The 142,160-nt window shown below is 47.3% G+C and overlaps 3 protein-coding genes and 1 pseudogene across 10 annotated transcripts; 2 read left to right on the forward strand and 2 right to left on the reverse strand.

The window, feature by feature from the left end:
- The first annotated feature begins 36,494 nt into the window (after positions 1 to 36,494).
- Positions 36,495 to 67,945, forward strand: CD244 (CD244 molecule). Of its 2 annotated transcripts, XM_043567673.1 has the most exons (9): positions 36,497 to 37,417; positions 56,365 to 56,697; positions 56,787 to 57,056; positions 58,884 to 58,991; positions 59,452 to 59,519; positions 62,177 to 62,236; positions 64,660 to 64,722; positions 65,949 to 66,005; positions 67,097 to 67,945. In XM_043567673.1, exons 1-9 carry the CDS (start codon positions 37,360 to 37,362, stop codon positions 67,175 to 67,177), a joined length of 1,098 nt encoding a protein of 365 aa, XP_043423608.1. In that variant the 5' UTR covers positions 36,497 to 37,359; the 3' UTR covers positions 67,178 to 67,945. The 2 variants fall into 2 exon arrangements, with proteins under 2 accessions (XP_043423609.1, XP_043423608.1); XM_043567674.1 differs by lacking the exon at positions 58,884 to 58,991 and having other exon boundaries at positions 36,495 to 37,417.
- A 3,005-nt stretch (positions 67,946 to 70,950) lies between these two features.
- On the reverse strand, positions 70,951 to 98,475 carry LY9 (lymphocyte antigen 9). 7 transcript variants are annotated; one of them, XM_043567685.1, is made up of 10 exons: positions 98,288 to 98,469; positions 94,383 to 94,712; positions 81,801 to 82,076; positions 81,001 to 81,306; positions 79,634 to 79,903; positions 78,268 to 78,375; positions 77,331 to 77,384; positions 74,810 to 75,063; positions 74,364 to 74,435; positions 70,951 to 71,389 (listed from the first exon to the last, which is right to left on the reverse strand). In XM_043567685.1, the coding sequence occupies exons 1-10, from the start codon at positions 98,409 to 98,411 to the stop codon at positions 71,321 to 71,323; spliced, it is 1,863 nt and encodes a 620-aa protein (XP_043423620.1). In that variant the 5' UTR covers positions 98,412 to 98,469; the 3' UTR covers positions 70,951 to 71,320. The 7 variants fall into 7 exon arrangements, 5 of the variants coding, with proteins under 5 accessions (XP_043423620.1, XP_043423623.1, XP_043423619.1 ...); XM_043567688.1 differs by lacking the exon at positions 79,634 to 79,903 and having other exon boundaries at positions 98,288 to 98,467; XR_006295266.1 differs by lacking the exon at positions 70,951 to 71,389 and having other exon boundaries at positions 78,212 to 78,375; positions 98,288 to 98,472.
- A 5,473-nt stretch (positions 98,476 to 103,948) lies between these two features.
- On the forward strand, positions 103,949 to 104,727 carry LOC122476029 (annotated as a pseudogene).
- A 20,269-nt stretch (positions 104,728 to 124,996) lies between these two features.
- Positions 124,997 to 140,951, reverse strand: SLAMF7 (SLAM family member 7). The gene is made up of 7 exons (XM_043567954.1): positions 140,824 to 140,951; positions 131,013 to 131,345; positions 129,463 to 129,735; positions 129,128 to 129,244; positions 128,084 to 128,187; positions 127,289 to 127,351; positions 124,997 to 126,533 (listed from the first exon to the last, which is right to left on the reverse strand). The coding sequence occupies exons 1-7, from the start codon at positions 140,873 to 140,875 to the stop codon at positions 126,462 to 126,464; spliced, it is 1,014 nt and encodes a 337-aa protein (XP_043423889.1). The 5' UTR covers positions 140,876 to 140,951; the 3' UTR covers positions 124,997 to 126,461.
- Positions 140,952 to 142,160: the final 1,209 nt, after the last annotated feature.

Consider the following 142,160-nt stretch of genomic DNA (forward strand, 5'->3'; position numbering starts at 1 on the left):
CAATGTTGCAAATGACCCATGTTCATAGAAACGCAAATGACTTTTGTCTGGTACCCATCGATTGCTTTCCGGTTGAGAAAGGAGATGATTGGGGGGGGGGGGGCTCTGGGTGGCTCAGTCAGTTAAGCATCCGACTTCGGCTCAGGTCACGATCTCAAGGTTCGTGGGTTTGAGCCCCGCGTCAGGCTCTGTGCTGACAGCTCAGAGCCTGGAGCCTGGTTCTGATTCTGTGTCTCCCTCTCTCTCTGCTCCTCCCCTGCTCACACTCTGTCCTACTCGCTCAAAAATAAACATTAAAAAGAAATAGAAAGGAGAAGATCCCATACATTACATTTTTGCTTTATAGGAGTAATTAATGAGTAATTGTTAATGCGCTCAATATATATTTCTATGATTTTACTTAAAAAAAAAAAATCTTTCAGGGTGCCTGGCTGGCTCAGTCAGTGGAGCATGGGACTCTTGATCTCAGGGTTGTGAGTTTGAGACCCACGTTTGGTGTAGAGATGACTTAAAAATAATAATAAAATCAAAATCTTTCAACTGCCTAGTGGGGGCTGAGGGGGCTGGCAGTCAGTAGCAGGTGTGGATGTAGATTTGGTGGGTGTTCAGTTTATACAAGTTGCGTGGGGGAGGGAGGCTCCTTAAGAAAAATAACGCATTAGGTAGAAGGCCTTGGAAGAGGTCCCGAGGCGTAACCTTAAACATCACAGTGAATCTGCCCCTTTACCATTGCTGAAAGATAATTTTCAGAAAAAGGTAAAATCATGAATGCCCTACAAGATATAAAAATGATCCCAGGTTAAAGATCTTATCTCACTAAGGGAGAATCAAGCGGGGCAGCAAAACTGGTTTAAGCGAGAATAGAAAAAACAAATCTATCTGGTTTGTCTTTCTTAAGTAATTTCTACACCCTACGTGGGGCTGGAACTCACCACCCCAAGATCAAGAGTCCCAGGCTACTCCCACTGAGCCAGCCAGGCGCCAGGGGGGAGAAAAAAAATTAAAGGGGCAGTAAAAGAATGTTGAAACGAATCCTAAGTGGTGGTGTCACTGATTTGGGGGAGGGGAGAAAGTCGTAAATTTTGCACGTCTATCAATTGCCTCCAATTTGAATACTTCAAAAATGAAAGACTAGACTCTCCTCGCCTAGAAGGATGGAGACAACACAGTCTTCCCCCTCTGTCGGAGACCGCTCTCCTGTCCCAGGGGTGTGTCCCTTTGGGGACCTGGGACGGACGCAGGCCTGACTCCAACCCCCCCCCAAAGATGAAGCTGCCGCAGTGAGGTCGCGGGTGCGTTCAAGGGGGTCTCCAGCTCCCGCGGGGGCCACTTGTCGGGGGCTAGCTGAGGGCTCTGGCTGGACACCACGCTCCCTAATTTGCTCCCACTGGGGGCGGGCGGGGGGCGGCCGTGAAGCCCGTCCCCCGGCCCCAGCTGGGGACAAATGAATACCGAGACTTGGGGGGCTGGCCGCGCTCTGCGTTTCTGTGGTGAGGCAGAGGGGACATCTAGCGGCTGCTTCTTTTCCTGTTTCTTTTCCTCGTGGTGCCCAACATCGGTCCCCGTGGGGATCAGTCCGCGGAGAAGGTGCGGGTTCCGGGCGTGGTGGGAGGAGGGCTCCGCCCGCGGCTCCCCCAGGTCTCCGGAGGGAGGAGCCCCGGGGAGGCGGCCGGAGCTCCCGGGACGCTCGGCTTCTTGGGGGGGGTGGGGGTGGGGATGCGGAGGCGGGCTCGGGGACCCCAGGGCAGATCCGATCCCCCAGCCAGCCTCCTTGCTCCGGAGGGCCTCCCGCGCCCACGACACCTGCTGCGCCGCACTGCAGCCGCCGCCCGGTTGTGCGCCCCGGCCCCCCTGCCCCCTGTGCTGGGCGATGAGCCCCGACCCCAGGCCCCTGCGCTCGGCGGTGCGCCCCGCCCCCTGGCCCCTGCGCTCGGCGGTGCGCCCCGGCCCCCGGCCCCTGCGCTCGGCCGCGCGGAGTCACAGAAGCGGCCGGTGCGGAAAGCCCGCGCCGGGAGCGTGAGGGGCTCACTAAACCCACGTTACAAAGCGCCTGGCGGGGAAGCAGCGGGGAACTTGGGTGGGCAGGTTGTTTTCTGCATGTGGACAGAATGGGGGGAGAAAGGGGATTGCGAAAAGACTTTGTGATAGTGAGGATTTGTCCCCGTTTAATGTTCTTTGCAGGGCAATATAAAGAGGGATTTTTTTTTTCCCTAATTATTTTGTGCCCATCTTAATTGTGATTTTGTAGATACTATCCCTCCAGGGGCCCTTAGTCTTACCAACTTAAAAAAAAACAAACTTTTTTTAATGTTTATTTTTGAGAGAGAGACACACACAGAGCGCGAACAGGGGGGAGGGGCAGAGAGAGAGGGAGACACAGAATCCCAAGCAGGCTGCAGGATCTAAGCTGTCAGCGCAGGAACTGTGACATCTCGACCTGAGCCAAGGCCGGAGGCTTAACCACTGAGCTCCATCCTTACCCATTTAAACATTTTTACGTGCACCAAGTTGCAACAGATATTGCTGAAACTGTCAGGGGCTGGACTGTGCGTGTGTCCTCCTCTCGCCCCATCCGATTCAAAACAAGTTGTAACCCCTCAGACCCTTAAAATATGGCTATATTTGGAGATGGGCTCTTTAGAGAGATACTTAGGGCAAACGAAGTTTTTAGGGTAGACCCCAACCCCATGTGACTGCAGTTCTTATAAGAAGAAGAACTTAGGATATAAGTGCAGACCCAGGGATGACCCGCCATGTGAGGAAACAGCTAGAAGGGGCCCTTTGCAAGCCACCGGGAGAGGCCACCGGGAGACATCAAACTTGCCCACACCCTGTGATCTTGGCCTTCCGGCCTCCGAACCAAAGCCTCCCCCAGGGTATTTTGTTATGGGAGCTCTAGCAAACCAGTGCAGTTGTATCTAAGGACGGTGCCTACAGAACGCGCTCCGAACTTCGGCAGGACACTCTCGGCATTATTCTATGTTTCCATTCATCCCTGACTCATAGCTCAGTCTGACTTTGCCCACACACCGGTATCGGGCTCCACTCCTGTGTTTTGGAGTCAGACCCTGCTGGGGCTCATTCATTTCTCTACAGCTAAGGCTGTTTCCTGTGGAAGTCGTCTGAAGCTTACATTTCCCCTAGGTCGGTCCCTCCGTTCCGATGGGGAGCTCCAGACGAGGAATCGTTCTGGTGATAGATGCCCCAGAGCGCCTGTTCCACTGTGGAAGCAGAAAGAAAACAGGAAATTACAAGCAGCATTTACGTTGAGAATCTCTTTTGCATTGATTACTTTATAGCAGAACCCAGACACTCTTTCAAGAAGGCAGGGGCATTCTGGGAAAGGGCACATTCATGAACTGGTGGTGTGGTGTAAATGGTTACAACCTTTTTTTTTTTTTTTTTTTTTGGACACATAACACCAGCACCTTTCAATGGCCATAAAAATGTTCACACCATGAAGGTCAGTAATCCCTCCCCTGGGAATCCACCCTATGGAAATAATCAAACAGAAGCAAGAGGTCATATACGTATATGTGTGAAAGATGTTCATTGTCGCATGCTTTGTAAGAGCAAAAAGTTGGAAAGAAACCAAATTCTCAACGATCAGCAAGTTGTTAAGTTAGAACACAAAAGCCCATGAAATATTATGCATCTATTAAAAATGATAATTCTGAGGACCATGTAAAAACATGAACAATGTTTATGATTTTTACATATATACCTATTAAGAATGCAAAATAGCATCCATTTTATAATTATATCTGTGTGAAAAAGTCATAGTCAAAAATTGAGAGATGAGGGTTAGTATCCAAAATCTATAGGGAGTTTACCAAACTCAACACCGGAACAACAAATAATCCAGTGAAGAAATGGGCAAAAGACATGAGCAGACCCTTTTCCAAAGAAGACATCCAGATGGCCAACAGACACACGAAAAGATGCTCAACATCACTCATCATCAGGGAAATACAAATTAAAACAACACTGACATAACACCTCATACCTGTCAGAATGGCTAACATTAACAACTCAGGCAACAACAGATGCTGGCGGGGTTGTGGAAAAATGGGAACCCTCTTGCACTGTTGGTGGGAATGCAAACTGGTGCAGCCACTCTGAAAAACAGTGTGGAGGTTCCTCAAAAAATTAACAATAGAACTACCCTACGACCCCACAATAGCACTACTAGGAATTTATCCAAAGGATACAGGAGTGCTGATGCACAGGGGCACATGTACCCCAATGTTTAGAGCAGTGATTTCAACAATAGCCAAATTATGGAAAGAGCCTAAATGCCCATCAACTGATGAACGGATAAAGAAGATGTGATTTATATGTACAATGGAATACTACTTGGCAATGAAAAATAATGAAATCCTGCCATTTGCAGCAACGTGGATGGAACTGGAGGGTAGTGTGCTAAGGAAGTAAGTCAGTCAGAGAAAGACAGGTATCATATATTTTTGCTCATATGTGGAACTTGAGAAACTTAACAGAAGACCATGGGGGAAGGGAAGGGGAAAAATAGTTACAGAGAGGGAGGGAGGCAAATGATAAGAGACTCTTAAATACAGAGAAAAAACTGAGGGTTGATGGGGGGGTGGTGGAGAGGGGAAAATGTGTGATGGGCATTGAGGAGGGCACTTGCTGGGATGAGCACTGGGTATTGTATGTAAGTGATGAACCACAGGAATCTACCCCCAAAACTAAGAGCACACTGTATACACTGCATGTTAGCCAACTTGACAATAAATTATATTTAAAAAATTGAGAGATAATAAGGATGAATAAAAACAATTTTCTGGGGCACCTGGGTAGCTAAATTGGTTAAGCATCTGACTTTGGCTCAGGTCATGATCTTGCGGTTCGTGAGTTCAAGACCCACATAGGGTTCTATGATGACTGCTTGGAGCCTGGAGCTTGCGTCAGATTCTGCCCCTCTCTCTGCCCCTCCCCTGCTTACATTCTGTCTCACTCTCTCTCTCTCAAAAATAAACATTAAAAACAATAAAATAAAACACAAAGGAACAGGTGAAATTAACACATTTGGGTGTGTGTAGCCAAAATGTGTAGCCGATATAAAAATTTATTGTCTTGTCAACTCTTTATTTTTTAATTTTTAAAAAATTTTATTTTTTATTTTTTAAAATTTACATCCAAATTAGTTAGCATATAGTGCAACAATGATTTCAGGAGTAGATTCCTTAGTACCCCTTACCCGTTTAGCCCATCCCCCCTCCCACACCCCCTCCAGTAACCCTCGGTTTGTTCTCCATATTTATGAGTCTCTTCTGTTTCGTCCCCCCTCCCTGTTTTTATATTATTTTTGTTTCCCTCCCCTTCTGTTCATTTGTTTTGTCTCTTAAAGTCCTCATATGAGTGAAGTCCTATGATTTTTGTCTTTCTCTGACTGACTAATTTCACTTAGCATAATACCCTCCAGTTCCATCCACGTCGTTGCAAATGGCAAGATTTCAGTCTTTTTGATTGCCAAGTAATATTCCATTGTATAAATATACAACATCTTCTTTATCCATTCATCCATCGATGGACATTTGGGCTCTTTCCATACTTTGGCTATTGTTGATAGTGCTGCTATAAACATGGGGGTGCATGTGTCCCTTTGAAACAGCACACCTGTATCCCTTGGATAAATGCCTAGTAGTGCAATTGCTGGGTCGTAGGGTAGTTCTATTTTTAGTTTTTTGAGGAACCTCCATACTGTTTTCCAGAGTGGCTGCACCAGCTTGCATTCCCACCAACAATGCAAAAGAGATCCTCTTTCTCCACATCCTCACCAACATCTGTTGTTGCCTGAGTTGTTAATGTTAGCCATTTTGACAGGTTTAAGGTTGTATCTCATGGTGGTTTTGATTTGTATTTCCCTGATGATGAGTGATGCTGAGCATTTTTTCATGTGTCAGTTGGCCATCTGGATGTCTTCTTTGGAGAAGTGTCTATTCATGTCTTTTGCCCATTTCTTCACTGGATTATTTGTTTCTTTGGGTGTTGAGTTTGATAAGTTCTTTATAGATTTTGGATACTAACCCTTTATCTGATATGTCATTTGCAAATATCTTCTCCCATTCTGTCGGTTGCCTTTTAGTTTTGCTGATTGTTTCCTTCGCTGTGCAGAAGCTTTTTATTTTGATGAGGTCCCAGTAGTTCATTTTTTGCTTTTGTTTCCCTTGCCTCCTGAGACGTGTTGAGTAAGAAGTTGCTGTGGCCAAGATCAAAGAGGTTTTTGCCTGCTTTCTCTTCGAGGATTTTGATGGCTTCCTGTCTTACACTGAGGTCTTTCATCCACTTTGAGTTTATTTTTGTGTATGGTGTAAGAAAGTGGTCCAGGTTCATTCTTCTGCGTGTCGCCATCCAGTTTTCCCAGCACCACTTGCTGAAGAGACTGTCTTTATTCCATTGGATATTCTTTCCTGCTTTGTCAAAGGTGAGTTGGCCATACGTTTGTGGGTCCATTTCTGGGTTCTCTATTCTGTTCCATTGATCTGAGTGTCTGTTCTTGTGCCAGTACCATACTGTCTTGATGATTACAGCTTTGTAGTATAGCTTGAAGTCTGGGATTGTGATGCCTCCTGCTTTGGTTTTCTTTTTCAAGATTGCTTTGGCTATTCGGGGTCTTTTCTGGTTCCATACAAATTTTAGGATTATTTGTTCTAGCTCTGTGAAGAATGCTGGTGTTATTTTGATAGGGATTGCATTGAATATGTAGATTGCTTTGGGTAGTATCGACATTTTAACAATATTTGCTCTTCCTATCCAGGAGCATGGAATCTTTTTCCATTTTTTTGTGTCTTCTTCAATTTCTTTCATAAGCTTTCTATAGTTTTCAGCATATAGAGTTTTCACTTCTTTGGTTAAATTTATTCCTAGGTATTTTATAGTTTTTTGTGCAACTGTAAATGGAATCGATTCCTTGATTTCTTTTTCTATCACTTCATTGTTGGTGTGTAGGAATGCAACCAATTTCTGTGTGTTGATTTTATATCCTGCAACTTTGCTGAATTCATGAATCAATTCTAGCAGTTTTTTGGTGGAATATTTTGGGCTTTCCATACAGAGTATCATGTCATCTGCGAAGAGTGAAAGTTTGACCTCCTCCTGGCCGATTTGGATGCCTTTTATTTCTTTGTGTTGTCTGATTGCAGGGGCTAAGACTTCCAATACTATGTTGAATAACAGTGGCGAGAGTGGACATCCCTGTCTTGTTCCTGACCTTAGGGGGAAAGCTGTCAGTTTTTCCCCATTGAGGATGATATTAGCGTTGGGTCATTCATATATGGCTTTTATGATCTCGAGGTATACTCCTTCTATCCCTACTTTCTTGAGGGTTTTTATCAAGAAAGGATGTTGTATTTGGTCAAATGCTTTCTCTGCATCTATTGAGAGGATCATATGGTTCTTGTCCTTTCTTTTATTGATGTGATGAATCACGTTAATTGTTTTGCGGATATTGAACCAGCCCTGCATCCCAGGTATAAATCCCACTTGGTCGTGGTGAATCATTTTTTTTATGTATTGTTGGATCCGGTTGGCTAATATCTTGTTGAGGATTTTTGCATCCATGTTCATCAGGGAAATTGGTCTATGGTTCTCCTTTTTAGTGGGGTCTCTGTCTGGTTTTGGAATCAAGGTAATGTTGGCTTCATAGAACGAGTTTGGAAGTTTTCCTTCCATTTCTATTTTTTGGAACAGCTTCAAGAGAATAGGTGTTAAATGTTCCTTAAATGTTTGGTAGAATTCCCCTGGAAAGCCATCTGGCCCTGGACTCTTGTTTTTGGCAGATTTTTGATTACTAATTCGATTTCCTTACTGGTTATGGGTCTGTTCAAATTTTCTATTTCTTCCTGTTTCAGTTTTGGTAGTGTATATGTTTCTAGGGATTTGTTCATTTCTTCCAGACTACCCATTTTATTGGCATATAATTGCTCATAATATTCTCTTATTATTGTTTTTATATCTGCCGTGTTGGTTGTGATCTCTCCTCTTTCATTCTTGATTTTATTTATTTGGGTCCTTTCCTTTTTCTTCTTGATCAAACTGGCTAGTGGTTTATCAATTGTTGTTAATTCTTTCAAAGAACCAGCTTCTGGTTTCATTGATCTGTTCTGTGTGTGTGTGTGTGTGTGTGTGTGTGTGTGTTTTCTTTTTTTTGGTTTTGATAACAGTAATTTCTACTCTAATCTTTATTACTTCTTGTTTTCTGCTGGCTTGGGGTTTTATTTACTGTTCTTTTCCCAGCTCTTCAAGGTGTAAGTTTCGGTTGTGTATCTGAGATCTTTCTTCCTTCTTTAGGAAGGCCTGGATTGCTATATACTTTCCTCTTATGAACGCCTTTGCTGCGTCCCAGAGGTTTTGGGTTGTGGTGTTATCATTTTCATTGACTTCCATATACTTTTTAATTTCCTCTTTAACTGCTTCGTTAGCCCATTCATTCTTTAGTAGAATGTTCTTCAGTCTCCAAGTATTTGTTAACTTTCGAAATTTTTTCTTGTGGTCGATTTCGAGTGTCATAACGTTGTGGTCTGAAAATATGCACGGTATGATCTCGATCTTTTTGTACTTACTTAGGGCTGATTTGTGTCCCAGTATATGGTCTATTCTGGAGAACGTTCCATGTGCCCTGGAGAAGAATGCGTATTCTGCTGCTTTAGGATAAAATGTTCTGAATGTATCTGTTAAGTCCATCTGGTCCAGAGTGTCATTCAAAGCCATTGTTTCCTTGTTGATTTTTTTTTTTAATTTTTTTTTCAACGTTTATTTATTTTTGGGACAGAGAGAGACAGAGCATGAATGGGGGAGGGGCAGAGAGAGAGGGAGACACAGAATCGGAAACAGGCTCCAGGCTCTGAGCCACCAGCCCAGAGCCCGATGCGGGGCTCGAACTCACGGACCGCGAGATCGTGACCTGGCTGAAGTCAGACGCTTAACCGACTGCGCCACCCAGGCGCCCCTTGTTGATTTTTTGATTAGATGTTCTGTCCATCACTGTAAGTGGGGTGTTGAAGTCCCCAACTAATATGGTATTATTATCAATGAGTTTCTTTATGTTTGTGATTGATTTATATATTTGGGTATTTCCACACTTGGCACATAAATGTTTACAATTGCTAGGTCTTCTTGGTGGATAGACCCCTTGATTATGATATAATGCCCTTCTGTATCTCTTGATACAGTCTTTATTTCAAAGTCTAGATTGTCTGATATAAGTATGGCTACTCTGGCTTTCTTTTGTTGACCATTAGCATGATAGATGGTTCTCCATCCCCTTATTTTCAGTCTGAAGTTGTCTTTAGGTCTAAAGTGGGTCTCTTGTAAACAGCATATAGATGGATCTTGTTTTCTTATCCATTCTGTTACCCTATGTCTTTTGATTGGAGCATTGAGTCCATTGACGTTTAGAGTGAGTAGTGAAAGATATGAATTTATTGCCATTATGAAGCTTGTAGAGTTGGTGGTGTTCTCTGGTCCTTTCTAATCTTTGTTGCTTTTGGTATGTATGTATGTATGTATGTATGTATTTCTATTTTCATCTTTTCTCCCCTCAGAGAGTCCCCCTTAAAATTTCTTGGTTTAGTGGTCACAAACTCCTTTAATTTTTGTTTGTCTGGGAAACTTTTTATCTCTCCTTCTATTTTGAATGACAGCCTTTCTGGCTAAAGAATTCTTGGCTGCATATTTTTCTGATTCAGCACACTGAATATATCCTGCCACTCCTTTCTGGCCTGCCAAGTTTCTGTGGATGGGTCTGCTGCAAACCTGATCTGTCTTCCCTTGTAGGTTAGGGACTTTTTTTCCCTTGCTGCTTTCATGATTCTCTCCTTGCCTGAGTATTTTGTGAATTTGACTATGACATGCCTTGTTGATGGTCGGTTTTTGTTGAATCTAATGGGGGTCCTCTGTGCTTCCTGGATTTTGATGTCTGTGTCTTTCCCCAGGTTAGGAAAGTTTTCTGCTATGCTTTGCTCACATAACCCTTCTACCCCTATTTCTCTCTCTTCCTCCTCTGGGACCCCTATGATTCTGACGTTCCTTTTTAATGAGTCACTGATTTCTCTAATTCTTAAATCGTGCTCTTTTGCCTTAATCTCCCTCTTTTTTTCTGCTTCATTATTCTCTGTAAGTTTGTCCTCTATATCGCTGATTCTCTGTTCTGTCTCATCCATCCATGCTTGCCGTGGCTGCATCCATCCATGATTGCAGCTCAGTTATAGCATTTTTAATTTCATTCTGACTATTTTTTACTTCTTTTATCTCTGCAGAAAGGGATTCTAATCTATTTTCGACTCCAGCTAGTATTCTTATTATCGTGATTCTAAATTCTGGTTCAGACATCTTGCTTGTATCTGTGTTGGTTAAATCCCTGGCTGTCGTTTCTTCATGCTCTTTCTTTTGGGGTGAATTCCTTCGTTCTGTCATTTTGAAGGGAGAAAAGGAATTAATGAGGTAGAAAAATTAAAATTAAAAAATTAAACACACGCACACAAATTGAATAAATGATGCTAGATCCTAGGTGTGTTTTGGTCTAGGTGTTGAAAGTGGTTTGACAGATTAGAGAGAAAAAGGGGGGGGGGAGAAAAAAAAGGAAATCGTTTGAGAATTTGAAAAAATGAATACACTGAAGTAGACTAAAGTGAGATGATGGGAGTAAAATAGAATTTGAAAAAATATACACAAAAGTAAAGAATATAGTAGAAAAAATTAAAGAAAAAAAAATATATATTAAAAAAATTTTTTTTTTCAACGTTTATTTATTTTTTGGGACAGAGAAAGACAGAGCATGAACGGGGGAGGGGCAGAGAGAGGGGGAGGGGCAGAGAGAGAGGGAGACACAGAATCGGAAACAGCCTCCAGGTTCTGAGCCATCAGCCCAGAGCCTGACGCGGGGCTCGAACTCACGGACCGTGAGATCGTGACCTGGCTGAAGTCGGACGCTTAACCGACTGCGCCACCCAGGCGCCCCAGAAAAATATTTTTAATAAAATTAAAAATAAATATGATTTTTTTCTTTTTCTGTATTCAAGAAAAAGAAAAGAAATGAAAAAATGAAAAGATTAAAAAAAGAAAAAAAAAGGAAATCGTTTTTGAAAATTTGAAAAAGTGAATACACTGTAGTAGACTAAAATAAAATGATGGAAGTAAAATAGAATTTGAAAAAATTTACATAAAAGCAAAAAGTATAGTAAAAAAATTGAAAAATATTTTTAATAGAAATTGAAAGTAAAGGGGCGCCTGGGTGGCTCAGTCGGTTAAGCGGCCGACTTCGGCTCAGGTCATGATCTCGTGGTCTGTGAGTTCAAGCCCCGCGTCGGGCTCTGTGCTGACAGCTCAGAGCCTGGAGCCTGTTTCGGATTCTGTGTCTCCCTCTCTCTGACCCTCCCCCGTTCATGCTCTGTCTCTCTCTGTCTCAAAAATAAATAAACATTAAAAAAAAAATTAAAAAAAAGAAATTGAAAGTAAAAATGAAGTTTTTCTGTTTCTGCATTCAAGAAAAAGAAATGAAAGAGAAAAAAGAGAAAGAAAGAAGAAAAAAAGGAAATCGTTTGAAAATTTGAAAAGGTGAATACACTGAAGTTGACTAAAATAAAATGATGGAAGTAAAATAGGATTTGAAAAAATTTACACAAAAGTAAAAAATATAGTAATGAAAATTAAAGAAAAATATTTTTAATAAAACTTGAAAATAAAAATGAATTTTTTTCTCTTTCTGTATTCAAGAAGAAAAGTAGTGTAAAAGAGAAAAAAAAAAGAAAGACAGTTGCATAGATGGACCTGCTAACAGATTGAAATAGGACTGAAATTACTTCGTTTTCCCGTAGAAGTCAGACTATGAAGCGCTTTATAGTCCATAAACTAAGCCAGCGGTGACACTTGTGTTCTTGAAGAGCGAGGTTGACCCGATTGGGCGGGGCTCAGTGTAACGGCTCCCGTCTCCACTAGATGGCGCTGCTAACCTACTGGGGTGGAGTCTTTCGGCGCAGGTAGGTGCGTATGCGCATGCGCAGGAGCGGTTAAAATGGCGCCACCCAGCTACCCGGTCTGTTCTTCCGGATCAGTGCACCTGCCCTCTGTCTTCAGCTCTCGTCCACGACTCACTTTTTCAATCTTTGTGACCAGGCCCCAGGCAGTACCTCTCTCCCGAGTTTTGTCTCAGACGCGGCTGTTTTCCCCGGCGCCTTACTTCTGAAGGACTGCGGCCTTGACCCGCTCCGCCCCTCTGCGGGAGGGTCTCCCCGAGCAACGGCCAAATGAGCAATGGCCGAATGTCGGCTGCACCCAGGGACGCCCGCTGGACCTGCTGCTGCTGGTGCCCGAGACTGCGCCGAGGTGCCAGCCCGGCCCAGAAAAACTTCGCGAGCTAGTGCAGCAGCAGCGTTTCAGGGATGATGGGAAATCACAACACATCCGGCACCAGGGTCCACCCCCAACGACCCTGTTCCAGCACCGGCGAATGTGGCCGTTTTCTGGGGTCTGCCGGGACCAGGTGGCTTCAACAGTCTCCACCAAATGTCCCTCCGGCAGTGGAACCGCTTCTCCCCTTGTGGCCCGAGAACCTCCCGGACCCCACTCTGCTCCTGGGGATTCGTCCTTCCCACCAGAGCACCGCCAGGTAGGGAGCTGCGGAGTTGCAGCCTTTGGGCCCCCCTTGTTTACGGTCTTAATGGAATTGAAACCCTCTCCTTTCTCCCTTCTTAGTTTAGTCCCTGCGGCCGTTTCCAATTTTCCACTTTATTTCCAGCTGCTTTTGGGGAGGGGTGCTTTTCCCGTATTCTCCCCCCCTCCCCAGTCTCCGTCCTCTCTCCTCCCGCAAAAGCGGTTCCCTATCCTCAGCGGCTTCTCGCTCCCCAAATTCACCTCTCTGCGCCGCGTACCTGCTGAATGCCGTGGTTCAGGTTGTGCAGATTGTTGTGTTCATCCTCCGATCAGTTGTCTAGGTGTGTAGGATGGTTTCGTGTCGGTCTGGCTGCATTTCACGGACGCGAGACACACAAAAAACTTCCATGCTGTTCCGCGATCCTGGCTCCTCTCTCTCTTGCCAGCTGCTTAAAGTCCAGTGTGTATTTAATACTCACAGCTCAGCTCAATTTGTACGCTAATTTTCACCAGAAACTGTTGATCTGCATTTAGATTTCATAAAATTTGCAGCTGAAAAAGGTGTTGCTGACATAGTTAACAACATACTTGAAACTTCCCCAGTAACTGAACAGTATCCAGTTTTATTTATTTTTATTAAAAATTTTTTTTTAATGTTTATGTTTGAGATAGAGACAGAGAGCAAGCAGGGGAGGGGCAGAGAGAGGGAGACACAGAATCTGAAACAGGCTCCACGCTCTGAGCTGTCAGCCCAGAGCCCGATGTGGGGCTCAAACTCGCGAACTGTGAGATCATGATCTGAGCTGAAGTCGGATGCTTCACCGACTGAGCCACCTAGACGCCCCGATTTTATTTTTATTTTTAAAGATTTTATTATTCTTAAATTGTGGCTGGAACTCACAATCCCAAGACTGAGTTGCACACTCTACTGACTGAGTCAGCTGGGCACCTGAAAAGTATCCAGTTTTGAAATTTAAATTTAAATTAATGAAAATTAAATAAAGTTAAGCACTCGGTTGTGCTCACAGGACACCTGTGGCTCATGGTTACAGTAGTGGTCAGCCCAGAACTAGAGATTTAGATAATCTTTGGGTGAGCCTCTGGACTGTGCTTTTGTGTGACAGTGAAAGGACATGGGGTCACCCCTTAACCTTATTTCCAAATTTCGGATAATTTTTGTTAAGAGTTCTGAGGGTATATCAGTTTACTTAATATATATATATATATATATATATATATATATTTTTTTTTTTTTTTTAAATGAAATTTATTGACAAATTGGTTTCCATACAACACCCAGTGCTCATCCCAAAAGGTGCCCTCCTCAATACCCATCACCCACCCTCTCCTCCCTCCCACCCCCATCAACCCTCAGTTTGTTCTCAGTTTTTAACAGTCTCTTATGCTTTGGCTCTCTCCCATTCTAACCTCTTTTTTTTTTTTTTTTTCCTTCCCCTCCCCCATGGGTTCCTGTTCAGTTTCTCAGGATCCACATAAGAGTGAAACCATATTTTAAGTAAACTCTTCTGATGTGGGGCTCAAACTCGTGACCCCAAGATCAAGAGCCACATGCTCCATGGACTGAGCCAGCCAGACGCCCCATTATCTTGATTTTTAAATTTATTGTTATATTTTCTTAAGATTTATTTTTTCTCTTTTAAAGTTTATTTTGAGAGAGAGAGAAGAGAGAAAGAGAGAGAGAGAGAGAGAGAGAGAGAGAGAGAGAGAGAGAGAGACTGGGGGATGGGCAGAGAGAGGGAGAGAGAATCCCAGGGAGGATCCACACTGTCAGTCCAGAGCCAGACGTGGGGCTCAAACTCATGAACCGTGAGATCATGACCTGACCGAAGTTGGTCGCCTAACTGGCCACCCAGGCACCCTAAGATTTTATTTTTAAGTGATCTCTACATCCAATGTGGGGCTCCAACCTATAACCCTGAGGTCAAGAGTCATATGCTCTAGGGACTGAGCCAGTCAGGCACCCCAACCTTCATTTATTTTTATTTTTTAAGTTTCATCATTTAAGTAATCTCTGCACCCAGTGTGGGACTCCAACTTGGAGAACAAGAGTCACATGCTCTTCCCACCAAGCCAGTCAAGTGCCCCTTGATTTTTTTTTTTTTGAAAAAAAGCATTTATTGGGGTATAATTCACATACCATACATCCCACTCATTTAAAGCATACAATTGAATGGTGTTTTATATATTCACACAGTCCTGTAACGAACGCCATAGTCCCTTTTTGAGTATTTTCATTACCCCCCCCCCCCAACTCCATACTCACTGCGGTCACACCCTGTGCCCTTGTGCACCCCCTACTAGCCAACTTACTATCCCCAAGCCTAGCCAACCACTGATCTCCTTTCTGTCTCTATAGATTTTTCTCTTCTGGACATTTCATATAAATGGTTCACCCATTTTATAGCCTGTATCAGTATTTAATTCCTTTTAATCACCAAGTCATCCATTTTGTGGATTTGCCATATTTAATTATCTATCGTCAGTTCATGTGAGACAGAACAGGCTCTGGACTCGGGTCCCCTCAACCCCTCAACCCCTCTGTGGCTGCCTCCCTAAGGGGAAAAAAGCTAATGCTCACTGCCTCTTGAGTCGCATCTGGGGAGGATGGCAAGACAGACTGGAGAAGACCCATCAAACCAGTCTGTGCCCAGAGGGACCCCAGTGCTGACCTTTCACTGACTTCCCCCCTCCACCTAATGCTAAAAAATCACCCTCAGGGGGTGGAAATGGCACTTGCTAATTGACATGGGAGGCTCACCTTAAAGGCATGACCTTTAAGTGCCCAGGTGCTAATGAATCCCGGCCACTACATGCTTCCAAGGACCCTTTTCCCACCCACGCTGAGGGGCGCCTGAATGGCTCTGTCCGTTATGCGGCCCACTGGGCTCAGATCACGATCTCACGGTTCGTGGGTTCGAGCCCCGCGTCAGGCTCTGTGCTGACAGCTCGGAGCCTGGAGTCTGCTTCGGATTCCGTTTCTCCCTCCCGTCTCTGCCCCTTCCCTGCTCATGCTCTGTCTCTCTGTCTCTGTCTCTCTCTCAAAAATAAATTAACATTAAAAAAATTAAAAACAAAACAGAGCAGAAAACTCTCCCTGACCTCTCCTCGGGCAGTCAGCCTGGGGATTCTTTGTGCTGCCTCCCTTGTGCTCAAGCCAAAGCCCCGGTAAAGCCTGGCCTGAAACTCCCATTCGTCCTCTTGTCAATTTCTATTGCTTAGCGAGCCCAAGGGCGCGGGTTGGGAGCAGGTGGACGTTTGCATTATTTCTCTGGATTCTGCGTGTTGACTGAACAATGCGTATCATCAGTGGTCAGACAGGTGGCTTACGCAGCTGTATTCAGCTGGGAATTCGCCCCACGTCTCTCTCTATGTGGGCCTCACCCTCCAGGGCCTCAGGACGGGACCCATCTTTCTCCAGCAGAATTCCACTTCCGTCTCACCAGAGGCTGGGTTCCAAGAGAGCAAACACAGAAGGTGCTGGGCTTAAGGGCCAGCCTGCACCTGTGTCATTCTGCTACATTCCATCCGTAAGAGGAGGTCACGATGCCAGCCCAGATTGAGGGAGGGGAAAATAAGCCACACCGCTGATGGGAGGAGTGATGTCCGCCTCCGGGGAGGGGCTTGGGGTGGTATTTTCGGATTCCATCCACCATGGCCACATTTACCGGTCCTCTGGAAATAAGGTGGGGCCATTTGGCCAGTTGTGGGCAGCGAGTTCTGAGCAAAAGGTTTCAGCTCCAGGCCGAGGCAAAGAAAGGCCTGCACCAGCCTCCAGATGTGTCATCCCTTCTGCAGCCACGATAGCCTCATGGGAGACGGTCACCACGCACTCATCCAGACCCGCTGCCCGCTTTGCCTCAGCAGATAATATTCCTCTGTTCTCTTAAGCCCCTGGGGTTTGGAAATTGTTTGTTAGGACAGTGTAATTGAGCCCATCCTTATTCAAATACATGGCTTACGTCCTTACCTTGCCCCTAAAGCCAATACGGATGCTGTCTCTGCAGCTCTGACTTTGGGCTCCCTGTTGAACTTGCCCCTTCGTGCTGTTGCTTCTGACTTCTCTGGGGAAAGCTTTTGCCTAATGCAGCTTGACCCTGGCGCCTTACGTCCCTAGTTGTTGGTGTACCTGACAGATTGGACTTGGACTCCAGCCCCTCCCCCCTCCATCATTGGGTTCACGGAGAACAGAGGGAGGGACAGCCAGGTGACCGACATCCTTGCAGTGTGAATTTAGGCTTGACCGAGTAGGAAAGGGGAGTTGCCAACATTGTTAATGTGGAGAATGATTTGGGGGGGTCGGGGAACGGCATCCCCAAAACAGTTTGTTGATGAGAGCAGGGTACATGGCAGAGAGGGGAAGTTGAAGAGGGCGGTCAGTTAGGGAAATGGTGGTGTAACTAGTTGTTAAGGCCAAAGGTGGTCATAATTAAATTGGTATAAAGTTTTATAGCTTTAACTTACATCATTCCTTGAATTTTTTTGTTATTTAAATTAACTTTATTGAGGTAAAATTACGTAATATAAAATGTGCTGTTTGTATTTATAGTAAAGTGAGTTTTGACAAATGTGTGCATCATGCAGCCGCCATGCCAATTAAGATACAGACTATTTTTTTTAACTCTGAAAGTTATCTTGGGCCCCTTGCCAGCTTATTCGAATCCCATACTCCTGGCCCCAAACAATCACTGATCTGTTTTCTATCACTGAAGTTTAGATTTGTATTTATAAATGGAAAGCATACAGTACAGCAATACTATTTTGTATTTGGCTTCTTTTATCCAGCGCCGTATTTTTGAGATTTATCCATGTTACATTTACTATGAATTATGTTCCTTTTACTACAGAGTACATGTCTACTGAATGGATATACCACAATTTATTTATCCATTTACCTTGTTTTTTTGTTTGTTTGTTTTTATTTTTGTTTCTTTAGAGAGAGAGAAAGCAAGTTAGCTGGGGAGAGGGGCAGAGGGAAAGAGAGGAAGAATATATATATATTTTTTTAAATTTAATTTTTTATTTTTTAAAATTTACATCCAAATTAGTTAGCATGTAGTGCAACGATGATTTCAGGAGGAGATTCCTTAGTGCCCCTCCCCCATTTAGCCCATCCCCCCTTCCACAACCCCTCCCATAATCCTCAGTTTGTTCTCCATATTTATGAGTCTCTTCTGTTTTGTCCCCCTCCCTGTTTTTATATTATTTTTGTTTCCCTTCCCTTATGTTCATCTGTTGTGTCTCTTAAAGTCCTCATATGAGTGAAGTCATATGATTTTTGTCTTTCTCTGACTGAGCATAATACCCTCTAGTTCCATCCACATCATTGCAAATGGCAAGATTTCATTCTTTTTGATTGTCGAGTAATACTCCATTGTGTGTGTGTGTGTGTATACACACACATACATACCACATCTTCTTTATCCATTCACCCATCGATGGACATTTGGGCTCTTTCCATCCTTTGGCTATTGTGGATAGTGCTGCCATAAACATGGGGGTGCATGTGTCCCTTCGAAACAGCACACCTGTATCCCTTAGATGAATGCCTAGTAGTGCAGTTGCTGGGTCGTAGGGTAGTTCTGTTTTTAGTTTTTTGAGGAACCTCCATACCGTTTTCCAGAGTGGCCGCACCAGCTTGCATTCCCATCCTTATAAATCGTCATAATCCTGTAGGATAAGTCCTGTCCTCGCTTTGCAGCTGGAAATGCAAGGCTTGGAGAGGCTGGTGATTTGCAGTTACTAAGAGGCAAAGCAAGTACTTTGATGTCTTTCATTAATTCATTCATGCAGTTTTATTTGATTTAATTCAAAAATCGTTGTGGTTTTTTTTTTTTTGTTTGTTTTTTTTTTTGTTTTTTGTTTTATCTGGCCGGGTCAGTGCTTCCAAACCTTTGCATCCTGGCCCTCAACGGAAAAGGATAACCTGTGCCCTGGCATCCCTGGGGGAGGTGCTCCTTGGTGGAGCCCACGGGGCACGCCCTCTGGTGGCGAGGGTTACAACTGCAGTCTTCTGCCGAGATCATCATGACTGAATTTAGGGAGTATACTGGGGGAACCATACAAATAATAATCCAATATAACTTTGACTGCCGTAAACACTTAAGTGGTTGTGGAAACATGGCTTTGGTTTTTGCATCGCTATAAAAAATTTCTAACCATCAGCAGGACGGGGGTGGGAGGGAGAAGAGAGAAGACAGTCGAGCCGGTGACCTTACGCGTGTCGTTTTTTCTTTAGACAAGGACCAGATTCGGCTTCCTGCCGTTCCCCTCTGTGGCCACCAGAGGGAGCAGAGCGGGCCGCAGTTCCTCCCGCTCACTTCTGGGGCGCAGTGTCGTGCGGTGGGGGGGGGGGGGAGCAGAGCTGGGCTCGATGCAGAGGCTCAGATGACGAGAAGCTGCGCTTTGCAGCCCTCTTGTGTGATGTGGATTGCTGGCTTCTCCTGGGGTCCGGCCTGCAGCGGTCGGGGTGTTAGGTAGCTGAGGCGTGGCCTGGGACCTCACTGTGTGCCGTGTGCCTGCGAAGGGGGTGGGGGGTGGGATGGAAAGGACAGTGTGCCCTCTCAGCTACTCCTGCTGGCCTCGGGGTCTCCAGAGGGAGCTGGGTGGTCACTGCTGTGTCCAGGGAACATCTTCCAGCCCTCTGGTCCCTACCCTCACAATTCCATCCCTCACCAGCAGCAAATGAGTTTTCACTTCTTGTTAGCTGAGCAGAAGAATCCAGGCATTGAGCCTGTGACAGTGGGTTGGACAGTCCTGACAAAAGGGGGAAAGCTCTTATCGTAATCTGGAAGACCTGCCTAAACCCTGTTTGAGAGGGGACATTTTGTCTTCCACTTCCAGCAGCCAAGTTCAGTCCCTTCTATTTTTTTTTTTTTAATTTTTTTTTTTCAACGTTTATTTATTTTTTGGGACAGAGAGAGACAGAGCATGAACGGGGGAGGGGCAGAGAGAGAGAGGGAGACACAGAATCGGAAACAGGCTCCAGGCTCTGAGCCATCAGCCCAGAGCCTGACGCGGGGCTCGAACCCACGGACCGCGAGATCGTGACCTGGCTGAAGTCGGACGCTTAACCGACTGTGCCACCCAGGTGCCCCCATCAGTCCCTTCTATTAACAAGTCAGCAACTGAAGAATTTCCCAGTGTTATTGTTGGTTTAAACTTTTTAAAAAAATTTATTAAAAACATTTTTAAAATGTTTGTTTTTGAGAGAGAGAGAGAGAGAGACACGGAGTGTGAGCAGGGGAGCGGGCAGAGAGAGGGAGACACAGAATCCAAAGAGGGTTCCAAGCTCTGAGCTGTCAGCACAGAGCCAGATATGGGGCTCCAACTCACGAATTGGGAGATCATGACCTGAGCGGAAGTTGGACGTAACACTCTATCAAAAGCAATTATTTACTCCTTTGTTGTTGTTTTTTTTTTAAATTGTATTTTAGAGAAAGAGAGAGAGCACAAACGGGAGAAGGGCAGAGGGAGAGAGAGAGAGAGAGAAAGACGATCTGAAGCAGGCTTCATACTCAGCACAGGGCCTGATGTGGGGCTCGATCCCATGACCCTGAGATCACAACGTGGGCTGAAATCAAGAGTCAGACACTCAACGGACTGAGCCACCTGGGCTCCCTGATCTATCCCTTCTTTTATGTTCTTACCAACCCTACCCCACCTCCCAACAATTTCCAGCTTGTCACCACGCACAACCCAGCCTCCAACTCCTCCATGCTGCTGCATTTAGGCTGTTGCATGGCGGAAAGACTGGGTGGCTGCCATGGGTCCCTCCTAACCCCTCCCTCACCCCCAGCTCCTCTCCACTGCCCGTGCCTTGACATTCCTTGCTGGTTCTCCTGTTACTCTCCTACCTTCTCTCCCCGATTCCTGTCTTCCAGTGCACACGGAAGTTCAGTGAACAGAGGAGTTGACCTAAAATGTATAAAAGGCCCAAAGTGGGGAGGAGAAAGGCGGAGAGGGGCAGCGGAATGTATTCTGGCAATCCCGCTGACCGACAGCAATGGAGTCACTGTTCCTTTTGGATGTGTGAGCAATCCAGCTGCAAAATCCCACCCCGACAGCCTGTTTCCAGAACCGTTTCTGGTACTGTCTGCAAAGGAAAGTCTGTGGCAAAAGTTCTCTAAGAGATGCGGAGGCAGAGACCTGAGAAGTGTGTGCCCGTGTCCCGTGGAGCATTCTCCAGCCTGGAAGAGAGTGGCTGGAGAGTGGTTGCAACATGACGAGCAGGGACAGCTGTGGGCAGAGAGAGGAAGGGGTGTGACAGAGGGAAAGGTCAGGAGGTAAAGAAAGCGGGAGCAAAAGAGGAAGGGAAAAGAAAGAGGGCGTGGCAAAGTTGAGGTGCTGAGCAGAAGGGTCATGGAGGAAGGCGAGAAAGATGGAGAAGTGACTGAAGAAAAGGGGGGGCATTCGTATGTCCCCGAAACACGCCGTCCCACTGAGCTCTGTTAGCACTGCAGACTCACGAGCAAGAGGCGACGATTGTCTTAAGCCGCTAAGTCTCGGGGCGCTTTGTTACGCGCCAGTAGGTGACTGAGACACACCTCGTATGGTGTGGAGTTTGGGCTTTGGTGCGAGACGCTCTTGCAGATGCTGAGAATGTTTTCATGGGATTGTGGAGGTGGTTAGGGTCTTAGAAGGATCTCTGTTGGCAGCCATATGGACAAGGGATGGAGGTGGGCCAGTTCTGGACACCGAAGAGGATTGGAAGTGGTCAGGAGGCCATTTCAGAGAAGGGGGCCACGGGAGGGCCTTGTTATAGGTGTCACCAACATCAATCCCAGGTCCAGACGATTGGTTTGAGGCTATCATGGAAGTTCCACCGTCCTGGCCAGAGTCTGGTTCAGGAGTGGGCTTTTTTTTTTTTTTTTTTTTAAGTAAGCTTTATGCCCAACATGGGTTTTGAACTCATGACCCCGAGGTCAAGAGTCGCATGCTGTACCGACTGAGCCAGCCAGGCGCCCAAGGAGCAGGCATCTGACCCATCTCTGGCTAATTAGACCTGAGGAAAAGTGTGCTGGGGGCCTCTGGAAAAAGCGTCCCCCCTCCTAAAAAGGAGCCGCAGGAAGAGAGGAGCTCTCTTCGCTCTGGACGTTCTTTTGGTGTATAGATTATGAGTTGAATTGTGTTTCCCCAAATTTGTATGTTGGACCCTCAACCCTTGTGCCTCAGAATGTGACTGTATTTGAGGACAGGGTCAGCAAAGATGTGACTAGGTTGAAATAAGACCATTTGAGTGGGCCCTAGTTGAATCTCACTGGTCTCCATTCATTCATTCATTCATTCATTTATTTATTTTTAAGGGTTTATGTATGTCCTTGTTTTTGAGAGAGACAGAGACAGTGTGAGCAGGGGTGGGGCAGAGAGAGAGGGAGAGAGAGAATCCCAAGCAGGCTCCATGCTGTCCGCGCAGAGCCCGATGTGGGGTTCGAACTCACGAAACTGTGAGATCATGGCCTGAGCTGAAACCAAGAGTCAGACGTTGTAATCGGCTGAGCCACCCAGGGGCCCCTCACTGGTGTCCTCATAAGAAGACGAAGTTTGGATACACAGAGGCACTTGGGACGTGTGCACGGAGGAAAGACCGTGTGAGGCCCCAGCGAGCAGGCTGCTGTCCATCCGCAAGCCAAGGAGAGAGGCCTCAGGAGAGAGCACACGTGCTGACACCCTGATTTTGGACTTGCCGCCTGCAGAACTGTGCGAAAATACATTTCTGCTGTTGAAGTCCCCAGTCTGAGTATTTTGTTAGGGCAGGCCCTGGCAAGCTGATACGCAGGCGATGCTCGGAACTCGGCCGATGTCTCACGCAGCTGGCGAAGCCAGCACAGGGGGAACGAAGGGGTCCTCGAAGGCACGGACGCGCTGATGAGTAGATCAAGCCTGAGCTGCCGTGTCTCGTGCCATCTCATGAGGCAGTTTCTTCACTTTTTGTTTAAGCCACTTCGAGATGGGATCTCTGTTGGTCACAGCTGAAAACACCCTCGCCGATCTAGACCTGAGCCAAATAAACATCGGCACAGTGGGATCTGGGGGAGGTGGTGGGGGGAACAGATTGAAGAGGGGGTAGGAGGTGAGATCGATGGGACACAGTCGTGGATGGTGGCTGGGTGGCAGTGGTCAGAGGGGTGACGTCCCTAAGATTAGGTCTGCTGTCCTCCCAGACTCTTAGGTGCCATCAACTATAGGTCATTGCACAGTTTATATACCACGAAAGAGGAAATGCAGAATGATGTTAAAAATGTCAAAACGTGAACACATGTGTCTTAAATCAATAAAAATACAAAAGAAATGTAAATTTTCTTTGGAGCTTATTTTCTTGGGTGCTGTTCTATTTTCTTTCTTTCTTTTTTTTTTTTTATTATTTATTTTGAGAGAGAGAGCATGAGAGGGGCAGAGAGAGAGAATCCCAAACAGTAGGAGAGAGAGAATCCCGATCCAGGGCTTGAACTCACAAACCATGAGATCAGGACCGGAGCCGAAATCAAGAGTCAGACACTTAACCAACTGAGCCACCCGGGCGCCCTGGAGTTCTCCTTTTTTATCAACATATCTGAGCATTTGGTGTGAATCAGTACTCTGAGCCTACAAAGATAGAAAAGATTATCTTAGCAAAAAAGAGACAACCTTTTCCTAAGCATTGCAATATTATCAGTGCTATGATAATATGCATTAGGTACATGGTGTCACCGTGGAGGGCCTGATCAGTTCTCTTGCAGCTGAAAGGCGGTGGAGGAGGTCAGAGGCATCAGGGGGCAGGTCGTGCTGACTTATTCTCAAATATTGTCTCCAGACTGGCGGTCACCTATAGTAAATTTTCACTAGTTTGTGGCAAAATGAGAAAATTAAGAAGAACAAATTCGGGTCTTTGTATGGAGCTCAGTTTAATTCAGCTAAAGGCTTATATTTATTCTGAAATGATCATGTTCCTATTTTGTTGTTAAAATTTCCTTTTTAGGGACGCCTGGGAGGCTCAGTCGGTTGAGCGTCCGACTCCGGCCCAGGTCATGATCTCACGGTTCGTGAGTTCGAGCCCCGTGTCAGGCTCTGTGCTGACAGCTCAGAGCCTGGAACCTGCTTCGGATTCTGTGTCTCCCCCTCTCTCTGCCCCTCTTCAGGTCATGCTCTTGAAAGGGCGGGCCTACGCCGGCCGACTCCATCTTGTTCTGTGTCCTTCACCTTGACCATGCCTCCTGCTCTTGAGTAACCTCCCACTCACCTGCCTAACAGGACTCCGACCCTTCCCCAGCCAATCGGCTGAGGCCACAGCCATTACCTCACCAACTGCCCCTAGACCCCTATAAAACCTTTGTGCTTTTGAAACTCGCTCTCTCTCCCCGGTATCTCACCGCTGCTCGGTGCAGGTAGGGGATTGAGCTCGAGCTAGCTCGAATAAAGGCTCTTTGCTTTTGCATCGGACTCGGCTCCCTGGTGGTCTTTGGGGATCGCGAATTCTGGGCATAACACTCTCACTCTGTCTCTGTCAAAAATAAATAAACTTTAAAAAAAATTAAAAGAGGGGCGCCTGGGTGGTGCAGTCGGTTAAGCGTCCGACTTCAGCCAGGTCACGATCTCGCGGTCCGTGAGTTCGAGCCCCGCGTCGGGCTCTGGGCTGATGGCTCAGAGCCTGGAGCCTGTTTCCGATTCTGTGTCTCCCTCTCTCTCTGCCCCTCCCCCGTTCATGCTCTGTCTCTCTCTGTCCCAAAAATAAATAAACGTTGAAAAAAAAAAATTAAAAAAATCTTAAAAAAGGTACAAAAAACCCCAAAGCAATATCAACTCATACTGGTCTTCTCAACGATTTTCTTTTGGGGAAATACACGGGTCCGTGAATTTCCCAGTCGAGGAACCTGCTCCCAGGGGCCTGGTCTCTCCTGGGTCAGAGGGAAGGTCTTTGATATGCACCAAGGCCACATCCCCCTGCAGACTTGAGACGTGGGCTGACTGATCATTTCTTACCCCTGGTGTTATCTGACCTGTAGCTATTAGGGTGTAGGCTGGCTGAGTGTCCTGGGCCCATGCTCTGCCTCCTTGTGACCCTGAGGGAGTCTAGTAGGTGCTCCCAGCCACTCCCCACTTCAGTGGCCTTGGGATTTCCAGATGTGGCTGCAAGGTCTGTTTTGTGCCTGTTCTCTTCACATTGAGTGAGGACTTCCTCCACAAGGTCAGTAACAAAGGCCTTTTAAAGATTCGCATTTCTCTTCATTGTTGTTGATCTTTTTTCTTTTTTTTTTTTGAAGAACCAAAGCATGTTTCTAAAGATCATCTCACTTGACCTCCACAAAATCATGTGCACCAGTTTCATTTTAGGTACGGGGAAACTGAAGCTCATGTACGTTAAGTACAATCCCGAGGACACTCAACTCGTAAGCACTGACCCCCTCTGACCTTGAAGTCTGTGGATATTTTCATTCTTCTAGACTTTGAAATTGTCTGCGAACTCTTTAACGTTTAGACAAGCACACAAAGTTCTTCATTCTGCCCCTCTGTTAGCCTCGTGGCCACGGTCCCACCACCCCCTACTTCACCCCCTCTGGTTCAGCCACTTGAATCTGTTTCCACTTCTTCAACAGGTTGGGCTATGCTATACATTTTTTCTCCATGCCTTGCTGTCTCCCTGCCTTGAATCCCTTTTTCTCTCTACTGGTAAGTCATATTTATTCCTTCAGAATAAGCTAAGGTGTCATTAGGCTTGGGAAGCTCGCTCTGATGGAACCCTGAGGACCTTTTCCCTGACAGCCACCTGACCCCCCTGCGGGCCTCTCCACCCTCCTGTCCCGTCTCCACGTCTTTCTGCTGTTCTCCTGGGCTGGCCTTTCATTTATTCTTCTCAGTTTACTTTTCTGTTGACTTGTCAGCAACTCCCTTGAGACATGAGTCCTTTGAGGGCATGTCTTCTTCTTACCTTGAATGCCCCGTGCCCTGGACAGGGCCCAGCACAAGCGTGGAGATGTATGGAAAGAGGCAGGTAGGAAGTCTGTGCTGTGGGGTCAGAGGCCCTGAGTGGATACGGCGCTGGTCCTCTCAGGGCCTTGCCACCCAGGCTGTGCTACAGACGTGGGATGGTTCGGGGCTGGTACCGAGGACAGGCTGGTCTTGTGTCAGAAAGATAGTGAGATTGCAGCTCTGCATATTCTCTAGCTGTGGTCACTGCTGCACCCGAGAATGGACCTGTCCTCCTTTGTCTCCATCTCTGCCCAGAGGCTGCAAGGAAATCAAAGAGGGGTGCCTTCATGCAGGAGGTGGAATGATGAAGGATTTTTTTTTAAGGGAAGGGAGGGGGTGGGAGGAGAGGGAGGGAGAGAGAATCCCAAGCAGGCTCCACCCTCAGCTTGGAGCCCGATGCACGGCTGACACGGGGCTCCATCCCAAGACCCTGGGATCGTGACCCGAGCTGAGGTCAAGAGGCCGACACTCAACCTACCGAGCCACCCGGGAGCCCTGAGTGATGAAGAATTTAAATAGAGCCCAGTTGGGGCAATCAGGTTTTTTGTCTTCTGGGAGTTATTATTTAGGATTGTGGTAAACTATACATGATACAAAACTTGCCATTTTCATCATCTTTATGTGTACAGTTCAGCGGCATTAATCTCTTCACACTGTCGTGTGGCATCACCACTGCTTGTTTCCCGAACTTTTTCATCACCCCAAACAGAAACTCTGTACTCATTAAGCAATAATAATTCCACATTCCTTCCATCCCCCAGCCCATGGTGATCTCTGTTCTTCTCTTTACGTCTGTGAATTTGCCTGTTCTAGGTACTTCCTATAAATGGAATCATACAATACTTACCCTTTTGCGTCTGACTTATTTCACTTAGCATAACGTTCTCGAGACTTACCCGTGTTGTAGCGTGTGTCCGAGGTTTGTTCCTTTTTATCCATCGTAGGTATATAGTACATTTATCATTGCTGATGGACACTGGGTTGTTTCCATCTTTTGGCCATTGTGAATAAGGCTGTAATGAACACCGGTGTACGATATCTGAGTCTTTGTTTTCGATTCTTTTGGGTCTATGCCTAGGGGTGGAATTGCCGGATCATGTGATAAAGTGATGTTTCAGATTTTGAGGAGCATATTGTGTTGGAGTGAGTCACTGGGTGTAACACGGAACATGGGAGTCCTTGTGGGCATCAAGGGCACTTGTGTAAGGTTGTTGGTCAGTGTGCGCGCGTGTGTGTGGCTGGTAGGTATGTGTGGGAATGTGACCTTTCCTTACTCTTTGCTGGGTCTCAGGGCCAGAGCTGTGGGACCCTCTGTTCAGGTACAGACATTCTGTACCTTTGAGGACTGAACTGCAAGGGTTAGGGGCTTCCAAAACACCATTTTAGCCTCGTGATGAAATAATATTAGTGGTCCTTTCTTGGTGGTTGTAACAAATAGCAGAGATGCATGGGAACTGGGGCATCCCTCCCTCTCTGTGTCCCTCCCTCTCTCCCTGTCTTCTGTGATGCAGTAGACATCTGTGAACCACGGCACAACCCAAGGGCTAGGATGTCATTACCCTACTCCTATCCGTGTGCTTCTCTAGATCACTCCACCTCCCCTCCCCCACCTTGCTTCTGCCTCAGTAGTAGCCACTGTCTGATTTTGTGGTTATCATTCTGTTGTTTAAGTTACTTTTTAGCGATCACACACATGTGCGTACACATCACACATATGCTTAAGTGATACATTGTCTAATTCCTTTGTTTTCAAACTGTATGAAAATACTAACATGTTACATGTTGTCTTTGGAACATCCCTGTCCCCTATGATATGTAACTATGATTATCCTATGCGGTTACACATTCACATGTTCGTAGTCGATGCTATTTATATATATCACTGCATGAATATGGCACAATTTTCCTGCTATTCCGTTTTTGAGCATTTGTTTTGTTTCCAGGTTTGTTTGTTTTTTTCGTCCCCCCCTGGTGAGGAACAATGCTGCTGGGGACATTGTTGAGTATGTCTCCAGGTACCTATTTGCTCAAGTTTCTTTTGGGTATGTGACTGGAAGTCAAATTGCTGGATCATTAGACTTTATGAATATTCAGCTTTGCAAGATACTATTAAGTTAAAAAAATCGTACCAAGTTACACTTTCATCAACAATACATAACTGTTCAATTGATCCATATGCTCTTGAACACTGCATATCATTAGACTTCCTTGTTTTTGCCAATTATACACTCTGAATTTGCATTTCTCCACTCCTAGGGAGGTTGAATATCTTTTCATGTGTTTATTGGCCATATGTGTCTCTTTGTGGAATGCTTGTTCATATATTTTGCCAGATTTTCTATTGGATTATCCTTTTCTTATCTCCTTATTGATTAATAGAAATTCTTTAAGTATTAGTATTGACACCAATCTTTTGTTAGTTACTATGCGGTGCAAATATATTCTGTCAATGTCTATCTTTTACTTTTACTTATTTAAAAAATTTTCTTAGATGTTTATTTATTTTTGAGAGAAAGAGAAACAGAGCATGAGTGGGGAAGGGGCAGAGCGAGAGGGAGACACAGAATCGGAAGCAGGTTCCAGGCTCTGAGCTGTCAACACAGAGCCCAACTCAGGGCTCGAACTCATGGACCATGAGATCATGACCTGAGCCGAAATCAAGAATCAGATACTTAACTGACTGAGCCACCCAGGCATCCTTTTAATTTATTTTTTTTAAGTTTATTTATTTATTTTGTTGGAGGGGGAGAGAGAGTGAGCGAGTGGGGCTGGGGAGGGGGGAGAGAGAGAGAGAGGGGGAGAGAGAGAGAAAGAGAGAGAGAATCCCAAGCAGAGTCCGTGTTGTTAGTGTAGAACCTGATGCAGGACTCGATCCCACGAACTGTGAGATCATGACTGGAGCCAGAATCAAGAGTCGGATGCTTAACTGAGCCCCCAGGCACCCTGAGAGTGAAAAGATGATTATCTCTTGTTCACATTATCTTGAAATTTCAAAACAGTGAATAACTGTAGTATCCCATGGCAAATCCCCTAAAGAATGGGAAAAACCCACTCGACTTGGAAGACCGTCTCCATCCCTAACATGGTTTCTCTGCTCTCCTTTCTCTGAGTAGAAGCCAGTGGCTTTCATTCTCTATTCAACCGAGTCTTGGACAGTCAGTAATGGTTGACATGATAGAAAAACAGGAATCCCATTTGTCTTTCCTTAAGCACTGTGTATCGATCATGGATTTCATCAGTAGTATCTAAAAGCTCAGGCTGGTGGAATTCCAACGTTTTTTCTTCCCTCAAGTGGGGTGGAAGGTTTTACGTAATTAAATCCTGTGTCAAGCTTACTTGTTTTAAGTAGTTAAAACTGTTAAGTAATTACTTGTTTTAAGTAATTAAAGCTATGCTGTGTCACTATATACGCATACATATGTATATATGCATATGTGTATACATACATATGCATATGTATGTACAAAAAATATTTAAGACATATTACCAGCACGACCATGCTAAAATAAATGTGTAAGCAGAACTGGCAACTAGACTGCAGCCAGGAAAAAAGGCAAACATTTAAAGGCTTGACAAATTAAGAGCAAAAAGAGGAACAGGGTGGGAGGAACCACCACATTTGGAAAAGCGAGTGGCTAGAAGTGAAAGATGAACTTATTTTTAAGACTTGACTAAGGGGCTGGGAGTCAAATTTCTAGGGTCCCAGACCCGAAAGTTGGCCTTTGATATAGGCTGAGAAGAATTACCAAAACCAAAACGCAAGGTGGCGCAAGTCTCTGCTGAGGACGTGTAAACCTGAAATGATGCTTAAAAAGCATCCATTGGAATGAAGCTGTTGGATTTTCGGCATTTGGTGGCGTATCTAAGTGTCTGAACTTATGCTGGGCTGTACAGCTGGGACGGAAGGCGGGAAAGACGCGTCAGGGAAGAGCGTGGAGCAAGGGCAGGTCAAAGTGTGTGATCTCAAGGCTCCGTCCCAGTGAAGGAAGCACTCAGGTGTGCTAAGGAGCAGCATCAGAGACACCCAGAAGGACAGGTCTGCCAGAAAGACTCTGAGGACTTTGCGAGGAAGTCACGTAGGGGCGTGGGACAGAGGCACCGTTGGGGAAGGTAAAGGTAAAGGGGAATCCTTGCGGGAACAGGAAATTCAAATTAGGCTCTTCATCCTTGTGGGGTAGCGAGTGGGTGTGTGGGCACGTGGAACCCGTGTGGGAGATGTAACTACACACAATCAGGGAAAGTGCCAACACGGATATGGATTGCACATGACAGATGATAACATGAAATAGAATAAGACCCTCCATGCGGTGCCTGGGTGGCTCAGTCAGTTAAGCGTCCGACTACAGCTCAGGTCACTACTGCAGTTCCTGAGTTTGAGCCCCGCGTCGGGCTCTGTGCTGACAGCTCGGAGCCTGGAGCCTGAAGCCTGCTTCAGATTCTGTGTCTCCCTCTCTCCTCTGCCTGTGTCTCTCTCTCTCTCGAAAATAAATAAACATTAAAAAAAAAAAAAAGAATAAAACCCTCCAGGATGAAGTTTTGCCGTGTCAAAACAATGTTATTTATGGTCCGTTGTGAACATTCATATCATTGAAATGAAAAGTCAGCTTGGTTGTGTTCCAGATGACAGTACTGAACTGTGATCCACGCACTTCTTTTTGCAAAGTGAGAGAGGACACCGGCTTGCACAAATTGTCTCATCATCAAAGCCTCCATTCTGATCTTTACTATAATTCCCAACACAGGTATAGTTCACAAACTAGGTGGCAGGGCACTTGGAGTCATTGTTGTCTTTTTCTTTTTTGCAAAGCACTCTGATCTATTAATACATCAAGTATAAAAATCTCACTATATAATCTATACTCATCAGATCCTGATTTATACTATACTAAAACATTCTTAAATTTTTTTTTTTAAAGTTTACTTATTTTTGAGAGAGAGAGAGACAGAGCGTGAGCAGGGGAAGGGCAGAGAAAGAGGGAGACACAGAATCTAAGTAAACTCCAGGCTCTGAGCTGTCAGCACAGAGCTGGATGCGGGGCTTGAACCTACAAACCCTGAGATCATGACCTTGGCCAAAGTCAGATGCTTACCTGACTGAGCCACCTAGGCACCGCTATATTAAAAAATTCTAGTGTAGAAGACAAATTTATATTAAATTATCAACTGTGTAAAGCAATTCACTGATGCATTTCTCCTGCAGCTTGTGAAAACATCTTCGTTCATTTTTTATATAGAAACACTTTTGGGGCTCCTGGGTGGCTCGCTCGGTTAAGTGTCCGACTTCGGCTCAGGTCATGATCTCGCGGTCCGTGAGTTCGAGCCCCACGTCAGGCTCTGTGCTGACAGCTCAGAGCCTGGAGCCTGTTTCAGATTCTGTGTCTCCCTCTCTCTCTGCCCCTCCCTTGTTCATGCTCTGTCTCTCTCTGTCTCAAAAATAAATAAACATTAAAAAAAAATTAAAAAAAAACACTTTTATTATAGGGATTCTATTTTTATTTATTTATTAAGTAATCTCTACACCCAATATGGGGCTCGAACTCACAACCTGAAGATGAAAATCATCGTCACGTGCTTCACCAACTGAGTCAGCCGGGTGCCCCTGTAGGAACATTTCATTCCAGCACAGAGAAGCAGAGATTGAGCCCCATTTCCTCAGGAGTTGATTGGTGGCCTGTCACCCTCTACACCTGGAGCACCTACATATTGACTGGGAGTGTCTCCCACTGTCTCCTGGATGCCCACAGGGTCGTTTCCCTTTGCATCTCAGCCTGGCATCTCTTTTAATTTATGGATCTGGGGCCCCAGGAAACAAGCCGGGAGCTCCACCCAGCTCAGCCGCTCTCACGGGCTCGGGGATTCACTCCTGCATTTCATCAACAGGTTCCAAGGCGTTTTCTCTAGTTTCGGCAGAGATTCTCAGCGAGGCTGGGAGACATGACTTCTAGCAAGAGGAAGTCATTACTGCCGAATTTCCCTTCCTTTCCTCTGCGTTTCTCACTCAGCAGGAATATGTAAAAGTTCTTATTTTCAAGCAGTTCCCTTGGTGGGGTCAGTTGTTGCATAATTAATGATTCTGTGCTCAGGCTTTGAACTCAGTCCCGGGTTCAAGTCCCAGCTCTGTCTGAAACCTGCTTTTCTCACCTGAAAAACGGGGCCATTAATCAGCGTGGAGTGTCTGGTAGATAACGAGGACTCACTTTTTGTCACCTGTGGTTTGTATGTTTTCCTCTTACAGCCCTTACAGACACTAGATCTTTCTCTGAGCCCTAGCAGTGCCTTACTGCATGGTCTCCTGTCCAGTACAAACCCAGGCTCCATGCTTCCCCGGGGGTCATGAACTTGCCTCCTGCCTTCTTTCCTCCCCTTACCACCTTTTAGCTGACACATTTCTTTTCCTCTGGTTTCCATCCAGCAGGCTCCAATGTATTTACGTATGCACGTATATATGCATGTAGGCTCCACAACGAATGCAGGGCTTGAACTCACGACCCTGAGATCAAGAGCCCTATGCCCTACCGACCAAGCCAGCCTGGTGCCCCAGGCTGAAACATTTTTCTTACCCTGCAGCCCTCGAACTTTTATACTCTTCCTTGCCTCATCGTCCCCCTCCACTCGGACCCACAAGCAGTGACTAATACTTTTGGTGATCGAGACCTTGGCTTTACTTACATCCTGCAGCGTTCTAAGGCTAGCAGCTGGTAGGGAAGCCCCCCTCAGGAGTAGGTGGGGAACGTGGGACTCCACAACTCTGACAGGCAAGAGCAAAGGCCAGTGTCCTGAGCTGGATTAACATAGTTCACCTTTTCTAAAGAGTCAGAAAAAGCAGACTGACTGGTGACGTGAGTTCTGGACTGGGAACACTGGAAAATACTGTGTCAGTGCGTAGGGATATTTTAAAGCTTAATGGAATTTTGGGGCACCTGGTGGCTCATTTGCTTAAGCGTCTGACTTCAACTCAGGTCATGGTCTCGCAGTAAGTGAGTTCGAGCCCCGCGTGGGGCTCTGTGCTGTGACAGCTTGGAGCCTGGAACCTGCTTCCGATTCTGTGTTTCCCTCTCTCTCTGCCCCTTTCCAGCTCATGCTCTGTCTCTCTCAAATAAAGCAGTAAACATTAAAAAAAGATAAATTGGTAGACTGAGTAAAGCAGATGGCTCTCCCAATGTGGGTGGTCCCTATCCAATCAGTTGAAGGCCTGAAGAGAACAAAAGGCTTACCCTCCCTCGGGTAAAAGAGAATTCTGCTTGATGGCCCTCCAACCAGGACATTGGCTCTGCAATTGCATGAGCCAATTCTGCGTGATAAATCTTTACTTCTATCTTTATCTCTGTTTCTCTGTCTATGTCTACACGTCTCCTAGGTGGCTCTGTTTCCCTGGAAATCCCTGGCTAATGCATTGGTCTCACGTTACGTACTCGAAAACCTGGGAACTTGGGGAACTGTTATTTCCAATCATCACATGTGTAACATAGCCATTGTAAAAAGTTCCGAACAGAAGTATAGGTAAGAACAAAAAGTCAGTCACCCTCTCACTCACCCCTCCTGAAAATTCTGTTTCTTTATCTAAAGGTTACTGTCACGAATACTGTCCCCCAGGCACATTTCTCTGCCTTTACACCCGCTCAGAGAACACAAATGCACACACTCAGTTCTGCCCACCTGAACAGAATTACATTATGCAGATTGTTTTCTGAATGTCTTAGAGCTCTTTTTTTTTTTTTTTTAAATTTTTTTTTCAACGTTTATTTATTTTTGGGACAGAGAGAGACAGAGCATGAACGGGGGAGGGGCAGAGAGAGAGGGAGACACAGAATCGGAAACAGGCTCCAGGCTCTGAGCCATCAGCCCAGAGCCCGACGCGGGGCTCGAACTCACGGAGCGCGAGATCGCTACCTGGCTGAAGTCGGACGCCCAACCGACTGCGCCACCCAGGCGCCCCTAGAGCTCTTTTAATGTGAATATATATATACTTTGGTCTTACTTTGTTTCTTAATTTCTTTGAGAGAGAGAGAGAGAGCGAGTGCAAACAGGGGAGAGGGGCACAGGGAGAAAGAAAGAGAATCTTAAGCAGACGCCATGCTCAGTGCAAAGCCTGATGTGGGGCTCCATCCCATGACCCTGGGCTCATGATGTGAGCCAAAATCAGGAGTTGATGCTCAACTGACTGAGCCACCCAGGTGACCCCATCTTACTCTTTTCAAAGCCTTAAAAAAATTTTTTTTAATGTTTATTTTTTGAGAGAGAGAGAGACAGACAGACAGAGCACGAGCAAGGGAGGAGCAGAGAGAGAGGGAGACACAGAATCTGAAGCTCCAGGCTCCGAGATGTCAGCACAGAGCCCGACGTGGGGCTCAAACTCGCGAACTGTGAGATCATGACCTGAGCCGGAGTCGGACGCTCAACCGACTGAGCCCCCCAGGTGCCCCTAAAGCCTTCTTAATATACTATAGTATAGAATGAATACACCATTTAAAAAAATTCCCTACTTAGTAACATTTTGGCTATTTTCAGTTTTTTCACTGAACAGTGTTGTAAGAAAGAAACTTACTTAGCTTTGGACATTAGTGAAAATATTTTTGGTGCGTTGGAGTATTTCTGTTGTGTGAATTCAAAGAGGGGGTATTGCTAGGTCAAAGGGCATAGGTATCTCACATGTTAATGGTTGTTAAAGCGGCTTCTAGTGAATTATCAGAACTGAAGGGGGTCGTAGGGACACCAAACGTATAATTAATCTTACAGGTGGGTGGTCTCGGTGACTTGTGACTTTTGCAGTTGGGCTCAGATACAAGAACGACCCTGACTCAGCGAAACACGATGCCAGTATGGTTCGAGAAAAAGAAGGGTGAGAGGGAGGGCTTGATGAACCTGCACTTCCTGGATGGTCACTGAATTGTCGATGTCCCAGACTCACAGAGACCTGGAGACTATGCATGGGAAGTGGGGCTATGGGAGTCCTTGAGTTCAGGTGGACTTTGTAGGGGTTTGGTTCTTCACGCTAAAGTGGCCGAATTGCACAGAAGGGCCCTCCGTACGAGGACCCTGCAGGGCGAGTTCTAAACCCCATGAAGGCAGGATGTCAATGGATTAGCTCACCAGCACTGTCTCAGGATGGATGGAAATGCTTTCGTTAGGGAAATCATTCATTCCTTCAGCCCTCAACACTCTGTAACTGACTATTAAGAACCGGACACTGGGCCAGGCTCTGGAAACACTAGCTAGGGAGAGCACAGACTTCATGATGAATCACTCAGTGTCAGGCAGGGCAGCGTGGAGACGAATAGCAGTTATCATGTGGTAGAGTATGGTTAAGACTGTAACCGAACTCAAGAGGCTCGCTGCTTGGGGTGCATGCACTGAGTACACCCCAAGGAAGTTTGAAAACAAAGAACTTTTCATTACTTGCTACAAGTAAGGAGACAGGGGGAGAGCTCTCAAAGGGCTGTCTCCCGTGGAGTTAGTACAGGAAGCCTTCATTCAGTGTGTTAGGAGACTTGGGCAGGGAGCTTACAAAAGCACTTCAGTTCAATCGCACACGCCTAGTGTGTTAACAGGCTGGTGCATACCACATATGTTCGAAGAGTGGCAGAAAACTCTGCCCAGAGGAGATCTTAGTATTATGATGAGCTAAGGGTAATTTCGGGACAACTTAGGGGGGCTTCTTCAGGGGTCCTCGGCTCCAACCCAGCTCACGCTGGCTTGCATCAGGGGCTGATCAGGCGAGGCACACCTAGCTGGGCATCTCTTTGGGCAGAACTGTTAGTTCTGCAAAACAAAACACATTCCTTCCCTGCTTTTGTCCCTTCCCCTCCTCCCTTCTGCTGATAGCTTTCAGCTCTCTGATTTGAGTAACTTCCCGTTGCATTCTAGCTGACAAGACCACAAGACCCAAGTGGTATGTCTGGTCCCAGTTCATTTCCAGGGGTTGGTGGGGCATCCACGCAACTGATGGAGACAGGATGGAGCTGGTGTTGGGGTCGGGATCGGTGAAGCCGGTTCGTAAATGTTACTGGTTAGTTGCTTTGAACGGTTGGCTTTTGTCCCCCATCTTTTGTGGCAGGAAATTTACTCTTATTGCATCAGTCTTGAGCACCCCTTCTCGAGGTCAAGGGCATCAAGAGCACCCTTAGATGGGCTCTGGCCTCATCTAAGGGTGGGGGCTGCCCCTTGGGAGGAGACATAGAACAGCACAGTTGACAGCCATGGCACCAGCTGGAATAAGTCACGCAGGGCTACATTAAGAAAAATGAAATGCAACAAAAAATAATAAAAGGGGGGCGCCTGGGTGGCTCAGTCAGTTGAGCGTCTGACTCTTGATTTCAGCTCAGGGCATGATCCCAGGGTTGTGGAATCGAGACTCGTGTGGGGCTCTGCCCTGAACATGGAGCCTGCTTGGGATTCTCTCTGTCTCTCTCTCTCTCTCTCCCTCCCTCCCTCCCCCAGCCCCTCCCCTACTCGTACTCACCGGCTCCCTCTTTCTCTCTCTCTAAAATAAAAGAAAAAAAAAAACCATGGAACCTTACCTGTGTCCAGAGTTTTTTTCATGCGTACTCTCAGCTACAGTTTTTGATTTGATCCTGAAAACTAGCCTGCGAGGAACCCGAGCCAAGGACCGACCCCACAGGCTTGGAAGGTAACTTGGCCAGGATCACACAGGCTGTTAAGTTGCTGACCTGACACTCAAGTATACTATGTCTTTGCCTCCAATTCTGCGCTCTGTCCGGAACACTCTGCTTCCTTCCTCGGTAGCCAAGGCTCTAGTCTGCCTCCCTTCAGCCCAGCTTCAGCTGGGGTGATTGGAAATGGATCAAAGGATGAAAAAAGAACGGGACTGACCTAAAGGGAACTGAAAGTATTTGCTGCGAAGGGGAAATCAGAGGAAAGAAAAAGGCAGGGGGCCTCTGGGGGAAGGCCTCAAAGCGAATGCTTTCTGGGGAAGGTGGGGCCACCGCCTGTGCCCCTCCATGGGGGCCTAAGAAGGATCAAAGCTGCCTGGCCTTCCCGGAGGGTGGGATTGAAGTGTGGGCGGGGAGGCACAGCAAAGGCAGGTCTGTGTCCTGTCTGGGTGACAGAAGGCAAGAGAGGCAGAGAGGACGCTGCGGGAAAGTAGAAAAAGAGGAAAGGAGGGGATATAGAAGCACAGATAGGAAACAAGCAAAAGCAAGTCTAGGTAAAGACGTTGCAGTTGGCTTGTGCTTAGACCCGGGTATCAACTTGGAGAGCTTACCCAGCTCTTCGACCTCCCTGGGGTCCCCTGCTCCTTTCCTGCCACATTTCACCCCCTTAGGCAGGGCTCCACTTCTCAGCCCACGCGCCCCCAGCCCTCCCACCTTCACAGTGCCTGTTGGAATGGGGGCAGTGTGGGATAATGGCTCTTGGGTCCCCATGCAGCCTTCTGCACGCTGCCAGGAGGTGGGAGAGAACCGAACATGTCCTGGGAGTCTGCTCTTTGAACAAGGAAGCCTTGCTGGGGCAGAGCGATGGACAGGATTTGGAAGCTGGTTTTGTGAGTCACTGTGAACTCTCAGCACCCGCCCACTTGAGGCCAACTTTGAAAGCTCAGCTTGTATGAACTGTCGGACCAGGTCCAGGTACTGGGACTTTCTCAGTGGCCTTGTTAGCTCTCAGCCGCTGAGAACAGCCTTGAGTTGAGGAAATTGTGGCCGGACAAACAGCAAGGCAGTTCTGCTCCCCTGTCAGTCACTCTGCTGCTGGCTGGCTGCAGCTGAGCCCGTGCCCAGCAGCGTGTCTGGCGGGAGAGGAGCCGGCTGACCCGTCTGTCCTCTGGGGATGTGGGGGCTGGCTCTCGTCCTCACACTTTTGTTCCTCAAGGGGCTTCAGGGCCAAGGTAAGGAGGCCCAGCCTGGCGTGGGTGGGGGAGAGGCTGCACTTGGGACTGGGGCCCGCAGGGGGAGTGGAACCCTGAACCTCTGGATCGTGCCCACTTACGTGGTCACCTGCAAGTGTGAGTCTGGGTGGCTCCTGACAGCTCCGGGCGGGCTGGTTAGGACGGAACGGGCTGGCCCTGGTGTGGGAGGCCCCTGAGAAGCCTGTCTGTCTGGCCATGCCTTCGGCAATCCGGGCAGCCCGGGGCAAGGAGATTCCTTTCCACTGGCTTCCATTGACTTTTCTGTATAGTGGGGAGAAAGCGTCCTCTTTGCTGGCTGCAAGAAGGACAAAGGAAATCTGCTCTAATTTGGTACGATTACCAACAGAGAGAAGTGACCCCTGGGCTTGGGTTTCTCTAAGGAAGTTGGGTGGTTCTGGAAAGCGGAGACTGATAGATTGCTCCCCGAGGCAGGGAAACAGCACGGAGGGAAAGGGAGTGGCCAACAGCCACTTTACATGAATGGCCTGGTCCTTTAGGCCTCAGCAGCCTCCAGCAGCCCAGAGGCTATAGGGACCTGAGCATTATTATTATTAATTTATTTATTAAAAATGTTTTTAATGTTTATTTATTTTTGAGAGAGAGAGAGAGAGAGAGAGACAGAGTGTGAGTAGGGGAGGGGCAGAGAGAGAGGGAGACACAGAATCCGAAGCAGGCTCTAGGCTCTGAGCTGTCAGCACAGAGCCCGATGTGGGGCTCGAACCTACGAACTGTGAGCTCATGACCTGAGCCGAAGTCCTTCGCTTAACCGACTGAGCCCCGCAGGCGCTCCTAGGGATCTGAGAATTATTTGGGGAATGTTGGCTTGGGTCAGGTGGTCGGGAAGGGGGGGAAGAAGGAGATGGTATACGGAAAGTTCCAGAGCTGAGGGCTGCCCCCCCCCCCCCCCTTCTCGGACGTGGAGTCCAGGGTGCTCTGAGATGGGAGCCTGCATTCTAGATCAGTGGCTCTTCGAGGGGCATCATGGCTGAGAAAGTAAGAGGAGGGCCCCCTCTGGGTGCCAAGGGCAGAGCGTGGGGCATTGGACGGTGTTTGTGCAGGGCCCGTTAGAAGCCCGGTCAAGACCCATCTCAGGCACTCCTGCGTCCTTAAAGACACAGTCTAGGTTCCGGAGGACTGGGGGGTGGGGGCTGTAAATATAAATACAAATGCCTTTGTATTTACAAATCTATAACAAATACAGGCAGAGCAGGGCAGAGGGTGCTGGGAACAGGTTGCAGAAGGGAGCTTTGGAGCCTGGGTTCCCGTGTGCGCCCTTGTGGGACCCAGTGACCCAGGACCCTCGGCAGGAGAGGGGGGTTGGAACCCCGTCTTAGGAGCCTTGGAAGCGGCTGGGAACGCCGAGACAGGACTGATGGGATCTGGTGCCTGGCTTTGGGGATGGGAGTGGCAGAAGTGGAGGCGGTTGAGACGGGGAGCCTGTGTGACCGGAGAAAGGGGCGGCCCCGTGCCCACACCTGGGGCCGTGGCACGGTCTCTGGGCACGGCTGAGCCCACCCACTGCAGGGAGAGCAGGAGCCGGGCTCTGGGGCCCCTGGGCTTTGGTCTCAAGGAACTTCTTTGTCTTCGTGCTGTGCCCCGCGTCTGTGGGGCTGGCCTGGTGTAAGCTGATTGAAGCTGCTGTCCTGTTTATTTGCTGTCATTTTTAAACCCTTAAAAAGTTTAAAATAGTAAGCTCAGAGTTCCAGAGAAGTTGCAAGCATAGTACAAAGGATTCTGGTGTTTCTTTCGCCGAGACTCACCAGTTGTTAACCTTTCATCACATCTGCTTTATTTCTTTCTCTCCATATATATATATGTGCGTATAAATGTATAATAATAATAATTTAATATTATATATAAATATATAATATATATTTATATATATTATTATATTATGTATATTATATTATATATATTCTATGATATATATTATATTATATAATATAATTATATATATAAATATAATATATATTATATTATTATATTATATATATTATATGATATATTATATTATATATAATATATAATATGTTATATAATATATATAATATAATATAATATAATAATAATAATTTTTCTTGAGCCATTTGAGACTGAGTTGTAGACATTGTGCCCTGTTACTCCTAAATTTTGTAGCGTGTATCTTCTAAGAACAAGGGCGTTCTTATATTATATCAGCACAGTTATCAAACTTAGTAAATTTAACACAGATACCATCAAAGACACCATATTTACATATTACCAGTTGTCTCCAAAACGGGCTTCATGGCATTCTTTCTTCCCGGGTGCGGAATCCCATCAAGATCGTATATTACATTCAGTTACGTATTTTTTTGTTATGTCTTTTGTTTTTTTATTAAAAAATTTTTTTTAAGTAGGCTTCCGCACCCACAACTTAAAACACCGAGATCAAGAGTCAAATGCTCTACCAACTGAACCAGCCAGGTGTTCCTTCTTTTGTTCTGTCTTTTTTGGGTGGGGGCAGAGGGAGAGGGAGAGGGAGAGAGAGAATCCTAAGCAGGCTCCAAGCTGAGCATGAGCCCTGATAAGGGGCTCGATCCCACCACCCCAGGATTATGACCTGAGCCGAAATCAACAGTTGGACACTTAACCGACTGAGCCACCCAGCTGCCCCTGTTATGTGTTTTAATCTACAACTGTTCCCTAGCCTTTTTTCTTCTTTCACGACTTTGACATTCTTGGAGTACCAGACATTGTTTTGGTGAAAGGCTCCTGAATCTGAGTTTGTCTGAGGCTCCTTTGTGTGATCCAGGCTATGCATTTTGGGCAGGAATACCACACCAGTGATGCTCTATTTCAGAGCATCCCATCAGGACATATGATGGCAGTGAAACCCTTTAAAAAACAACAAAACTTGGCTTACTGAAGAATTTGATATGCATAATATATATGCAAGAAGTTTCTATCGTTCTCGAGCTTTGCAAAGCTTTTTCCAATGGCTTCTCCAGGCTGAGTCAAAGCCACACATGTCACAGTGGCCTATGAGATCTGGCCTCCCTGACCCCCGACCCCTTCCTCTCTCCCATAGCACTGCATTCAGCCTCCCCGACCTGCTACGATACGTGCACGAAACGCGTGCCATGGCTTTGCACTCTGTTTTCTCTCCTGGGATGCCGCTCCCCTGCTGGCCGCCTGGCCTGCTCCCGCAGCCCCTCAGGACTCTGCTCAAATACCACTGTCTCAGTGATGGCCTCCCACTAAGAGTGCCAACCTGCCACCCTGCAACGCCTTACCTCCCTCTCCGCTTATTTTTCTCCACAGTTCTCATCTCCCTTGTGTGGGCTCTACTGTTCGCTTCTTTGTTTTCCGTCTCCCAGGCACCTCTTTACCTCACTGGAACATAAGATCCTCGAGGCCAGGGTTTTCCTCTGTTTTGTTCATGGCTGTATCTTCAGCCTCTAGAACAGGATCTGGCATAATTAGAGTCTCAGTGTATCCTTATTGGTTGAATAGATGGGTGACTACTTTAAAGAATCCGTAGAATAAAGTGAGAGTTTATTTGTCTCCCGGAGAGTTTCACTGGGAAAAGCTGTTCTAGATTTTAGGCTACAGACTACGCCGTGGCGTTGAGGAAGTTAACTAACCTCTTGTTTCTCAGTGTTTCATCCACAAGGTGAAGTCAACAGTGGTGGCTGCTCTATTGCGATGTGTGAGCATTAGGGAAGGTATGGTATATAACGTGCGTAGAAAGGTGTTCTTATACCGAGCCCCCCAAAATGATCCCTCGTGTTACTCAGTTCTTTGGACGCAGGGACTATGTTTCACTTAGTTTGGTGATCAGACTCAAGAGGAGAGACTAATTTGCTGGCTAATTCATTGAGTCAAAAGTGAATTAGAGAATTCTGCATGAGATGGTAAGTTTTAACGAGGGACCCTTTTCTGAGTGTTTTTTACCATCATAACCACGATCTTTGGGAGAATGCAACATTTTTTTAAGTTTATTTATTTATTTTTGAGAGAGAGAGATAGAGAGAGGTGGGGGCGGTGGTGGTGGTGCGGAGAGAGAGTCCTAAGCAGCTTCCACACTGTCAGAGCAGAGCCTGACGCAGGGCTCAACCCTATGAACCGTGAGATAGTGACCTGACCCGAGATCAAGAGTCAGATGCTCAGCTGACAAAACCACCCAGGTGCCCCAGAGAAGGCAACATTTTTAACACACAAGAACACGCATTCAAGACATTCAGTGCTATTATTATGTTGTATTGTAAAACATTCTAATTGTTTCCACACTCTTGATTCCTGCTCCTTCCCTGATGTGCCCAAGCGCCTCTGGGCCAGGCCCTGGGCTTAGGTGTTGAGGATTCAATGGTGAATCGTTACATGGATGCCTTGTTCACGGAGCTGACATCTGTCACAGGACTCGGTCTATAATCACAGCCGTGAACTGAGCGAACCCCAAAGGACATGCTAGACTGTGAATGCCCAGGGGCCGTGGACAAAGCAAAAGGGCGGGGCAGCATTTCATGGATTCTAGACTCTAAGGCTTGCTTGCTGGCTGCTCTTACAGATTGTGTTGAATTTTCACTTCTTAGGAAGGAGCCTCTGATTCCGACCCCTCTGGCTGGGATCCAGGCAAGTTCTAAGACGGCTGCCGTTCCTTTTATTTATCTCTCCCTCACTGCACCTCCCGTGAAGCAAAGTGAACGGTGAAGTCATCGGGCAGAGGGGGTGGACTGGGACTCAGAGAGCTCGGGGCTGCAGCACCATCCCGGAGGGAACTGGTTCCATAGACATCACTCTAGGAGTAGCTGGGCCATTGTCTTCGTAAACAGGCCTTTTTATTAAAGTGTGACACATGTACAGCACAGCGTGCAAAATGAGAAACGTACATCTCAGTGTTACTGTGAAATGAACACACTTGCGTATCTACCACACATTCTCTCCACTTGTTAGCTCTTCTCTCTTTCACAAATACAACCATTAGTGGCTCCTGGGTGGCTCAGTCGGTGAAGCGTCCGACTTCGGCTCAGGTCATGCTCTCGTGGTCCGTGGGTTCGAGCTCCGCGTCGGGCTCTGTGCTGACAGCTCGGAGCCTGGAACCTGCTTCGGATTCTGTGTCTCCCTCTCTGTCTGCCCCTCCCTTGCTCGTGCTCTGTCTCTCTCAAAACAAATAAACTAGCAAAACAAAACAAAACACCAAATACAACTATTATTCTGACTTCTGACATTATAGGTTGGTTTGATCTTTATATAAACAGAATCATGTGCTATGTGCCCTGTGTGTGGCTTTTTTGGCTCAACATCTGATGAGATTTATCTGTGTTATTACTTGTAGCTGGTATGATATGACTCTGAGGCATTTCAATGTATGACTATATGTATGAGCTTATTCGTCCATTATGCTACTGATGAATCTTTAGTTTGTTTTTGGGGTCCTTCCCCTATTATAATAATGCTGCTGGGAGCCTATTGTACATGCTTTTTGTTTACATGCATCTGTTGAGTATATGTCTAGACTCGTGGGGGTATGTGTGCAGTCTTACAGCAGATGCTGGCAAACCATTGGCCAAAATGGTTGAACCAAGCAGTATATGAGAGTCCCATGATGCTTCAGGGCTGCTGGCTTTTGTTTTGAGGCCCTACAAATGGGAAGTGAAGGCTCGAGGGTGGGGAGCCTGGAAGGCAAAGGTCACAGCCCAGGGAACCACCTCTCTGTGGAAATCCCTACAGTAGAGTCCTTTCTGGCAGTTAGCCGAGATGCATTCTTGAATTTAATTGATTAAATAAACAACTTCACTAAGCCTTTACTGTGTTCCAAGAACTTCGAGAGATTCTGTGGGTGAAGCACAGATGGAACCTGTTGGTCGTATCCTTCAGAATCTTTCAGACGGAGGAAAACAGGCTTGCGCGGCAGCGATGATAAGGGAAGACAGAAGACGCTCAGTGTCACTGATGGGCAAGATTCATTTAGAGCACAGTGGGGGCTGAGAAAATGGAGATTGCTTCTGGTGGGAGAGGGGAGCCTGGGGGTGGCCTCAAAGGATGAAGAATTGCTTAGGAGTTGGGGACAAGGTAGAAAGATACTGTGAGCAGAGGGACAGCTGAACGGATGTAGGGAAAACACAGGGTTTGAACGGGAAACAAAAAGCAAGTGCACCTGTTACCTTGGAGAAAGATAGCAGAAATGAGCTGATCCAGTTAACTGATACAAGGAGTTGGGGAGCAGGGCATGGGCTGAGTAAGGTCGACAGAGGTTACTGGGTTGCCTTGTCTGAGCAGAGGAGTCGATATAGCCAGTGAAGCGCCCCAAGGGTGGGGCTAAGTCAAAAGGAAGACAGGAGGGAATGTGGGACGTGGGCCCTGGAGGGTGTTTTATCTCCTTTATGATTTTGCTTTGACTGGAGCCGGCCCTGCCCCAGCACTTTTGGGATCTCACTGAGCTCTGTTCACTAAGTCCCCAGCGGCTGCCCTCTGCGTCGCCTTCACCCCGAGCCTGGTGGCACAACCCTGAGCTGAGAAAACCTCAACATCCTTTTGTTGGCTGGTGGAAGCAAACTGCTCCGAGCCTCTCCCCCGCCTGCCTCCCAGGCTCTCAGGCCGCACCCCTCCTCCACCAGCAGGTCCAAGGCAGAGGGAGCTGACTGCAGACGCTGCACGGCTTGGCTTTCGAGGCTGCAGCTTCGGCACCCGGGCTCCGGGCTGAGCGACTCCCTGGAGTCCTTGACCGCCCTCCATGGGGGCTGCCCATGTCGTCCCGAGTTGGCGGTGGAGTTGATCACTTGTCCTCTGCCCTCCCTCTGCAGAGCTACTGTTTTACTCCATTCGCTCTTAACCACCGGAAGAGGGGCCCCAGAGCTGCTAAGCAGTAGCAACAGCAGTGGTGGTGGCCCCGGGGGCCTCCCCTGACCACCGGAATTTGCTGTGGCTTCTCCCCTCTGAACAAGCCAGCCCTCCCTGTCAGACCTTCTCCATCTCTCACCCAGCAGGGCTGACCTTGTGCGAAGGTTCTGTTTTCACACTGGCATTTCTTGGGTCTCCATTTGGCGTATAAGCCCCCCAGGACAGGGACTGAGTCACAGCACCCAGTATACAGTACCTTGCTTGCTCACTTTTCCACTGTACCTTCCCTACAACACCCCGCCTGCATCCCCTTCCAGCCCCGGCCGGTTCCGACCTCCTGCCTCCCCCGCAACACCAGGCTGGTGAGGGCTGCAGAGGGTAATTCAGCACCAAAGAGCAACCACCGATTCGGAGCCTCCAACCTCAGCCGAGCAACAGGTGTCTTGGGAATCCTTGTTTCTGGCCCTCAGATCCTCCTATTCCCCAGAAAGCTGATTCCAGACCTTCCGCATCTCACCCAGGGTCTGTGCCACTGACACAGGCTTCATTCATGAGCCTACCCCCTCCTTCTGCAAGAAAGCAGATGCCAGGGAGGGAGTCCAGTAACCCGCCGCCATTCCCCAGTGTCAGAGACGCCGGTGAGGGGTTCCCCAATGTCAAGCACCTCGTTTACCCCCACGAGCAACCCCATCCACCTCTGCCTTTCCGTGGCCGGTGTTTTCCCGCGTGCTCTGGGCATCACCACTTCATCCAAGACCCGCTTGACCCCTGATGACATCTCTGATCTTCAGCTGCTCCGTTTCTGCTGGCTTTCCGCTCCCCGTTCATTCCCCTCACATTTCAAAAAAACTGTGTTGGAACACCACCCAGTTTTCCCCTCTTGTCTTCCTTTCCCGTGTGTCTCCGTTCCTACTCACACAGAACGCTTTGCTTCTGACACTCCTAGTCACCACCTGTGTGGGAGTTTTCCCAACCCATTCTCTGTGACCCCAGCTTGGTGTCCGTCTTATAATTCAACTCAATTCTGATGCTGTCTACCCAGAGACAGCATCAGATCCCACAGGCTAAGGGCTCAGTCCCACAAGACTACGCGTCAGTCACAAACCCAGGTTGTCACCTGTGCTTCTGAACAACTGGTTAGAGACCAAAGGTTCCAAGGACCACCCCCCTCTTCTGGTTCGATTAATATGCTGGAGCAGGGAAACACTTATGTTTACCAGTTTATTAAGGGAGATGACAAAGGATACCGATGAGCAGCCAGATGAAGAGACACATAAGGCAAAGTCTGGCGTGGGGGGTCCGGAGTGCGGGACCTTCGGTCTCCATGGAGTTGGGGGGTGTGTCATCCTCCCGGTGTGGACGTGTTCACCTACCTGGAAATTTCCCAGACCTGTGCTATTGGGATTTTTTTTTTTTTAAACGAGGATTTTTTAAAAAGTGTATTTATTTATTTTGAGAGAGAAAGAGAGAGTGAGAGAGCACAGGTGTGTGAGAATAGGGGAGGGGCAGAGACAGAGAGAATCCCAAGCAAGCTTTGCACTGTCAGTGCGGCGGAGCCCTATGTGGGGCTCAAACTCACGAACCGTGGGATCATAGCCTGAGCCGAAGTCGAGAGTCGGATGCTTAACCGTCTGAGCCACCCAGGCACCCCTGTGCTATTGGGATTTTATGGAGGCTTTCTCACACAGACGTGATCAGTTATTAACTCTGCTTCCAGTCCTGTCTGCCCTCTGGGGGACAGGGGGTGGGGCTAGTTTGAATTAATACCAACTCAGCTTTAAGAGAATACAAACCCTCCTGTACAGCTCTCTCTTCCCCACTTCATGTCACAAGTTGCATCCTTATACATTGTGTGCCTATTAACATAGATTTATAATTGTTGTTTTGAGTATTTTTTTTTCACATCAGATAGGAAAAGAAGAGTTACAAACCCAGAATGCAATAATACTGGCTGTTATCGTTATCTACGTAATTCCCTTTAGCGCTGTTCTATATTTCTTCACGTGGCTTTGAGTTACTGCCTCACATCTTTGTCCCTTCAAGCATGCCTTGCAGGACAGATCTGTTGGCAACAGTTCCCAGCTTTTGTTTGGGAACTTCTTCATTGGTCCTTCATTTTTTATGCAAGATAATTTTGTTGGATATAGAATTCTTGGTTGGTAGCTTTGTTCTTTTAGCACTTTATACATGTCATCTTACCACCTTCTAGCCTCATGGTTTCCGCAGAAAAATTGGTTGTTAATCTCACTGGGGATCTCTTGTGTGTGACAAGTTGTTTCTCTCTTGTCGCTTTCAAGATTCTGTCTTTGGCTTTCAACATTTTAGGGTATATCTCAGTTTGGATCTCTTGTGTTTAACTTGGAGTTCCCTGGGTTTCTTGGATGTGTATATTCATGGCTTTTATTGAATTTGGGAAGTTCTGAGCCATTGCTTCTTCAGATTCTTTCTGCCCCTTTGTCTCTTTCCTCTCTTTTTGGGACTCCTGCTATGCACATGTTGGTATATTTGCTGGCATCCCACAGGGCATCTCACAGATTTTTCTTCTTTTTTCTTTCTGTTCCTCACTCTGAATAATGTCAATTGACCTAGCTTCTAGTTGTGCTGTTGAAACTCTCTAGTGCATCTTTCATTTCAGTTGTTATACTTTCCAGCTCCAGAGTTTCTATTTGATTCCTTTTTATAATTTCTATTTATTGATATTTTATTTGTTGAGACATCATTCCTCTGGCTTCCTTCAGTTCTTTGTCAGTTCTTTGTTTCCTTTGGCCCTTTGAACATATTTAAGAGAACCTATTAAGTCCAATGTCTGTGCTTCTTCACAGGTAGTTTCTGTTACTTTCTTCCCCCCCCCCCTTCCCCCTTATAAATAGGCCGTGCTTTCTTGTTCTTTTATATATTTTGATCTATTTAGTTTGCTAGTTTTTGCTTAGGATTTTTTTGTTCCTGAGTGAAAGAGCCTTGAATTTTCTTCTCTTGTGATATCCTTGAAGATTTTGGTGTCAACCTGATAAATATGTTAACCTAATAAAACAAATTTGGAAATATTATCTCCCATCTCTAAAAGCATTTGTGTAAGATTGGAGTTCTTTCTTTTAAAATATTTCTTAGAGTTAACTAGGGATGCTAACTAGGTCTGGAGTTTACTTTGTGAGAAGGTTTTTCAGTATAGATTCAATGTACTTAATACATTTTTCTATTTAATCTCAATTATAAAAAATTATTGATGGAAAGCAGTTTACAACTCTTAAGATCTTTTTGTAAACTATATATTTTAATTAATTAATTAATTAATTAATTAATTAATTTGGAGAGAGACAGAGAGAGCACAAGAAGGGGAGGGGCAGAGAGAGAAAATCCCAAGCAGACTGTGCTGTCAGCGTGGAGCCCAACGTGGGGCTCGAGCTAATGCAACTGTTGAGATCATCACCTGAGCCAAACTTAAGAGTCAGTCGCTTAACTGACTGAGCCACCCAGGCACCCCTACAACTCTTAAGGTTTTAATATCTGTAGGAACTGTGGTGATAACTTAAAAAAACCCTGATGTTGCTTATTTGTACCCTTTCACATTTCTTTTGATCAATCTATCTATGCATTAACCATATTTTGATTTTTTTTATAAAATAAAAAAAGGCTGTTGATCCTCTGTTGTGTAATTATTTTCCATCTCCTCTTTCCCTGCATCCTTTCTCTTTTTTTGAACTTAATTTGTTGTTCCTTTTGTGGGTTCTTGAGATTGATGCTTAAATAATTGATTTTCAACCTTGTTATTTTTGTAATATATGTATTTATATGTATTTTTAAATATATGCATAATATATATAATTTCCCCTTTAATCATGGCTTTAGATGCATCTCATGAGGTTTTATTTATTCATTTTTTTGGTGCAAAATTACGGTTTTATTAAAGCACAGGGACAGGACCTGTGGACAGAAAGAGCTGCCCCATGAATTTTGATATATAGTATTTTCACTATTAATTAGTTCATAATATTTCCTAATTTCCATTGTGATTTCTTATCTCTCTCTTGAGTTCAGTCAAACAAATAGAAATTTTTTGTAAGGTATCTTTCCTTATGTTGATTTCTAGTTTTAAAATCATTTTATGGCTCTACCTATGGTTCAAATTTTGTAAAAGTTTATGTACTCTCTCTCTCTCTCTCTTTTTTTTTTTTTGTAGGATTTTATTTTTAAGTAATCTTTACACCCACCGTAGGGCTGGTGCTTACAACCCCAAGATCAAGAGTTGCATGCCCCACTGACTGAACCAGCTAGGCTCCCCAAAATGTTGATGTACTTTTGAAAATAATGTAAATTTTGACATTACTGGGTGAAGTATCCTAAATAGATTATTTAGGTCAAATTTGTTAATTAGTTTTGTTTTTCAACTCTGTATCCTTACTGATTATTATTATTATTTTTGGCCTGCTTTTTCCATCTGTTACTGGGGGTATTATTGGTAGCTCCTGCTATGACTGTGGCTTTTTTCCATTTTTCCTTTTACTTCTGTAAAATTTAAGGCTGAAACAATTTTAAATTGTTCAAACAAATTTACTGTACATCTTCCTGGTGTATTGGACTTTGTGTTTTTATTAAGCATTCTTATTTGTCTTTTTTATTTTTTAATGACTTAATTATCTGTTTTAAAATTAAAAAAAATTTTTTTTAAATGTTTATTCATCTTTGAGAGACAGAGAGAGAGACAGATCATGAACAGGGAAGGGGCAGAGAGAGAGGGAGACACAGAATCTGAAACAGGCTCCAGGCTCTGAGCTGTCAGCACAGAGCCCCACGCGGGGCTCGAACTCACAAACTGCGAGATCTTGACCTGAGCCGAAGTCGGACGCTCAACCGACTGAGCCACCCAGGTGCCCCTGTTTTTAAATTTTTTAATTAAAATGTTTTATTATTAAAGTATAGTTGACATATGGGGCGCCTGGTGGCTCAGTTGATTAAGCGTCCGACTTCGGCTCAAGGCATGATCTCGCGGTTCGTGAGTTCGAGCCCTGGTCAGGTTCTGTGCTGACAGCTCAGAGCCTGGAGCTTGCTTTGGATTCTGTGTCTTCTGGTCTCTCTGCCCCTTTCCTGTTTGCACTCTGTCACTGTGTCTCAAAAATAAATAAACATTAAAGTATAGTTGACATGCAGTGTTATATTAGTTTTAGGTATACAACATAGTGAGTGATCCCTCTTGATCTTTAATAATGCATTTTCCCTTAAAGTTCAAAGTAGGGGCGCCTGGGTGGCGCAGTCGGTTAGGCGTCCGACTTCAGCCAGGTCACGATCTCGCGGTCCGAGTTCGAGCCCCGCGTCAGGCTCTGGGTCGATGGCTCAGAGCCTGGAGCCTGTTTCCGATTCTGTGTCTCCCTCTCTCTCTGCCCCTCCCCTGTTCATGCTCTGTCTCTCTCTCTCTCTCCCAAAAAAAATAAATAAATGTTGAAAAAAAAAAAATTAAAAAAAAAAAAAGTTCAAAGTAGACTTTAAGTGTCAGAGTAGGCTAATCTTAATATAGCTATACCAACCTTCTTATGGTTAGTGTTTGTATGAAACATATTTTTCATTTTCTTAAAGTTTATTTATTTATTTTTTAATAATCTTTACACCCAGTGTGGGGCTCAAACTCATGACCCTGAGATCAAGAGTCGCATGCTTTTCTGACTGAGCCGGCCAGGCACCCCTGGAACATACTTTTCATTAAAAAAAATTTTTTTTTAAGTTTATTTGTTTCTTTTTGAGAAAGAGCAAGTGGGGGAGGGCGGAGAGAGAAGGAGAGAGAATCCCAAGGAGGCTCCACACTGTCAGCATGGAGACTGATGTGGGGCTCAAACCCATGAACCATGAGATCATGATCTGAGCAAAAACCAAGAGTTGGATGCCTAACTCTCCGTGCTACCCACGTGCCCCATGTATTTTTCATTTGTAAGAAATGTTGAAATGGTGGGGCGCCTGGGTGGCTCAGTCAGTTGAGCGTCCGACTTCGGCTCAGGTCATGATCTCACAGCTTGTGGGTTCGAGCCCCACGTGGGGCTCTGTGCTGACAGCTCAGAGCCTGGAGCCTGCTTCTGATTCTGTGTCTCCCTCTCTCTCTGCCCTAACCCACTCACATTCTATCTCTCTCAAAAATAAATAAACCTTAAAAATTAAAAAAAAAAAATGTTGAAATGGTGCTTGTAAGAAGCATGTAGTGGGGTTTATTTTTTAATACCGTCTGATCATCTTTGCCTTTTATCTGAGTATTAAGTCTGTTTATATTTAATGTAATTACTTAGTGTTTTGGATTTAAATCCACCATATTGCCGTTTACCTTCCCCGGTTCCACCTATTCTATACTCCTTTTTTTTATTCTTTATTTTCTCCTTTTGGATTGATTACATTTATTTCTTCATTCTTTCTTCACCCTATGTATTAACTTCATAATTACATATCATCTTACTCTTCATTTAGGTATTAGCCTACAGATTAGAGAATGCCTTATTGGCTTATCAAAGTTAATATAAAGTAATAGTTTTTTGTCACTTCTGGACAAGGCACTTTAATTTTCTTTGCCCTGTTTTCAAATTAAGTGTTATTATTGTTTGTATTTTAATGCTCTCAATATTTTAACTCCGCAAGACCTCATTATTATGTGTTTACACAGTCAGAATTCATTTATGTGTAACGATGTATTTATGGTTTCTGTTGCTCTGCATTTATTTATTCTTATCTTCGAGTTTCCATCTTGGGTCATTTTCTGTATCTGAAGGGTGTCCTTTGGCATTTTCTTTAATACGGATCCGCTTGTGACAATTTCTGTCAGTTTTTGTTTTTCTGAAAATGCCTTTATTTCATCTTCATCTTTGAAGTATTTTTTTTCACTGGTATAAAATTCTAGGTAGGTAGTTATGTTCTATCAGCACTTTGAAAATATCATTTCATTATCTTCTGGTTTTTATCTTTTATGTTTAAATGTCAGTGGTAAATTGTTTCTTTTGTGAACGCAATTTAGTTTTTTGCCCCTTTGGCTATTTTAAGATTTTTCTCTTTGCTTTTGGTTTGCATAATTTTTAAAAGTGTGCTTAGGGGTTTTTTTTGTTTTGTTTTAATATTGCTTGGGATTGTAGCACATTTTTTTTTTTAACAAGTTAAACATGGGGCTTGAACTCATGACTCTGAAACCAAGGCCTGAGCTGAGATCAAGCATCAGATGCTCAACCAGCTGAGCCACCCAGGTGCTCCTGGTATTTGTAGTACATTCTATAAATCTGTCTTAGAGAATTTTTTTGTGCTCTGGCTTATTATCAGTTTCCTCATTTTATTTATATTTATTTATTTTTATTTAGTTTTTTTTTTTATTATTGAACTACAGTTGATATACAATGTTATATTAGTTTTAGGTGTGCAAAGTAGTGATTTGACAATTCTATACATTACACAGTGCTGACCATGATAAGTATAGTTGCCGTTGGTCAAATGCAAGGTCACTGCAGTATTATTGTTATTATTATTATTATTAAAATTTATTTATTTTGAGAGAGAGAGAGAGAGAGAGGGAGACAGTGAATGGGGGAGGGGCAGAGAGAGAGGGAGAGAGAGAGAGAATCCTAGGCAGGCTCTGCACTATCAGTGTGAAGCCTGATATGGGGCTCAAACTCACAAACAGTGAGATCATGACCTGAGCCGAAACCAAGAGTCGGATGCTCAACGGACCGAGCCACCCAGGCGCCCTGGTCACTACAATATTATTGACTATATTCTCTATGTTGTACTTTTCATCCATCTTTCATCTCTCTGACTTATTTTATAAGTGGAAGTTTTATCTCTTAATGCTCTTGACCTATTTTTGTCCATCCTCCCATCTCCCCTCCTTCTGGCAGCCACCAGTTTGTTCTCTATATTTATGAGTCTGCTTCTTACAAATCTGTTTTGATGGCTGTCGGTTTTAGAAAATTCTCATCCATTATTTCTTTTGAATTTATCTCCCTCTCCTCTCCTGGCTCTCCAGTTACGCTTTGGTTAGATTTTTTTCACCGTATCTCAGACGTTTCTTACACTTTTTCTTGTATATTTCCATCCTTTTCTTTTTTTTTTTTTAAGTTTATTTATTTTGAGAAAGAGAGAAAGTGCATGCGTGCAAGTGGCAGAGGGGCAGAGACAGAGGGAGAGAGAGAATCCCAAGAAGGCCCTGCCCAGCGTAGAGCCCCATGTGGGGCTCAATCTCACGACCGCAAGATCACAACCTGAGCTGACATCAGGAGTTGAATGCTTAACCCACTGAGCCACCCAGGCACCCTCATTTTTGAAATATATGTTTTTTATTAAGTAAACTCCACACCCGACATGGGGCTTGAACTCACGACCCTGAGATCAAGAGTCACGTGCTCTACTGACTGAGCCAGCCAGGTGCCCCACTTTTGTTTTCCTGTAATTCAATCTGGATATTTTGTTCTGCCTTATCTTCCAGTTTTCTGATTCTCTTTTCAGTGGCATAAACGGCTTTTATATCTTTCCAATGAGTTCAGTTCCAATTTTTCAGTTATTTTATGTTTCATTTTTACAACTGTCCTTTGAGTCTTAAAAAAATCCAGTTTCTCTGATAACTGTTGCTGCATAATGAACGACCCCAAAACTTAGTAGTTTAGAACAACAGCGAATGTGCTAGCTTGCGATTGTGGCTGGGCTCACTGGACCGTTCTTTTGGTTTCTGCTTGCGTCACTCATGCATATATGGTCAGCTGTCAGGTTGGCTGGAGATGGCAGCAGATCTAGGGTGGCCTCAGTTGTGGTTGTTTCCCTTCGCTCTGTGTGATCTCTTATCTTCCAGCAGGCTATCTTAGACTTGTTAACACGTCAGCTAGACAAGGCTCCCAGAGAACAAGTAGAAATGGGCGATGCCTCTTCAGACATAGGCTTAGAATCGGCACAACCTCATTCTTGCTGCAATGTATTGCAAAGGCCAGCCCAGTTGCAGGAGATAGGGAAACGAACCCCATCTTTTGACGAGGGGAGGAGCTACAAAGTCACATTGCAAGGGGCATGGCCAGATTTGCATTCTTTCACACTGATTTTCTGCTGAAATTTTCAAACTTTAAATTTTAATTCCTTGAAACATTAAACATAATCACCTTAAAGTTTATGACCAATACTTCTGTTATCTAGATGCCCCTTGAGTCTGTTTCTATTGCCTATATTTTCTTTTGGGTTTTGGGCACGTTTCCTCTTCTTATGCTGGCTTGTTTTTTTATTTCATTTTGGACACTATGCATTAGAAATAACTTAATGCCCGTGTCGATGTTATTTTCCTCCAGGAATAACTCACATTTGCCTCTAGTAGACAGCCAGGTCAGAAATACTGGAAATTCTGGATCACTTTAATCCAGTTCAGAGTTGAGATCATTCAAAACTAGGCTTCAGTTCCTGTGAGATCTTGTCTACTTCTTGTTCGCTCTTACTCTCAGAGTGTAGCTCTTCATGGTACTACCACCAAATCTGATGGATTTTAGGTATACCCACTTCTTAACACGAGGTCCCTGAACCCCATGTTCTTTTAGTTCCTTGAGTTTATTGCAAGCCTCCAGGGATAGAAGTAAAAAATGCTGGTCTTACCTCTCTGAGTTTCCTTCTTCCAGATCTTGGCTCCATAATATTTCACTGTTTTATTAGCTCCCTGATGCCTTTAGCAACATGCTTTTATATTTTGCTCTTTTTTTTTTTCTAGTTTTTCTTTGTGGGAGGGTTGGTTAGCATGTATTAATGTGGTCTTCCATTATTAGAACTAGAATTCTTTAGGGGCACCTAGGTGGCTCAGTCGGTTGAGCGTCTGACTTTGGCTCAGGTCATGATCTCACGGTTTGTGTGTTCGAGCCCCGTGTCGGGCTCTGAGCTGTCAGCACAGCATGCTGGAGCATGCTTCGAGTTCTGTGTCTCCCTCTCTCTCTCTGCCTCTCACCCCCTCATGCTGTCTCTCTCTCAAAAATGACTAAACAGTAAAAAATAAGAAAGAATTCTTTAGATGATTTTCTTAACTCTTCAGTGTATGCCGTGAAGTAAAAGTATGTCCTGCTCTCAGATCACAAACCCTCTGGAGTCAGGAAGCCTTAAACACAAAGAGGCCCCACCTCTTCAGGGCCCTGGTCACACTGGGGATTGTAACCAGTGGGGATTGTTCTCAGGATCTCTGTGCAATATTTGATAGGTTGGCCTGTTCTCATACATAGGACCATAGGAGACAAAGGCACAATGTCTGTTTCAAGTTTGGCAATGGGCTGAGCCAGTTCAAATCATGAGACTATGTATAGGAATCCCATGTGTTTTCTTTGTTTTTGTGTTTTTTTTAAGATTCTTTTTTTTAAAAAAAGTAGTATCTACACCCAACATGGGGCTCAAACTTACAACCCTGAGATCACGAGTCGCATGCTCTACTGACCGAGCCAACCAGGTGCCCTGGAACCCTATGTGTTTTATTCTTAGGAGTGGCAAGATCAAAGAAACACAGTCTATCAACCAAATAGTAATTAAACTTTCTTCGATTATTTACTCCGGCTCCTGAGGAAATGCCAAGGTGAAGGTGTGGTTGGGAGTGAGGGCATTTATAATGCATGTAAGACATCTAAAAATCTCCTTCTCCCTTGCTTTCCCCTCAACGTCCTCTATGTTAACAGATTTATTTGTATAACAATCCCCATCTCTTATTCTCTCTTCCAAATTCTTTCTGACCCTCTCTGGCAGACCTTTTCATTTCCTGCATCCACGGGGCCATGCCACATAGCTCCCCTGCCAAAAATGGCCACTGGACCTTCTGTTTTTCTTCACTGACAGCACTAGGCTTTCCTGGGTCAGGCAACGGCAAGCAGCTCTGTCACACCCCTGTTAATTAGCATACATCTCGATCCCTGTGGAGGACAAGTGCTGGGATATACCAAGGCAGTGTGCTTTTAGTTTTCTCTAATTCTTCTTTTTTTCTTAAAAAAATTTTTTTTAATGTTTATTTATTTTGGGGAGACAGAGAGACAGAGTAGGAGAGGGGCAGAGAGAGAGACACACACACACAATCTGAAGCAGGCTCCAGGCTCCGAGCCATCAGCACAGAGCCCGATGTGGGGCTTGAACCCAGGAAGCGTGGGATCATGACCCGGGCCGGAGTCGGACGCTCAACCAACTGAGCCACCCAGGCGCCCCTTTCTCTAATTCTTCTTTTTTTTTTTTTTTTAATTTTTTTTTCAACGTTTATTTATTTTTGGGACAGAGAGAGAAAGAGCATGAACGGGGGAGGGGCAGAGAGAGAGGGAGACACAGAATCGGAAACAGGCTCCAGGCTCTGAGCCATCAGCCCAGAGCCTGACGCGGGGCTCGAACTCACGGACCGCGAGATCATGACCTGGCTGAAGTCGGACGCTTAACCGACTGCGCCACCCAGGCGCCCCTATTCTTTAGGGATCAATCCCCATGGAGACTTTCTAGGGACTGGAAACTTGGCAAACATTAACAAGTAATGACCGCAGTTTGATGTGCTAAGTGCTACAAGAGAGAGTTATGAACCTCGCTCAGCGGAGCGAGCTATGGATTCAGCTTGGAAGGCCAGGCTTACTGGGTGTGGCCCTTCAGAATTTTCAGCAGTCACCGCTGGCCAGTAGTGGCTGCCTCAGCACCGCAGGGAGGGAGTCACGTCGGATATGGTGTTTGTAACATTGTGGTTAAGAGCCCGTCCTGTAAAAGCAAATTGAGTGGATCTCAAGCTCATTGTTCTTACCGTGTAGCTTGGGCTAGTTACTTTTCAGTTCTGTCTAACTCAGTTTTTTTTTTTTTTCACCTGTAAAATGGGGATAAAACTCTCATAAGGTCACTGTTAAAACATGTAGTTAAATATAGTTAAAGCACATGAAGTGTTTAAAATCTGCTGCCCACAGTAAGAAGTCGAGAGAGTTTAGCTATTATTACTGGCCGGTGGGCTCCTCTAGACAAGGGGCACAGAGCCTGGGGAGAGGGGAGGCAGGCAAGGGAAGTACACGTCTAGGCTCTCTTAGCCTCTGGTCTCCTCATGGGTGTCCCCATCTTCTTGCCACAAGGGAAGTCCCATCCGATTGCCCACAGTGTTCAGGGCTGGTGCCCTTCCTACCTCCTCCAGCCTGAGCTCTCTTCTCTGGAATCCCTAGATTCTGCTAAACGTGTGGTTGGACTCTCAGGAACATGTCTCCGGTTATGGCCTCCCAAGACACTGGCAAAGAACATAGAATCTGTTCAATGGAAGCGGCCGGGGCCCTCACCTTCAGAATTTTCTGTGATACTGACCTGGAAGTGTGAGTCTGATTATTGCAGCGATAAAAATTGGACTTTGAATCACCTCAACAAAAGATTCGGTTTTACAACCCAGAACTTAAGTCTCACCATCCAGGCAGCTCAGCAGCAGGACAGCGGCTTCTACATCTTTGAGGCGACTGATGAGCATGGGAAAGTTAAGGACTACACGTTCCAGGTTTCTGTGTTTGGTGAGTCCCTAGAACAGCGCAGCCTGCCCCTCGGACTCCTGTAGGACTTTTATTTCCAGTGCCTTTCTGATCAGAATCTCTGCTTCCAGATCACGTAGGGGAGCCCCACGTACTACAGGACTCGAAGGTCCTGGAGGGAGGGAGGTGCCAAGTGACTCTGTCCTGCTCGGTCCCCAGCGGTGGTAACGTGAGCTATGATTGGTATAGAGGGAGCGTGCTGATCGAGACAGCAAGGAATCACAGCACGCTGGAGGACCAGATCGATGCCAACAGCTCGCACATATATACCTGCAATGTCAGCAACTCGGTCAGCTGGACAAACCGCACCTTCATCCTGCACTGTCCGGGTGACTCCCAGCGTAAGTGGAGCACTTTGGGCTCTAACAGGGGCTGAAAGTGTTGGACCCCATAACCAGGCTCATGCCCGACATACCTGGACATGAGATCCCTTGGCTGCTTTGCAGCATCTCCTTGGGGCAGTCCTGGTCTCTGGGCACACAGTTCCCATAAACCAGGCCTATCTTAGTCGGGATGAGTTTCATCCCCATCAAGCATCTCCCAGAAGATTCGACTTTTTCCTTCATTTTAGGGAATGCTGGTCTGTTTGATGAGTCACAGCCCTGCTATGGCTGCTGATTATCTCTTCCTGGGAGAGACTGATGGGGAACCTGTTTCCTCCTCCCAAGTGATAGCTCCCCCAGGCCATGTAGTTCCCCAAGAGGTAACAGCAGTGTCCTGGGGCTGTGTCCTGGGAACATCAGGATGGTCACAGGGGTTCCTGGAAGAGTTCTTGGTTTATTGCTTATGCACATCCTAAAAGTTACCCTGAGTTAAGTTTGCACCAATTTTTATCAGATAAATACTTAGTGCTCCATCAGCACGGGCGCTGCAGGTAAAAACCTACCTGCTGTCTCTGTCCTTAAAGAGCTGACAGCCCAGCAGGGGCCACAAAACTAGGCATTCCTGGGCAAAAAAGAAACGAGCAAGCCGAAGTGATTTGGAGTCACAGGGACACTGGCTTTTGGGTCACGTCAGCTGTGGTTTCATGATTCACTAGCTCCGTGATCTCAGGCAGTTTCCCCAACCTCTCTGAGCCTCAGTTTTTCTGCCGGGTAATGGGGGATGATAACAGGTACCTGGCGGGACTGCTGGTAAGATTAGATGAGGTAACGCTTGTGAAGAGCACGTAATTCCTTTCCCTTCTCCCCTTGCGGGCGGGCTGATACAGCAGGCTGCATGTGCGACACTGACGTTAAATGTGGAAGTTCAAATGAGGAAGAGCAGCGGAGGCAGGAGGGGCAGGAAGGGGAAATGGGAGAATTTCGCGGCACGTAGTGGGGTGCGATACGTTCTGTTGAGTTAACAAAAGAATGGACAGATGTAACATATGCCGTGCACATATCAGATCATGTGGTCAACCCCCTTATGTAGATGACATTATCTCCTTTTTAAAAAAGCGTTTGTTTATTTTTGAGAGAGGGAGAGAATGTCAGCGGGGGAGGGGCAGAGAGAGAGAGGGAGGGAGACACAGAATCCGAAGCAGGCTCCAGGCTCTGAGCTGTCAGCACAGAGCCCGATGGTGGGGCTCGAACCCACGAACCGCGAGATCATGACCTGAGCCGAAGTCAGACGCTTAACTGACTGAGCCACCCAGGCGCCCTGCCCCTCTCCTTTCTTTAAAAAAAAAAGTTTATTTATTTATCTTGAGAAGGAAGCAAGAGCACAAGTGGGGGAGAGGCAGAGAGAGAGGAGAGAGGGGGAGAGAGAGAGAGAGAGAGAGAGAGAGAGAGGGAATCCCAAGCAGTGTCTGCACCGGAAGTAAGGAGCCCAACGTGGGGCTGGATCCCACGAACCGTGAGGTCATGACCTGAGCCGAAGTCGAGTCAGATGCTTAACTGACTGAGCCCCAGGTGCCCCAACATTGTCTCCTTTTGTAAGTGAGAAAATGGAGGCTCAGCGAAGTTAAGGGAGTTGCCCAAAGGCACGGAGCCAGGCCTGTGAGACAGTAGTATCCACGCTCTTAGCATCACTCGGGGGAGGTCACCCCACTACACAGAGAGCCAGCCTTGCTGATGAGCTCAGCGGGGCCTGAGAGAGGAGTGTGGGTCTCAGGCAAGTCCCGTGTCAGACGGGAAGGGAGGAGAGAGAAGGCTGAGTGCTCAGGCCTCACGCGTCCATGTCCCCAGAGGACAAGTCTCTGCACTTGTTGGTGATCATCGTGGTCCTTCTAATCATGCTGTTCCTGGGCGCCCTCACCGGCTTCTGTGTGTGGAGGAGGAAGATGAAGAAGTCACGTAAGTGGAGGGTCCCCAGGACGTGCTGTTGCCCGACCTGCCATCCCCCAATGCATCCGCCTGGGAGCACAGCACCTGCTTCTCTTCTAGAGCGTTGGGACGTGTGTGCGTGCACGTGCGTGTGTGTGTGTGTGTGTGTGTGTGTGTGTGTGTCTGGGGGGCCTTTCTCCCAGCTCACGCCTTCCGGGGTTCCTCGAGGTGTATACAGCCCAACGTGCAGATTTACCTGCCGGTGGCCGGCTTGCTGGGGTGCTGCCCGGGGCCTGACGGAGTAGGTGTGTCGGGTGGTTGCTGGTCCCGTGCTGGCCTTCTGGGGAGAGCACCCGTCTGCCTCCTTTCTAGAACCTTTCTCGAGGTCTTGGCCACCTGGGCTGGAGGTGGGACCGTGCAACGCAGAAGCTTGGACAGGACGCCCTCGGGAGGTCTCTGCATCTCTGTCTCTGCTGCTTTTCTCTCACAGAGGACGGCACAGAGGAGTTTCTGACGGTTTATGAAGATGTCAACAACGTGCAAATCAAGAGGAATCAGGTACGGTACCCTAGGGCCCGGGGTCTCTCTTCACTAGCCTGGGAGATGCTTCTCGGGAGGATGGCCATCCGGAGCAGGGACACTAGTGTCTTTTCCAAGTGACCCGTGGCCTTTCCGTCCGTCTTCCCCACCAGCCTGCTAGCTCTGGCTGTGGAGGAAAAGCAGAAAACAAGAAAAAAACCTGCTGAGAAGGACGGAGCCCGACAAATCCCCAGCAGACGGCGGAGCACTGCTCTTGCCTGGCCAAACGGTGCCCCGGCATCCTCCTTTCTGCCCAGCCTCTCCAGCTGGGCTAAGCCCTGGGAAGAGTCCAGCTGTCTCGTATTTTGCGCCTGGCCACAGATTCTCGTGCCTTGCAAGTCCAAGTTTGCTTTTCTGGGTCCCTTGGCTGTCGCCCAGGCTGCGGAGGATGCCAGGCCGACGAGCCAAAGCGTAAGAGCGTTGTAGCTGGCCCCGTGGTCTGCGTTCACGGCATTTTGGGAAGAGGCCTGAGTCCGGCTGAGGTGCTGGAGAAGGGAGCTAGGTTAGCACGAAGCCGCGAAGCCGGCGTGGCCTCCTTGGGAACCCCTCCAGCCAGCCTCGGCAGGCAGGGGCCAACTCCGCCTTGTCCCCGGGGGGGTGCAGCGGAGAAGGGAACTGCAGAACGGTGCAGGGTGCCCCCCACCGCTCTGCCCCTGGACAGGGCAGGAAGTGGTGACAGACCTGGGGGAAAGGCAGTGCCTAACCCAACTGCCCAGTGGGCAGGGTGGGCGGGGGGGGAGGAAGGCCCTCTTCCTATCCCCATTCCTGGAGCTCGGCCTGAGAGGCCAAGGCAGGAAGTCACAGGGGCTGGGCTCCTCTGCATGAGGCCTTGTAGAACAGAGAAGCCACTTCCCTCAGGTCTGGGTTTGGGGGGAACCACGAATCGGGGCAGCTACCCCCGCCCCTGTTTCCTTGCTCAGCAGTGGAATAATGGGGTAAGAAACACAAAGGGTCTTTTTCCCCCCATCACCACCATTTGCTGGGACAAATTCCTGAGGCAATTGTATCTGACTGCAGTCACTGAAGCCTATGCTCATGACACATTGCCTGTCCTTTCAGTTAGGTCTATGAAGGAGAACAGAGGAAATCTATTTAAAACAATTTTTTTTAACGTTTTATTTATTTTTGACAGAGAGACAGAGATAGAGCGTGAGCAGGGGAGGGTCAGAGAGAGAGAGGGAGACCCAGAATCCGAAGCAGGTTCCAGGCTCCGAGCTGTCAGCACAGAGCCCGACACGGGGCTCGAACTCACAGACCCGCAAGATCATGACCTGAGCCGAACTCGGACACTCAACCAACAGAGCCACCCAGGCGCCCCCAGAGGAAATCTATTTAGAGTATAAGAAACCTCTTGGGGGACTCAGGCTTGTTTCTCTGCTTCTGACTCAGGAGCGCCTCGCTCTGGGACCTCCTCCCTTGCTGGCTTTTCCCTCCTGGCTCCAGGGTTCTGTCTGCAGGCCTAAATCTCAAGCTCACGTGATCTTCCTCTGGGGCTCGCTTCTGACCTCTCTGCAGACACTTTCCTCAGGTCTGGGCAGAAAAGAAAAAGAGGAAGCTCCTGTTTCTTGCCAGGTGCCCACAACTCTTCTGCCCTCCAAGACGGCTGCTGTTTTTTTGCTCTTAGCTTCTTCCTTGTCCAACGAGCCCTGTTGGCCTCCTCTCACTTCCTCATCAGAGCCCAACTGGAAATATGTAGTCAGGAGTGGGCAGCACAAAACACCTTCAGCCCCATCTCCTGTGGGCAGGAAGAGAACAGGAAAGGCACGTGCCTTTGGCCTTGCGTCCAGGACTTCATCCAGCTCTGTAGCTGCCCAGGCGCTGGCTGGAGGCCAAGGGCAGACTAGCTGCTAAGGCTGGATCTAGAGAGGGGGCTTTGAAACAGTGAAAACCTCTGAATGTGAAGGCCCTGACGTAAGGCTCAGATCTCAGCCCTACTCAGAGCTCAGCCCGTTATCAATGGTTATGTGGCAAATGCAAGTTTCTAAGTTACCAAAGTAAAGCAAGTGGCAGGAGACCCCTTGGACAGGTCACTCGGTGGGATCCCTTCACACCTGGGTGGTTCCTTGCACGTGACACTTAATGACTCCAGTGTGAGTTGCTTTTTCTACTGTTTTTCCCCATCCTGGGGTGATTAATGACCACCTCCTTCCAGGAGACCCTCTTAAAAAAAATTTTTTTTTTGTAATGTTTGTTTAGTTTTGAGAGAGAGATGGGGGGGAGAGGCAGAGGGAAAGGGAGACCCAGAATCTGAAGCAGGCTCCAGGCTCCGAGCTGTCAGCACAGAGCCCGACGCGGGTCTTGAACCCATGAGCCGTGAGATCATGACCTGAGCCGAAGTCGGACGCTCAACCGACTGAGCCACCCAGGTGCTCTTTTCTTCCTTTCTTTTTTTTAACGTTTACTTATTTTGAGAGAGAGAGAGAGGGAGGGAGGGAGCGAGCAGGCGGGGGAGGGGCAGAAAGAGAGGGAGAGAGAGAATTCCCAGCAGGCTCTGTGCCATCAGTGTGGAGCCTGACGCTGGGCTCGATCTCGCGAACTGTGAAATGATGACCCGAGCCAAAATCGGAAGTCAGATGCTCAATAGACAGAGCTACCCAGGCCCTTCCCCCACCCCCCGTTTACAATTTCCTGTGCAGGAGCAGAAGCCGAATTCCCCCGGAGAAGGGAGCACCATCTACTCCATGATCCAGTCCCAGGTACGGTTCTGTTTTCTCGAACCCATTCCATACCTGTCTGTGGGGCTTCCTGACGCCTTTCGCAAGCTGGCACTCTTGAACGGCAAAATAAGAGCCTGGTGCTCCCGGAGTCTGCGTCAAGTTGGTGGAAAGATCCCTGTGGTTCTGAAGTACCTTGGCAGAGCTGAACAGAGCGGGCAAGACTGGTGCAGGCATTCTTTCTCTCTCCACGCCTGGCAGCAGGTGGGGCCCAGATAGTCAGCAGGAAGAGGGAGCTCGTCAGGGGACCCAGCTTCTGTTCTCCCCCCCTGCTACTGCCAATACTTGGGGCCCTTATAGTTTTTAAGAAAATCTCTGCTCTCTATTGTATGTGTTTTCAGGAATGGATCTGGATTGTTCTCTTTTATTATGACTTCATGATAACATTTATTAAGTCCTTACTATGTCCATTTTCTCTCCTTTAAAGTTTATTTTATTTAGTTTGAGAGAGAGACAGAGAGAGAGCCCAGGATGGGCAGAGGGAGGGAGAGAGAGAGAATCCCAAGCAGACTCTGCACTGTGAGGGCAGAGCCTTACATGGGGCTCGAACGCGTGAACAGTGAGATCGTGACCTGAGCTCAAGAGTCAGACGTTTAACCGACTGAGCCACCCAGACGCCCCCACGTCTATTTCCTTAATGAATCTCACAAAGCAGCCTCACGAAGTAGGTCTCACACAACCTCCATTTCTCAGATGAGGAAACAGACACAGGTTAACTCACGTGCCCCAGGCCACAGACCTGGGTGGTGGCAAAGCTGAGCTAAAGGGCTTCTGAGCCTCCACTCCACCTGCCCCTCCCCACCTCTAACATGCTGGGATGACAGACATTCGCCCCTAAACTGGAGAAACATCCTCTAATTTCGACAACTAAAACGACATTACAACCTAGGCCAGGGTATCTCCTTCAAGGGTAACACTGCCTCTAGGTGGCAGTGATGAAAAGTCTCTGATAAAAATGGCTTAAAGATTTTTAAGTCTTCATTTTTAAAAATTAAAAAAAATTAAAAGCAACTCTTTTTTGTAAACAGTGTTTCTTTAATTTTGAGAGGGAAAGAGGGAGAGAGAGCACGAGCAGGGGAGAGGCAGAGAGAGAGGGAGAGAGGAAGCCCCAAGCAGGCTTCCCACTGTCAGCACGGAGCCCGATACGGGGCACAAACCCACAAACCGTGAGATCATGACATGGGCCTAAATCAAGGGTCAGAGGCTTAACCGACTGAGCCACTCCAGAGCCGTTAATTTTTTATTAAAAAAAAAATTTTTTTTTCAACGTTTATTTATTTTTGGGACAGAGAGAGACAGAGCATGAACGGGGGAGGGGCAGAGAGAGAGGGAGACACAGAATCGGAAACAGGCTCCAGGCTCTGAGCCATCAGCCCAGAGCCTGACGCGGGGCTCGAACTCCCGGACCGCGAGATCGTGACCTGGCCGAAGTCGGACGCTTAACCGACTGCGCCAGCCAGGCACCCCTAATTTTTTATTTTTTAAAGAATTAAGTCCGGGAGGAGCAACCTCTCCAATTTGGTGGCTAAGCTGCGGGGCAGAGAAAATCCTTGGGGGATGGTGACAGGCTTCAGAGAAAGATCAAGAGAGGAGGAAGAGAGAAAGTGAATGAGGTACAGGGGAAGGAAGGACAATGAAGGAAGAGGGGAGTGGAGGAAGAAGGGAGGGGAGGAGGGAGAGAGGTGCTCAACCCTCATGGCCACTTTGGAATTCCCAAGCTGGGCGTTTCCTCGTCCTGCTCCCCATAAGGTAATGTGATTCACTGACAGTGGGTCCAAGTCAAAGCGCCTTCAAGAGAGATGTAAGCTATCTGCCAGTTTTCTGGCTTTAGCCGCATTGGATTCCCACAAAACGAGTCTGAATATATGCAAGGAAGAGCTCATCCCAGACTGAGAGGTTGAGTGAGTGAGAAGGAGCCTCTTCTTCTGGAGTTCTTAGAAGGAAGACGGTTACCCGCCTCTGAGGACACCTGGCTCAGGTGCAGAAGAAGGAAGGCATGTTGCCAAAGGGAGGCACTTGAGGGGCTGAGGACAGCGCTGTGGAGAGCCTGGGGTTTAAATTCTGCTTCTCCTGCGAACATACCGTCTGACTTGGGCCATTTTCCCTTTAGGAACCTCATCTGTCGAATGGGGCAAATGGTGATCGTTCCTATCACAGGGATGTATTATAAGGGTGGGGGGCCCCACAGTACACAGTAAGTGCTGAACGGATAGCAGCTATGTTTACTGACACAGCAGGACCAGCATCCAGGCTGTCTGACCTCTTGGAGTCCAGGGCTCCTTTGAATAGTATTTTCAGCTCTGCCCGGGCAGAACCGGGGGGGGAGGCGTGGAAGAGGTGACCTCCCTCCCTAGGATTGTCCTGGATCTATGCTTCTGAAATACTTTTACTTGTCTTCTCATTAGCCTTCTGCTTCCACATCACAAGAAGCAAACACCTTGTACGCATTGGTACAGCCTTCCCGGAAGGTGAGTCTTTTCCCGCAGGGGGTGCTGTGTATTTTGCGTGTGCACAGGCGGGTGCGCGTTTGCCGAGTGTGGTGTGTGTGCTTCCCTGTGAGTTGTCTTCTGCTGTGTGTGTATCTGAGCAGCTCGGGTTCAAGGGCTCTACTTAAATGTTAATGGGCTAACTAGAAGTCTATTTGGAGAAAAAGAACAGGTCAAAGTCTAAGAGAACAGTGGATTAAAGGAGTGTCTCTAGGAGTTTCTGTGAGACAAGCACAATCAGAGACAGAAGGGCAGTGCTTTGTGCACAGGGACCATGGAGTCCTTAGCAGGTCAGCTGAGGCTATGGTGGAGAGAGATAGCAGAGGGGTTACCAAGGTGGGAGAATATAGCCCAGATCCAGAGGAGTAGCCAGGACCTAGAGAGACGCAATGGTGACTTTCAGGGAACCAGAAAAGGGTTCTGGCCAGTCATCTGCTGATGGAGGGCTCTAGGCTGAGGCAACCCGTCATGGTCCTCTCAAACCCTGCTCCAAGCTGAGCTCACAGGTCTTATGTGTACCTGGTGCCCATGGTCATCTTTTCACCTTGGGTGGGAGAGGGGTTGGAAGAATGGTATTTCCAAGGTTGGAGTCACAGTATGAAGATATAAACTTAACATGAGAGTATGGGAAGTTGGGAATGTGCCAAACTGCGGAAGTGTTGAGTACATGCAGGTCAGGGTCAAATGGGGGGAGAGGTTTCAAACAGGTTTTCAGGCTTTTTTATTCACTCTCCTTCCAATAAGCCATTCAATCAACTTGGCTTCCACCTCAAGGGATATTTGTATTTAAGTTCTGTGCCGTAATACAAGGACATATGGATGGTCACAGGCACCAGGGTCACATGCTTGGTGTTGTTTGGGAGACTACATATTACTGAAAGTGCTTCTGAATTCCAGCGTTTCCAGCGTTTCACCGTGGTCAGGGTCAGGGCAGGTGTTACGGGTAGTTCTCACGTGTGTTCTAGAACTGCTTACGCTGCGGGGGTGTGTCTATTACGTGTTGATGAGATGCATGGTCACAGGTGGTATTTGTATCAGGTCTGTCTGAAGACACGTGTGTATGTGCTGGGAGTGTGTATACGTGCGGGCCTGAGGGGTATGTGGGTGTGGGAAGTGGGTTCAGAGGTCTGTTCTGGAGCCTCACATCAGTTAGGTGTGGGACATTTCCCAACTTGAAGTTAAGTACTCTTTACTGTCTGAATTTCCAGTCTGAATCCAAGAAGAAGAACCACGGCCCTTCCCTCAATAATACTATCTATGAAGAGGTAAGATTCTGGAGCTCCTTCCGGAGGGGTCTAGTGCCCACAGGATGGCCTGGAAGTTGTACGTTTGTGAAAAAGTCATGCATAGGGTCTCAGAATCGTAGAGGTTTTAGGGATCCCCTAATCCAAATTTTCATTTTAGAGACAAAGAATCTGAAGTCGAAGGAAAGTGAGGGTCTAATTCAAGGTTGTATCATGTGTTGGTGTTGGACTCCCACTGGGGAGCTTGGGTTTTAAATCAGGGCTGTCCTCTGGCTAGTCCCCAGTTGTGGGCTGCACATTGGACGTCTCTCCTTTCCAAGGGTGTGTAGGGCAGGAGTGTGGAGAAGGGAGGATAAGTAAATCTAAACGATTTTCTAAAGTTAGCAAGTAATTGGGAACCATTCTAGGACACAGGTCATCTTAAGCTGCTGCTGGGGGCGGACACTGTAAAGTGACCATTGATCCTGGTGGTTGAATGGATTCCCATCAGGCCATTTAAGGACTGGAAAATAGAGACTCAACAGTTGAGGGTATATCGGAGGTGTATCGGGTATATTGTAGCCCGACAGTGGTTTCAAGTCAGTTATCTCATTGAATCTTCACAGAATGCTATGGGGTAGGGACAATTGTACTTCCCATTTCTACTCAGAGAAACGAAGGCGTGGAGGGCACTCCCACCCACTAGACTCATGGTACACCAGAGCTTCCGCCTGTGGTCCAAGAAAGATGTTGCCAGTGGTCGTGAGGGAGAAGGCGGATGGGTGTCTGCTGGGATTCCTGGCACTTCAGCTGTAGCCCCACATTGACGCCAACTGGACAGCCCAGGGGACAGTCCACTGTTGTAGGGGACACTGAGTGGGCCAACGCAATCTAGGGTGGGGTCACGAAGAACGGTGGTGTGGTTAAAAAAAAAACACACTAGGATTGGAGCCAGAGGAACTGGATTCAAGCCCCTCCATGACTTCATATTCGTTGCTGAGCCTGAGTTATTTGTGGTGCCACTCCGAGTTTCGCTTTCCCAATCTGCAGAATGGAGGCAACAATTCATACCTCACCAGGGTGTTGTGAGGCTCTCCTGTGGGAGGGTCTGAAGTTCTTCTTCTCTCCCGCAGGTTGGAAAGAGACAGCTCAAAGCCCAGAACCCAGCTCGACTGAGCCGCAGGGAGCTGGAGAACTTTTCTGTGTATGCCTAGTCGCTGCCGCTCGTCTCCCTTCTCTCACATCCCAGTATCTGCTTTGGGACTCAGCCCAGTGGATGATACCACATGAGTCTACAGAATGGTGCCTGGTCCGGAGAGGATACGGGAGTTCGTTCAGGGTCTATATCTTGTTTTTAACATGATTTCTCTCAGCCAAGACTGTTAAATAATATCTCTCAACTTACAGACTGGACAAGACTGGGCGGAGAGGTTGGGTAGTTCTCGAAAGACTGCAAAGCAGGTCCACGGGCGGGCGCACCACGAGCCTCGCAAACGCTATGCAAATGCGGAGTGTTGTATTATTAGCATCAAGATCCCTTCCCCTGGATTTCTAATGTGTTCCTCATCTCTCCTCTTCTTTAATCTGAGATGACCACATTTCTAGACCCTCCCCTGCCCCAGGCCCCTCTTCCAAAGGGGAAGGAAAGATCATGGTGACTCGGGGAGAGAAACAGCTCCACCCCACGAGGATGAACTAAGTAGCTGTAAGCTGCCGGCAGGTTCTCCAAGGGACCGGACCTAGGCTGTCCTCAAAAACAGAGGAAAAACTCCCCCACCACATAGTAAACCTTTACCTCTGGCCGCTTGGTCACAAGGGAGAGGGCAGGAGTGAGAGTAGATGGTACAAAGTAAACCCATCTCAGAGTGGAAAAATCACCGTGAGTCCACGCTGTCCCAGTAACTGGGCCGTGGGACCAGTTTTGTCTGCGGTATGATGTGTGATTATTAACCCATTATCGATTAAAAACACATATTCAGAAATCTGTCTTAGCTTCTTCACAATTAGAGACCATATTCTGTTCAAGTTCTGAGTGCCGATGAGCGCTCTCCATGGCGCATGCTGGAGGGAGGGCTCAGCCAGCCGAGCAGCTGCGAGCTAGACTGCTGGGCTCCCAGAGTCCTCGGGCCAGACTCTTCCACCAGGCTGTGGGGCCCAGGCCTGAGACTCTGGCTGAGCCCAGGAGACGGGTGAGGGTGAACGGGAAGCGGTCCGACTCAGAGACCAGACGCCCTAAGGCAGCATGTGGAGCCTGGTTCTTCAATTACCCCGCTCTGTATTTAACATATGAATTTAACAGAAGACTATGCTGTTATTCGGAGGCAATCTAAATTTCTTTTCTGAATGCGTCCCCTCCGTCCCCTCCGTCCCCTCCGTCCCCTCCGTATTCTGTACTTTTCCTCTCTGTCTGTCGTAGCCAAAGGGCAGTTGCGCCCATCACTAAACACATGTCTGTTTGATTCCTACGGAGAGGGGTCTGGACTCCTTGCAATCTATCAGGGTCTCCCAGCCTTGTTCACACTGGAGCAGACGATCCCGGGATTCCCAGATCCGGGGCCACTCAGTCTCGTGGGGGAGAGCCACACAGTACACACTTGCTCATGTCCTGCCTGGTCCCTGTCCCCTGGGGGCTGTGTGGCCGGTTGGCTGGCTTCCTCCTGGAGACAGATGTGGACAGACCACATTTTGGAGGAGGTGTCAGGGCTAAAAACGAGGAAAACATATGCAAAAGGAGTCTGGGGGTTCCGGGGCATGTACTGGGAGCTGAGTTGTAGTGTCAGGAGTTTGGAAGCCGAAGGAGCAGGAAATGATGGGTGTTGGAACAGTTCAGATGAACACCAAAGACATTCGCCATTGACTTGGCCTTTCATGCATCCTGAGTTGTGTAGATATTGAGCTGGCCAGATTTATCTAAGCAGCAGAAGAGACCCTAGGGGCCCAGAGCTTTTGGGGACGCTGTATTCTGGGGTGTAATAATGTACAACATCATCATATTATGTATCTTCATTGAGCTTCTGAAATAATGCCTTACAAGGATAATTATCCATGCAACGACCAGCCAGCGAACAAGCAGTAATTAAGCTCCTGCTGTGTATGAAGCACTGCTTGGCCCCCGGGGGGTACCCAGTGTAGGACACAGAAGATTTACTGACTCCACGGCCACATGCAGGAGAGTATGACAGCAGAATGCCAACGTTAAAGGACATAAATGGGCTTTGAGGTTCTTGGGTGGCTGTCAGTTAAGCGTCCGGCTTCAGCTCAGGTCACGATCTCATGGTTGGTGGGTTCGAGACCTGCGTTGGTCTCTGTGCTGACAGCTCAGAGCCCGGAGCCTGCTTCGGATTCTGCGTCTCCCTCTCTCTCTCTGCCCCTCCCCTGCTCGTGCTCGCTCGCTCGCTCTCAAAAATAAAGAAACTTAAATTTTAAAAAAATGGGCTTCGAGGTGCATGTGACACAAACGTACACTATAGTATCATGAATATAAGTCAAGGGCAGAACAACTCACGGGGATAAGGCTGTGCTACAGTCTGGGGGAGAGGAGACATACTATGACTGTTCTACAGCCGGACCTGACAATAAGGAGGGAAGTTCCTTTGGGTAAATATGGGAAGTTTATGTGGAAGGGGCATTTTAAGCCCTTAAAAAAGATATCCAAAGAATGATACACACATATGATTAAAAACAGAAATCCGAGGTACAAAAAAGCATACAGTAAAAACAACAACCTAGTTCACTCCCCAGAGGCAGCCCCTGATAAGTTTTTTTGTTATTTTCTTTCAGAGCTTTTGCATAACTACATAAGCATACAGATCTACATTTCTTCGTTTTTATTTTTTTTTAACATGTATTTATTTTTGAGAGAGCAAGAGCAAGAGAGAGGGAGAGAGAGGATCCCAGACTGTGGTGCCAGAGTAGAGCCCGATGTGGGGCTCGATCCCACGAACCATGAGATCATGACCTGAGCCGTAATCAAGAGTCGACTGCTTAACTGACTGAGCCACCCCGGTGCCCCAATACACATTTCTTCTTTATCCAACTGGTAGCAAGTGACACGTACTGTGTTGGACCCTGTTCTTTCCGTTCTTAGAGCTCATTCCTTATTAGCACACACTGGTCTTTACTTTCTTTTTTATTTTTTTATTTTTTTTTTCAACGTTTTTATTTATTTTTGGGACAGAGAGAGACAGAGCATGAACGGGGGAGGGGCAGAGAGAGAGGGAGACACAGAATCGGAAACAGGCTCCAGGCTCTGAGCCATCAGCCCAGAGCCTGACGCGGGGCTCGAACTCACGGACTGCGAGATTGTGACCTGGCTGAAGTCAGACGCTTAACCGACTGCACCACCCAGGCGCCCCTCTGGTCTTTACTTTCTTTACAAAAGTGGCAGGGCTTGCTGTTGCCTGGATATGCCATTGGGCATTTAGCCAGATTCTTCCTAAATGGACATTTAGGCTATTTCTGTTCTTTCATTCAATTTTTTAAGTTTATTTACTTTTTTATTTAAAAAATTTTTTTTACATTATTTATTTTTGAGAGACAGAGAGAGACTGAGCACAAGGGGGGGAGGGGCAGAGAGAGCAGGAGACACAGAATCCCAAGCAGGCTCCAGGCTCTGAGCTGTCAGCACAGAGCCCGATGCAGGGCTTGAACCCACAAACTGTGAGATTGTGACCTGAGCTGAAGTCGGATGCTCAACTGACTGAGCCACCCAGGCGCCCCTTTTTTAAAGTTTATTTTTGACAGACAGAGACAGAGCATGAATGGAGGAGGGGCTGAGAGAGCGGGAGACACAGAATCGGAAGCAGGCTGCAGGCTCCGAGCTGTCAGCACAGAGCCTGACGTGGGGCTCGAACTCATGAACAGCGAGACCTGAGCAAAGTTGGCCACTTAATCGACCGAGCCACGCAGGTGCCCCTCTGTCCTTCTATTTTAAAAGATACTGCAGTGGACATAATTTTACACAGATCTTTGTGCCCATGAGTGGGAATATCTGTTGGATCCATTTTATCACCTGTTTAGAAGATGGTGTGAAGGTCCAGGGCCCTTTCAGCCACATGTGGCCAGCCTTGGCAAAGCTCTAAGGTGGTGCATCTGAACTGAGGGGGGAAACTGAGCCTGCGTGGAGATGGATGGAGCAGGGGCATCTTGAAGGCCAGGGACTCCAAGAAGGAGCCTGTGTCTGATATGTTCATGGGCTTGGGAAGTTACAAGGGTGAAAGGAAGGGCGAGGGTCAAACCCAGGCACCTTTGAGATGCTGAAGGCAGTTCTGAAGTGCTCTGTCTGTAAGAGCGCCAGGCCCTACACAGTCCAGAACCCTCTCCGACCGCAGGGAGAGAAGCAGCAGCTGCTTTTCTTTTCAGTCCACATTTTCATAGGTAGGGGTTTCAGGAGACTCCAGATCATTCTGCTGTGGTGGTGGCACCACCTGTGAGCCAAAAGACACGCAAGAATATGGTTAATAAAGCCTGGGAGGCGCTGGTTTCCTCGCCCCTGTGCCGGTGAGAGAGGGAGATGAGGCCAGGTCCATGGTGTAGAAGTCGGATCATATGGACTGGCCCAGCAATGGAACAATCCATCGAGCTGACGGCAGGCATTTATGGGGACTCTCCTAATGGGAAGTTGGCTAGGCTCTCCACGAGGGAGAGAGAGGACAGTTTAGCGCTGCAAGGTGAGGGGGCTACAAAAATGACAATAAAAGGCCTCGCTCTCAAGAAGCCATGGTCTAATGAACTCAGCCTCTGGCCCAGCTGGAGAATGTAAAGATGTCAAGCTATTTCGGGTGGCAGAGATTATGGATCAAAGTCATGGCCCAGACCAGTAGGCCTTCGTGGTCCCAAGGTTCTGAGGCCTCCTTGTTGGAGACTGTTCAGGGAGGGCTCTGAGGAACAGTTGAGATGTGAGCAGATGCAGGGAGCAGGGGAGGCGGGGGGCCGGCAATAGCTTGACGGTGGCATAAACCTTCGAGATGTCGTGCCGGGACTTGGGTCAGAAAATAAGTTTGAGAATTTCCTGCCCAAGTGGGCAACGAGAGCCTTAGGGGACCTGGAATCAGGACGGGTCCTCAAAATTCTGAAGGCAAGGGATAAATCCTGTTAAGGCCTTGGCTGGGGAAATGCATTGCTTTCCACTTAGGCTGTGGATGAGGGTGGCTGCGGGGGTCTGGAGTCCCTGGGGTGGGACCCACGTACCACTGACCGGACATGTGGGGACTCCAGGCCATTCTGAAACTCAGAGCAGGGACTGACGTCCCTGACTTTAAGATTGACCAGTGTTGGCCCAAACACAGAGGCCCAGGTCAGAGAGAATCCAGCGAAAAGTACAGGTGTGGCCTCAAGGCCATAGGTGACGTCCCTTACTGGCTCAGCATAGGCCACGTTCCCACAAGACAGGACAGGAGGCCAATGATGGTTGAACTGAGCTACACATCTGCACAAACTTTTACTGAGCAAATTCGGTCCAGTTTTTCAAGTTTATTTGAGAGAGAGAGAGAGAGTGTGTGTGTACATGAGGGTACCCAAGTGGGGGAGGGGTAGAGAGAGAGAGGGAGGGAGAATCCCAAGCAGGTTCTGCACCATCAGCACAGAGCGCGATTTGGGGCTCAAACCCACGAACCACGAGATCATGACCAGAGCTGGAGTCGGATGTTTAACGGACTGGGCCACCCAGGCGCCCCTCTATCCATCTTTTAAGGTCTAATTCAAATTAATTTTTTCGTGGAGCCTTTCCTGTCTACCTCAGTGCAGTGGTATCTTCCGCTTCCAATGTCTGGAAAACGCTTGGGAACTGCCCAACTAATGTAGAGTGTTTTCCTTGCCCCTGCAGGTGACCGAAGCAACTCCACTCCTTCACCGAAAGCCAAGAAAACAACAGGTCTTCAAGGTTTAGGATGGTGCCTTAAACACATCTGAATCCCCAGAGCACTCAGCCCAGTTCTGGGCAAACCAAAGGTGTTCAATAAATGTCTACTGATTGATTCATCAATCACAGGGAAGTAGCATAACTGAAAAGCTTTGAGGGCTCTTCTTTTTTAAAGTCTTGTTTTGGGGGTACCTGGGCAGCTCAGTTAGTGGGGCATCCGACTCGTGGTTTTGACTCAGGTCATGATCTCAGGGTCGTGAGATCGAGCCCCGTGTTGGGCTCCACGCTGAGCTTGGAGCCTGCTTGGGGTTCTCTCTTTCCCTCTCTCTGCTTCTCCCCTGCTTGCACGTTCTCTCTCTCTCAAAATAAATAAAATACTCATTTAAAAAATCTTGTTTGGACATGTTAAAACAAGGAGGAAAACAGGGAGGGAATTCTGGAGATTTGAAAGCAAAAGTATATATGAACCCAATGTTCTCAGGGAAGTGAAAGTGAAGCAGGCAGCTAGATTCAAGCCAAGGTTAATTGTTTAAGATTACTCAGGATTATTTTAAAGCTCCTTGTGGTTTTTTAATACTTAAAGTCCAACTACTATCTGTATGACTTGAGGCAAATTTAACTTCTCCGGATCTCGGCTTCGGGATGACAGCACATTTATAGAGCTGTCCTAAGGATCATGCGAGAATATCAATGTTTTGTAAACTGTAAAATTTCGTGTTAAAGTGGGTTATTATTATTATTTAATGGTAAGTTCTACCATTAAGGGATCTTTTAACACCACAATAAAACCAATGTGTTGTAGTTAATGGCACATTCTCCAAAACATCTTGGCATTGGACTCTTGGCTAATTTCTAATTATTTGGGGAAATTGCCATTTTGGTGGATTGAGATGGGTTAGAAATAGATTTAGGAGGCATGTGGGTGGCTTAGTTGGTGAAGCATGCGAGTTCAGCTCAGATCATGATCTCACCGTTCGTGAGTTCGAGCCCCACCTCGGGCTCTGTGCTGACAGCTTAGAGCCTGGAGCTGCTTCAGATTCTGCCTCCCCCTCTCTCTATCCCTCTCCTGCTTGCTCTCTCTCTTTCTCTCTCTCTCTCCCCCTCTCAAAAATAAGTAAACATTAAAAACAACAATAACAACAACAACAACTTGTGAAGCATTTAGCACAATTCCTGGCACAATGTAAGCAATAAAGATTAGCTATAGAAAAAGGAAAAAAAAAGAAATAGATTTAGAAATATACATAGATTATACACTATTTGTGTTTGCAGCCCCTTATGCTAGTTAGTGGTAAGAATAATCAGTATAAAATATTATTAATTCAATTAGAAATGTTTAGCCTTTGGCCAAACAGATATAAATCGGAAACATTTGTGTAAGCATCTCTATTGACCACGGAGTGTGTCTGGGGGGGGGGGGGGCAGATAGTGGGTAGGACTTAAGCTCCTTTGCCATGGGAATCTAGGACTTTCAGTTAAAATGGTCTGCACAATAATTCCTTACTTTAAGAGCCTCGGGATACAGAAAAAATTGTTCTCACCTTCTGAGGTGTCTGGATACAGCTGTAGATTGTGGCCGAACCCTCTTTCTGTTGAGGAACTAGGGTCTTTCCCTGTAACAGATCAACATCAGACTATCTGTACTCACCAGATGAGAGCTTTTCAGGGTGTCACTCTCAGCCCCTAAGGAGAGGGGACACCCACCAGGTTCAGATTTCACACAGAGGGCGGTGGCTGTCTTAGTGCGGTGGGTACAGTGCTTCTGGTTGTTTGACATCTCCCTTATTAATGGCCCAAGATTGGGAGCCGAGGATGAGCTCCTTCACTCCAAGGGATCCCAAGGTTTGGTTAACATGAGCAGAGCCACACTTGTCTGCCCGTGTGCTGCTGGTCCTGGCTCCCCGTGTGGGGGGACTAAGTCATCCAGGATATTGGATGGTGTTAGAACTGGAGGAGGAGGGAAGGTGTACTCGTCAAAAGGGCTCACCTGCAAGTTGAGGAATACTTGCGCATACACCGTGTTGTCTTGGGCCGTAGGTGCAGGTGCATTCCTCAGCATGACGAGATCGTACTCTGCTTGCCTCTCAGAAGCCGAGTCAGGTCCAGTGTCCTCCTGGTATCTTCCAGCCTTGACCATGTCTGTCGTCTCCTCGGTTGTTCCACTGCTGTCAGAGCTGGTGGCAGAGGGGGGCCTAGACCGTTGCTTGGCAGTCTTGAGAAGAGTGTCCAGCTTCTCATACCCTTGGGAGAGCATGTTGCACAGTGTGTGGCCAGCGGTGAGTTTTGAACACATTGTGCAGGGTCGGTAGAAAGTATGGCCGCCCCCCTCTTTCTTGTTTTGTGGAAAGAGCCAAGCTACTCTGACTTCTACCCCGGGTGAGGCCTTAAGAACTGGAGGAGAGGTTGTTCTCCAGTCTTCCCTTAGGGGGTTCCATCCCACTCTCCCTTCCTCCTTCCCTTCAAGCATTCACGTGTGACGACTTAGCAACTCTCAGGGAGCAGAAGTGGCCCCATTGCGTGAACCATCATAAGTGCCATGATGGGTACTCTGGGAAAACACAAAGGTCATTATGCCTGCTCTTCTCTATTTTATTTTGTTTTATTTTTTGAGAGAGAGAGAGAGAGAGAGAGAGAGAATGCACATGGGCATGTGAGTGAGCGGGGGAGAGGCAAAGGGAGAGAGGGGAGAAAGGATCTTAAGCAGGCTCCTTGCCCAACCAGGAGCCCGACGTGGGGCTCCATCTCACAACTGTGAGATCATGAACTGAGCCGAAATCAAGAGTCAGATGCCTAACCAACTGAGCCACCCAGGTGCCCCAGACCTGCTCTTGAAGGAGGAGGGATAGGAAGGAGAAGGCATGGCCAGTTAGGAAACTAGTACGCTATTTTAGGGAAGAAGTAACAAGGAATGGGAATGTCTAGTGATGAGGTCTGGTGAAATAAATTAAGGCACATCCGTAGGATGGAATAAATGGGAGACAGTCTTCATATACATGTTAGTATTACTAGGATATTCTGTTAAATTCAAAAAGCAAGTTTCAGAAAAATGTTACAGATTGCTTCCTTATGTGTAATTAAATGAAGGGCACCCACCCACACACCCACCACACACACGTACATGCACGCATGCACAAATGTATCTGATGCCTGTAAATGCATTAAAAGGCTCTGAAAGGATTTAGAAATACATCCTAACAATGAAGGCTGCTGGAGAGACTAGGAGATTGGGATTTGGAGGGAGATTTCATTGTATACCATGTGACTATATGAGTTTTCAATTAAAAAAAAATCCTATTCAATAAAACAAACAAAAAAAAATGGTGACAGCATGAACCTAGGCAGTGACAGAAGATGGAGAGGCTTTGGAGAGATGGTGGAGAGGTTAAAGAAGCAGACCACGGGAGTGGAGGAAAGGTGCGCTGGGGAGGGCGGAAGGGCAGGGGTGACAGTGGTGTCCCCAGTACTACCTTACTCCTCCTACTGTGCCCAGGGTGCCAAGGAATGAGGGCACAGGCTGGGGGAGACCAGGGTCCGCCCTGCCAGCTGTGAGGAGGTAGCTGGTGGGAAGCTCCACCCTTAGCCTCAGTCCTGTTTCTTGGCCCCTTTCTCTTGGTTATACTTTTCTTCAGAGAAGCCTGCACTGTTGGATTATTTGAGCCCCTGGCCTCCCACCCAGTCCCTCCTCTTAGTACATCTCCATGGGGGATCTCCTCCAGGAGGGGTCACCAGGGGTTTTTAAAAGCAGGACTTGTTTGAGTGGGTGGAGTCTGGGGATTCCTTAGAACTCCAGAGCTTAGAGTTCAAGGTGGTAATTGAGGACACCAAGGGATGGGAACGGGGGTGGGAAGGTAAGACGCAGGCATCTCAGCTCACCACCCCAACACCTGTCAGGACAGGCCCGCCTTCACACACTTTGTGCTGTTGGGGTGTTGCGCAGTATTTTGTTTGAAGAAAGCATGCCTTAGCTTTTTCAGAAATTGGGAAACTACTTCCTCAGTGATGCTCTTGGGTCATAGGTGTCTAGACGGTCTCACGGGTTTAATTTTCATTGGGTTTTAGTTTGGCTTCTGCCGCAGATTTGCCATTCTATCTGGCCTTTGTGTCTCCATTCTCAGAATGAGGAAAATGACTCCACCCTCATCAGAGGCTAAGTTCAAGTGATAGTGATCAAAGCCTGAGGAGCTCTAGAGACCCCAGAGGGCAGGCTGCCTCTCCTAGCTTTGGTCACCTTCTTTCTGGAGTCCATCCTCATTGTGGTTTCTGTACCCCAAACCGCCTTCCTTCTCCAAACCACATTATTTCTCAGACTTTAACAGGTATATGATTCACCTTGTGAAGATGCGGACTAGAGCTCAGTGTTCTGGGGTGGGGCCCAAGATTTGCGTTTCTAACAAGCTCCTGGCTGATACTCATGTCGCTGGTTGGCAGACCACATAGAATAAATAGCCAGGCCTTGGAGCTCCCATCGGGCCCAGGGACCCCATAGCCTGTGTCATTGGGGATATTACCTGGCGCATCCGCTGGGGTTTCAGCTTGGTTGGAGCTGGAGTCTGGGACTGAGTCTGAGAAACCAAAGTAGAGAAGATTTATCAATAGGGCTGTGAGGAGAGAGGCGTCTGATTTTGTGAGCGTCGAAACAGATGGGGAGAGATTCCTGGGGACACGGCCAAGGAAAAGGCTTTAGGGAGGAGGTGAACCCTGATGTGAGCAGGAACCTACGTGAAAGGGCGACCAGAGTCTAAGGTCATCTTCAGCTGAGAAGGCGGCCCTGGAGCCTCCTGCCATCCCTCTGCCCCATCTGTGGTAGCCACTCCTCAGATTGGTTTGTTGGCTCGCATCAGTTATTCCAGGGATCCTACGTGTTCTAACCAATAGGCTCTTTCTGGGAACTAGTCCATTTCCACGGCAATATGAGATTCCGAGGGAGCTGCCAATCATAATAGCTAATCCCCTTGGCCACGTGATTGGGCCAAGCCATGGTCACATGACCCGAGGCCAGGCCAATGAGAGATCTTTCAAATGAGAGTTGGAGGGAAACCTCTTTTTTCTCTTCCTGGTGGCGTATCTCCTAGTAGGTGTGCGTCTGGAGAGAGCAATTGTTGTGGTGTGGTACACTCCACCCCACACGTCAGCTGGGGTCAGTAGGAAAGAACTAAGCTGGCTCGAAGGACAAAGTAGGGGTGAGGGATGGAGAGCTCTGGTCATTTTTGAGTCTCTGGTAACGTTTGTCCCTAAGGCCAGCTCCTCCCCTGCCTTCCCCACAATGAGCACCCCTCCTCCCCATCACTCTGAGAAGAAATGAGGTCTTCGGATAGACGGAGGAGGGGCGGGGGGGGGGTGGTGCGGAAAGGAGTGTGGGGGAGGGGGGATCATGAGAGGACAGACAAGCCTGCAAAGGTCCCAGGATATGGCCTAGGGCAGATGCCATTGATCTCAGAAACCCACGCCGTCCTTTTTGCTTCCACATGCACCACCAGATGGAGATCCCAAAGCACAGAAGAATAAGAGCCATCAAGGAGAGTCCAATGTAGAGCTTCATGTTTCTCTCGTGCCCTTTGGAGAGGAAATGAATGGTATTAGTATAAATAATGGTAGAGAGGTTGGAACCATCAGTGGACACAGCATAATGACCATCCTACCTGCCTCTTAAAATTTCATGCTATTGCAGAGCATATTCCTTTTCATTCATTCTACAACTATTCATTGAGCAGGTATTGTTCTGGACAAGAAGCTATAGTCTGTCTTATGACAGACACTGTCTCTAGGTAGAGCCCCTTGCCCAGTGTCGCAGAGTTCATCCTGAACGGGATTTGAACGTAGGCTGCCTGATTCCTAAACACCCTTATCCATCACACTACACTGCTCCTTTCTGTCAATGATATAAGGGCAGTTCCAGGCTCAAGACAGAGTCAAAATTCCCACTTAATTGGGCTCTAAATCCATCTGCTAGCCTGACCTAGCCTTGTCACATTCTAGGGAAACCTTCCTTTTTTCTACTTCCTTCTAGAGCAGAACAGAGCACAGAGCTCAGGGTTTCAATCATGCTTTTGTTGTGTGGCCTTGCTCAAGTCCCTTATACTTTCTGAGTCTCGGTTTCTTCATGTAATGGAGAATGATAAGAATATTTGCCACATAAGATTATTGTAAAGCTGACTGTGTTAAAACTCACAAGGACCTAGACTAGTGCCTGGCATCTAGTAAGAGCCACCAGGGCTTCATTTCTTGCTTCTACTCTCAAGTGTAGTGGCCACGAGCCATGGCAGGAGCCATTGGAATGTGGCCAGGTTGACTCTGGAGCTGAATTGCTTACTTTATTTAATTTTTAAAAATTGAAATTGAAGTATGGCTATTCAATTTCTTATTGAAAAACCTGATAAGTAGGTTTGGAGCAACTTGGATATGTAAATCTAGCTTTTCAACTCTAAGTTTTATGAAATCTGAATACAGATCAAGTACTTCCCATGAAAATTTGGCATCTGAATTGAGATGTGGTGTTAGTGTAAAAACGTACCAGATTTCAAAGATTTAGCACAACATGAAATGTAAATTATCTCCAGGATAATTGCATATTGGCTACATATTGAAATGATGATATTTGGATATAGCGGGTTAAGCAAAATATGTCACTGAAGTTAATGTTACTTGTTGCTTTTTGCTTTATCTAATGTGGCTATTAGAAAATGTAAATTCCATGTGTGGTTTCCATTATATTTCTATTGGAATGTGCTGCTCTAAAGTACTCTCGCCCACACTCCTTCGCTGCACTTCATAAAGAACCACTCAGAATGCAGACTCTTGGATCCAAGGCAACCTGGGCAGATGTCACCGGGAAGAAATGACTGGGAGCTCTTGCTGACAGGGTTCCTGGTGGTACATGTGAAGTTGGGATGATTTTCATCACTTCTCCAAGAGATATTGAGGTGAGATCCCCCTTGGGACATGACAGTTCCTTTCTGTAGGAAGGTCCATAAGTATGTCACATTGTGTCCACTGTCCTCCACTGAACATGTCAGGCTGACCCTGCAGATGCCATCCTCAGTGAGCTCAAGGCTCCCGGTAACTTTTGGCTTCTTCAGCCTCCCTGTGTGGGGAGAAAGACCTAATGTAGAGCCAGGCCCACCCACTGGGCAGTCACCACGTCTTTACTCATTCAGAATATGCTCATGAAATTGTGTGTTGGAACTGCCTTAGGGCTGAGAAAGTGCCTCCAGGAGTCACAGACATTTTGGAGTGCACTTGGCCTTTCCCTTAGTGGCCATGAAATCTCAGACATATCAGTTCAACTCTTGGATGCTTGGATGCTCGGATGTTAAAGGAGTTAATAAAAAGTAGAAAAACAAAGATACCACATCATTCTATGGAGTACCCTGTGAAGGACGAGCAAACCCTTCCACACAAGTAAGCACAACATTCCATGTGCTCCAAAGACTCTTCAAGGCTTATGTGCTGAGGTGCCATCGTCTAAGTTTTTTTTATTCAGGAGATAAAGTGTAGAGGGGTGAGTGCAGCACTGACACAGAGTTAGTGCCCAATAAATGTTAGCAATTTTAACAGAAATGTAAGATGGGCATCAGTTGTTCCCAATGCATTATTATTTTTACTAAATCTTCTTGCTTAAAAAAAATTAGATTTGAGTCACAGCTGCTATCGACGTGGACTAGCTGACTTCCAGCATACCTTAGCAGAACCATGGACAGTGACTCTTTTCAGCTACTTAGACATCAACAAACCCAGGCAGGGGATGTGATGACAGGAGAGCCAAGCAGCCCTCGTTGGGGGTCAGAGGGTCTTTGGACACTAAAGGCTTTCTCCTCAGTCTTCTCCAATTCCACTCCAGCCAGCTGTTCTCTTATTCAAAAATGATAATATTCGATATATATAAAAGAAAAAAAAACGATAAGCGATGCAGGAAAACAGTGGCGAGTATTGAAAGTTGGATGGTGGAGACCTAACTGGAAGTCTAGAAGGGGGACATTGGTAGGTGGATTTTGCCCAGCTGCTGGTTAAAAATTTTTCCTCCTGTGAGTTGACTGGTGTGGACCCAATAGTTGTTCAGGTGGCCTGAGGCATTTTGGTAGGAGGAGAGGCTTGAGGGAAGCAGGAGGCAGGGAAAGCAGCAAAGAGGAGAAACATTTCAGGGAAGGAATCTAATGCTTAGCGCTCTGCTCAGAAACTCACGGTAGATGAGCAGGGTGAAATGTTTTCTGCTGATGACTCTGGAGGCCTTTGAACACACATAGGCATAGTAGTGGCCAGCATTCTCCATCTTTAGCTGGCCAATCTTCAGGGAGTAGTCTTGGCCAGAGTTCTTGTCAGGAATCTTGGGCTTCACTTCCTGCTTTTTGGTGATAATAGATGTGTTAAACATCCAGACAATGTTGTTCACGTAGTGACTGGCCGAGAGTGTTAGGGGGAGGGTGACTGACTCCCCGAGGATCCCCACCACTGTCTCCCCCGTTGATCCTCCTCTGGAGGCTCCCGGAGCTGCAATCAGAGATGAGACATTGTGACTTTAGTTACTGGCCCTATTAACCCTCAGCCTGCCTGAAGGAGACTGAAGTCCCACATGCTCTCCTGCCCACACCCCCTTTCCCTTCCTATCATGAGGCATCCCTGCGGAACACTTGTCACAGACAGATATGCACCTGGCTCTGCCTTTCACATACCCAGTCCTCTCCTGCCCTTCCTGACCTTCTGAGGAGACCCCAGGGGATACCCCCACCCAAGCAAAGAACAAACTGGATCTCTTCATCCAAACTCTCTTCCCTTCCCTTGTTCTACCCTTAGAGTTTCAGTTCCCTGGTAGTTCCTAGATGCCCCATCAGTCTCTCTCAGGCCTCAGATGGTAGAGTACGAGGGGTCTTCAAGCCTATCTTCTTGCTTCCCTATTCCACCTGTGTCCTGCCAGAACCCTGGCAGGGTTCCATAGCTACTGAGACTTTCTGGAATCGCCAGGAGGGCCTAAGTGGAACCTGTACCTGTACAGAACTGCCGGACATGGATGGGGCCGGAGGTGCTCTGGCTGACTGGGTTCCTGGCTGTGCAGGTGTATGGCAGGTCTGGGTCACATGGCATCCAGTAGATGGTGATGGTGGAGGCCCCATGGGATTCAGAAGCATGGGTGTTCTTCGGGGTCCAGCTGTACAGAACACTTGTCCCTGCCCTCTCCACAGAGCAAATCAAGGTAATGTTGCAGGAGGCACTATCAGACATGTTCACGGACTTCACGACAACTCGAGGCACCTGCACCTGCTCTGTATGGACAACAGCAATGAGACTACTCACATTCCTTCTGCAGCAGGACAAGGCTGAGAGAAGAAGGTGATGATGACAGAAGAGCTAGGCAGAGAAGGAAGAAGTCAGCATCCTTCAAGGGGAAGTTTTCAGGCTAGACTGCCTCTTTTCTACATTTCCATAGATCCTCGACAGGTGTTACTTCCATGACTCAACATGACTGATTACTCCCCTCCCCATCAGTATCTGAACTACTTGAGGACAGGGCCAATGCCTGCGCCTGGACGTCTAACACAGGCTCGGCCCCTGAAAGTCACTCTTGAATGTTTGGTGAATAAATGGATAAATGAGTCAGCCCCAAACACTGTGGAGTAGGGAGCTCTGCCTCTAGATTTTTGAGTTCCTTTTGTCTTTTGATCTGAATTTATGACCCGTTGTGCTTCCAGAACTCCTTCCTAGTCCTTTCCTTCCCTTTTGTTCCATTTCCCCTATCCACTGTGTGTGTGTGTGTGTGTGTGTGTACAGGTGTGTGTTTAAGTTTGCTTTTTTGGGGAATTAGTAATACATAAAATTGAAAAGATACACGAAAGAGTATATAATTTAAAAAGCAAGCTATCTTGTCCCAGACACCTATTTCCTCTCCCCAGGAATTATTCCGAGGCATTTCTTGTTGATCTTTCTAGAAATATCCTAGGTATAGATGCATACATGATAGCATACTATATATACTGTTCTGAACCCTTTAAAAATCTAACAACATATTGGATTTCTGGGGAAGATGGACCCCAAGTAAGAGGACCCCAAGCTCACTTTGTCCCATGGATACAACCAGGTAGCACCCACATCAACGTAAATAACCCAGAAAACGACCTGAAGACTAGCAGAACGAACTCTCCACAGCTGATGTATAGAAGAGGTCACATCAAAGAGGGTGGGGAGGGCAGAGATGCAGTTGGGAGCTAAATGGACACACAGGACTGTCCAAGGGAGGGAAGGTGCAAGAGGGGACAGAAACAGACTCTCATACAGGGAAGATGAGTCCTTATAACATTTAGTTTTGAAAAACAGTGGGGCCTAATTTCATGAGTTCTTACAATCAGTGGGGCTTAACACCTGGAACTTAAACATTATTTTTTAATGTCTAATTTTGAGAAAGAGAGAGAGACAGAGCATGAGTGGGGGAGGGGCAGAGAGAGAGGAAGACATAGAATCTGAAGCAGGCTCCAGGCTCCGAGCTGTCAGCACAGAGCCTGACTTGGGGCTCAAACCCACGAACTGTGAGATCATGACCTGAGCTGAGGTCAGATGCTCAACTGACTGAGCCACCCAGGTCCCCTAACACCTGAAACTTTAAAAGTCAGTGGGCTCAGCTCTGGGAGGGGGAGAGGAAACTGAGTACCTGCCCTTAAAAAGGCAGCACCACAAACGGCTCTGGAGATACAACATAGAAGCAGCAGTTTGAAACCCCTGTAATATATGGGAAAGGCATTTGTTTACTAATCTCAGAGTGTGTGCTGTAGGGGCAGAGATTGTTGAGAGCTTCTCCAGGAACGAGGGAGCTGGTGGAAATCATACCCCTCCCTGGCCCGCCAGCCCAGACACATGGACACCTGTGGGAACCAGTGTAGGGCCAACACTTAATACCTAACTTGCTAGCCGCACACTCCACCCCTGCATTCTCCCATAGATATGCCCTCTCCAGTTATGCCTCTGTTCTAGGTCCCCTCCCACGGCAGACCTGAACAAACCTTGCTAACACCAGACACCCTGTCCTCCACACTAATCCCTCCTCCTCCGGCCCCACCGCTTTTGCAGATCTGTTCCCTCCAACCCAGCCTGCCTGGTTCCCATTGGCTATAGGTCCCCTTCTGCAACCAACCAGCGCAAACCTTGATAATGCTGCCAAGCCTGCCCCTGCTTTCTCTTGTGGCCCTGCCCCCTCCAGTGCACTCTTGGGTGGAGCCCATCCAAAGTGAGGCCACAAGCCTGGCAGTGTGCAAGCAGTGCCAGCAGGGGCCAGCAATGGGCCGGGGACAGACATCTGGTCTGACTACAGGCCTTGCCCACCAATGAAAGCTTTTCTGGAAACAAAACAAGGAAAGCACCCTGCAGTTCAGTGCTACTGCATCTCTGGCAAATGCTTGGTCTGAATTGACTCAAGGCCAGGGCCCCAGATTGGCCCACTAACAACACAAGGACCAAACCCTGCCCACAACAGGAAAGGACAGCCATTGCAGATGACTGGAGTGAAGGCAAAAGTGGCTCAGCCACAACAGCAGGGCGTACACAACACACGTAGGAGACACCCCTGAAGCTCCAAGTTCTGGTGAACAAGGGACACTGCACTGCAGGGCACTCTAGGTCCTCTTCTTCATAAAGCCACTACTTTTTCCAAATGTTTATTTATATTTTATGTACAGAGAGACAGAGCACAAGCAGGGGAGGGGCAGGGAGAGAGGGAGACAGAATCTGAAGCAGTCTCCAGGCTCTGAGCTGTCAGCACAGAGCCTGACATGGGGCTTGAACTCATGAGCTGTAAGATCATGACCTGAGCTGAAGCTGGATGCTTAACTGACTGAGCCACCCAGGCACCCCAAGCCACTACTTTGAAGAGCAGGAGATGAAACTGACTTTCCTACCACATATAAACAGATACAGAGAGTTAGATAAAATGAGGAAACAGAAGACTATGTCCCAAATGAGAGAACAAGACAAAATCATGGCAACAGAAATAAAAGAAATGGAGATAAGTAGTATGTCTGATAAAGAATTTAGAGTAATGGTCATAAAGATACTCACTGGACTTGAGAAGAGTGGAGGACCTCAGTGGAGTGGAAGACCTCTCTTTAAAAAAGAGATAGAAAACATAAAAAGAACCACACAGAGAAGAACCCAACAACTGAAATTAAAAATACACAGATGGAATAAAAAGACCAGAGAAAGCAGAACAGATCAGTGACATGGAAGACAGAGTAATGGAAAACAATCAAGCTGAACAGAGGAAAAAAATAATTAAAAAAAAAATAAAAAGAAAATAGACCGGGAGCTCAGCAACACCATCAAGTGTAATAATAGCACTATAAGGATCCCAGAAGGAGAAGAGAATTTGAAGAAATAATAGTAAAAACTTGCTGAATCTGATTTCTGAAACAGAAATCCAGATCCAGGAGACACAGCCCCCCAAAATCTCCCAAGGACGTCCACACCAAAACACATAGGAATTAAAATGGCAAAAAGTAGTGATAAAGAGAAAAATTTAAGAACACCAAGAGAAAAGAAAACAGTTACATGCAAGGGAGAATCCCATAAGGCTATGAGCTAATTTTTCAGTAGAAACTTTGCAGGACAGAAGGGAGTGACATGATATATTCAAAGTGCTGAAAGGAAAAAACCTGCAACCAAGAATACTCTATCAGGCAAAGCTATTATTCAGAATAGAAGGAGACACAAGGAGTTTCCCAGACAAATGTTAAGGGAATCCATGACTACTAAACCAGCCCCGCAAGAAATGTTAAAGGGGACTCTTTGAATGGAAAGGAAAGATCATAAGTAGGAGTGAGAGAAGTAGGAAGCACAAAAGCAATAAAAATAAATTTATCTGTAGAAATCAGTCAAAGGATTCACAAAATAAAAAGATGTAAAGTATGGCACCATATACCTAACATGTGGGAGGGAGATGAGTAAAGAATAGGTTCAAATTTAAATGACCATTAATATAGGCTGCTATATGAAACAGATGTTATATATAGACCTAATGGTAACCACAAATCAAAAATCAGTGATAGATATGCAAGGAAATAAACAGAAAAGAATCCAAGTATATCACTAAGAAAGCCAACAAATGGTGAGAAAGAGAGCCAGACAAGAAAGAGAACTACAAAAACAACCACAAAACAAACAACAAAATGGCAGTAAGTACATACCTGTCAATAATTATTTTGAATGTAAGTGGACTGAAAGCTCCAGTCAAAAGACATAGCATGGCAGAACGGATAAAAAAAAAAGCAAGATCTATTTATATGCTGCCTATGAGAGACTCATTTCAAACCTAAAGACACATGCAGATTAAAAGTGAAGTGATGGAAAATCATTGATTATGTGAATGGAAATGAAAAAAAAAAAGCTGGCAAAGCAATACTTATATAATTGACAAAATGGGCTTTAAAACAAAGAGTGTGACAAGAGAAAAAGGACACTATGTAATCATAAAGGGTACAATCCAATGAGAATATATAACAATTGTAAATATTTATGAACCCAATATAGAAGTACCCAAATACATAAAGCAGCTAATAACAAACATAAAGAAAAGGAAGTAATTGATAGTAACACAATACTAGTAGGGGCCTTTAACACCCCACTTACATCAATGGATAGATCATCCAAACAGAAAATCAACAAGGAAACAAGTGGCTTTGAATGACATATTGGAACAGATGGATCTATAGATATATTCACAACATTTCATCCTAAAACAGCAGAATACACATTCTTTTCAAGTGCTCATCAGCATTCTCCACAATAGGTCACATACTTGGCCACCAAACCAGTCTCAACAAACTTAAAAAAATCAAAGTCATATCTGCATCTTTTCTGACCACAACACTATGAAACTAGAAATGAATGACAAGAAAAAATTTGGAAAAAATACACACACATGGAGGTTAAATAACATGCTATTAAACAATGAATGAGTCAACCAAGAAATCAGAGGAAATTAAAAAAAATACACGTAGAAAATGAAAATGAAAACACAACAGTCCAAAATCTTTGGGATGCAGCAAAAGTTGTTCTAAGAAGGAAGTTTATAGCAATATAGGCCTACATCAAGGAGCAAGAAAAATCTGACATAAACAACCTAACTTTACACCTAAAGGAGCTACAAAAGAAGAACAAACAAAACCCCAAACCAGTCGAAGGAAAGAAATAATCAAGATGAGAGCAGAAACAAATGAAATCAAAACTTCAAAACAGACAAACAAACAATAGAACAGATCAATGAAACCAGGAGCTATTTCTTTGAAAAGATCGACAAAATTGATGGGCCTTTAGCTAGACTCAGACAGAGAGAGAGAGAGAGAGAGAAAACTCAAGTAAACAAAATCTGAAATGAAAGAGGATAAATAACAACTGACACACAGAAGTACAAAGGATTATAAGAGAATATTATGAAAAATTATGTCAATAAATTGCACAATCTAGAAGAAATGGATAAATGCCTAGAAAATATAACCTCCCAAAACGGAATCAGGAAGAAATAGAAAATTTGAACAGACTGATTACCATCAATGAAATTGAATCAATAATCAAAAAACTCCCAAAACACAAAAATCCAGGACTTGACATCTTTATAGATGAATTCTATCAAACATTTAAATAAGAGTTAATGCCTATTATTCTCAAACCATTCCAAAAAATAGAAGAGGAAGGAAACTTCTAAATTCATTCTATGAGGCTAGCATTACCCTGATTCCAAACCAGATAAAGACACTACCAAAAGAGAGAGAGAGAGAGAGAGAGAGAACTACAGGTCAATATTTCTTTTTTTTTTTTTAATTTTTTTTCAACGTTTATTTATTTTTGGGACAGAGAGAGACAGAGCATGAATGGGGGAGGGGCAGAGAGAGAGGGAGACACAGAATCGGAAACAGGCTCCAGGCTCTGAGCCATCAGCCCAGAGCCCGATGCGGGGCTCGAACTCACGGACCGCGAGATCGTGACCTGGCTGAAGTCGGACGCTTAACCAACTGCGCCACCCAGGCGCCCCATTATTTCTGATGAACATAGATACAAAAATCCTCAACAAAAAATTAGCAAACCAAATCCAGCAATACATTAAAAAAAATCACTCACCATGATCAAGTGGGATTTATTCCTGGAATGCAAGGGTGGTTCAATATTCACAAATCAAATGACGTGATACATCCCATAGACACAGAAAGGATAAAAAGCATCTGATCATTTCAATAGATACAAAAAAAGCATTTGACAAAGAACAACATCCATTCATGATAAAAATCCTCAACAAGGTAGGTTTAGAGGGAACACACCTCAACAAAATAAGCCCATATATAAAAAATCCCACAGCTAACGTTATACTTAATAGTGAAAAACTGAGAGCTTTTCCGCTAAGGTCAGGAACAAGAAAGGATGTCTACTCTCACCACTTTTATTCAAACTAGTACTGTATGTCCTAGCCATAGCAATTAGACAAGAAAAAGAAAATGTATCTGAATTGGTAACAAAAAGTAAGACTTTCACTATTTGCAGATGACATGATACTATGTATAGAAAACCCTAAAGATTCCACCAAAAAAAAAAAAGCCACTAGAACTGATAAATGAATTCAGTAAGGCTGCAGGGTACAAAATCAATATACAGAAGTGCATCGCATTTCTATACACTAATAATGAAGCAGCAGAAAGAGAAATTAAGAACACAATCTCATTTACAATTGCACCAAAATTAATAAAATACTCAGGAATAAACTTTACCAAGGAGGTGAAAGATCTGTACTCTGAAAACTGTAAAACACTGATGAAAGAAACTGAAGAAGACACAAATAAATGGAAAGATATTCCATGCTCATGGATTGGAAGAACAAATATTACTAAATTTCCAGGTTAGTCAAAGCAATATACAGATTTAATGCAATCCCTGCCAAAATACCAACAGCATTTTTCACAGAACTAGAACAAACAATGCTAAAATTTGTATGGAATCACACAAGAACCTGAATAGCCAAAGCAATCTTGAAAAAGAAGAACAAACTTGGAAGTATCATGATACGAGATTTCAAGATATACTACAGAACTTTAGTAATCAAAGCAGTATGGCACTGGCACAGAAATGGACACAGAGATGCATGGAACAGAATAGAGAGCCCAGAAATAAACCCATGATTATATATCAATTAGCCTTCGACAAAGGAGGCAAGAATATTCAATGGGAAAGAGACAATCTCTTCAATAAATACTGTTGGGAAAACTGAACAGCTACATACAAAAGAAAGAAACTGAGCCACCTGCTTACAGCATATACAAATGTAAACTCAAAATGGATTAAGGACCTAAATGTGACACTTTAAGTCATAAAGATCCTAGAAGAGAGCCCAGGTAGTGATTTCTCTAACATTGGCCATACCAACATTTTTGTAGATATGTTTCCTGAGGCAAGGGCAACAAAAGCAAACATCAACTATTGGGACTACATCAAAATAAAAAGCTTCTGCACATCAAAAGAAACAATGAAACGAAAAGACAACCTATTGAACGGGAGAAGATATTTGCAAATGACGTATTCGATGAAGGATTAGTGTCCAAAATATATAAAGAACTTATACAACTAAACACCCAAAAAACAAATAATCCAATTAAAAAATGGACAGAAGACATGAACGGACATTTCTCCAAAGAAGACATCCAGATGCCAACAGACACATGAAAAGATATTTGGGGCGTCTGGGTGGCTCAGCTGTTTAAGCGACCGACTCTTGATTTTGACTCTCATGATCTTATGGCTCTGCTGACCATGCAGAAACCCATGTTTGGGATTCTCTCTCTTCCTCCTCTTCCCCTCCCCTGCTCATTCTCTCTTTCTCTGTCTCTCTCTCTGTCTTTCTGTCTCAGAATAAATAGATAAAAAAAAAAAAGTTGGTCATCATCATTCATCATCAGGGAAATGCAAATCGAAACTACAATGAGACATCATATCATACTTGTCAGAATAGCTAAAACAAAAAAACACAAGAAACAACAAGTGTTGGTAAGGATGTGGAGAAAAAGGAACCTTGTGCACTGTTGGTGGGAATGCAAACTTGTGCAGCCACTGCAGAAAACAGTATGGAGGTTCCTCAGAAAATTAAAAATAGAACTAACATATGATCCAGTAATTCCACAACTGGGTATTTACCCAAAGAATATGAAAACACTAATTTGAAAAGATATATGCACCTCTATGTTTGTTGCAGCATTATCTACAGTAGCCAAATTATGGAAACAGCCCAAGTGTCTATCGGTAGATGAATGGATAAAGAAGATATGGTATATATAAGTGAATATTATTCAGCCATAAGAACAAATGAAATCTTGCCATTTGTAACAATAGATGGCTCTAGAGAGTATTTAGCTAAGTGAAATAAGTCAGAGAAAAACAAATACTATATGATTTCACTCATATGTGGAAATTAAGAAACAGAATGAAGAAAAAAAAGACCAACCAAAAAAAAAAAAAAAAGATGCTTAACTACAGAGAACACACTGATGGCTGGCCAGAGGGGAGGTGGGTAGGCGATGGATGAACTAAGTGAAGGGGATTAAGAGTACACTTATGATGAGGGTGTCTGGGTGGCTCAGTCGGTTGATCATCTGACTGGCTCAGGTCATGATCTCATGGTTTGTGAGTTCGAGCCCACATCAGGCTCACTGCTGTCAGTGCAGAGCTCCCTTCAGAACCTCTGACCCCCTTTCTCCCGTCCATTCCTCCACTCATGTGTGCTCTCTCTCTCAAAAATAAGTAAATAAACGAACATTTAAAAAAGACTACACATGTGATGAGCACTGGGTGCTGTATGAAGTGTTGAATCACTGCTGAATCACTGAAACTAATATAACAGTGGATGCTAACTATGCTGGAATGAAAAAAAATTAACACTATATCTTGGGAATTGTATGTCGGTGCACATTGATTCATTATAGAATCGATCATTGATTCAATAGAGTTGATTCAGTCTATTTCTATTCGCAGCATAGAATTCCATTTCTTTAATATATGCGGAGCCCTCTACAAATCAATTTAAAAAACCTACCTGATAGAAAGATGGTGTCATAGGCTGAATTGTGTCTTCCCAAAGTTCAGATGTTAAAGCCCTGACTCCAAGTACCTAAGAATATGTTTTTATATGGATATAGGACTGTGTTTGGAGAGAGAAGTCATTAAATTAAAATGAGGTCATTAGAATGGTCCCTAACCCAATATGACTGGTGTCCTTACACGAAGAGGGGGCACCTGAGTGGCTCAGTCAGTTAAGCGTCTGACTTCGGCTCAGGTCACCATCTCGCGGTCCGTGAGTTCGAGCCCCGCGTCGGGCTCTGTGCTGATGGCTCAGAGCCTGGAGCCTGGTTCGGATTCTGTGTCCCCCTCTCTCCCTGCCCCTCCCCCGCTCGCTCTCTGTCTCTCTCTCTCAGAAATAAAATAAAAACATTAACAAATTTTTAAGAAGAGGAGACTGGGACACAGACAACACGGACAGAATGACAACCGTATGAGAACCCAGAGAGAGAAGGTGGCTATTTGCCAGCCAAAGGGAGAGGCTTTGGAGGAAACCCAACCTGCCGACATCTTGACTGGTCTCCAGAGCTGCGAGAAAGTAAACTTCTGTTAAAGTTACTGTCTGTGGTACTTGGTTATGGCAGCCTTAGCAAACCAGTATGGATTTTGGTACCAGAAATGGGTTGCTGCTGTAACAAACACCGAAAAATGTGGAAGTGGCTTTGGACTCGGCTAACGGCTACAGGTCTAGAGGGTTTTGAAGCATGTGTTAGAAAAAGCCTAGACTGTCCTCAAGAGACTGTAGAAATATGGATGTTAAAGTTGGTTCTGGTACGGGCTCAGAAAGAAGAGAGGAGAGCTGAAGAGGAAGCTTCCGTTATCCTAGAGTCACACAGGGTATTATCATGAGCAGAATATTGGTAGAAATATGAACCCTACAGGTGTTTCTGGCGAGGTATGAGATGTAACTGAGGAACATGTTATTGGACACTAGAGGAAGTGACCCACTCGTCACAGAGTGGTGAAGAATTTAGAAAAATTGCGTTCCAGTGTTTTGTAGAAAGTAGCAGATTCAGGGGTGCCTGAGTGGCTCCGTTGGTTGAGCGTCCAACTCTTGATTTCAGCTCAGGTCATGATGTCATGATTTGTGGGTTTGAGCCCTGGGTCGGGCTCTGCGTTGACGGTGCAGAGCCTGCTTGGGATTCTCTCTCTCCCTTTCTCTCTCTCTGCCCCTCCCCTGCTCACACATGCACACACTCTCTCTCTCTCTCGAAAGAAATAAACTTAAAAAAAATTTAAGAAACAAACTTTAAAAAAAGAAAGTAGCACATTTAAATGATAAATTTGAGTATTTCGCTAAAGAGATCTCTAAGCAAAGTATTGAGGGCACTATGTGGTTTTCCCTTTCTGCTTGTCGTAAAATTTTAGAGGAGCGCCATAAATTGAAGAAGGAAGTGTTGAGAAAGAAGGAACCAGAACTTGCAGATTTAGAAAATTCTCAGCCTATAAGGTGTGGCTAGACAACATTTGCTGAAGAGATTACAGTGTGACTCATGGATTTAGTCAACTCTATCAGCAGAAGTGTTTCCAGCCTGGACTGAAGGGACAGAGGTGGGACAAAATTAAGAAACGCTGTCACACTTGTGGGATTCTACAGGATGGGCCAATAGAGCTACTCAGTTGAGATCATGCCTTATCCTTCGAGAAGAGGGAAGAATATGCCCAAGAGCAGTTCAGAGGTGGATAGGGCTGCCACTGCCTTTGCCCCCCTGGTCTAGAGGGCACAGGCCCAGGGGCAGTTGGTGGGGCGATTTCCTTCTTGGTTCCAGGGGTCAGGGATGCAGCCCAGGGCCAAGGAGGGGGGGCGGCCACCCAGGGGGCCCAGAGGATAGAGCATAAGGCCAAATAAGATTGTTCTTAAAGGTTAAAATTGAATGGAATTTGACCTGCTAGGTCGCAGACTTCCTTGGGATCCATGGCCGCTTTCTTCTTTTCTATTGCTCCCTTTTGGAATAGGAATGTCTATCCTACCATCCCAGTATGGAGACAGATAACTTGTCTGGTTTTACAGCTTCACAGCCCGGGGGGAATTCTGCCTCAAGACAAATTACATCTCAGGTCTCATCCATAATGCTTTAGATGATATCTAGATAAGCTTTTGGACTTAGAATTGATAGTGGGGTGCCTGCTGAGATGGAATGAATGTATTTCGCATATGAGAAGGAAGTGAGTTTTGGGGGGGCCAGAGGGCAGACTGTTATGAACTGAATCGTGTCCCTTCAAAATTCATATGTTGAAGTCCTGATCCCCGGTACCTCAGAATGTGACTGAATTCGGAGACAGAGCCTTTCAAGAGATAATTAAGGGGGGGCGCCTGGGTGGGTCAGTCAGTTGGGTGTCCTACCCTTCATTTCTGCTCAGGTCATGATCTGATGGTTCGTGGGACTGAGCTCTGCACTGACAGGGCGGAGCCTGCTTGGGATTTCCTCTCTCTCCTTCTCTCTCTCCCCTCTCTCTTCCTCTCTCTGCCCCTCCCCCACCCATCTAGCGCGCGCTCTCTCTCAAAATACATAAACAGACTTAAAAAAAATATAAAGAGGGAATTAAGTTGAAATTAGGAACCAAGGAACAGACTCTCAGCCCTACAGGACAAATTGTTAGTCACCAGAAGGGAGGCGTGGTGGGGGAATGGGTGAAACAGGTGAAGGGGACAAAGGGAACAGGTAACACTCATATTGGTGAGCACTGAGTAACGTACAGAAGTGTTGAATCACTATATTGTACCCTGAAACTAATAGAACACTGTATGTTAACTATACTGGAATTAAAATAAAAAACCTAAAAATAAAAAATGACTTACATGGATTATACATTAACCAGTAAACAATTTATTTAAAAGGACACTTTTTAGCTTCTCTTTTCTTGATAGGACCGTGTGAGGACGTGTCGAGAGGGTAGTTATTGGCAAGCCTGGAAGCCAGGCCGCAGGAGAAACCCAACCTGCTGATATCTTGAGTTTGAACTTCCAGCCTCCAGAACCGTGAGAAAATAAGTTTCCGTTGTTTAAATCACCCCGTCTGTGGTATTTGGTTATGTCAGCCCTAGCAAGCTAGTATAGATGGGTAAAGGGTATTATAACAGGGTTACAGAAAAGAGAATACAAACGGCTTTTAAACCTATTTTGTCTGTGTTTTCACTCTGACATCTATATTTATGGAACCGGATGAAAGTGACCAACAAGATAGTCCTATCTGTCCTCGAGGGATAAACTGCTGGAGAGAAAAAAAAAATCTCCTTTTAAAAATAAAAGATTAGGGGCACCTGAGTGGCTCAGTCGGTTGAGTGCCTGACTCTTGATTTTGGCTCAGGTCATGATCTCACTCGCAGTTTGTGAGTTCGAGCCCAGCGTCAGGCTCTGTGCTGACAGCGTGGAGCCTGCTTGGGATTCTCTCTCCCTCTCCCTCTCTCTCTCTGCTACCCTCTCTGTCAAAAATAAAGAAATAAACATAAAAAAAATCCCAAAAGATCAAAACCCACAGAAGCCCTCTAGAACTCACCATAGACACGCAGGATGAATTCCTCATCAATGGTGACTTTAGAATTCTTGCGGTTTATCTGGGCTTTGTAGGATCCTGCGTCTTTCAAAGTCAGGTTGCTGATAGACAAGGAGTAGTTCCAGCTGATGTTCAGTCGGTTCTGGTAGCTTTTGTCCATAATGATAACTTGTGTTTCTGTGACTGCTAAAGCAAGAGCATTTTGGGGACCATTCCAGGTGACGTGCTCAATCTCTGTGTCCACTGAAATGTTCAGGGAGAAAGTCACCGAACCCCCTAGAATCCCTGGCACCACTGTTGGGGGTGATGAGTCCTTTCCAGAGGCTTCTAGTCCTACAGCGACAGAAGAGGGAGTGGAGGAGCAGTTGGACTCTTCAAGTCAGCCTTCATTCATTCATTCATTCATTCACTCATTCAATAAAAACATCGTGGGCATAAATCCCAGATGATGAGAAGTGAAATAAAATGCCAGCCCTCCTTCCTCTAGGCTTGTTGCCTAACAAAATCATTCATTCATTCCCCAAATTAACTTTCATTCACTTTCTCCCATGAATGCATCTACAATAATCAGTGAAACAGACACATTCTAGGTTTCTGTCCCAGCAGGGAAACTAGCCTTGTGACTTTGGGTGAATTTTTGAATTTCTTCGAGAATCAGTTTACTCATCTATAGGACAGAAATGTTCGTTATGGGTGTGAGTGAACAGAGATGACAGAGTTGGAATAAAATCACGTTGCTGTAAATCATAAAGAACAAAAGAGGTAAAAAAAAAAAAAGGAGCACCTTTTTAAAAATTAGATGGCGAGATGGATGGACAGGTGGATAGATGGACAGGTGTGTGAGAAGGCGAGTGAAATCCAAGTGATGGCAGGTCCAGGGTGGGAAGCATATGAGTGTTAGTGTAAAATTCTTTCAAGCTTTCTCTGGGCTCAAGAATTTTCATAATAAGATGTTAGCAACAAACAGAGCATCTGTCTCACTCTTGCTTTCCCTCATGGCCCAGGGGATCTCAGACTGGCTTTGCCTTGGCCGGGGAATCTGGTCTCTCCTTAGGAACAAGGTTTGGGGTTCGGAACAGTAAGTAGCGTCGAATCCTCTCCTAATTGCCTCATCTCAGGAGAGACCAAGATCCCCGATAAACATTGTTACCACGGCTTCCAGAGGCCCGGCATCTGTCCGAGGCAGCTCATTTCCTTGTAGGGGCCCTGGGAATGTCGGCTGGGTGACCCCAGCCTGGATCCCCAGATTCAAGGACTTCTGAGGCTCTGGAGAGTCCTCTGAAAACTCCGGACTAGATCAGATGGGTTCAGGCCCCAGATTACTCCAGGAATCTGGGCGGAAAAGTAAGTAAAAAATGTTAGAGAGAGAGAGAGAGAGAGAGAGAGAGAAAAGGCCCAGGTACAGCCTGGACTGATGGAAAAAGGCCGAGGCATGCTCTGAATACCCAGAGGGTACAGAATTATGCAGATACAGAGAAGAGACTCCCAGACTGGTGGAGATCAGGTGTGTGTGTGGAGGGTTCTCTATCCATCATCATCCAAGCACTTGGACCTTGTGGAGAGGCAGCTAGGAAGGACGCAGAGCTAGGGACCTTGGACAAGCTAGGCTAGGTCACTTCAGGTGAATTCTGGGGGGTAGTCAGAAGGGAGAAACTTGGTTGGTTTTGATGCTGGCTTGAAGTTGCCTTACAGAGAGCTCTTCCCATCTGGAAGATGCTGGCGATTGCTACGTCATGGAGAAATCACCTCATTCAATCCTCAAAATTACCTGGTGACTAGCACCCCCCCCCCCCACCTTTTTGTTCACAGGTGAGGAGCTAAAATTTCAAGCGTTTTAACTATTTGCTTGAGACGACAGGGTCGGTCAGCTCTCTCTTCACATCCAAGATCAGCAAAGGTCCCCAGACTGTCAGCAAGGGGAGCGGGAGGCGGTTCGTGTCGGTCAAACCCTGTTACCTGTTACCTGGTGAAGCAAACAATGCTACATAACAGGTATCAGCCACCTTATTTCGAACTACTTATTTTGAACTATTATTGTGGCAAATCGTCAAACGACATTCAACGGTCGTGATAACTGAATTTGGCTTCTCTGCCTTTACTAGTTTCCAAATAAGCCACTTAGTGATCATTATAACAATCAGCTTCTACCAACTAGGTACCGAGCACTGACATGTATCATTTTTAATCTATTGAGAGAGTCTTGCATGATCCAATTTACGAATCACATTCTCTACTTAGAACGCAGAGACTCATACAGCTAGGAAGTAATGGAACAAGGATTTAATTTCAAATGTTTCCAACTGGCCCAAGGTAAGCCACTTTGGCATGAAGGTTATTCTGAGCTGAAGGCGATCGAGACCGTGTGGGCTCAAGAGAAACTTTGCCCTTCCCTTCACTACATAGAAGACTCTAAGTTGGGGTCTTTCCCAGGATAAGAGCTATGAGCAGAGATAAATCAGATCTGCGTGACCCATCTGTATGGCACGGCGAACATCTAATTACCAAACATCCGTTCTCTTTGTCGCCCTGTGAACTACTCGCCTCCCCTCGGAAGTCCCAGACCCCTGCCCCCTTCTCCTTAGTTTGGGATGACATACAGACCTCATTTTGCCTGTCTTTGAAATTCCGTGTCTGTGTGGATTCCCCATACATACACTATTAAGTTGTATTTTCTCCTGTTAATCTGTCTCGTGTCAATTGGATTCTTAGTCCAGCTGGAAGGACCTTGAAGGGGACAGGAATCCTTACTCTCCAAACAGGGGACAGGACGTTCTGCTCCCTGACACACTAAAACGGAAGGACTTTTCACCCTACTGTCTCCTAAGTTCCTGAAACCACTCCTTGGATCCACAAAAGCATCAAGGTAACTCCCTGCTAGACCAAAACAGGGAAGTTTGAGGTTATCCCGTCTGGTGGAGCTAGACAGAGGGAGATGCCTCTCTGCCTGGAAATTGCCTTGTTGGTCACCTGAGGCTTGGGTGACATTGCATTGGCTAATTTCGGGTTTATCCAACACAACCAAGAAGCACCCCAAGAGTTGGGTGTGGATATAAAGAGCCGTGATGCTTCCGATGTTTTTACGGTGAGCAATGATGAAAATGAAAAATGGGGAGAGTTCAGACTTGACCTCAGCCCTGGAATCTAGGCCCCTCTCCTCCACACATGCATCTGGGAGTTCTTCTAGAACTCCCCTCACTGACTTCCCTTCCTACTCCCACTACTTTTCGGGTCCCGATGCTACTGTACCGTGCCCCAAGGCCCTGGGGAAAATAGGATTACCAGGGGACAGTAGATGCCACCACACCGGGCGGCTGAGACATTCCCTGGGGTAGTGGGTCAGCTCTGCCTGCTGGCCATGCTGCTGAGAGACGTTTCCCAGAAACTTGCAGGACTTGGGCCTTGATGGGGAGGTAGGATGTGAGGAGCAAAGGACACTCAGAGAGCAGCCACCTAGCCCAGTGCCACCAGACCATCTCCAGATCCCCAGGGAAGCCTGAAGTTTGGGATAGAAGATAAACATAGCAGAACGTAGAAAGAAGTTCCAGGAGTTCTATGTGTCCCGAGGAAAGGGGGGTGGTTAGTCATCAGGGGAAACTTCCGTATCTCTCCGTGCATTCTATCCACACTGTGTGGGGAGCAAACTCACCACTCAGCATTTCTCAGCAGGAAAACGTGAGGGCGAGAGGAACACAGTCTGAGCCCAGACTTGTTTGAGACTGGGGCTAGGATGCCATCTACTCATGGTGAGTGACTGTGCACGCACTCACACACGGAGACACAGCTGGGAATGAGGTGGAACCCGCAGAATGACCACGAAGAGAAGAGTTTCCTGAGTTTACCAGCAAAGAATGTGACCGGCCCCAGAGGGACACCACGAGCAAGTGGTGGTGGCCGCAATGTGGACTTACCCACGAGCAGGAAGAGGAGATGTGTCCACAGTAAGGGAGAGAATACGTGCAGCTGACTCTTCTGTGGTTTCCTGGAGAAGGACCGTAGCACCCAGTCATCTGGGTGTTTCTTTGGACCCGCCATGATGATCTTCTCTCAGACCTCAGGCTGAAAGAGGAAGTGCTTACCACAGCTTCCCTGCTTGTGCATGTGTGCGTGCGTGCGTGTGTGTGTGTGTGTGTGTGTGTCCCAGGAAGGGTTATTTATATCTGGTACCACAGACTCCTCCCACATGCTCAGGCTGGGGTAGGGGGTCCCACGTCTTTTCAGGGCCTTCGTGGGATTTGCAAATCCATGGGGGGAATCACCTTCTTCAGCATCAGGAAACTTGGGTTCTAAACTCGGCCCTAACGGTGGCCCCTCAACATCTCCACCTCCTGGTATCCGTGCCCGTGTGTAATCACCTCTTTTTTTTTTTTTTTTTTTAAGATTTTAAGTCATCTCTACACCCACTGTGGGGCTCGACTCATCACCACGAGATCAAGGGTCGCATGTTCTACTGACTGAGCCAGCCAGGTGCCCTGTAATCACGTCTTCTTGAGTGTGGGCTGGGTGGAGTGGCTTACTGCTCGTGAGCAGTAATAAGCTGTCATTTCTGAGATTAGGTTCTGGAAGGTTGCGTTTTCACCTCGGTCTCTTTCTCTCCCTCCATCTCCCTCTCTCTTTCCTACTCCCAGCTCTTTTTGAGGAGCCGGGTACTATGCTGTGAGCAAAAGACTTCGAGACAAGGAGCCAGGGAGACCACCAGCCAAAACCCAACGAGGAAGTGATGTCTTTGCGAACAGATCATGGGGACTCGAGGCTGCCGAGAGCTACAGGGGTGAGGCGGGTGGTACTGGCCCCGGGAGGACACCTTGACCAGTGAGGGATCCCGAGCCGGAGGCACCAGCTAAGCCGTGCCCGGATTGCCGATCCACAGAAATTGTGAGATACAAGATGCTTATTTTCAGCTGCTGAGTTCTGCAGTTTGTTACACAACAATTGATAACAAATATGGTCCAATGAATTCACGGTTTTGCTTAAGCCAGTTTGCATTGGCTTCAAGTCACATACAACGGAGAGACTTTTAATTTTTTTAAGTACATTGATGGAGAGGGAGGGGCGGGGGGAGAGACTGGAGGGAAACTGGAGACAGAAGAGAATCCAGAGCGGGCACGGTACTGTCGATGCAGGGCTCCAGCTCACAGACTGGGAGCTCGAGACCTGAGCTGAAATCAAGAGTCGGTGGCTAAGGGCGCCTGGGTGGCTCGGTCGGTTAAGCGGCCGACTTCAGCTCAGGTACGATCTCGCGGTCCGTGAGTTCGAGCCCCACGTCGGGCTCTGGGCTGATGGCTCAGAGCCTGGAGCCTGCTTCCGATTCTGTGTCTCCCTCTCTCTCTGCCCCTCCCCCGTTCATGCTCTGTCTCTCTCTGTCTCAAAAATAAAATAAAATAAACGTTAAAAAAAAGAGTTGGTGGCTTAACCGACTGAGCCACCCAGACGCCCCTGAAATTTGATTTTTTTACTGTTTGTATTCTGTTTTGAGTTCCCTTATATCCCTGTTGATTTTTAAAACATGTCCTCTTTCAAGTTTGTTTATTCATTTATTTATTTTGAAAGAGAGACAGAAAGAGCGGGTCGGGGAGGGGCAGAGAGAGAACGAGAGAATCCCCAGCAGGCTCTGCGCTGACAGCTGCTACAAGGCCGTGGCATGAGAGGACCTGGAAAGGAAACTTCAGGAAGCGGGCACGGGTCGTTTCCGGTGACATCCAGTGAGTACCTGTCAGGTGTGAGACCCTCTCGTAAGACTTGACATGCACGGATCCGTTTAGCCCTCACGACCGCTTTATGAGACAGGTAGTTTTTGTCACCCCCATTTTATAGATGAGGAGACTGAGGTACAACCAGGGTAAGTAGCTTACTTTGAGTTTTATAGTTAAGTAAGAGCTTGAACCCAGGAAGTCTGGGAGGAAGGGGGGAGAGAGGGGACAAGTCGGATGGCAGGCATCTCCTATCAGAGGGCGTCTTCAGAGTTTCGTGCTGCACAAGCCTGAGAGTCAGGGCCTCCTTAATTCTGTGCAGCAGGCACCTCTCTTGCCTCACTCTAGTCCTGGCCCTGTGGCTACAGCATGATTGTCCAGAGAGAACTGCAGGGCATGTGGCCGGGAGATGTTTCCACCAGAAGCCCAGATAAAGGGTCTTATAACCCAGGTGTCATGGACTCAATGTTTGTCCCCTCCCCACCCCAAAAAAATTTATATGTTGAAGTCTGATCTCCAACGAAATAATATTAGGAGGCAGGACCTTTGGGAGGTGATTAGGTCATGAGGGTAGAACCCTAGTGAACAGAATTAGTGTCCTTGTGGAAGTGGCCCCAGAGCTCGCCCTCACCCCTCCCTCCATGCGACGTGGCAATGGGAAAGATGGCCGTCTCTGAAGCAGGAAGTGGGTCCTCACCAGATACCGAATCTGCTGGTGCCTTGGTCCCTCAACTTCCCAGCCTCTGGGAACTGTCGGAAGAAAAGTTCAGCTGTTTATAAGCCACACAGTCTATGGTGTTATTGTTAAGAGCAGCCTGAATGGAGCAGGACGTCAGACTAAAGGCAAAGAGCATCCAACAGGTATTTTTAAGCAGATGTGCAGGGTTATTCAAAGACCTTTTGGAAACTTGCTCCAGCAGCGGGGGGAGGGCATGGAAGGGAGGGGACTGCAGTGAAAGCACAGGTAGGGGGCTATTAAGGAGCCTGGGCATGAGCAAGAGGGCAGCCGGTCTGAGTGGGAGGAGAGGGCTGAGGAGAGGGCAAAGGTGGGAGAGGGTTCCAAGATACTGATAATAATAAGACTCGTCACTAACCTGTATCGAATAACAACGATGAGTGATGCTTTGTGCTTTACATATATTTTTTTTGCTCCTCAAATCAACCCTACGTGGTTGTGCTGTCAGCCCAGAGCCTGACTTGGGGGCTCGATCCAATGAACTGTGAGATCATGACCTGAGCTGAAATCAAGAGTAGGACACGTAACCGACTGAGGCACCCAGGCACCCTTACTTGGTACTCTTATTATCCTCACTTTAGAGTTGAAAAAACTGAGGTTTAGCAAGGGAAATGTCACTGGAATAACCTTCTTTGTAGTGTGGACACAGGTGGACACGGTCTTGTGACACGTAGAATCCAACTGAAGTATTAGCATTTAAGAACCGTAAAACCTAAAAGAATGTGAATTTTGATATAATGCAGTTGGCAAAGGTCCTGTACTCACTCAGTCCCTATCTGCACAGAGGGAAGGCGAATCTTCTCCCTGAGCTGTGGACACAAAGGCACCTCGTGTTGGGAATCAGGGAAGAGGCAGGTTGGCTTTGGTATCTCCAGTTTCTCAGTGTCCTTGGGCCAGGGCAGCAAATGTGGACAAAGGACTGGAACATTTCTGGAATCCCTGCTACTGTCCCAAGAGTCCAGCTGGCCATGGGTGCCGAAATTGCCCATCTCCTGGGCATTGCCCCCAGAGAGCATCAAACCCCAGCGTGGGCTGCAATTTGGATCCTGTAGCCACTGTCCCACGTTCTGCTGCACAGGCTCACTGCCAGCCCCCAACCAACCCTTCATTAACTTTGCAACGAAGGTGACCCTGCGTTTTACACGATTATATTTTTTGACTTCACTTTGGATATTATATGGGGTTTTAACATGTTTCTACTCCTGCAAATTCGAAGAATATGAAAAGAATACAGAATTTCAATAAGGTTAAAACTCTTTACACCCAAACAGAAAGACACTTAAAGGTCTTAAGAGCGAAAAGCAACGCAACATCAAAGCAAGTGCTAGGGTTACAGTAAAGGGAAGACTTAGGCGATATCGCTGTGCAAGTCGAATCTAGGGACATGGGCTATGAGACCAGCCTTTTAGAGGATGTCGACAAAGCAGGTGAAGGGACCTGGGTAGGGACCAACAGTTAACGTCTCAGTGATGTTTCTGGTCCCTAAGCAACCTTAGCTGGTGGAGAAGGTGCCCTAGAAAACAGCTGGAATTGAGATGACATAACTGGGTCCTTGGTGGCTACGTTTTCAATCCTGGAGAGACAAGGAATTCAGAGTAGGCGTGCTCAAGGTATCAGTAATTTTTGCTCACATATATGTATTATTTGAGACATCTAGCCTTTTGAAGTAATGGGTAACTTTGTGGTTCTGGTCTGAACTATGTAACTGAGTAATTGATTTGCATTTGCGATTTTGTTTTTTTTTAATTAATTAATTTTTATTGAAGTAGGGTCGACACAATGTTACATGAGTTTCAGGCGTACAACATGGTGACTCGACAAGTCTATACAGCATGCTGTGCTCACCACACGTGTGGCTGACATCTGTCACCACTTAGCGGTGTTACAGTTGAACCCAAGTTTATATGAAGTATAATGCCTTAATCTTGTGAGCAAGTTTACAAGTCAAAACCACACTGAGATACCACCTCGCGCAGGTCAGAGTGGCTAAAATTAACACTCGGGAAACTACAGATGTTGGCGAGGATGCGGAGAAATGGGAACCCTCTTGCACTGTTGGTGGGAATGCAAACAGGGGCAGCCACTCTGCAAACTGGTGGAGGTTCCTCGAAAAATTAAAAATAGAACTCCCCTACAACCCAGGAATAACACTACTAGGAACTTATCCAAAGGATATAGGAGTGCTGATGCATAGGGGCACGTGTGCCCCAATGTTTATAGCAGCACTATCAACAATAGCCAAATTATGCAAAGAGCTCAAATGTCTATCAACTGACGAATGGATAAAGAGGATCTGGTTTATATATACAATGGAACACTACTTGGCAGTGAGAAAGAATGAAATCATGCCATTTGCAACAACACGGATGGAACTGGAAGGTATTATTTTTAAATTTTTTTTTAACGTTTATTCATTTTTGAGAGACAGAGATAGTGTGAGCGGAGTTGAAGCAGAGGGAGAGGGGGACACAGAATCCAAAGTAGGCTCCAGGCTCCGAGCTGTCAGCACAGAGCCTGACATGGGGCTTGAACTCATGGACCAGACCTCGAGATCGTGACCTGAGCCAAAGTCAGATATTCAACCGACTGAGCCACCCAGGTGCCCCGGAACTGGAAGGTATTATGCTGAGTGAAATAAGTCAGTCAGAGAAGGACAGATATCATGTTTTCACTCATATGTGGAACTTGAGAAACTTCACAGAAGACCATGGAGGAGGGAAAGGGGAAAAAATAGTTACAAACAGAGAGGGAAGGAGGGAGGCAAATGATAAGAGACTCTTTTTTTTTTTTTTTTTTTTTTTAATTTATTTTTGGGACAGAGAGAGACAGAGCATGAACGGGGTAGGGGCACAGAGAGAGGGAGACACAGAATCGGAAATAGGCTCCAGGCTCCGAGCCATCAGCCCACAGCCTGATGCGGGGCTCGAACTCACGGACCGCGAGATCGTGACCTGGCTGAAGTCGGACGCTCAACCGACTGCGCCACCCAGGCGCCCCGATAAGAGACTCTTAAATACAGAGAAAAAACTGAGGGTCGATGGGGCGGGGCAGGGGGGAGTGGGGAAAATGGGCGATGGGCATTGAGGAGGGCACTTGTTGGGATGAGCACTGGGTGTTGAATGTAAGTGATGAACCACAGGAATCTACCCCCCAAAGCAGGAGCACACTTTCCCCAGTGTATGTTTAGCCAATTTGACAATAAATTATATGAAAAAAACCAAAAACCAGCTCTTTCCTCTGGGCTGCCGACATGCAGGAAACTTCCGGGCCACGTGAGCCATGGCCATGGCCACATCGACAAGCACCAGAAGCGCCCAAGAGACTGGGGTAATGCTGGTGGCATGCATCACCACGGGATCAACTCTGACGAGAATCATCCAGGTTACTTCGGAAAAGTTGGCACGAGGCATTAGCACTTAAGGAGGAACCAGAACTTCTGCCCAACTGTCAACCTTGGCAGAGCCTGTCATCGTGAAGGCCATGGTCTTCAGTAGAAGAGCCGAGGAGAAGATCAAGGGTGTGGGCGGAGCCTGTGTCCTGTTGGCTTGAAGCCACGTGGAGGGAGGTCCATTAAATACTACCAAACGCTTTTCTCTTCCGGTCTGAGCACGAGCTCTCTTGCACCCCTACCTCTCTCTCTCTCTCTCTCTCTCTCTGTGCATTGGAAAGCCACCTAACAGCTTCCAGGAGTAAGGGTATGAGGGCCCGGGCTCCCCTGCCAACTCACCTCAGCAAGCGTGCAAGAGACAGCACCAGCACTTAGAGGCCTCGGCCCACGACGTACCTTGAACATTTTCATCTATAAAGCGAGAATATTCGTCACTAGCATGTGTGTGTGTCTTAGAGTTGAAAGGCCTGTTTTGCATCGTGTCCTCTGAAAATACGACGAGTGGGAGAATAAAAAAAACAGAACCTAGAAACAAAACCAAAAACGTATAAGTTTATATGAAGCATGCAATACTTTAAGGCAATTTAACAATGACCGTACTTAGAAGCTCAATGTACTAGATTTACAAGCCTTCTTTTTCTTTTTAAGTTTATTTATTTATTTTCAGAGAGAGAGAGAGAGAGAGAATCCTAAGCCGACAGTGCTGTTAGTGCAGGGCCCGACTCGGAGCTCGATCTCAAGAACCGTGAGATCATGACCTGAGACGCTTCACCCACTGAGCCACCCGGGTGCCCCGATTTACAAGCCTTCTTTAAGTATTTGGGGAATCTTATTTGTTGGTTCAAATACTTCGTCCAAGGTGCTGGGGGGATGGGGGACACCGGTGGTGCGGATGAAGGTGTGCCCCTGCCATGCACAGCATCATAACCCTGTATGGTAACTCTACTGGAATAAAAATAATAAAAAAAAATAAAAAATATTTATATCTTGTGTCTTAAACAAGGAAAAGCAAGCAGAAGAGCTATATCAAAAAATCTGTTTTCAATCTTGAAAAAAAAAGAAAACACTTTAAAAGGAAACTAAACATATTACATTCAACAGTGGGATTTAAAGTCTTTAAAGGAATCGATTCATACATTTGTAAAGTGAGTCAAATACTATCAATAGCCCCCGAGAAGGGGGTTAAGGGTTGCCAGATTTGTAAATAGAATATGCTTTGTGAGCTGAACTGCCCTTAAGGCTGGCCTTTTTTTTAGTAAATTGAATTTCTTTTTTTAGTAAATTGAATATGAATTCTTTAAAAAAAATTTTTTTTAAGTTTACTTTTGAGAGACAGAGAGAGACAGAGCACGAGCAGGGGAGGGGGCAGAGAGGGAGGAAGACACAGAATCCGAAGCAGGCTCCAGGCTCTGAGCTGTCAGCACTGAGCCCGACGCGGGGGTCGAACCCACAAACCATGAGATCACAACCTGAGCTGAAGTGGGACCCTTAACCAACTGAGCCACCCAGGCGCTCTGAATATGAATTCTTTAAAGCAATATAGCCTATGGATAATTAAAAAAAATTTTTTTTAAACATTTATTCATTTTTGAGAGACAGAGAGAGCTAGAGCGCGTGCAGGGGTGGGGCAGAGAGAGAGGGAGACACAGAATCCGAAGCAGTCTCCAGGCTCCGAGCGGTCAGCACAGAGCCCAATGCCGGGCTCGAACTCACGAACCGCGAGATCCTGACCTGAGCCAAAGTTGGACCCCTAACTGACTGAGCCACCCAGGCGCCCTGCCTATGGATAATTTTTTAATGCACAAAACCCATCTCTTAGGAAATAAACGATAATGGGGAAGTATTATTGCCTGCGAAGTCGTTTGCCAAGGTCATCAGTAAGCAGCAGAGGTGCGATTCAAATCAGAAAGCTTCGCCTCCACACCACAGTACCCAGCCCTGAGGCTAAACCATTCCGCATTACTTTGTTTTTCTATCAACGTGATTTTCTTTCCCACTAGCCTGTGAACAATGTGCTTGCAGAGGCTTCCTTTCGTCTTTGGACGCCCAGACCCCTGCACGGCGCCTTGGTGGCGCCCGGCAGGAGCTCATGTGTATGGCAAAGAAATGAGTGAAGAGAACTCAGTGACAGTGGCATCCAGAAGTCCAAGAGAGGAGAGACTTTCAAGCAGGGAGGGTCCCACTGTCAAATTTAACTGGTGGTCATACAAGATGAGGACCAAAGGGTCTGCAGGCCGTGGCCGAGGAGAGGTCAGTCGTACCTTGTTAAAAGCAATGCGGATCCTCTTCAAGTCTTGCCGGGGCACCTGACCTCTATGCCCTGAAGGCCAGGGAGACGCTGGTCAAAGTCTGAGAAGTGCGGGGCCCGACAGGAGACACCAGTCGTGGTTACGTCCTCACGGAGACGCCAGCGGTCTGCCTAGCCCAGCAAAGCCTTCGGGACTATTTGGTGTAGAGAGGTGGGGGGGAGGGGGGGCCACGCCTGTGCCAGCTCCCCCCTCGCCCCTCTCCCCGCGGATCGGGACTTTCCTGCAACTCCTTCGACCACGCCAGCGAAAGGGCAAGAGAGCAAAATAACATCTGACCCAGTCTTTCACGGCTGGAGGCAGACGTGGTCCCAAGGGTCTTGTCCCCTGGATCCTTCCGGCCTGGGCCCTGTGCTAAAGAAGCTACAGCCAGCAGCCCGTGCCTTCCACCTTTCTGTCCTTGGGCCATCTGCGCTTGAGCTTCTCCGCCTGCTGACTCCCGTCTGCTCACGGGCTCAACCAAGCACGCAGGAACTGAGCCCTTACTCTGTGCTGACGCTGAGCTAGTCACTGGGAATTGCAAGAAGAGAGGGGAAGGCTCCTACCCTCGAGGGGCTGAGTGTACTTGGGAGGACGTGCAGGTGAGCAGGTATTTCTATACAGTCGGGATAGATGTCATGATAGAGGTTGGCACGGGGGACCCGGAGAGGCCAGAAGAGGGCGTCTGTTTTAGCCTGGGCCTTCAGGAGAGTCTTTCCCACGGTGGTGATGACACTGGGGAGGGGCAGTGGGAGCCAGCTAGGGCGAGGTAGGTGGGGTAGGTGGCAGAGACGAGGGCAATGCAGTAAGCAGTTTGCGGGAGCCAGTTTACGGGGGTGAGGAGCCCTCGGGGCGGTGCGGGGAGACTCTAGAAGCAGCGTGCAGCGGCCTGGAGTCCAAGATCTGAGATGTGGCGACGCGGCACGAGGCCAAGGTCGTCAGGAAGCAAGAGAACGTGAAAGGCCTCGTCCACCAGGGCTGTGAGCCGAGGCTTTGCCTTGTAGGGGACGGGGGACCTCAGAAGGGTCTAGAGCACGGCTGTGAGCATCATCGGCGTTGGCTCTTAAGTAGCTCACGGCGGCCTCCCACCCTTCTTTGTCCCGTGTCCTCTCGTCTCCGCATCTTGTGACTCCAAAGCCGCATGTGATTATTGTGGTGAACCCTAAAAACAGGAAATGACTGGGGGCTGATATTCACACATTCGCAGTTGGCCCAGCTGTCGGCAGGCAGGCCAGTCTGCCGGTGAGTATTATGGGCCTTTCTCTACCGGGGTCCCTGCTCCTGCTTGGTCTTTTCGTGGGTAAGTCTCTCCCTGCCACTACCCTCCAGGCGCCTCCAGCTGCCCGCGCAGGGTGTTGCTCTAGCCACGGGTAATTTTCACTGAAGATGCTGCGTCCCAGGAGCCAGGCTGTGTGCGTGTGTGTGTGTGTGTGTGTGTGTTGCACATGCTGCCGTCTCACACCGTGCAGGCCCAGACTGTGTCCTTGTCACCCTCACATTTCTTCTGCTGACGAGTCACAGGGAGCCCGGGTGTCCCTACCACTGGCTGATGGCGGGGTCATGGGATCGAGGACCTGCCTCTTCATCTTGCCGTTTCACGCATGACCTTCGGGTGTCCCAGCCCCCTCCCTCCCTCTGCCACCAGCCCCTGTGAGTCACCCTCCGTCATGAAATGACTTGAGGAGGGGATCTCAGGCCTGGCACTTGGCAGCTGTTTCTGTCCCTCTAGATTCGCACTGCTCGCTCCTGTCCCCGAGGACCTGAGCGGGGGCAAGAGACAGGCTTGGGAACCAGAGGCCCCAGGAACGAAGCTCGCGAGAAGCCTGCGGTGACTGGGCCAGGCTCTTTCCGGTCTAAGCAAGTTTCAAGCTTTCGCTTTCACTCTCCTTCAGGGGGGAACACGAAGGCACAGTTCTGAAGGTCACCTGCCTTCAGGGTTGTCCGCACCCCAGGCTTTAGGGGGGCTCCTAGGCCCCAAAGATGGATCCCTTGATGTGTTTAAAACTTGGTGGTGAAGGGAAGGAAAAGTTCTTCGCTACCCTCAAGGTCTCCCACCCGAACTGACAATTACTTCGATGTGAGACAGATTCACAGGAGAAAAGAAACACCCTGAGTTTTAGGACGTGCATATGGAGACCCGATAATGAAATGGAGACCTGCAGACATGCCCAAGGAGGCACTTTTATACTTTTTAGACGGACGAGAAATCTGCGAGGAATTGAGCGGACAAAGAACGCTTAGCTTTGGGGCTTTAATTAGTAAAGAATTCTAAACAGACGTTGGGCAGGGGAGTAGATTAGTGAAAAATAGTTGTTTATTTTTCTCACCTCTGGTGATAAGGATACTCTTCACCTCCTGGTCCAGGGAAGGTGCCTTTCACATGGGAGATTTACTTCCTGTGTTCAGGGGTCAGAGGAGGGTCTGAGAATCCTTGCACTGGCTGCCTCTTAAGTAACTTAAGAAAAAACCTTTTTTTAAAGTTTATTTGAGAGTGAGAGAAAGAGAGAGAGAGAGAGAGACAGAGCGCAAGCAGGGGAGGGGCAGCGAGAGAAGGAGACACAGAATCCGAAGCAGGCTCCAGGCTCCGAGCTGTCAGCACAGAGCCTGATGCGGGCCTCGAACCCAGGAGCTGTGAGATCATGATCTGAGCCGAAGTTGGACACTCAACCGACTGAGCCACCAGGGCACCCAGTAACTTATTGAAATAACCAAATAGGGACGGACACCTGGGTAGCTCAGTTGGTTGAGCGTCTGATTTTGTTCGGCTCAGGTCATGATCTCGCGGTCTGTGAGTTCGAGCCCCGCGTTGGGCTCTGGGCTGACAGCTCGGAGCCTGGAGCCTGTTTTGGATTCTGTGTCTCCCTCTCTCTCTCTCTGCCCCTCCCCTGCTCTCTCTCTCTCTCTCTCTCAAAAATAAATAAACATTAAAAAAAATAACCAAATATGCCCAACTGGCCCCTCTTGGGGTGGCCTGCCCTTGGTCCCTACACCCGTTTATAAACAACGTCTGCTTAAATTAAAAAAAAAAAATCTGATCCCCACGACAAACTTGTGATAGAGATAAAGGCAGACAGTATTACACACACCTTGCGGATGATGGACTGAGGCTCAGAGAGATTAGGTGACATCTCTGGGGACACACAGCTGGCGATCTGTGAAAATGGAGGAGAGTGCCGCCCAGCAGCGGCAACACGGAAGCTCCCAGAACAGCGTCCTCGACGGAGGCAGCAGAACTGGCATGGAGATTCATGTCGGGTTCTCCTCACCCCTGCTTTCCTATTCCCTCACAGAGCAAGCCCATCTGGGAGCTTTTCTCTCTCCAGGCCAGGCTCTGGGTGGCCCCTGTCCACAGGGACATCGCCCAGGCATATGGCAAAATAATGGGTAAGTAGGTACTGCCTTAAAGATAGGGCGCCTTAAGGGAGGGGCACCTGGGTGGCTCAGTCAGTGGAGCGTCCAACTTCGGCTCAGGCTATGATCTCACGGTTCGTGAGTTCAAGCCCCGGATCCGGCTCTCCTCTGTCCCCCTCCCCACTCTCCCTCTGCACCTCTCCCGCACACACTCTCTTTCTCAAAAATAAATAAACATTAAAAAAAAATGTTTAGTTCTTTGGTTCGGCTCGGTTCTGGAAACATCTACTCATGCTTTTGTGTCCTGGGTCCTGTGCTGCGTGTGTGGTGAGGACAGGGGTCAGCGGGACCCGGGGGGGTGGAATTAAGGATGACGAAAGCCCATCATTGGCACTATGGTGGAGTTGACAGAGTGTCAGCTGTGGGGTCACACGAACTTGGATTTTCATATGGACTCTGCTGCTTCCTGGCTGGTGACCTGGGGCAAGTTTCTCAAGAGTTTTGAGTCTCACGATCTTTCTCTCTAAAGTGGGAATAAGAACAATCACCTTACGGGTTTGTTGGGACGCGCTTCCCCTACTCGGCACGGTGTCTGACGTTTGGGGTTCGTGTCCTGATCTGATCCCCCCGTGTCTCCCTTCACTTGAACCAGAAACAGGATTCAGACCGAGAAGCCCTACGCGCGCCCAGGGCACCTACCTAACCCAGAGGCCGAACCACCCCCTGCCTTGCTCCCTCAGATGCTAATTTCCTTCCGCCTTCTCTCCTGGGGCTTGTGAGCCACCAGGAGAGACCCGCACGGGGCCCTCTGTATGCGACAGGGCGAAGCAAATGCTTAAAACCCAACAAGCCAACGAAAGCATGGGCTGAAGGAAACCGGGGTGGGGGGCATGGCTGGATCACGAGTACGGAGCCCAGCAGGGAAGCGGCACTTGGGCGAGGCCTGATGGGTCACTGCACTCCAGGCGATGAGGATGGGCCAAGCTGCTCAGTCAGGGCGCAGGCCCCGGGGCCAGCGCACCCACACCGGCCGCCTTGGTAGGCTTCTCATCGGCGTGCGTCATTCTCCAGGTGGGAGCTGTCACAGCGCCACACAAGTGGACCCCAGGCTGTCCGGCGGATGGCGTGGTGGGTTCACAGGACGCTGACCCGTCCCCGGCTTGGGGCGCCTATTCCCACAGGGCAGCAGCCCCTCTCCCACCCCTTGTCCCCACAGCCACTGTCCCAGGACATCCCAGGTCAACTTTAGACAGAGACTCAGCACCTGGCCTGGGACCAGGGACGCAGCTGGTGCTTTTGGATCCTGTTCTGAATCAGGGTCCGGAGCCTTTTGGAACCAGGCAGCCTTTCCTTTCTGAGTCACTGTGCAGCACACCTGGGTCAGTTTCAAACCTTCTGCTTCCTGGGACTCTGGGTGTCAGTGTTGCAAGAATTTGCCCACAGAGACGGGTCATGCTACCGAGCAGCGGTAGCTTTCATTTCTCGACAAGGGTGCTGGCTAGTTTTTTTTTTTTTTTTATGTTCATTTTTGAGAGAGAGAGAGAGAGACAAAGTGCAAGCAGGGGAGGGGCAGAGAGAGAGGGAGAGAGGGAGACACAGACTCTGAAGGAGGCTCCAGGCTCTGAACTGTCAGCACAGAGCCCGACGCGGGACTCGAACCCGCGAACCATGAGATCATGACCTGAGTCGAAGTTAGATGCTTAACCGACTGAGCCACCCAGGCGCCCCATGGCCAATTTTTTAAAAAATAGTTTCATTTATTTACACTAAGCTCTCCACCCAATGTGGGGCTTGAACTCACGACCCCAAGATCAAGAGTTGCTTGCTGTATCCACTGAGCCAGCTGGGTGCCTGGGTGCTGGCTAGTTTTGGCGAGATGATATTCCAGCGATGTCAAGAAGGTTCCACAGCAGTGAGGAAGGCCAAGGTAGACTGGTGTGGCCAGTAAAAATAGAGTCAGTCCATTTTAGAATCATATTACGGCTCATTTAGAAAGTATTATTATTACTTATTACTCATATCGATAGGAAAAGAGTAACCCGGGTCCTTCGCACCAGAAGGAAAGGCAAATGGGGTCAGTTGAGCACAGTGCTGGTGGTGGGGGGGTCGGAAGCTTTGTCCTGAGCGGGTAGAGCAGGAATGTCCTTCCTCATAAGAAACTGACTCACCCGAGTGCCTCCCAGTGGAGACAGAGAGGTCCGTGGAGCTGGCTTCGGGGCCTCACAGGCCACTGTCCTCTCATGCTCTGGGAGGATCGCAGGGCATTTTGCCCAGACTCCGATTAGCCCGTGGTTCCAGCCTTTGCCTGGGTGACACGGGCAAAGTCACCGGGGCGCCGTGGCAGAGCTGTTCCTCCAGCGGGAAGAAAAAGCTACGGTTAGCGAGTGAGGATGAACACGTGGAAGCTGAGTGTTGGAGGGAAATCTTCAGAGAAGCTTCTCGGGGTTGAGTTTGCGTGATAGGAAATATTCCTATTTGATGAGGCATTAAAAACAATTTTTTTTTTGAATGTTTATCTACTTTTGAGAGAAAGAGGGGCGCCTGGGTGGCGCAGTCGGTTAAGCGTCCGACTTCAGCCAGGTCACGATCTCGCGGTCCGGGAGTTCGAGCCCCGCGTCGGGCTCTGGGCTGACGGCTCGGAGCCTGGAGCCTGTGTCCGATTCTGTGTCTCCCTCTCTCTCTGCCCCTCCCCCGTTCATGCTCTGTCTCTCTCTGTCCCCAAAATAAATAAACGTTGAGAGAAAGAAAGAGAGACACGAAGAAGGTGTGCGCAGGGAAGGGGCAGAGAGAGGGAGACCCAGCATCCGAGGCAGGGTGCAGGCTGTGAGCTGTCAGCGCAGAGCTGGATGCGGGGCTCGAACCCACAGACCACGAGGTCATGATGTGAGCTGAATGAAGTAGGATGCTTAACTGACCGGGCCAACCAGGCACCCGCCCCACCCCACCCCCGCCTCGCCTCCTTTAAGTGCAGGAAGATGCATTTGCTCCCCGGTCAGGTTCCCATGGTCGGGGAGACAGCGTTTCTGCCATAAATCAGGCCGGGCCGGCCATGGCCTTTTCTCAAACAGGGCGAGGGCACTGGGGCTTCTGGGACGTCGGTGGGACTCTTGACTAGGGTGGGCCCAGCGCTGTGGGAGAGCCCCTCTCGCTATGCTCCAGCGGGGTGGCAATAGCGAAGACAATAGGCCAGACTTTTGTCCTTCGCAGGGAGTTTCCCAAGTCACTGAGGCCTCACGACAGCCCTGCAGCTGGCAGGAGAGGGGTTTTTATTTCTAAGCTGCTGCAACAGTCTCAGAGAGAAAAAAACGACCCCGCGACAAAAGTGGCAGAGCCGGGAATAGAACTTATGCACCTTGTTGCCACATCCTGCGCTTCTGGTTTGTCACTGCATTTATGTGCCGCAGAAGGAGTCGTGGGGGAAGGGTGTGGGGCCCAGGCTGGAGGAGACACAGCGGGGGTGGGGGGAGGTGGCAGCCTGCCTTCTCCCCCGGGGACATTCTGGGCTGTGTGGTCCTCTCTTGCCCAGTTGAGCCGCCCCTGCGGCTGCCATGGGGAGGGCCCCAGGGCTGAGGCCAAATGACAGAGCAGGCTTCTCGCGTGCCTGTGGCCTTCTTGAGTGTCCTGTCTGTTGTCCGCAGCTGCTCTCCCTGTAACCCCCAAGGCTCCTGGCTCTGGCCTGGGGAGGCGAATAATGGCCACATGGATATCTTCTGGAAGCATCTGAGTTCCTGGTCCTGGGGGAAGAAGGGATGGGGTGTGGGTTGAAGAGAGCACAAAGGAGCGGGAGAAACCTCAAAAGCACAGGGCCCAATCTTGGGGAAGCCCTTGTTGGGCGCCCGGAAACTCAACGTATGCTGCAGAGACCCCTACTGGGGAGAGATGTAATTACAACACGGTTCCGCGCTTGCGCAGACACACAGGGCCTGCAGCAGGTCAGCGCAAGGGTGGGAACCCAGGCTTTGGGGTCCGAGCCACTGGATTTGGGTCTTGGATCAGTCACGCAATGGCTGAGACTCTGGGCGAGTTACTGGAAGCTCTCTGAGCCTGTTAAATGGAATAGGTACAAAACCTCCCCTATTTCGTAGGGTTGTTCCGGGGGAATCAAAGCATACAAAGCCAGGCCCCTGGGTGGCTCAGTGGTTAAGCGTCTGACTTCTGCTCGGGTCAGGATCTCGTGGTTCATGAGTTCGAGCCCCGCTTTGGGTGAGCCCTGCTTTTCTCCCCACCCCACCCCTGCCCCTCATGGGATTCTCTCTCTTTCTCTGCTCCCCTCGCTCACTTGTGCCCTCTCTCTCTCAAAATAGATAGTGGCCTCTCTCTCAAGGCCACTGACTTGGCCTTGAAAGCTCAAAGCTCTCCAACAGACGTGGGCAGATTCGGCCTCTGTCTCTCCCTGTGCGTACTCAGGGTGGTGAACCACCTCGGTGTCAGTGCCTCGTGCCTTCTGCCCGGTGAAGGGAGCGCCCAGGGTAGCTCTGCAGTCTTCCCTTGGTGATTTTTGTACACGCAGCGCGGCTGGGCCGGCCCCGTGTCGCATCGAGCTCCAGGACCGGTGACGATGGACAATGCATCTTCATCCTGACTTGTGTGGCAGAAAGCAGAGGAACCTCTGTGGCCTACAGCCGGATGCCTCTGGGACCCCGGACCGCTGTGTCCCGCAGAGGGTCTGTCCTCGGTGTCTCCTTGAGGCCCCGGGGACAGTGCTGTGGTCTTCACCTGCGCGGTCCAGGACGCAGTCATTAACAGCGGCTCCCTCCCCGTCTCAGCGCCGCCCTTGTGTGCAGGTACCTGGCCCCCCGGAGCACACGCCCTGTGCCGCAGCTCTGGAGGGGACGGAAGGTGGAGGACGGAGTCCTGGTCCTGCGCAGGCCCTGGGGAGAGGGGCTAACACCCTCGAGAGAGGGCGTCTGGGCCAGTGTGGTCGGGGGAGAAGGAGGAGAAGGCCTAGGGGGGCCAGTGGGGAGGTTGGAGGGGTTTGGGCAGGAGGCGCTCGGCGCTGGGGGGTGGGGGGGTGCTGGGCTGCCCTGAGTGCCTAGGGAGACCCCGGCACTGAAGCTGTGGTTTTCCATCTTGTCTGCAGGGCCGGGGATCCTGGGAGGGGACACGGTCGGGGAGACAGTGTTCGGTATCCCTGGGGAGTTGGCCACTAGGCCCCTGGAGGTCCCAGCCGGGCAGGAAGTGGAAAAGGTTACCTGGAGCTCTGGACAGCTTGTCGCTGTTTTGCAACCAGGACCCGGAGGCAAACCAATCCTGGCTGCTGGGACGTAGGGACCTTACAGCGAACGACTGTGTCCTCTCTGCAGATCAGGTCCCCAAGGCTGCAGGGCCCTGGCCCCTCCGGAGCCTGGATAACTCTGCCTATTTGTCAACGCCACCAAGGATTTCACCCTGCGGGTCTGGGGGGCGGGGGGGGGGGGGCGGAGGGCTCACATCTGAACTTTGACCTTTCCGCTCTGCCCTGCCTGACCAGGCCAGAGTCTCCTCAGAGCTCAAACTTTCCTTTCGCGCAGAAAGAAGCTGCGGGAGCCCGATATCGCTGCCGGTTCCCGGATGGCGAAGGGTGGGGCCCGCGGTGTCCCCCTGACGGGCTCCCTGCGACAGGCCGGAGAGGATGTGCGGTACAGTCGGGCCCCGCTCGGCCTGGTGGCGGGGGTGGGGGACCACTCTCACGTCACCTGGACTTCTGGGGTCGGTGGCAGCTGTCGCTGCACGGCCAGGAACCGGTCAGTCAGAGCTCGGGCTCAGTCCCCACCGGGCCCCTCTGCGCAGGTAACCCCCTCCTGTGAGCCCCCTCCTTGACAGCCTGGGCCTAGGTCCTTAGCATCCCCATCTGGCTTCCTGGGGACTCCAGGGCTGGTCGAGGAAAAGGCGGGCGGGATCGCTGAGAGCAGTGAGTGTCTCTGGGGTGGCAGGGAAGGACGGTTCTGGTGCCATCACCCCAGGGCCTGCTGTCCAGCTTCTGTCTGTCAGCCCCAGACCCTGCGCTTGGCTCACTCCTGGGTCTCCCCCGGCCCGCCCGCTCCTGCAGACCCACTGAGGAGGAGCCCCAGACCTTGGCCGCGTCCTCAGAGAAGCCTGGAGCTGCTCTGAGAGGGAGATCCAGGCTGTGGCTCCTGTGGCATCCGGGGCGGCCTCTCCCGGTGTCCACAGGCCGCTGCGGGAAACCGCCTCGGTCCAAACACATTCTGTCCCTCTTTCCTCTTCTTGGCCGACTTCTGGACGTCTCTCTGCTCCCTGTCTCTGAGTCCCATGCTCCCCCCCACTGAGCCAGCCAGGCGCCCCCCCCCCCCCCCCCGAGCATTTAGAAGGTGCCTGTGTTGTTGGAGGCTTCGAGGAGAGGTCTGGATACATCGCCACCCCTCTGGGAGCTCAGTCGCTATTGTTACAGTTCGCCCCTGACCCCACGAACTGACTTGAGCGGGGACGGAGCGAGTTGTACGGGAGCCTTTGTCCGTGTCTGGCTTCTCCATTGAATGAGACCAATGCTCATTCTTAGTTCCTTCTGTGTCTCCAACGTACAGCATGGAACAGGCGTGGAACATGCGACTCTGACGTGTATTTAGGGAGCAGCCTGTGCTGGGTGTGACAGGACCCAAGGACACATGGTCACGGGTCGCAGACGCTAACATCCTCCCGGCCCTTCCAGGGCGTCCGGAGGGCAGGCCACCTCCTTCCCCCTGATTCGGCTTCCTTAAGGGGCCTCCAGCCCACCCACACTTCTGACTTCTTTTCTTGGAAATCCCTTCCCCTGTCTGCCTGTCTTCCATTTCTTCTCTTTCCTCCCTTTTACGCCAGTTCCTAACCTGTGGTCATTGTTTCATTTGGCCTCCTTCCTACTTTGCTCCTTGAAGAAAGAATTTCTTCTCTTTTTGGTCCTGGGACCTTTGCTGATTGGATACATTCGGCCTTGACACGTGGAGAAGTCAAGAGGAATAATGTGAGGAGGGGGTCACCCTGTGAGACACAGACATGAGTGCCACCTGCTGCCGACATCTCCCGGTGAGAGGGGGACACCAATCCCGAGTAAGACATAAACCCTATTTCATTTGCAAACGGAGTTCGGAATCGCCAACAAGCTGTGACATAGCTTCGGTTTAAAACAACCTGTTTAGGGGCACCTGGGTGGCTCAGTCAGTTAAGCATCCAACTCTGGATTTTGGTCCAGGTCACGATCTCACATTTCGCGAGTTCGAGCCCCACGTCTGCACTGACAAGGCCGAGCCTGTTTGGGATTCTGTCTCTCCCTCTCTCCCTCTGTCTGCCCCTTCCCTGTGCTCTCTTTCCTTCTCTCTTTCAAAATAACTGAACTTAAAAAAATAAAATAACCTGTTTATGTTTTGTTTAATCTTATTTTATTTCATTATTATTTTTTAATGTTGATTTCTTTTTGAGAGAGCCAGAGCACGAGCGGGGGAGGGGCAGAGAGAGAGGGAGACACAGAGTCCGAAGCAGGTCCCGGGCTCCGAGCTGTCGGCACGGAGCCCGACGCGGGGCTCAATCCCACGAACCGTGAGATCGTGACCTGAGCCGAAGTCAGACGCTCAACCGACTAAGTCACCCGGGTGCCTCTGTTCAATCATACTTTAAAGTGTTCAGAAAGAAAAGAGGGCTTATTCATTTTAGAAAAGTCGAACGTTTGAAACATAAGAAGGTTCATGAAGTGATTCAGTGTTGTGAATATGTGTATTCATCTTCTGTTAACGTTGAAGGAAATGGGCCCAGAGGCAACTTAAATTTTTTCTCCTCGGAGCAGCCTTTTGACCACCTTACTTAAGCAAATCTTTCCTCTTATTCATAATCGTTGTACTCAGCTCAGTTTGGTCAAATGATCACAATCCGCAAATAAATACTTATTTGTTGGTCTTTTTGTTTACCGTCTCTTCTCCCCCACAAGACGCTCAGCCCCATGAGGGCAAGAGCTGTATCTGTTTAACTCACAACTGCAAACTCAGAGGGCAACAGAGTGCTTGGCTTGTGGTAGATATTTCAGTATTTTTTGAATGAATGAATAACCAACGGATGAGAGTTGAGGACATTTTGTCTTAAGTTCAAAGACTATCAGGTGTCGTAAAAATCTGGGACCTGTACCATTGTGTGTGTAACCGTGTGTGTTTTCTTTCTGCTTTTGAAAGAAGGAAGGAAATGGAATCCTTATCCTGAAATATCCTTCATAGGGGCCAAGGTCAGGCCGTCCTCAGGCAGCCACTTTAGCATTGAGATCATGCTGAGCTGAAAACAGGCCCAAAAGACTCGGGAAGAAACTTTGAACTCCCCCATCCCCCACCAAAGAATTTTTTTTTTTTTTGAGAGAGACAGAGGGCACAAGTGAGCAAGGGGCAGAGAAAGAGAGAGAGAGAGAGAGAGAGAGAGAGAGAGAGAGAGAAGTGGGGTTCCCCCGAAGCAGGGCTCGAGCTCACCCAAAGTGGGACTCAGGCTCAGCCGATTCTCCCTTACCAAAGGATTTAGACAGAGGACCTGTTCCAGGAAGAGAACCATTAGCACAGAGGGATACAGCATAATATGACCTAGGGGTGGCACACAGGGAGGAACTTGGTTAGCAAAGTCTGTGAGAATTCTTCTCTATGTCCCATTGTTTCTGTATGGGCCAGCAGACATCTGTTTACCCAAAATTTACTCTTTTTCATTTTTCTGTGAAGTGACTTCCTTCCCTTTGAAGTCCCAGCCTCCTATCCCCTTCTCCTTATTTCCAGATGACATAGATACCTCATTTTGCCTGTCTTTGGAACGTTCCATGCATATATGGATTCTCTGTAAGTACCAAATTAAGTTAGATTTTCTCCTGTTAATCTGTCTCATGTGTAGGGACCAAGAACAGGCTGTCCCCAAGGTGGGCTACTTTGGCATGAAGATTATTTTGAGTGAAAAGAAATCAAAAGCCAGCAGATTCAGGAAAAGCTGTTTACCTCCCCCTCAACTGCCTGCCTGTACCAGGAAGAGCTTTATTTTATTTTATTTTATTTTATTTTATTTTAGAGACAAAGTATGAGTGGGTGGGGGAGAGGGGCAGAGGGAGAGAAAGGGAATCTTTTTTTTTTTTTTTAATTTTTTTTTCAACGTTTATTTATTTTTGGGACAGAGAGAGACAGAGCATGAACAGGGGAGGGGCAGAGAGAGAGGGAGACACAGAATCGGAAACAGGCTCCAGGCTCTGAGCCGTCAGCCCAGAGCCCGACGCGGGGCTTGAACTCACGGACCGCGAGATCGTGACCTGGCTGAAGTTGGACGCTTAACCGACTGCGCCACCCAGGCGCCCCTGAGAAAGGGAATCTTAAGCAGGCTCCATGCTCACTGTGAATCCCCATGTGGGGGCTTCATCTAATGATCCTGGGATCATGACCTGAGCCGAGCAGGACGCTCAACTGACCGAGCCACTCTGGTGCCCCAGGAAGTGAGCTGTTAACAGAGATTCCTTTTTACCTAAGAAACGTAGCTGCCTAATAGGGCATATTTGTTCTCCAAACCTTTCCTCTCACCTTCCCGCCAACGGCCTTCCTCCCCTCTGTATCCTCAGACTCCTACCTCTTTCCTGAGCTCACATAGGCTTCGTGTGGCCTCACTGTCTTTGGAATTCCATGTCTGTGTGGCTTCCCTGCGCGCGGAAAACTGAATTGATTTTCTCCTGTTAATCTGCCTCCTGTCAGTTTGATTCTTAGTCCAGCTGGAAGGACCTCGAAGGGCAGAGGGAATTTTTCCTTCCCAACACCTTCTAAGTAGTTTGTTGGCGTCTAGCCTTGACACCCTATAGTCGGTTTCTTCCGCTGAAATTTTAGAGGCACCACTCCTTTGGTCCAGATACACTGACTTTCTTTCATGTCCTCTCACCATGTCGAAGGGTCTTGGCACAGGCTCTGCCCTCTGCCCTGGCTCTGCTTTCCTGTAAGTAGCACTTACTCGCTGTAGATCTCAGCGCGATCATTGCCGTGTGGGAGAAACCTTCCTGGATCCTGGCAGCACCCCTGGTGCAGGTTACCACTGCACCATGCATCTTTCTTTCATACAAGTCATTGCCACTGCAGTGGTATTTGAAGAATAATTTGACTCTTGGCCTCTAAAAAGGAAACTCTTTTCCCTCTCTACTGCACCAACTAAAGGAAGACTTCTCTGTTCTTTCCTGCTCAAAGAGAACACATCTGGCACTAAATTTTGCGTGGCTCTTTCACCCACACCAGCCGATTCTCCAACGCCAGCTAGGAGTCCTACAGTTCGATAAAATTCTGATACTATCAGCGTCAGACCTGACAAGTGAAGGGCTCAGTCCCAAGTGACTGCCCGCTTCAGAGGCCAGTGGCAGGTTTGGGTGCGCCATACTTCTGACCAGCCCACGGTGGTCTAAGGGTTCCCACAACCCTCTCCTAGGAGTCAATAATTTGCTAGAATGCTTCACAGAACTGAGGAAACACAGTCTTTGTATGGAGGTGTCATTAGGTGGGCATGATCGATTGATCGTTGGACATTGGTGACAAAACCTTATCTCCAGCCCCTCTCCCATCCCTGGATGTTGGGATAGGAGGTAGGGAATTTAGGGGAAATGGGGTGGAAGCTCCAACCCTCTAATCATTTTGTGGGTTCCTCTGGCCACCAGCCTACACCCTGAGGCTATCTGGGAACCTTCAGCCACCAGTCACCTCATTAGCTTACAAAAAGACACTTATCTCTTTGAAGATTCCAAGGGTTTGAGGAGCTGTGTGGAAGGAAACTGGGAGGCAGACCAAATTTATATTTATTATTATCTCTCAATATCATAGCCTCTCTCATTAGAATTAAGCGCCCTGAGGACAGAGACCTCTGTTTGGTCCCTGCTCTATTTTCTGTGTTCGGCACAGTACCTGGTACTTAGTGATGCTCATTAAGTCCCGCTGAATGAGTCAGTAATAAATGCACGCATGCCTGGGTAAGTGAATACCTGCCTGACACCTTTTTCTCTCCCCAACCAGACTTTCTATATTTGAGAATCCAGTATCAGCAGCTCAGAAACCCCAAACCACACTGCTTTGGGCGCTTGCTGCCTTTGATGACTCTTGATGTGAAAGATAGCTTTCTATCCTAACAAGCAGGCGGTTTCCTTTACCTGCTAGTTGAGCTCATGAGGCAAAGCCTTTTTCTGTACGTGGGTTTGGTAAAGGTCTTACTGAGGGTCCAGACTCCAGATCTATTGGTATTCCTGGGCTCAGTTTTGTCACTGGTTTAAAAAGGGGGGCTAATTCCTAGTTATTTCACCGTTTGAACTGGCTTAAAGGAGAGGGGGTGGGCACGGATGCATTCTGAAGCCTGGCAGTCATTACTCTCCCCTCCCAAGCTTCGCCCACTCTAAAGCTACTCCACCCTCAAACCACCTTCTCTGAGGCAGAGTAATCTTTTCCTCTGATCATCACTGTCCTAGGGGCTTCTCTCTTCTTCTCACCTCATTCTTAGCTGGAGGAGGCACTTTCCATCCTCCTCCACGGCACCCCGCCCCCAAGATAGGGGTCTCAGACTTTCCCCTCAACTCCTCACAGTGGGTCACACCTCTTTATTCTCACTGAACATTTATTTAAAACTTCTTCCACTCCATTATGTAAGACATGATTTCTCATTAAAGAACATTTGGAAAATGAAGATAAGCAGAAGAAAACTAAGCCACCTAAGATATCACTTGCCCCGCCCCACCCACCTCCAACCAGCGTTAATATTTTGATGTTTTTTCTTCTAAGTTTTTCCTTGCATTGGTATTTTTAAAACACAGTTGTAATCATACATCACATTAAATTTTACTTTCTACTTTTTTTCACTTGTGACGTTGTAGGGGAGGGAAAATAATCTCTATCCATTTCTGGGTTCTGTGGCTGAGACCCTCCACCTCTCATGCCAAAAGATTAACAAGAGAAAAACAAAACAGAAGTTTAATAACGTATATACAGGGGAAATACCCAGGATACTGACTAAATCTCCCCCAAATGGCCCAAGCCACCATCTTAAATATCATCTTCAACTAAAGGCAAAAGAAAGATGTTTTGAGGGAGAAGCCCTTTATGGGAAATTAGCAGGAAAAGTATAATAAAGGGTATGGTTGTCCTGTCGATTTAAGTTGGTGCCTCCTCTGTTGATAAGATTCTTTTGTAATTCAGAGCCATCCTTCTCTTTCTGATACAGGAGGGAGACACCTGTACATATGGAGCTTTCTTTTTTAGATGTAATTGTCCCTTACAAGAAGGACAAAAGATCGTCTCTGTCTGCGGTTTCTTAAAAATAACCAGCTCAAAATAATCCTTATGCTCAAGAAGCATACTTTGAGGTGGCACATTCAACGACCCTTCAAAGTCGAAGTCATAACATTTTCTAGTTTTATGGCCCATAATTCCTAATGTCCCTGTTCGCTTCACCTTTCCTTGTGGGTAGACTCTTCGGTGGTTTCCAGAATTTCACTATAATAAATGGGAAAATAATGCATAATCTTTGTATGTAAATCTCACAGTGTCTTTTTGAGACAAGATGATTCTCAATCCCATTCTTTGCCAGGAAGTTTTTTTTTTTTTTTTTTAAGTTTATTTGGAGGGAGGGAGGGAGGGAGAGAGTGTGTGTGCATGCTTGAGTAGGGGAGAGGCAGATAGAGAGGGGAGAGAGAATCCCAAGCAGGCTCTGTACTGTCAGCATGGAGCCCGCCATGGGTACATGAATTCATGAATCGTGAGATCATGACCTGGGCCAAAACGAAGAGTCCAGCGCCTAACCAACTGAGCCACACAGGTGCCCCGGGAAGCATTGTTTCCAAGTTCTTTCAACACTTGGGTGAAAATAAATGTCCATTTCCCCCATCTCTTCCTGCCCCCTTTGCTGTAAACCAGTGTTGAAATACACTTCTAGGTTCAAGATGGGCCACTTCTGTTCAAGGTACCACGGAAGCAAATCAAAACTTGAATACCTTTTGTGTCCCTGCAAATGTTCCACTTGATCAGAAACTCAGTGGCATTTCCAGTCAACCAACCTCCAAATACCAAGCCAGCTTGGGACCTTCTCACTCCAAACAAGGCTGGCTATGGGGCTCTAGTCAATCAGATGTTTTCTATTTTTCTCTTCCTTGTTCTTTATTCTTTATCCTATAAAGGCTTCCTGCCTTCTACTCCATTGTGCAGTTCCCTGATTGGAGACTGCCCACTTCATGAAGTGTTTAATAAAGTTTGTTTGTATTACCTACTTTTTGTTAATTATTTTTTAACTCCAGTGCGGGGAAGCAGAATATACCACCTCAAAATGTGCCACTTTGGCATGTGGATTATTTGGAACTGTCATCAATCAAGACCCAGCAGGCTCAGGAAAAGCTTTTTGCCTCTCCAAATTCGAATTCTAACAGAATTTAGAAAGGGGGTCTGTACCAGAGAGAGAGCCACTACCAGAGGTAATGTTTTCATCCAAGAGACTTATCTACACGGCAGGGCAAACATTGTGTACAAAACATTTGCTCTTCTCATCCTCCTGTGAATCACCTTTCTCCCCTTTGAAATCCTAGACCCCTACCCCTTTCCTTAGCTCAGGATAGTATCAAAGCCTCAATTACCTGACTGGCTGGGTCTCATATTTTTATGTGGCCCCCGAACATATGAAACCAATTTTTTTCACCTGTTAATCTGTCTTGTCAATCTAATTGTTATACCAGCCAAAGAACCTAGAAAGGAAGAAGTGAAAGTTTCTCCTCCCCTGCACCAGACACCTCCCTTTTAAGGGCTGATATTTTAATGCTTCTGTATCTTATCCAAGTTGACTTGTAGGAAGTTAACCATTTTTCCCCCTGTATTATTCCCTTCCCAAGCATCATGAGCCATATATGAATCTTGTACTCCATACCATGCTCTTAATACTGGTTTCATATAATCCCACACCGCAAGCCCTATAATGGCTTTAGAAATAAGAAAATAGAAACAAGAAATGAGAAAATAGTCTTTGGCAAAGGTCATTCTGCTAGTAAGGGCTTTTGACTCCAGACTGCTTGTCTCCAAAGCTATGGCGTTTCCCTCATGCTACACTTGGGAAGAGGGGGAGCCACTCTTCTCTAGCCTTTTTTTAAAAATATCTATTTCTTGGGGCGCCTGGGTGGCGCAGTCGGTTGGGCGTCCAACTTCAGCCAGGTCACGATCTCGCGGTCCGTGGGTTCGAGCCCCGCGTCGGGCTCTGGGCTGATGGCTCAGAGCCTGGAGCCTGTTTCCGATTCTGTGTCTCCCTCTCTCTCTGCCCCTCCCCCGTTCATGCTCTGTCTCTGTCCCCAAAATAAATAAAAACGTTGAAAAAAAAATTAAAAAAAAATGTCTATTTCTTGTGAGATACACACACATACACACACACACACACACACACACACACACACACACAGAGTGCGAGCAAGGGAGGGACAGAGAGAGAGGGAGATACAGAGTCTGAAGCAGGGTCCAGGCTCTGAGTCGTCAACACAGAGTCTGACTCAGGGTTTCAACCTATGAACCATGAGATCACGACCTAAGCCGAAGTCGTATGCTTAACTAACTGAGCCACCCAGGTGCCCCCACCCCTCTCTAGCTTTGAGTCCCCATCTTCCTCATCCTCTGGTGGATGATGGGTGGTGGAGTGGGCACTGCTTTTTTTCTAGCTTTGGTTGTATACGGCAGTTTCTCTTTGCCTCAATTTCAACATTTGAAGAGTGGACACGAGTACCTAGGCCAGCTTGTCCTGTAGGAGTCATGTGAGGACCCATAGGATAAAACTTTACTTCACATGAAAGCAACTGGCTCCTTGCAAGAGATTGTGGGATGTGGATGGGGGTGGGAGAGGGGTGTCATAGAAAACTCACCTGTTGTTGGGATGTTCACCTTACTCAGGAAGTCCCTACCCTCCTAGCCAATTATGCCCTGTTTCCATGTTGCCTCTTCAAATGCTTTATAAAATTTGCTCTTTTCCCAAGTCCCTTGAGAAGAGTTTCCACTGCTTGGGAGTCACTGTGCTCCCCCAATCCGTGCGTTGCTTTCTTTTGAATAAAAGACATTAAACAAAACTGTTTTCGTTTTGGGATTTGGCAGTTCAGGCCCCCTCAGACCTGGAGCATCAGATCCCTTCCCACCATTTTCCTTCAAGATGCGTCCATAAATATACCAAAAGTAACTATCCTCCTCCCCACGTTTTTCATTTCATTAAAAAGGGAAACTCTATGAGGGGCGGGGATTACATACATTTTATTTGCCAGACTGACCTGGCGGGGATTCTCAATAAATATTGGTTGAATGAATTACACAACTTTAAATATTTATACATGATCACCTCTAGTTCTGCGTCTTTTATAATAGATTCGAAATGTGTCTTCAGGTTCAGTGTCTCCATTGAGATGGGCTTTTGTACAGCCCTAAGGCACGACCTTCTCACCTACAGCACGGAGTGTAAATAGAGCTGAGGCAGCAGTCCTTGTCTTCAGTCCAGACACACTTTAGAATTTCCATCCAGCCAAACATAGTCTTCTGCCTGGCTTCTCTGTCCTTGTGTTCTTTGACCTCCAGGTCCTGTGGATCCACACTTGGCTCTCCGGTTATTGGGGATTTGTGGTGAGACCTGCTCCTAATGCCCACAGAAGTCATTCATGAGGAACCAGTTTCATAAGGGCAGAGATCACACCTGACCAAAATCAGTGTAGGCTCAGCACAGTGCCAGGAACACGGTTAATGAGGTGGCTAGTGAATCCCTTTCTGGCTACTACGTCTGCTTCTTCTGGAAATGTCTGCCATTCCTATATTCTTGCCCTTTTGGCTGCCAGACTCTAGGTCTACTCCTGACCTCCAAGCCCTAGAATGGGAGCTGTCATTCTTACGACGGACGCTGCATTTACATTTTGTGGAGACACTGCTAAGCCCCTTGCTTGGGGTTGGCTGATAAACTCACCATCACATTTCCAGGAAGAGATGGTTACCCATTCATGGTTTGAGGACATTTCTCAGGAGTGGATGGAATTAGGAACTCATCTGAAGGACCTCAAATCTGAAGATAGTCGCTCTGGAAGGAAGTCAGTAATTCATTCTTCCTTGATATTTCTGGTCAATTCAGTGATTTTTTTTTTTTTTTACTATTTTCTTTTTTTTTTTTTTTTATGGTGAAAAATTTTATATTTAGATTTAGCCAGCTGGACTCAGTTTAGATGATCCCAATTTTGTTGGCAACATCCAAAACATCATAGTCGGGAGCCAGTCGAACATATGTTTCCTTTTCTCCATCAGGTCTGATCAGAGTGTTGACCTTGGCCACGCCAATATTGTAGAGCTTCTTCACGGCCTGTCTGATCTGGTGCTTGTTGGCCTTGACACCCACGATGAAACAAGTGTGTTGTGTCTTCCATTTTCTTCTTCACGGCTGACTCGGTAGTCAGGGGGAGCTTGATGATGGCATCGTGGTCAAGCTTGTTTCTCCTGAGGCTGTTCTTCCCAGGATATTTGGGCTGCCTTTGGAGACGCAGTGTTTTGGGCCGCCGGAATGTAGGTGACGTGCAGATCTTCTTCTTTTTTTATGACTGTGGACACCTTTCAGCACTGCTTTCTTGGCCTTCAAAGCCTTTGCTTTGGCTTTGGCTTTGGGAGGGGCAGGGGCTTCCTTCTTCGCCATCTTCATGAGGCAGAAGCAATGCACTGCTGTTTAGTTGATGATCTCATAGGTAAATAACGTTGGTGTGTCTGGGGATATGGGTGTAGAGTGGGGCTCCTCCATCTGTTAGGCAGATATAAAGATCAGAGGTAGAGGTGGGAGGGCTCTGGATCCCACCAGAAGACCCCACCATCCCAGACACTCTTCCTAGCCAGGGTCACCCAATTATTACTTAAGTTCCAACCACATTTATCTTGTTGAATGCTTAATGAACTGCACTTTACTTCCAATAATCCTATTGCTTTCCTAAGTAAAGTGCTAACTAAGCAAAGTGCTTTGCCCATCCTCATCTTTTCTGATCTGGTTGGGAGGAGAGACAGGACAGTATCACTACTTCTGCGAAGCATGATCTGTGAAGGATTAAGCTTTAAAGCTTAGCACATTAGTAGTTTGACTAGGGAGAGGGTGCGAACACGATGCAACATAGCTAGACCAAAGAAAAGCAGCAGAAATTTCTCCCACCTCCGGCTTACTGGTGGCTCAGCAGCAAGCTGGCATTGCCTCCCCAGCCCTCTGAGGCATGACCCAAGCCTTGGACTTTTCTCAACCCAAATCTTCGGGATCCTGCTGATTTTCCCTAGAACTTCTTCTCTCCCTTTCTATTTGTTCCATATTACCCCATTCAACTCCTAAAACAGAATTCTCATTTATTCTGTTTATTCTTGGGTAACCCTCAGCAAAGAGAATGGGAACATACCGGGGAAACGTTTAATACCAGAGAATACAAGATCTTTGGGGCCCAAGACATTTTTCGCTAAGCTTGAACCAGGAAAAAGGATGAGACAAGTAAGGTGAATCTCAGCTCTAAAGCTTCTTACCTTTTGAGGTATTTGCACTGAGAAATAAAGTGTTTTTTCTGGATTTTCCTCTGGAATAGTTTTCTATTAAAAAAAAAAAAGAAGAAATCATAGGGTCAGCTCGACAAGGCCAAAGAGACACCCAGAGTCTAGAGAAGGGAAAGCAGAGATGGGAGAAGGGGCAAGACGGAAGAGAGGTTCTGGACCAGGAATGGGGAAAGGAGAAGCTCTTGCTGGTGAGTGTTATTATAATTATTAATAACTTCTTTTCAAGAAGACATTGCCTGATTTTTAAACTGTGCTGTATTTAAATAAGTTTAAAAATATGTAAGATATAGAAGTCCTGTGAGCTATGAGCAGCCTAAGGTGATGGAAGTATAATGGGAAGTAATATTGTTAAAGTTGCAAGTAAATTTTTCCATTAGCCTGAAGGGTCCTTGGAGCAAATATGTGAGGATCACTGATGGGTCAAAACGACAGAACTACATTATAACTTAAACATCAGGCCAGAGTCACGCTTTGCTACCTGCCGTCCTTTGAAAAAGAAATTGGGCCTGTTGAGTGGCCCTTGTGAACTGTGGAGGGAAGGGAAGATTCCATGGATCACATGGTGAGCATTACTGGCTGGGTCAGAAACAGAGGCCACCAAATCCTGCACAAGACAGAATTCATAAGGACTTGGGGAGACACATGGGGTTTCAAGGACTATACATCCTCATAGCCATGTTACCCAAGTCCATGCAGAAATTTCAACTAAAGCAAGAAGGGCCTTAGAGAATAAGATCAGGCTCCAGGAAAGATAGAAAAAGGACTCACATCAACGCAAGTGATTGTGTCGTAAACTGGGGTCTCTCCAGACGGGGGGTAGTGGTTAGGAATTTCCTGATGAGTGTCCATTCCCTTCCTCTCTTCAATGGACTCTGAAAGTGAGGCGGGAAAGAATCAGGGCCAAACCTCCTTCCACTCACCACCCCCACCAGCTCACCCCCTGGAAGACCCACTTAAGGTTACTGCCATGCTGAGTCCCTACAACTGAAGGGTGTTTCAGGACATGGGACTCTCAGTGCTACACTCAGGGAGATCCCACGATGAGCTGGTTACTCTCAGCACTTCCCTTCCCAATTTTTGGACCAAGTCAGCCAAAAAGGGAAGCAGAGCAAGTCAGAAATGCCTTCAGAGCTCTTTCAAGAAGGAAGAAAGATTTTAACACTTGCAATTTATACACAACTGATGCTTAAGTCCCTCCCCAACACCCCACACAAACAGTATCAGTGGGAACCTGAGAAAACAAATCAGCAGGGTTTAGGGATGCAGAGCCTGGGATATGGCATGGAAAGAGGCAGAGACAGACTTCTCCAGGAGGAATGCATCTAGACTGAGGTACAGAGTAAAGAGAGGTCTCTGGAGTTGGTCCGGTGACGAGGGCCAGAACTGTTTTGGGGCCTCTGACAAGGATGGGGATTGGAAGGGCTGATTAGGGTGTGCCGCTCTATGGGACCTCAGAGTTGGAGGCTGTCACCTCCCGGGTCGGGGGAGCAGAGTCAGCAGTGTGGGGTTTGTGTCATCAGGAGAGTCACGCCAGTAAGTCCCTTTGGGGGAAGGGTAGGGGTGGCACTGGGGAGGGAACTGGGAGGAGTTTGGTCTTGGGGGAGGAGTTAAGGACTCCAGCACTCTCTTACTCCAGAACTAAGGAGTGAAGGTTGGTTGTGTTCTCCTTGAGGACACAGAGTATGGCTTCTTCATTTCTGTATCCTTAGTGCCTAGTATTGAGCCTGGCACACAGCTCAACGTATGTTCGTTGAATAAACGAGGGGGCACATGCACGGATGAGGCTGAAGGCAAAAATAGTGTATGCTCTACCTTTTCTTTTTTCTCTCTGCATAATCAGAAGAACTGGCATGAGTGCAAAGGCAATGATCAGCAACAGCACCCCCAGGGAAGCCAGGATCATGGAGGATTCTGAGTCAGCAGCCGCACCTTTAAAGATAGAGTAGGTGGGGGCACAGGGAAGGGAGAAGAGTCAGATAGGGAAAATGACCCAACTTTTGAGGCAAGCGCCACCTCCCTCCCAGTCTGGTAAGTTCCCGGGGGTCTCCAGTTTTCATGGGCTGTTCCCAAGGGGACCAGGGGCTGAAGAAGGTATAGGTCCTGAGACCAGAGGCCCCTGGAGAGAGAGAGAGGGGAGAGAGAGTCACCTTCACAGAGCTTCCAGGCAAAGATGGGGTTTGAAGAGTTGCTGCTGATGGGGTTCCTGACCACACAGATGAAGATCGTGTCCCTTTCTCCCAGCCTCCAGGATATGGGGAGGATGGAGCCATTATGGGACTCATTGGCTGCCTGCCCCAGGGACTCCCAGCTGTAGGTCACATCCTCTCCTCCCTGGTCCATGAAGCATGTCAGGTTGGTGAGACAGGTGCCATTCTTATTGTTCCGCAGACCCATGGTAACTTTGGGCTTTGATAGGTGTTCTGCAAAAGAGAAACAGACCACCAAGGGTGGAAACTATGCCTTTTCTGAATTATTCTTGTAGATCTCGGACTGAATCTCTGTGGTGCTACAGAGCAGAGAGGGAGCAGCAGTTCAGGGAAGAATTCTTATTCTTATCTGGGAAAGAGCTACCTAGGTCTGCTCTCCCACAGCTACCTAAAAGCACCAATAGCAGTAGAAATAATAATAATAATAATACAACAAGAAAGCAGCTGCCATTTTCAACGCACAGCTATACGGCCAGCCTTGTGCTAGATGCATCGTAGATGTGAGCTAATTTTATCTTTTCCAGAGGCTCCCCATTCTTCTGTCCTCAGGCTTCCTTGAAGCGACTTTCGCTTTACTCTCCAGGAGAGAATAGTGTGGGAATAATACCTCTGGTGCCCCCCTCTCTCTCTTCTGCTCACTGTTCTCCCCTAGAGAATGACCAATTTGCTCATTGATGAGATGGTGAGAGCCTGACATCCACCCTCTACATTTCTCTACTACATCTGTCTACTTTGCGCTATTAGGATTTCTGTTTAGATGTGGTTTGACCTTTTCCCCCTCCCCCAGCTAGTCTGGCCACATAACGCGTGTCCCCCTGATCCCCTCAATTATGTCTATATGGAGGGCCACCTGGCTCAAGGTCCATAGCCTACATCTTAAGGGCAAACCTGGAGGCCCATCTCCTGGCATCCCTTGTACTGTAGCTCAGTGAGTGAGACAACTATTCTTACAGCTGGTTGAGTCATTGTTTTGTAAGTTCATCTTCCCTGAGTGATCTAGAGTTGGGGGAAAATATTTCTCCTATCTAGCTTCGTCAGAAAAAATAACTGGTATTTTTATCTTCCTCCTGATTCTTGTGTCCATTTCTCAATTGGTTGGCGTTGATAGGGGAGAAGGTGTAATTGATGTTTATACACAAAAGTCTTTCTAAGATAGGGATCACTTTCTTCCTCATTACAGATACGGAAACGAAGTTTCATAGAGCTTAAGTAACCTGGCGAAGGCTATGCAGTTAGTAGGTAGAGCAGCCAGCATTTGGCTTGTGTGGTCGCTGTGTCCCACATCATCCATTGTCTATACTGCATTGCCTCTCACAGTCTCTGAACAGGAAGGGAACTTAGGGGTCAACTACATTCACTTCATCCATACAAGAGTTCCCTCTTCCACATTCTTGCTAAGAGTTCATCCAACCTTTGCTTGAACAGCTCCAATATCAGAGTTTACCACTTTATGAAAACAGTTACCCACTTTGGGAACCGATTCTGCTCACCATAGACACGCAGCCTATACTCCTGGCTGAAGGAGTCTTTGAGGGAAGAGCTGTATATCACCATGCGGTAGTCACCAGAGTCATTCTTACTCAGTTTGCTGAGCTTCAGGGAGTAGTTTCCTTGTAAAAACTTCACCCTTTCCTTGTTATGACTGTGGGTCACTATGACGTTGGCTTGTCTGTCTGGCATTTTTGGCTCTATGGTGACGAGAGGGGTTGTGTTGAACGTCCAGACAATAGTGTCTATCTGAATTCCTGGGAGCTTCAGAGGGAAAGTCACAGACCCACCAAGGTTACCAACCAGCTCCTTCGGGGCTCCAGAGGTTGCTGGCCCTGCAGAGAAAGAGAACCGTAAAATAAACCCATGTCCCTGCCCTTGTCACCAATTATTCACCTGCTTTGGGTCCTGGGAAGGTCCTGAGAAACCCTGTGGAGCCAACCCAACCCACCTCTGGGAAACCCTTTGAAACCTCACTCACACGAAGGCACTGAGGTCAGAGCGCCTTGCCTGAAAGCAGTGACTGCAGGCGAACCCATCCCTTCCCAGAGACCTCAGTCTGGAAAGACCACACTCTGAGGTAGGTCATAAGGCCTGGCTCCACCCTTGACAAGTTCCCGTTAGGGGACAAGTGGGGAGCTTACTGTCCCCTTCCCCCAGACTCCCTTGGGAGAACTGATCTGGATGTAGAAGCACAGACCAGACACTGGGGAGGGAGCTCTAAGTTCCTAATGATAACAATATCTGGGAAACTTGGTCTTCTGTTTTAGGGTAGATTAAGGTGCCTTCAAGATCATCTCTGAGTGAGGTTCTCATTGACCTGAATTTCAGTGTCCTTCGTTGAGTGGAAAGGCAAGGGGTGAGTTATTGGATGCCCTGCAGTATGTCCAGGGGCACCCGTGATCCTTACGCCCAACGATTAGGACTTGTAGTGAGCCTTATTTGACTCTTAAAACAATGCTTAGAGGAAGGATTCATATATATATATATATATGTATATATATATATATATACATATATATATATATGGAACTTGAGCCACAATGAGGTTAAATGACTTGTTGAAATTACAGTCTGTAAGAGAGGGAAAGCCCACATCAGTACCCACAGGGTCGAGGTCTTATAGGTCACTGTTTACAGATAGATGAGATAACTAAATGCCAGAGGCTGAGAGAACTTACTCAAGGATCACGAATAGTGGTGAACCAAAACCAGAACCCAAAGCTTCTTAAAGGTGTTCTCCGTAAGAGCACAAAACCCAGTTTTCTCCCCTTCTGCCTCTTACCGTAATGCGTCACGCTGAAATTTCTAAGAGAATTGTTATTAGTTCCATCACGGAAAGCACAAAAAGGAAAAAAAAAAAAAACCGAAAAACGAAGAAAACCTCTTTTTTTTTTTTAACGTTTATTTATTTTTGAGACAGAGAGAGACAGAGCATGAACAGGGGAGGGGCAGAGAGAGAGAGGGAGACACAGAATCGGAAACAGCCTCCAGGCTCTGAGCCATCAGCACGGAGCCCAACGCGGGGCTCGAACTCACGGACTGTGAGATCATGACCTGAGCTGAAGTCGGACGCTTAACCAACCAAGCCACCCAGGTGCCCCGAGGAAAACCTTTTTAAGTCATCTCTCTGCCCAGCGTGGGGCTGGAACTCATAACCCCGAGATCAAGGGTTGCATGCTCTGCCTACTGAGCCAGCCAGATGCCCCAAGAAAATCTTTTCCAAATCCAACAGAGCATCCTAACTATAGGTTCCTGACCATTGTAGTATAACGAGGTAACTGCTGGTCCCCATTATGACTTTTGTAGGCTGCTTGCACTTTTGCCGTAGTTGGTCCTTCGACCATAAAAATATTAAAAATTATATTTTATGACTGCATTGGCATAACGATGAATTGTAATGCCAGCTGGATTCATTATTATATATTAATTGTTATCATTATACTTACTTTTCTTCTGATTCTGAAATTAAAACTATCGTAGGTCCCGGGCCCTGTGCTTCGGTGGCTCTGTATGATTGACCAAGCATCCAGGTTCTATTTCTATATGTTGCCATACTTTTTAAATCGAAGTAGAGTTTCATGTTAGTTTTAGGTGTGCAACACAGTAAGCCAACAATTCTATACGTGACGCAGTGTTCCCTATGATAAGCATAGTCACCACCTGTCACCAGACTAAGTTATTACAATATTATTGACTCTAATCCCTGTCCTGTACTTCCCCCGCCGTGACTTATTTATCTTATAGTTCAAAGTTTGTACCTCTTAATCTTCTTCACCTATTTCACTCAACCCCTCAACCTCTCTGGCAACCACCAATTTGTTTTCTGTATTTATGAGTCTGTTTCAATTGTTTTTGTTTTTGGTTCCACATATCAGTGAAATCATATGACGTTTGTCTGTCTCTGTCTGACCTCTATCACTTAGCGTAACCCCCCCCGGGTCCATCCACGTGATTGCAAATGGCAAGATCTCATTCCTTTTCATGGCTTAGTAATATTCCATCATGTATATACATCACATCCTCTTTATCCATTCATCTATTCATAGACACTTGGGTTTGCTGTCACATCTTGGCTATTATAAATAATGCTGCAATAAACAAACGGGGGGTGTATATATCTTTTCGAATTCGTGTCTTCATTTTCTTTGGGTAAATACCCAGTGGTGGAATTACTGGGTCATATGATATTTCTGTTTTTAATTTTTTGAGAAAACGCCATACTGTTTTCCACAGTGGGTGCACCATCTACATTCCCACCAACAATGTGCTAGGATTGCCTTTTCTCCACATCCTCACCAACACTTGTTATTTCTTGTCTTTTGGATCCTAGCCATTCTGATAGGTGGGAGGTGATATCTCATGGCGGTTGATTTGCATTTCCCTGATAATTAGTGATGCTGAGCATCTTTTCATGTGTTGGTTGGTCATCCCTACGTCTTCTTTGGAAAAATGCCTCTTCAGGTTCTCTGCTCATTTTTCATTGGATTATTATTATTATTATTTTAGCATTGAGTGTTACCATAATATTTTCTCCCCCTGTGGCACCGCTGTAACTTATCCCTCTTCTAGTAAAATACAAATTCCTGTACTGGCCTATCCAGATATCGAAAATGGCTGCACTATTTTTTCCATAGTCTCTGTTACAACCCAACTACTCTGACAGAGTTCCCAATATAGTTGCTATGTATTAAGGTTGAATCCGTGCCCATCCCTTGTTGTAAAGATTATGCCTAATACGTAAAACGATCCTGAAAACTTGGAATTTTGATCCCTTTGCACAGGGATCAGCAACCTATAATCCATGGGCCAAATGTGGCCCGCTGCCTGTTTTGGTAAAGAAAGTTCAAACTGAACACAGCCATGTTCTTTTGCTTACATAGTGTCTCTTGCTGCTTTTCCATTACCAAGGCTGACTTGAGAAGTTACAATAGAGATTATATCCTCTGCAAAGGCTAAAATATTGACTATCTGACCCTTTACAGCAAAAGTTTGTCAGCTCATGATTGGATGAGAAAACCGAGATTCAAAAAAAAAAACCCAAGTAACTTGTCCAAAGGCACAAAGCTAGTAGGTGATGATTTGTTGAGGATTTAACCCAATGTCCCCCCATTGGTTTAGTCTGAAGGCCCTGGGGCATTTGTGCCAGCTCTAGCCCTCTCCCCTTCGTCAGCTCCCAGGAGGGCTCACATGTCAACCCTGAAGACGTTGGGCCTCACAGATCCTGGTTTCCCCTTCATGTCCTTCGGTGAACTTCCCTCAAGCCTGAGCTGAGCTGTCGGCGCCCCAGAGTAAGGGAATCTGATGCCACTAAATGTTCACCTAGTCCCCCTAGTCCCTCGATCACAGTTTTGGGATCTTGACCAACCTTTTTTTTTGGGGGGGGGGCGTAAATTTGTGTCCAAAAGTACTGGCTTCTTCCCAACCTTTTTCTTTGCAGGGGAGGGGGGTAAATTTATGGCTTCTTCCCCTGGGTAAATGCCTTTTGAGGGGCTGATTCCTGTTCGAAACATTTCTGGCCCCTTGTCCCCGTAATTTATCAGTCAGTGCCTATATATTTTAGATCCATCAAGCCTTTATTAAATCATTATGTCAAATAATCTGATTTTTCAAAAAGCTTCTCCCCTGCATCTCTAATACTGAAGTAGGATGGTCTCCAGTGGTTTAACCATCTCAACGGGTGTCTAAACAGTCCCAGTACATGCAACAGACAAAGTCCATTTTGTTTTCAATTTTTGACTGATCAACTAACGTTTGTGTCCTTTTCCTTCAACAATAAGGTGAATATTCTGCAGTCAAATGAAGGTTGGGTATCCCCTGGCCCTAAATAGGTGCAATCCTGGACTTAGGGCACCTTTGAATAATATCATTTTCGCATGAGGTTTGGGGGGGAGATGTGTAAGCTGGGGAGGTGGCAAAATGCAAGGATGTGGCTTTAGTGGCTGTGTGCACCCATTTAGGCCATGCACGATTATTCTTCTCACTTGTTCACACATGTGGTTCTATTTTTGCAGGCTGAATGCCAAGAGCTGCAAATTTCGTGTGGCGATATATATATATATATATATATATATATATATATATAAAACATGCCTCCAAATTCATTGCTCCTTGTCAGTATGAAATTGGAAGACCTCACGGTGCAAATTGCCCACAGGAGCCTAGAGGGAGTCTATCGTTCTGCCTTAATTGTATCTTCAGGATGAAAAGGCGGGTCATGAAAGAAGAAAGTGGTTCCATGCCATTCCCCAAGTGTGGGTTCAGAGGATAGGGGGCCGGGTGGGTGAGTCCTAACCAGTTTTATTTCCTCCTCTCTGGAAAGACCTTCCCAGAGTTTCACAACTCAGTTTTGCAGAGTTGGTGGGGGGAAATGGGATGCAGAAACAAGAGACTTCTCTTCTCAGTATTTCAAGACTGAACCGAAGCTTCGCGTTCTGATTGGCTTTTCCACCTGCCCTGATCCTATCGAATTTTACCATGCCTAGGTAGGTCATGGTTTCCTCTTTCAGTCACTCCTTCCTCTAGCAAGGATTCATTTTGCTCCACATTTGTGCCAGGAGTTCCATATTTGTGTCTAGGAGCTGAGGCTATAACTAGGGAGCAACTCCTACTCATGGGGTCAGGAGATAGTCATTAATTAACTACCTGTATGGGTTATAAGACGGGATGTAGCAGGCGTTTGGGGAACTTACAGTAGGGAAAGTGAACGTGATCTGTAAGATTGGGACACTCTAGAGATTGAGTGGATACTAACACCTACCAAAAAGGCCCGGGAGGATTGGGCCTCGAGACTCATCTACCCTCCCACCTGGAGGACCAGTGCAGTGACTGTCCTAACTCGCCTCTTCCGCATCCACCTTACCCTTTCCTCATTTTGTAGCAGCTCCATGGGTTGGGTAAGACTGACGGGCGCCTAGCTCAAGGGGTAGCCTTCCTCTGGCATGGTAATTAGCTCAACAGTATCACATGACCTGGGCTGACTCATCAAAAAAGGCCAGGGCTTTTGCTCAAGGGCAGGATGACCCTATGATGCCGTGAGAAGACATGACGTCACTTACTACCACCGGACAAGCAGCCAGCCTCCCTCACCTGACTCCCGGTTTCCTTTGTACCCCACATTTTTTTTGTGCTTTATCCGTCTCTCTGCCCGTCCAAGTATTATTCAAGACCCATAAAGCCCTTCCCTGAGCAAGCCTCCACTTGTTTCTCACGTCCACCCCCTGAAATTTGCCACACTTGATTTTCTACTTGAAAGTCCCCAGAAGGAGTTATTCCGCTGGGCGGTGGGTGAACGTACCATTTGTTGACCAATAACTGGTCACCTGGTGGTGAGGTCTGGGGTCACACCCAGGGAGGGATGGGGATGGCCAGGCCGTATGGAACAGTATGAAAGGGGTAGTGCTCTGGCCTAACGGGGAGCCAGGAGACCCGGGTTCATTCTGGTTCCTCTGTGATAAGCAACAAACACTCGGTATCACTCCTTAGCTCCTAAACTGGTTTAATGGGCGTTAGGCTTTTTTATTTCTGAAAGTAACTCCACGAGATAGAGGTTACTAAAACTTCACCTTATTGATGAGGACACTGGGGCTCCAAGATGCTGAGTGATTTCCCCACGGCCCCGATCCGAGAAGTGGTGGATGTGGGACGAGAAGCTAGCGGGTCCTTCTGTCTCAGAGGCCTAAGCTCTTCACACGGCTGCCTTGCCACTGAGCACTTGGAGTTTCAGTGTTTTCAGCTCTCATAGAGAAAAATAACCTTTATCTGCCAGAATTTGGGGTGGATGAAGGGGCGACATGCATTTGAAAGCATTTTGAGAAGTTCAGAGCCGTCTGCCACCGGGGGGTGGGGAGGGGAGCCTTATCTAGGAGACAGGCCTTGAGAACGCTTCTCATTTTTACTTCTCATTTCCCTAAGGATGGCTAGAAGTGAGAAACAGATTTCCCTAAACTTCTTTGGTTGGCTTCTCAGCAGGATGAACTTCTCAGAAGATGGTCTGGAGCCTAATGCTTTTGACCATTCACTGGCTAATTCACGGCAGAATGGTTACGCCCAATCACCCCGCATGGTAAGAACTCCCGCAGCAAACGTCCCCTGCCAACCTGCCTTTGGAGGTGGCGGTGGGGGGGGTGGAGCTGGAGCAGGAGGCCCTCTGCCTTCTGTCCCGGCCAAGACTCTGATGTTGTGACAGCAGGAGCATCAGCCCTGAGACACTGTTCACAACAGGAAGGGACAACAGCTCCTCCCCTTTGTCACGTATCTTTCCTCTGGGTTATCACTTCCTCCACCGTAACCTGTTTCCCCCCACAAGACTTAAGAGATGAGTGGAGAAGGGGGGAGCTGGGTGGCTCAGTTGGTTAACGGTCCATTAGCGGTCCATTAGAATGTACCAGCGTCTCATGGCATCCTCTTCATGGAAGCCAGAGCATCTCAGAGCCGGGAGAGAACTTAGGGACTACGAAGTCCTATCCCGCCTCACAGATGAGGAGACTGATGCTCCCTCCAAGGGTCACGGTGACGTGTTCTCAGTCAGTGGAGCCAGGACTCCTCAGGCGGGGCTTCCCAAGCTATGCCCCCGCCACCCCTGAGGCCGGTGGCAGCGCCTCAGGGTGTCTCTGGAGAGCTGAGAGAAGGCCCAGGGGGTGAGAGATGGGGAGGGGTGATGGGAAGGAGGCTGGGGAACTCTTCTTGCGACAGGGAGGCTTCCACGCCGTGCAGTAATTTACATGTTTGATTCTGCATAAGGTTGTGTTTCATAAAAGCCAACTGTTGCTTAAGAAAGAAAAACACCAATTTTGGAAACTACTGTTCCTTACCCAACTTCCCCTTACCTCACGTACCACAGAAAGAGGATTTTAAATCAGTCTTAGGTACGTGAGACAGAGGTTGCCCCCTCGGTCATCTACACCCCCACTCCCTCTTGGCTCTTCTGGTCTTTTTCAACATCTCCTCAATACCTGCTCACCCACGTTTTCTGTTTTTCTTTCTTTTTTTTTTTTTGGAGAGGGGTGGGGTGGAGGGGCAGAGCGAGAGAGAGAGAGAATCTTAAGCGGGCTCCACGCCCAGCGCCGAGCCTGACGTGGGACTTGATCTCACGACGGTGAGACCATGACCTGAGCTGAAATCAAGAGTCGGATGCTTACCTGACCGAACCACCGAGGGTTGTTTTCCTTCTTTAAATTGTCTCCTCGGGGCGCCTGGGCGGCTCAGTCGGTTAAGCGTCCGACTTCGGCTCAGGTCACGATCTCACTGGAGGTTTGCGGGTTCGAGCCCCGCGACGGGCTCTGTGCCGACAGCTCGGAGCCCGGAGCCCGCTTCGGATTCTGGGTCTCCCTCGCTCTCTGCCCCTCCCCTGCTCACGCCCTGTCTCTCTCTCTCTCTCTCTCTCTCTCGCTCTCTCTCACTCTCTTTCTCAAAAATAGAGAAACATCGAAAAATTTTCGAAAACATTGTCTCCTCCGCCCCGCTGCATCACTTAGTCCTCCCAAAACCTGTGAGGGAGAAGCAGACTATTGAGCCCATTTTCCAGATGAGAATCCTGAGTCCACAAGCGCGGTTTCTTGGCCCCTCTGAACGTGGCCAGGGTGGTTCCTGTTGGTACATCCACATCCTGAGCCTGGAGTGGCCTGCTCTCTTCCTGGGCATCTTCAGTCCCCACCTTGGCCTCGGGTAGCTGGAGAGGTGAGGAATCTCAACAGCTCTCCTGGGGAAGATTCAGCTCGAACCCGCAATTACAGAGGGCTTCTCCGGGGTCCAGCGCATTGTCAGGCAACTGGGTGTGATGAAAAAGCGCTGACTAGCTTTGGAAACCCAGTCCCCGGCCTACTTGTTAACGGCTGTACCATCTCGCCCAAGATACCTGACCTCTCCAGCCCGGGTCTGCCCATCTAAGAACGGAGGGTGATGACATCTATCTCACAGGCTCACGAGGACACGGTGTGAAAAACGCCTTGGACGTGCAGCGGGAGCGTAATACACGCGATTAGTACTGTACGTGTTTGGTACCTGGTATCTCATTTAAAACATCACAATAATTCTGCAAGTTAGGCTATGTGCTCGCGTACAGAGGCCGAGGACCTTACTCACGACAACACGACGAGGTCACACCCGGGGGTCCTTGTCCAGGGCTGGCACTGCTTCCTCTGCCCTGCCCACTAGAGGCCCTAGGACAATCGTGGACTCCCTTCGACCACGGGGCAGGGGGGGGGGGGGGAAGTGTGTAGCACCCAGTGCTGCCCACAGCTCGCGTTCCAGGTAAGCACCTGGGGGTTTGAAAAGCCCCGCTGTTTCCTCCCCCACTTCACATTTTTCAAGTTCCACTTCTGACTACTGTTTCTATTCAGGGAGCCGTTTGTAAAGCGAAAGCCCACGGTAGGACCACCTGCTTCGAGCCGGGGGCTTCCTAAGAGCATGCAAAATTCTAATGAACTCAGGGAAGGCGAGGGTCTGCTGATGCTGAGCACTCAGTGAGGCCGGGAAGGATTGGGAGCAGCGACCGACTGTGTGGTCTGGGGCAGGTCGCCGCAGGAAGTCGTGGGGTGCCCACAAACGGACCACCTGTGCCAAGGCCCCAGAGGGAGACCCTGTGGGGGTGCCCTGCGAGTTGGGTGACTGGAGAGATAGTCCTAACTGATGGGGCTCCAGGTCCTTTCTGAGAGCTCTGAGGTTAGTAACATCTTCAAAGAGTAGAACCCTTGGGACCAGAGAAGCAACAACCTCAGTCCTTTGTGAGTAAGGAGTAACATAAACATAAAGTGCCTACAGTAGGAGACGCTCTTCTGAGTGGACAAGGGTTGAATTGGCCTGGTTAAGAGAGAAAATTCAAACCTTTCCTGCCATTAACCTCCCTGTTATGCACAGTCATTGAAAATATCTTTCTAAGTATATTTAAAACCTATTTTTAAATATGGACTTCTAAATATTTAAAAAAACATATACTTATAAATAAGGAAACATTCACCAGTACGCTCTCATTTTGATTTTAAAGTTGCCCTCCAAGGGAAGGAAGGCTGAGGCTCGGGGAAGATAACATCTTTTATTTAATTCATGGCAGAACACAGGTCTTTCTGATATTCAGCACCCTTCCTTCAGCCCTTCCTTCCCTGGGACAGTCAGAAGGGGCGACTGTCCCCAGAGCCATTCTTTCTCCTCTCGTTTCTTCCTGTCCTCTGATTTAGAGGTCACGAGATGCAGAAAATAATATGAGATGAGGGAGCAGAACTTCCTGAGTTGGCCAGAGTCCCAGAGGGGACCCCAAAGCCTAGAGGTGTACAGGATGGGGAAGGCAGTCAGGAGAACAGGACGGTCTGGACTCACCTGGATGTTGGCAGAGAAGGACAAGGATGAAGCATGCTAGATAAGCAAGCATGTTGTTGTCTGGATGTCAGTCACTCAAATGATTCCGCCTCCTTTGCACAGTGCACACACCTCTCCTTTAGCTGACGTTTTTATAGGAGGGACCATGAAAGTGACACGTGACCATGAGCTGTCTCTAGTTTTGTTTTTTTTTTCTCGTTCTTGTTTCACTTTAGTTGTAGGTGGTCAATGAAAGGTGTCAGGAGTGAACTGAGGCCCAAAGGTGACGCAGACCCCACTTTACAGAGAAGAAACCGGGCTCACAGAGGCTAGGAATTGATTAAGGCCACACAGCCAGTCTTTTCTGCTATATTACATCATCTCTCAGATATTCAGAACAGAGGAAATGGAAGCAAAGGGAAGGTCAGAAGAAGGAACAAAGGATGGCACAGGGAATAATAACAATATTTATTGGGCTTTGCTAAATCCCAGGAGCATGTGCATTTTTTTTGTTTTTAATTCCTGTGAGATACCACCATAATTCTTATTTCCTAGACGAGAAAGTGAAGGCTTGGACAATATTACAGCAAAATTAAAAAGTTATTTTCATTACAAGAAACCATTATGAGAGGCGAAAAGGCAAGCCATATAGTCTGAAAAGATATTTTTAATACTTTAATTCCACAGGAGTCTTATATCCATAATACATAAAGAAGTCTTACATATCAATAAGAATTAGGCAGACGACCCAATGCATTAGCGACTGAAATAGATACTTGATTTAAAAAAATTTTTTTAAGTTTGTTCATTTATTTTGAGAGGGAGAGAGAGAGAGAGAGAGAGAGTGGGGGAAGGGCAGAGAAAGAGGGAGACAAAGAATCCCAAGCAGGCTCCTCACTGCCAGGGCAGAGCCCAACATGGGGCTCGATCCCGCAAACCGTGAGCTCATGACCTGAGCTAAAACCAAGAGCTGGATGCATGACAATCATAAATGTGTCTCACTAGTAATCACAGATCTTCAAAAAGCAGGAAAAAAAAGCTTCTCTTGGATAGAAGCCCAGGAGTATGATTGCTGAGTCAGATGGTAAATGTCTGTTTAATTTCTTAAGAAACTGACCGACCGTTTTCTAGAGTTGTAACATTTTACATTCCCACTGGTACTTTCGGACAGCTTTGATTCTTCTGTATCTTCGTCAGCATTTGCTATTGTTACCATATTTTATTTTAGCTGTTTTAATAGATGTGCAGTAGTATCTTATTGTGGCTTTCATATTTAGTATTTAAATCTCTGCTCCATCTTGAGTTGATTTTTGTATAAGGTGTGAGGTTTAGATTGAGGTTCATTTTTTTCTGCCTGA

Source organism: Prionailurus bengalensis, chromosome E4, assembly GCF_016509475.1.
Source record: "Prionailurus bengalensis isolate Pbe53 chromosome E4, Fcat_Pben_1.1_paternal_pri, whole genome shotgun sequence".
Lineage (NCBI taxonomy): Eukaryota > Metazoa > Chordata > Mammalia > Carnivora > Felidae > Prionailurus > Prionailurus bengalensis.

Coding starts and splice junctions, on each gene's coding strand:
- CD244 (XM_043567673.1), top strand. CDS start 37,360: ATGTGGGGGCTGGCTCTCGTCCTCACACTTTTGTTCCTCAAGGGGCTT. Junction 64,723..65,948: donor TGGTACAGCCTTCCCGGAAG/GTGAGTCTTTTC, acceptor CTGAATTTCCAG/TCTGAATCCAAGAAGAAGAA. Junction 66,006..67,096: donor ATAATACTATCTATGAAGAG/GTAAGATTCTGG, acceptor TCTCTCCCGCAG/GTTGGAAAGAGACAGCTCAA.
- LY9 (XM_043567684.1), bottom strand. CDS start 98,411: ATGGCGGGTCCAAAGAAACACCCAGATGACTGGGTGCTACGGTCCTTC. Junction 82,077..94,382: donor ATTCATCCTGCGTGTCTATG/GTGAGTTCTAGA, acceptor TTGTCCATACAG/AGCAGGTGCAGGTGCCTCGA. Junction 81,307..81,800: donor TGTCCGGCAGTTCTGTACAG/GTACAGGTTCCA, acceptor CTCTGATTGCAG/CTCCGGGAGCCTCCAGAGGA.
- SLAMF7 (XM_043567954.1), bottom strand. CDS start 140,875: ATGCTTGCTTATCTAGCATGCTTCATCCTTGTCCTTCTCTGCCAACAT. Junction 129,245..129,462: donor TGCCTGGAAGCTCTGTGAAG/GTGACTCTCTCT, acceptor CTATCTTTAAAG/GTGCGGCTGCTGACTCAGAA. Junction 128,188..129,127: donor GCAGAGAGAAAAAAGAAAAG/GTAGAGCATACA, acceptor CCTCACTTTCAG/AGTCCATTGAAGAGAGGAAG.